At 38.8% G+C, this 144,179-nt stretch overlaps 1 protein-coding gene across 3 annotated transcripts; it reads left to right on the top strand.

Annotated features, from left to right (window-relative positions):
* Positions 1-81,556: 81,556 nt before the first annotated feature.
* On the top strand, positions 81,557-137,730 carry LOC120532403 (urea transporter 2-like). 3 transcript variants are annotated; one of them, XM_039758360.1, is made up of 11 exons: positions 81,557-81,705; positions 83,356-83,491; positions 84,342-84,431; positions 96,756-96,942; positions 118,425-118,614; positions 120,212-120,340; positions 126,024-126,216; positions 127,063-127,210; positions 129,294-129,428; positions 131,997-132,046; positions 137,033-137,730. In XM_039758360.1, the coding sequence occupies exons 1-11, from the start codon at positions 81,635-81,637 to the stop codon at positions 137,222-137,224; spliced, it is 1,521 nt and encodes a 506-aa protein (XP_039614294.1). In that variant the 5' UTR covers positions 81,557-81,634; the 3' UTR covers positions 137,225-137,730. The 3 variants fall into 3 exon arrangements, with proteins under 3 accessions (XP_039614294.1, XP_039614295.1, XP_039614296.1); XM_039758361.1 differs by lacking the exon at positions 137,033-137,730 and adding an exon at positions 133,058-133,180; XM_039758362.1 differs by lacking the exon at positions 83,356-83,491 and having other exon boundaries at positions 81,620-81,705.
* The last annotated feature ends 6,449 nt before the right edge of the window (positions 137,731-144,179 follow it).

Below are 144,179 nucleotides of genomic sequence, written 5' to 3'. Positions count from 1 at the left end.
TCAGAGGCCATGTTTAAGGCTAATTGGTTGAAGGGGAATAACTGTTCTGCAATAACAAACACACTTTGAGACCTACTGATCTAGATAATCAATTTCTGAAGCTTTTTACTATAGTTTCCTATATTGGAGTATTAGTATTTTAGTTATGTTTACTTCTGGATGCATGAAACCCCTTGATCTTCTAACATAGGGTGCATATCACGTTTGTATTTTTCCTTTTTTAACTTCCTTTTAGAAAAAAAAGTTATAACCATAAAAATATTCTACATACAAGTATAATACAGTATAGTTAATGCCAATTTTCTTTTCACTATTCAAGCCAAAAATATTTCCTTTGCAGGATGACACTAGAGTGCTGGAGTCTATGGAAATCACTCGGGTTTCCACGGTGATATGAGCATGGCAGTTAGAATGCACACGTTAATTAACAAAATGGCAATAAATGGATGTAAATTACAAGGATTTATTGGCAATAAAAAGAACAATGCTGATTCACTATCAAGTCAAATAATAACAGACTGTAAGCAGCTTGTTCAGAGCTTATACTTTATAGACTGCTGGATGTTTCTAATTCATTGAAAGTCTTGTATATTTAATCATGCATAAAATAACCTGTATTGCATATCGCTAAGAAAAAAAAATACCGCTATACAAATATCTATAAACTTGTCGTCTATTTAACACGAACATCCCTGAAGCTGTTTTTTAAAATGACATTTTGTCAGGTTTGTAGTGGTATCTTTCTGTGATTTTGCTATAAATATGAGAAGCACACTATAGGCTTCATTTACTCTGACAGGTTAAAAAGAGAACAGCATAGGAAATGCTTTTTTAAATTGATCTTTTTTTGTGACTCATTGTGGTTATAGGAGATTGAGTCAATAATTGGTACAAATAGACAGCGGAGCAGCCATGTTTACTCCTAAATAATAACAAGAGAAAGTGACTGATCAAGGTCGAAACTTTACCACTGTGACTGCAGACACATCACATTTCCACGTGTGCCAGGAAAGCTATAACTCCAATTTAGACAAAAATATCACAAACGTGCAAATAATTATTGACTTACCTTGAAATTTACTGCACATGTAACGCTATGAAACAGTTGGCATGCACACATTTCTTACAGCTCAGGTGTATAAACTCACATGTACACCAACAACAAAATGTAATGGTCAGTATAAAAATAAGTGTTAAATTGGAGGATTTTTGGAGTTTTTCATTAACACTGCAATTCTAAACATATAATGAGGTTTCTTCTGACAATCTGATAATTTTTTCAAATCTATTTTTATTTATGGAACATCCATGGGTGTGGCCAAGTGAATTATAAAATGAGCTACTGTACTAGTCAACTTTTAGTGCACCAGTGTATTTCTTTTACTACTTTTCATCATTAAACTTTGTTTGCTCATTTGGCACCCCAACATCCCGCCAACTATGCCACTCATCTCTAACATGTTGTAATAATGAGTACATTTTATTAATTTTGTACCTCTCTTTTTTTGCTCCATTTAGAGATCTATGCGGCTAAACTGAGATTTTTATACCCAGGGTATCTTTTGCTATCTGACTGTCATCTTCCTGCAGTGCCATTTTGGATTGTTCATTAGTGGTGCTGTTTTGTGGCAGAAGTGTCACTCATTGCCTAGGCAACTTCCTCTGAGTTCCAAAGGAGTGTGTGATGCATGTCGTCGTCATCAGTGCAATCTATAAGTTCTGGCGTTTGCAATTCAAATTGATCTGTGTTTGGATAAAAGTACTTTTCATGCATTTCTTTGTGCCTTTCTGACTTTCTTTTTTGTGTACTGATATCTGATTCTTGTGTTATTGTGTCTTATTTGAATATACAATGTGCGGTCCAGAGTACACCTTATGAGAAGGATTTAGGAGTCATATTGGACTCTAAGCTATCGACTTCCTGACAGTGTTCAGAAGCCATTAAGAAGGCAAACAGAATGTCAGGTTACATAGCACCCTGATGTCTGGAGTACTGGGTGCAGTTTTTTGTCTCCAGACTACAAAAAAGACATAGCAGCACTAGAAAGGGTCCAGAGAAGAGCAACTAGGCTGATTCCAGGGCTACAGGGGATGAATTATGAGGATAGATTAAAAGAGTTGAGCCTTTTCAGTTTAAGCAAAAGAAGATTAAGAGGTGACATGATTAAAGTGTTTAACACCAGAATTACCAAAGCCTACAAAAAAACATGTAATCCCGGCCCACCTTAAATCCGTTTTCACCTCTCAGTCAGCGTCTGTTGTGTTGTAAATGTGTCGATCAGTACAAACAGCAAGCAGCCTGGTATCCCATCCTCCCGCCCACTGGCTCAGTTTAATTCTCAATGAAGGTACTCAGTGTTCAGTGTTTATCTTGGTGTGAAGTACCTGGAGCTCTAGAGGGTAAATAATGCATCGTCATTTGAAATACATACATTTTATGTGTGTTCCGTGTCTACAACAATCTATGTAAACACATCGTTAAAACAGAAACGTTTTTCATGTGTTAGTAGTGATTGACAAAATGTAGACACAAAGTGTTGCCTGAAGACCAACTATAAAATAAACACTTTCACAAAAGGTACAAGCATAACAAAACAAGTGCACTATTATTCAAGAATATAACCGAAGAAAAAGAAAGCAGGTTACGGTAGATTGTAGATGCAACAGCTTACGTGGTGCAATGGTTAGAACTGCTGACTCCCAATCAAGAGGTCGCAGGCTCGATACCTGCTGCTTCCCAAATTTACCATTTTGAGTAGTGAGCTGCTCTTATTGTTAATATAATACAATAAAAACATACATTTGATTTGCTTCTGTAACAGTCAATGTAAATTTATAGTACTTGTCAAAGTTAGTGTTTTTGTTTGTTTTATTTTCTCACTCACGTTCATGCTCCCACAACCCAAAACCCCTGCTCTGACGTTGTTTTCAGATAAAGACGTCGTATAACAAACACACAAAACAGGCATCCCTGATATGTTTGTTCAAGCATTGTACATCTTTTGATCTCAAGTTGCTTTCCCTGGCAGCACACCGGCTACTACGGAGTGGTAGGACATTTCCAGCAGCTTGCCGCATGCATTAAAGACCAGAGTCTCCTTATGAAGTTCAGTCTGTTCTGGCCCTTCTTCTACAGCACCACTATGTTGTCAGACAAGTCCAATTTGTTGTTAATGTGAACTCCCCAGGTACTTGTAACTCAGCATCACATCCACATCCATCTTCCTAGATGGGGACTCGTCTCAGAGACTCCTTGACATGCTGGAAGTCTACCACCAGCCCTTTTGTCTTGTTGCTCTTGCTTGTCTTTTCACTTTCTTTTGTTGAGAGGGTTCACATATTCATTACCTCACAGCCAGTTCCATTTGTCCACTAAATCTGGGGCTAGCTTTGTGCAGAGGGAAATCAGTACAGATAAGGGTGAAGCATAGTCATTTATTATATCTGTATTGTTTCCCTTAGAGTGAGGAAGGATTATGTGGGCAAACTCTGTTGGCACTTCTGCCAAGCCAAGCTCTTTATAAAAAGTCCTAACAGCCAACTTTGTAGTGACAGTGTAGTGGTACTTTCAATTTTTCTTTTCTTTTACTACTTTTCATCATTAAATGGGGTTTTCTCACTTGGTACCCCAAAACCGTGATGCTCTCTCTGTATTGTATATTACAATTACATAGCATTCTCAGATCTTTTCAGTCCAATTGGGTAGAGGGGGAGCTACAGTCTATCAGCATCAAGGCAGGGACCAGAACTTGACAGGTCACCAATTCATCTTAAGACACCTTCATACACACATCCACACAGGGCCAGTTTTGCATGTACTTAATTAGCCTAACTTACCTTTCTTTGGATGAAAGACCCATAAAGACTCAGGAAGAATGTGCAAACTCTGAACACAGAAACCAGACATAGGATTCAAATCCAAGCTGCTGCTTCTGTGAGGCACTGTGCCACTCTTCTGCCTGTCTTTAAAGGTGCTATATAAAATAAACACTGATTGATTAAGAATCATGTCAGCTTTAGCTCACTACCATTCAGGTGAGATGGTAAGGTGCTGTTTTTCTTATTTTACAGTTACATTTTATGAAGTAATGACTGACATTACATTACAACAAAAATGTCGGTGGAATCATTTTTGCTCTTTGAACTAAGAAATTGCATTACTTTGCTCTGCACAGTCATGTGCTATGTTATACAGATCTAGCACATTTTGTAACTTTTGTAACTTCTTAATCATTTTAAAAGGTCATGACTTCAAGAGGCATAACAGGTATTTCAAAGTAATTATTTTCATTTTGAAAATGTTTATGAGTACCTTAATGTATTTGTATAATTATGACACATAGTGTGCCGACAGGCTAAACTTGTCAATAAACATTTCAGCTATTTTCTACATCAGGCGACAGTATGGTAGCAGAGTGCATATCTACATTTAAATCTTGCCAAGTGAACACAAGGGCTCTGTTCAGGAGCTTCCTGTACGTGACTTGTGAACAGATGCTTGTGAGGATGCAACTCCCTTCACAACAGTTTAGTTTTAGATGTTCCCTCATCAGCTTTCTGCGGGACTATATAGTTTCTCTCTGTGGTGTCCTGCTGAATATACAGTAATTAACTGTGCGCTATTAGTTCTCAGAATTGGAAATAAAGATCAAAGTAATGGCACATACCTGCATCCTTTCAGGTGCACATAAACATGTAGGATAATTTTAGCAGCAATGGGGTGATGCGTCTTTGGAAGTTTTTGGATGGTGTTGTGGGTGTCTCTTCTCAAAGGGCCCTTGGGGAGCTGTATCTATTTGTTCTGGAGTCACTTGCTGTTGCTAGTTTGATTGGCAGCAAGATAGAAAAGTACGGTAAACTTTTAGAATTTTTTTTTTTAAGGCTTTCTTGCCAGTTGGGGAGGTGCGTTTCATCGGGCAATGGAAGCAGGGTGCAGGAGTCAGGGGGTGTATGTGAGAGCGAACCTGCGGCATCTCATCATAAGCAGGTGAGTACGTGCACACAGTTTGCTCACTTATTGAAAAGGGCACGGTATGCATGACAGGGGAAAAAGTGGGCTTATAAAAAGCCTGGCAGGAATTTTAAAAGGGAGAAGGAAAAAAAGGCTGACAGAATCAGAGGTCGTTCAGGGCTGCTTATGGATTTGCGCTGGTTTTGCTGGATAAGATGGGCTGGAATTCTATTGTAACAGAAAGCTTAGTGACCCTCTGAGCTTTAATGAGAGGGATGGCGAAACTAAAGTCTGAATTAAGAGAAAGCTCATTGGGACTAAATGTGCTTGGAGGAGAAGTGTCCAGATAGGAAGAAAATTTGGGGTTCTGCAGTTTTCATGATTTTTTTTTTTTAAGATATTTATTTAATATTTTTATAGCACATTTTAACAACTATTTATTGTTTTCACATTTTTGGAAAGTGCACTTTTTAAATTGTTTTTATCTATTTATTGCACAATAAACTGCACTTTTTTTAATCACATCTCTGTGTCCACCCCTCTTACTGTTCAACTGGCCTCGGTCCTTCTATCAAGGTCCTGGCGTCTGCTAGATTTTTCAGTTAAGGACCTGGGGGACTAATAATGCTTAATATCTTCATTAATTTGCTCCATAAGTCTGTACCATACATTTTTAGTACAATGCAGAGCATATTTTTGTCTGTCCATATTATATTTCATTCCTAACTAAATTTTAAACTTGCAGCGTTCTCAAACCTGCTTAATCCAATTCAGGGCCGTGAGGACAAGATTAGACGGCATTGAAGGCAGGAACCAAAACTGGATGGGGTGCCAGTCCATCGTAGGGGCCACTGATGAACATACCCAGAGGGAGTCAATACAGAATCTGCATTTCACTCACCACTGGGATGTGGAAGGAAGGCAAGAAAGGCAAGAGCACTAAACACAAACTAAACATTTTGTTTTTAGTTGGTTAATTAAATGTAAAACAGCGTTTTCCTCACATTCAAAGTAAAAACAGACCCCCAATGTAAAATAGTGTCATAACAAGCAAAGGTTATGAATCTGTAGTTGTTATTGAATACATTGGATACAAACAGCTAACAAATCATTTTGGGATACACAAATATTGAAAATGTTCTGTAAACACAAAGAATGTATCTAGCGCATTCATATTCATAAATGTCAGAAGGAACCCTGAATGCCCATGACCCTGCCACCAGTTCACTGGCTGTCCTTCCTTGGAGCACTTTGGAGATGCTCTGATCCAGGGGTCTAGCCATCACCATTTAGCCCTTGTCAAAGTCGCTCAGATCCTTACGCTTGCCCATTTTTCCTGCTTCCAACACATCACCTTCAACAACTGACAGTTCACTTCCTGCCTAATATATCTCACCCCTTGACAGATGGCTTTGTATCGAGATAATCAGTGTTATTCACTTCACCTGTTAGTGGGTTTAATGCTGTGGCTGATCAAGTATTTATAGTTATGTATAATTTTTGTACTAAAATAATTTCTTAGAATGACAACAAGCAATGAAAAAAATAGAACCTAACACTCCTGTTGGCCATCCAGACCTACTACAAACACTTACTAATGTATCAGAGCACAGCTGACTAGGTTTCCATCAGAAAACTACCAAGGTCTGCCATCGGGTTCATCATTGGCAATGACACATCCTTCCATATTTCAACTCCTGTTCAAGGATAATCTGAATAAAGTGCCAGTAGAGGACAACAAAAAGAAAATGGAAAAAATAAGGTCAATAAAATTACTGCAACAAATCAAAAGCAATTGAAACAAGAGTATGCCTTTCTGTAATTTTAAATCTTTGCCCTAGATTCATGTGGTAAGATAAAGTGGGCCTTTCTAAAATTGATAGAAAGCATAATTAATGTAAATCAATATAAAATCAATCAATTAATGCAATCATAATATCCTAAATAATGTAAGCAATTGAGGAATTAGTTATGGGGCTTTAACATTTGTTGAAAATCCACCACCAGAGAAAACAGAAGTATCATTTGAAATGAGGATGAAGATCCTTTTTTTATTACAGCCTACTCAAGCTAAAGCTTCTGATCTGGGTGTATGCTTTTCAAACAAAAGTTGGCAGGTCAGGTCAGTGCAAGCTCTTTTTCCTTAGTAGACTGCATTCCTTTAAATTGGGAAATGACATCCTGCAGATCTTCTACGACTCTGTGATTGACACTGCGATTTTCTATGCTATGGTTTTCGGGGCTGGTAACATCACTTTAAGAGAAGACCACTGCCAAATCAACAAGTTTATTAAAAGGGGAGGCTCAATTATGGGTAATACCGTGGACCCCCTGGAGGTCACAGGAAAACAAAAATGTGTGCCAATATGAACAGTGCTGCACATCCTCTCCATTACACAATGACACTGAGTACTTTCAGCCAACGAATCATTCAGCAGAAGTGTGTCAAGAAACGCCATGTATACAAACTTGTTTATGTATTTAATGAATTAAAGAGCTTCTGTAAAAAGTTACATTTTTCCCTTGGGACAAATAAAGTTCTATCTATCTATTGGCATGTACATGTACTGTACATAGGGGACAAGTGAAGGGCTCAAGTAACTGTAATTCTACTGCCGCTCCTGGGATTGGTGCTGTGTCCTAATGTCTTTCTCTTTTCCTTCCTTTGCAGACTGGATGATTGAAGGCTATTTCACCTCTGATGTCACTTCAGGTGTCTGTCCACCTGGACCTGCCTCTTCCTGTCGGAAGGACCCAAAATCAGAAGCTCTGCCATCTTGGGACTGTTCTGTTCTGAAATCACATCTAAAAAGGCAACTCTGTAATCACTGATTGTTTTTTTTTGTTAAACCAATTATACAGGGTGACCAGGTTGGTACCTCAACTCTTTATCATTGTCATCTGTTTCTCATACACTATCTATCTATCTATCTATCTATCTATCTATCTATCTATCTATCTATCTATCTATCTATCTATCTATCTATCTATCTATCTATGTTGATTTTTAAAGTTTTATTTATGTTATTTTCTCTGTCTCTTTGCTAACAACTGAACCTCAAAAAGGATTAACTTGTAACATCAGCTATGAAGGAGAAACACTGTGCTGAATTGACTGATTGATTTTCAAAAAGTCCAAATTTGAATTGGATAAATGAACAACTTTTGTTGTAAATGAAGAGGTGAGAGAGGGCAGCAATGCAGATGCAGTTACAGGAGTATTGCCAGAATAACATAAAAAAAGATCTATATTCTTGCCAGCACAAAATGCTTAATGTGATTTTCTTTACTGCAAATACCCATTTAATCAATTAGGCATGTAAGGGGTTGCCCATCTGGCAATTGACTCAATTGGGACCTCCCAGAGAAGGAAGCCCTTAGCAGCAGATGGAGAGTTCCTGTGCATGTCAGTGTGCAAAGATAGGAGTGCCAGGAAGAGAGAAGAGTTGTTAGTATACCAGGAACAAATTATCTCAGTGTACCAGAGAGAGAGAGAGAGAGAGAGAGAGATTAAAACAATGGTGGAATGACAGGAGGCCAGTTCAAAGGCTTAAGACCAACAGGTGGTAACAGAGGTTAAGGTATGAGCAGGCAGCTTTAAAGACCTCATATCTGAGAGGTGCAGAGACACCTAATGAACAGCCTTGCACAGAAGAAGCAAGTTATGCTTTAAATGTCACCCCCTGCTAGTGAACTAGTGAATCAAGAATCGAGAAGAGAGGTGGAAAAACATTTGAGGGAGAAAGTTCGGCACCCATGCAAACAACAGTAATAACAAAACAAAAAAATAAAAATAAAAAAAATATTTACAAAGAAAAGATAGAAAATCTACAAAATGTGCTAAGAATGATGATAAAAAAAGGATATAAAGCCAACAATATGACTTAAGGGACTTAGTATACAGTACTATACATACGATCAGGTTTGAAGACATATACTGGTCCATCTTCCGTTCAGATCGACTTACGAATAGTCAGTCGAAACAAACATGGTCATAAGTCAACAACTACCTGTACAGTACTGCATTAGGTTTATACTGGGAAAATTTTTTTTTTGTTTTGATGAAATGAAGAGAAATTCTTTCCCTTACCATACTATGAGTTTTCCCAAATTTAATGTTAATTATTTATTTAATTTTTTTTTTGCATTGCAGGTGGTTTGCTACCACTAAATTGGCTTGGTGTGTTACAGTGATCCACAAGGCAGAGAAGCTCCTTGCAGAGATGGTTGCTTTCTGATTCTGTTGGCTTAGGCTTCATATCCCCATTACTCTGAAAACTGTATTAGGGAAGTTTTGCAAAATTGTTTAATGAATGAGTTCTAAAGCAGTGTAAGAACAGAGAGACACAGGAACAGAGTTAGGGTTCATAGGGAAGAACTCAATGCCAACAGCAAAATAGAAATCAGTTCTTCCAAGGTCTTCATTCAAAGCTGGTCTTTTACCTGAACCCGGAGTTCCTGTTTGGCACCCACTTACATTTCCCTGAGGGAAATTGTCTTTTTGCATGGAAGTAATGGAATTTAAACCAGCAACTTCCTCAGAGCCACTACTCCTTAGTTGTGCTGGAAGAAGTGGGACCTCCTTTATCAAGACCGATTCCAGGTCAAAAGCGGGAAATAACTGGGTTGCACCCCAACATTTCTGTCTTATACACCAGAACAGAGCCCATAAAGCACTCCCTGATCATGTGGGGCGATGGCAGATATACACAACGCAACCTATGTCCAAGCAGTAGTCAGTTTAAGTGCTACAAAAGAAAAATAGGAATATGAACATCCATTCACAATTTAACCAGTTCAGAGGCTTGTGCCAGTACCTCTTCTATCATCTCTTGGAACAAAGCAGTAACCAACACCGAATGGGGCACCACTCCATTGTCAGGCATACTCAGTAACATCAGTATATCTAACACGCATGTTTGTGAGATGTGAGAGACACAAAGAGGAGAGGAAAATGGCCAACCCCTTACTCAGACCGGCCACTACAGTACCAAGACTTATACCTTGGATTACCTGAGGTTTCTTGCTCTAATAACAAGCCATACTCTTTACAAGTTGTCTTATTTTCCCGATACGTTGAAATAACCAAAAACAGTAAACAGGTATGTAAAATTAAACAGTGATATATTGATAAATAAAAGACAGACAAACATTCAATAATAAATATATATGTGTGCGCAAACCACCACTATCCCAAAAACACCAATGACTAATTATTATAAGAGATAAAGTCCCAAAATAAAGTCTGGCAGTATTGAAAACTGGCTGTGGTGATATTGTGCTTCCTCCCGATAACAAAATTACCTCACCATAAACGTCCTGCCAATGGCTGGAATAAATTCAAACCCCTGGGTTCCTCGGCTCTGGCTGTCATGATGCAGGATCGGTAGTAGAAAAAGCAGGCAGTGTAATTAAGCAATAAATAGCAGTGATGAGTCTGTTGATGGGTGGTAAATTGTCTTCTAATAATAACTGCCATCTAATAATTTGATGGAACCCTTGCAGTCTGGTTTCATGGTGCAGCACAGCTGTGAAACTGCTCTTCTCCGGGTAATCAATGATTTCCTTATGGCAGCAGACTCTAGACAAACCAACATATTAATTCTGTTAGACCTCAGTGCAGCATTTGACACTCAGGTCAGACATGACATTCTACTGTCCAGAATGGAGAACATGCTGGGTATCTCCGGCACTATCCTCCAGTGGTTCAAGTCCTATCTGACTGATAGGCAAGAGTTTGTTAGTCTTGGCAACAGCAGATCCAGCTCAACGCCAGTCACACAAGGAGTCCCTCAGGGCTCTGTCCTTGGCCCTCTTCTCTTCTGTATTTATATGCTTCCCCTTGGCCATATTATTCGTAGCTATGGACTGGGTTATCATTTTTATGCAGATGACACTCAGCTCTATTTCAATGTCAAAAGTGTAACTTCATCAGAGTTTTCTCAGCTCACAACTTGAGTGAAATTAAATCTGGATGGAGCAGAACTCTTTAAAATTAAATTGCAACAAAACTGAACTCCTGCAAATTGGCACTAAAGCACTACTTAAGAAAATGAGCTCCTTTTCAGTCACTCTTGACGGTGATCTCATCAGACTTTCTTCTGAAGCAAGGAATCTTGGTGTCATTTTTGATTCCTCCCTTTCTTATTCCGCCCCCATAAACCACATTAAGAAACTTTCTTACTTTCACCTCCATAACATATCACGTGTTCACTCATTCCTCTCCTTTTCTAATGCTGAGAAACTTGTCCATGCTTTTATCACAAATATTACATTATTGTAACACGCTACTGGCAGGTGCCCCTTCTAATCTTACATCACAGCTCCAGTTAATTCAAAACTCTGCTGCAAGAGTCCTTACTCGAACCAGCAACAGTGAGCACATCACACCCATCCTGCTTCCCCTTCACTGGCTCCCTGCGCCTTCCAGGATTGAATATAAAAATCTCTTAATAACTTATAAAGCTTTAAATGGCCTTGCACCAGACTACATCAGTGAACTTCTAAATCACTAGACTCCTGTTCGCCTATTAAGGTCCTCTGATTCTGGTAATCTTGTTGTGCCCTACAGTAACCTGCACTCTATGGGTGACAGCAGGACCTTCATCTCCATAGCACCCAGACTTTGGAATGACATCCCGAAATTAATCAGATCAGTTGACTCCATTCATTCTTTTAAAAAACAACTTAAAACTCATCTATTTAGGAAGGCTTTTAACTTAACTTAACATTCTGCCCTTTCTTTCAGTTTATCTCTCTGTCCAGGTACTCAGGATAATTTGTGTGTCTGTTATATCACAAATTAGGTTACTTGTTATGTTTTTCTTTTAGTATTGAATTTAGTATTTTACTCTGGTTTATTGTCCTTTATCTATATATATAATTCACTAAGCAGCCGACCATGGCACGCAAGACAGAGACCATGGGATACGTGCAACAGAGCGACGCCCGCCAACTCACAGAGCCCCGCCCACCAACTCTAAGACCATGGGATATGCACGACAGAGCCCCGTCCACCAAGTCTAACCCTCCTCCCGCCTCCACCCTCGCAAACTGTTTTACACGCTGCATACAGCGATTCCCATCCGCGACAAACATGCTTCTTCTTAGATGGTCCTGCAGGAACAGGGAAAACCTTTGTCTACAAAAACCTGATTCATACCATACTAAGAGCATAGTGTTTTTGTTGGCTTGCCCGCCTGCCCGCCCGACTGTTACCAGCATTCACCGCAATGTACTGGAGTGTAAAACTATCGCAGATCCTACCTCACAAACTGTCCTTATTCCCCGGATTTCCCTGACCCCATCAGATTCAAATTTGCCTTTTACTTTTACACGCAGACAATTTCCTGTTAGATTGGCCTTTGCAATGATAATTAATAAGGCACAGGGCCAAACTTTCAAAAAGATATGCCTGTATCTGCCAAAACCTGTTTTCTGTCACAGACAATTGTATGTTGCTCTCTCCAGAGTTCCATCTTTTCATTCACTCACAGTTGTATCCTCAAATCCACTCCTTTGGACAACTGTATCTTTCAGGAAGTGTTCACCCATCAATAAATAATTATGCGACATATGCTACGCGGGGTGGCTAGTTCTATTTAATGCTTGTTATCTGTTTCATTGTTCTATTCAGGAAAACATATGTATACAATGTTACATATACCCTGCTGTTTGTTTGTTTTTTTTCTAAGACTCTGTAAAGCACCTTGAGCATGGGAAAGGCTCGATATAAATAAAATGTATTATGATTGTTATTATTTTCCTCTTTCTCTCTCTCCTCCTCGCCTCTCGACTGTCACCTCCTGTTTTGTCTTCGCTCCTCTTTTTTAAATGTAAAATGTCTCGGATGTATCTGGTGTGTAAACAGGTGCTTTCCATCTTGGGGCTGTGGTCTCTCTCCATTATCCTTCCCCTCTGTACTTACAGGGACAACATTCACTGACACACACACATAACGGACAGTAAACGGGATGATGAAAATAAAACTCACTCAGCACAAACATAGATATACTATTATGTAGCCCCGCTACAAATTGGCAGGGTCTGTGCTAGGAGCCAAACCTAGGATTGTGGAACCAAGAGACACATGCCAACCAGAAACAAGATCATGACTTACCTGAATCTATGTCAGATGGAGACTAACCCTCACCTATTCTGTTTCTTTTCTCGGTACCCAAATGTGGCAATTGGTGCCACAGCCCACCTGCCAAGTTGTTTGCCTGCCTATGGTAAAGTCATCCCTGATGGAGGATCACAGGAATCATGAGAAAGAGGGGTCCTTTCATCGGAGCAACGTTTCAGCCGTGGCATGGCCAAATGGGGAGGCAGCTAGATGGATGAGGTCTCCAGGACTCTAAAAATATCCAAACCTAATTATGTCATATCATCTACTGTTAAACCGTAATTCTAAAATTTTTATTATTATGCTGTCTTAAGGAATTGTTCTGTTCTGTATATTGTATTGTATTGACCCCCTACTTTTGACACCCACTGCACGCCCAACCTACCTGGAAAGGGGTCTCTCTTTGAACTGCCTTTCCCAAGGTTTCTTCCATTTTTCCCTACAAGGTTTTTATTGGGAGTTTTTCCTTGTCTTCTCAGAGAGTCAAGGCTGGGGGGCTGTCAAAAGGCAGGGCCTGTTAAAGCCCATTGCGGCACTTCCTGTGTGATTTTGGGCTATACAAAAATAAACTGCATTGTATTGTATTGTATTGTATTTGATGATTAATAAGTGTCACTAATATAAAAGAGAAACTATGGTTTACTCTTTTACCCAGCAATATTTTTTCACATTGGATTTCTGCACAATAAATATTTAGAATTTGCTTATTATATGAAAAAGATATTTTCTTACCAATCAGCTGTAACTGAAGTGGTTCAAATATTTTTTTCTATTAGAAAGTCATTTACATTTCATTTAGAACTAAAGACATTAACATGCCCCTTTTGTGCCTAAAAATAATTTCTGTTTATTGGTAATAAAATGAACAAACACGAATATAAAGAGTATCATGTCCCACTTTATTAAAACAGCAAAGCTGTCAGACTTGGAAAGTTGATTAGGGATATTATTGTTCCCAGCTCCTGCCAATAAGTAAACGTCATTAAATTGCAAAGCCGCTTAGTACTTGTAAGCAATGTAAAATGCATTGGTGTAAATTTGATCACAACTACTGCAAATAATGTGAAAAAAGCCAAATGATCTACAGGGAAAAACTTCAATTTATATATGAGCTTAAATATTAAGAAGTTAAAATAAGAGGATAACAAATACTTTAACATCAAAGTGTTTATCATTAGGGAACAGATGTCTGCAGTAAGGGCATCCACAACAGATTTATAATCTGATTTCTAACTTCCCAGTGCAGCATTAGAGAACACACACTTGCAAACAGAACGACTTAAAAGAAAACTTGGCTAAATCCTAAATAATCCTAAAAATCCTCTTCTCAGAACTCATACTGCTTTTTCCCCTCTGCTTAAAAAAAAAAATTGATGGCTAAAGCAGAGATGTTCCAAACGCACTCATTATATAAAGACTACAGTCATTTTAATGAAATGAGAGCTCAATTGGTCGTCTTAGTCTCCTCTTTAGATTGCAGTCTTTGCCAGAACCTCATTAGCAGCCTTTTGGAAATCAGAAAAAAAAAGAAGAGGAAATGGAATAAAATAAGGGAAGGGGGAGGGTGAAGAGCTGCTACATGAAAAGAAATTCTATCATTAGCTAAGGCTCAAAGGTTGTTTTCTTATTATGATACCATATGGTGCTTTCCCTGAACATGTCTATTTTCACAGAATTTATTTATAAGGATCATCACAGCTGGAATACAACACTGTCTGTAGTTTGTGGCCAGAGGGGATGGGTCTGCAACAAGAATCTCACAGCACAAACAAAAACCCAAACCTGACCAAACCTATCATTACAAAGCACCACATAAATCAGAACGGTGGTATGAGAGGAATGACAAACATTTTTAAATCCAGCTATAGAAAAGTTAGCATGCAATATATATAGGCTGGATTGGAAATGATTTAGAGCAAATGATATTTTACTTGTATTTTTGGAAAGTGAGGTAATAATGTATGATGTATACAGTCTTCTCTCTGTTGTGAATTTGCAATGTCAACACTCCTACCCTTTTTGGAATTTGTATACATTTTTTTGGCATTAATACAGTATCTTGTACTAGCTATGCTACATGAATTTACATTGAATAAATGTAAAAATATTTGATATCTCTCACGTGTACCCTCAGTGTTCCTCCTATGCCTTTCCTCGGTATCCTTGTGAGCCCCAGACTCGCTTGCCTTGTGCTGCCTCCCTTGATCGTGTTTTGGCAAATCCTGCTTGTCATTTTGAGGTGCATTTCTCATTTCTTGTCTGCTTTTTGACTACCACCAATGATAGATGGACCCCCATTAGTGGCTGCGAAAAAAAATATTCATGTTCTGGCAAATACTTCTCATGTTCGAAGATGACTCTCAGTGTTCCTCCTACAGCTTTCCTCGATATCCTTGTACTGGGGGACTCCCTGAATGACCAGTGGAACTCATTCCAATTGTGATGAAGTGCTCTGAGAAACTGGTGCTGGGACACATTAAACAGAATATTGCAGATGCTCATGATCATTTCCCAGTTTGCTTACCATCACAACTGACCCACAAAGGATGCCATATTACTTGTATTTCATACCATCTTGGCATATCTGGATAATAATAACTGCTATGCCAGAATTCTATTTGTAACTTATATTTCATCATGTTGTATGAGCAAAGCTGACTACCAAATTTTTCAATGTGACACTATTGCCCCCCCTCTGTAACTGGATTTTGGGCTTCCTATCTGACAGACCTCACCACATGTACATTATAAGCATTGCATCCTCCATGCTGACTCCCAACACAGCTACTACAAAGGGTAGTTTCCAGAGCCCCTTCTGTACTCCTTGTTCACCTATGACTGTGTAACCAAACATAGCTCCAACGCCATCATTATATTTGCAGATGATACCATCATAGGCCAGATCACCAAAAATGATGAGACAGCATACAGAGAATAGATTTACCTGCTGACACAGTAGTACCAGGACAATAATGTCAGCAAAACCAAGGAGCTGGTCACAGACTTCAGTAAGCAGATTGACATCTGTACTGATGGAGATGCTGTTGAGTGAGTCAGGAGCTTTAAATTTCTTGGAGTGGCCATCAATGATAAATTGAAATGAGCACAATGTATATCATCTCTTGTCAAGAATGTTTACCAACAACATTATTTCCTCAGACATGAAAGAAAGCTCAACTTTCACCTTTTGTGTCTCACCTTTATGGGTTCACAGTATTTTTGCCTCTCTGGCTACATAACATCTTGGTTTGGCACCTGCTCAGGTCAAGATCTTAAAGCAGTGGAGGGAGTGGTGAAGCCACAGAATGTTACCAGCAACCAGCTGCCCCTTGTTTAAAACATATAGAACACACTCTGCCTTAGACAAATGTATGAAACTTTCATTTTATTTGGCATTAGGCATTTTATTTGCTGTCTCCATTTTACTAATGTTAAGGTAATACATCAACATGCAGGATAACAAGAGCTACACTATTTCAAAATTAATAGCTGGTCATAATATTTGACTTTGCTCTCAGAATATTCACATTAGGTGATTATGAACCTACTATTAATTCAAATTACTGTAGCAAAGACCAGAGTTAGTAGTAGAACCTACCTAGTAAAGTCATACATTGACTTGAAATTTCTTCTTTTGTCATATAAAGTCATGAGTGGCTTAGACATTACAGAACTTATTAATGCCTAGAGTCCAGAGAACAAGCTACACACACACAAGTTGTAAGTCTTCATCTCATGCAAATTCACTCTGTAGAACATTTTCAAAATCAAACGGTGTCTGACAGAATATGCAGCATAACTTTTGGTCCAGGCATTGGTCTTGTCATGTCTGGACAATTTCAGTTCCTTACTGGCAGGAGTATGCTCATGCACTATGAAGCCACAGATCATTCAGAATGAAAGCAGCATGTCTTGTATTCAACCAACTAAGACTGGGACGTTACCAGTTTTCCTATATGTGCTCATCAATTTGACAATTGAGACTCATGGAAGAATAAAACTCAAATCCTTTATTTTATATCCTGTGCTATAAGCACAACAAAATCCACAAATTCACATTCATTTACTTGCCACACTTGCAAAGAATCTATCATTGAAAAATCTGTCAAGCTACATATAAAAGTTGTCACAATAACAGTCCACAAACATCAAAAAGGTTTGGAACAGCCATCCGTATATTGTGCCCTGGTTGCAAATGGATAATTTTGGTTGAGCTGTTCACAGAACAGAACAGAACTGAATTGAGTGTGAGAATATGGCGGCACTAAAGGCCAGGACAGGAAGTGATGTCATCGGGGTTGGAAGTGACATCATCCATAGTTCTGGTGCCGGAATTGACGTCATCAATGGTGCCAGGACCTAGTGGGATTTCCCATGGATGGTCTGCAGAGGATTCAGAGAGAAAGTCAGTGCAGTTCGCCACCCCCTGGTCTGGCGTGGTACTACTATTATTCAGGCCATTTAACTGCCTCCCAATCGCACATGTGTAACATAGTATGCAAAACAAATCAGAAATGTCAATAAAATGCTGAAGTCTATCTGTGTGTGTCCAGTTCCTCTGAGCAATCTTCTTGATCAGTCTGAGTTTGTGACAGGATCGAAAGTGGAAGTACAAGAGACACACCATGATCAGTAAAGGTGTACAAGGAACACTGAGAGTTGTCTTTAAAGATAGGATGCATAAAACTGGATGGGAGACAAGACAGTCTGAGAAGTAGGCTATGGGATTGAGCTCAACAGAGGCAGCACTGGTCAAGAGAGGAGATACAGAGGAACAACACTTAAGGTACATGTACGGCAAGTGATATTGAATATTTTAAAATGTATTCTGTTACCTGTCTTTGAAAGGCATTGCGGCTAGTAACTTTATAAACTCTGTAAAATCAATGTTGAGAGGTATGGGGCTGATAATTCTTGTAGGTATAAATTGAGAGTAGCAGATTTAGTGGTACCAAGTGATTAAGAGAACATGCATAGTCCAGCCATATTCACAAGACTCTTGCTGTTATGAGTACATGAACTTTAAAAAATAAGACACAGAATGAATCTAAGAGTTCCAAGCTGATACTGTATTAAGATATACATGCAGACATTTATACCTTCTGGATTTTTAAAAGACTAAAATGTTATAATGTAATGTAAATTTACCAAAAGAAAAAACACAATTTCATAAAGAAATTACCCAGTGTTCATAAGATGACTCATTTACTATGATTGCTAAGACAGGAATGAATGGACATCTTCAGTGCAAAGAATATACTGTGTGATACAGTACCTGCCAAATAAGACAAAGAGTATAAGACACATGTTTTTCCCTAAGTGGAGCTCATCAGGTGTATGCACCTTTACTTCCCCTTACGGGGATCAAATATCGGACATCAGTGAATGAGGTGAAACCTCTGACGTTGTGCCATGACAGCTGGTTTGCTTACTTAACAGGGTGAAGATTGGAGTATTACATTCATAGGTCTGAATCACAATCTGATTATTGGCTGTTTACCTACCAGCTAAAGCTTTTGGTTGGTTGGCCAATTGGCAAAAATCTGCCACGTCCTCTCAGTTGTGAGGCGCAGGTCATAGATATGTGATACAGTACCTGCCAAATAATTAAAAGAGTACACGACAAGTGTTCCGCCCTAATTGGAGCTCATCAGGTGTACGCACCTTTGCTTCCTCTTACAGGGATTGAACCTTGGATGTTAGTGCCTGAGGCGAAGCCTCTAACGTGTAACAGAAAACACAAAAGAAGCTCATAATGGGTCTGGGGCACCTGAAGGCAAACCCTGTATACCTGTATATTGCACGGTGTGCAAAAGGCGCAAAAAAAAGCGTGGTAAACTAAGCCTGTAAGTTGTATCCCAAGCACACACATGTTACAGATGTTGCGCAACGGCGACTGGTACTCTTACTTGACAGGATGAAGATTGGAGTATTACTTTCATAGGCCTGAATTGCAACGTGATTACTTGGATGGTTACCTACTAGGTAACGTTTGTGGTTGGTTGGGAAGTTGGTAGACATCCACCACATAACCATCCAAATAATTCTCATTGAATGGGGGAGTGGCACAACCAAGAGATGAGACAACTTAGGATGCTAGCCTGGTCATTCTGCTTAATTCCACAACAATCAAAACCAAAGAGGTGCACAATGTGTAAACAAAAAAGAAAATGGTCTGTGTACTCAAAGGATAGTTGTTACTCACCGTGTGTTTTAGTCAGGAGGGAGCTCCACCCTGCGGTCAGCTCAGTCCAACAACAGATACCTTTTTCTAGGGAGCTGATACTTTATAGCGCACTGACCAGAAGGGGTGGAGTCAATTGCCCTCATGGGACATTTTCTTGGAGCTGTGGAGGGAAATGACACAGTTAGGGTGCAGCACACCTTTGCTTCCCAGGGTGATATGACATACCTCTGATGATATATATATATATATATTCTTTGAGGTAATTGATTAAACACTGAAAGTACTACTGGATCTGGAGTTAAACTTAGCAAAGGCTTTTATTGACAATTATATTAAGTTTCTGCAAAGAGTTAATATTTGCAGTGTTGGCCGTTCTTTGTCAAGACCGCTTCTATTCACCCTGGCATGTTTTCAATCAACTTCTGGGCCAAATCCTGACTGATGGTAGCCCATTCTTGCATAATCAATGCTTTAGATTTGTCAGAATGTGTGGGTTCTTGTTTGCCCACCCACCACTTGAAGATTGACTACAAGTTCTCAATGGGATTAAGGTCTGGGAAATTTCCCGGCCCTGGACCCAAAATTTTGATGTTTTGTTCCCCGAGCCACTTAGTTATCACTTTTGCCTTATGGCATGCTGGAAAAGGCATTGCTCGTCACCAAACTGTTCTTGGATTGTTGGGAGAAGTTGCTCTCAGAGGATGTTTTGGTACTATTCTTTAAGTCTGGCAGTAATAATATGTGATGGGTATGATATGATAGAACATTTCTTTAACTTTGCACATCAATGAACAACATTGCAATCAAGGAATTCAAACAATGCGGAAATATAAATGTTTTAAATAAAACCAGCTCGGTGTGCCTCTGTGGCGACAATAATTCAGAAACTACTACTTAAGTTGAATACTAGTTAACTTACAAGTTTTGTTACTATATCCAGGAAGATAATGGGCAGTGCAGGACATAACATGAGCACCATGAGCACATGCAAATACAACTAAAAACCTCCTGAAAATTGCAAAAGCTGAATTGCTAAAGAAAGAGCTGTAAAAAGCTTCTCAAACTTGGTTGTCAGGATCTGCTTAGTTCAGATGGGATTTGCCAACAATATACATTCATATGACTAAAAGGAAGTTATGCTTTGGATCAAGTAACCTTAACCCATAAGCAAGACAGAAAAGGATTTTAGAAAATCTTTCAGTATACTGGTAAATCCCCATTCCAGTTAACATAATTGGAAAGAGATCTGAGCTCCGTGAAGACTATTAGAATAAACTAAAGTATCTGTCATGGTTGTGGAAACAGCTTGAGATGATGTATGCTTTATGACACAGTGATTATTTTGCTGAAAAGATCGATATCTATCTATCTATCTATCTGGCACACATGGTCAGTAACAACTCATGGTATGCTGTGTTATTCAAATGATGCTCAGTTGATACTAAGTGGTGTGCATAGAATACCCCCACCACTCCACTTCATTACTACCTCCAGCCTGTACTGTTGACAAAAGGCATGATGAATCCATATGTTACTGGCGTTTACCCTAATTCTAACTCTGCCATTTGGATACTGCAGCAGAAATTAAGATTAGTCTTTAATTGTCATATCATTTTCGTCAGGCTTCCACTATAGTCATATCTTTCTGTTCTTAGCTGACAGGAGTGGAACACAATTTTGCCTCTGCAGCCTGTCCACATTTAAGGCTTTATTGTGTTTTCAGAGATGCCCTTCTGCACAGCACCGCTGTAAAGAGCTTTTATTTGAATATTTGTGGCCTTTCTCTTAATCTGAATCAGCCCAGTCCTCTCTGACTTTTTTTGTTTTTTTACACCATCCTCTTTAAACTCTCAGGAGGACAGCTGTTTCTCAGATGCTAATATCACAATGTATGATACCAACAATCACAAGCACAGCAAAGCCAAAGTCACTTACATCAGCTGGTCTTCTACCTTCTTATGTATGTTGAGCAGAAGAGATGGGTCTATAGGTCTACAGAAAAAAATGGAGAAAGAGTCAAAAGCCATATTACCCTACTCTCTGACCCTGCTGTTCTTAACTTGATTGAGCCCTGAAGATGCTCTCCAGGCATGTGTGTTGGAAGACATATATATGTATATATTATAAATGAGTACAAAGACAGAAAAAGATTTGGGGTGACACCATAACTCCATATAAATATAAAATTACACTACTACATTACATTACACTAATAAACAATATGCGGTTAGTTTGAGTGTATTTATAAAGCCGCATCAGAAATGTGGTTCTAAGAAATAAAGGGTAACCACACAGGAACAGTAGCACTGCTTTGACGCTGGGTGCCGCTAGTCTACAAAACCGAGTGGAGAACTTGCGTACAACAGGGTATAAGGTACCGTGGAGAAGTGCGTGGCTTTACGCTAAGTGTAGGTTTTATACATCGTGATTTGAACGTGGAAACGTTCTTACGCAACATTTCTGTGCATACACACCATTTATGCATGAGGCCCCTGGTATGTAGAGGGAGGAAGAAAAGAAGAATAGCATACAGTGCCACCCTGTGGATTGGTGAGGAATTGCCACCACCAGAGCCTTTAAGCTGTCCCCAAAATGCACGTGTGTGACAATATACATATATAACTAGTCAAATGTAGAACTACTGGCTTTCTTCTCTTTACTGATTAGACCTTTTAACTTCCTCAGTGTTACATTTTTTCTCAAAAAACATGTAAAAAGCATTGCCTTTTTTGTCTTGAAAATTTACATATTTATTAAATCTTTCTACTGTAAAAAGTGCAAAACATTAAAAGTACAAAGCCAGAAGTGTAGAAAGTACAATAATGATACAAATAATTATAATAATAATAATAATAATAATAATAATAATAATAATATGAGCAGGACACTGCACATGTGCGAGTGACTTGAGTGTCACTTTCAGATTCACCAGAATCACTTTTGGGTTTCACTGACTGTTTCAATTTCACTGCCTGAAGTTAGATTCACTTTGTTATAACTGCTGAGGAGTGGTGTTTCTTATGAGATGCCATTATGAGGCTATGAGAAGACGTGTCTACAGTTGAAAACTTGTTAAGGGGACATTTCGCACAAACATTAGGAAGTTTTTCTTTACACAAAGAAAGATAGATACTTGGATTAAGGTACATAGTAGTGTGGTAGTCAGTAAGACTTTAGGGACTTTGACAATGTTATTTTAGTAGAATTAAGTGAATAGGACTGGCGAGCTTTGTTGGACTGAATGGCCTGTTCTCATCTAGATTGTTCTAATGTTCAAATGTTCATTACCCAGGTAGCGCTCGGGCCTGATGTTTACATAATACACACCTATACCTTTTGGTCAAGTAATGCTTGGCACTAATGCTGTTGGCACTTTTATAGCTTGAGTAGACCTCGGGTCTTACATGAGACACCTCTATATTGTTGCCTGAGTGACACTAGGGACTAATGCTTTCAGCACTGTCTTTACAGCTCCAGTAATGCTCAGGTCTAATGCTAAGGAGGTTAAACAGGGAGGCACAAGAAAAAATAAGCCCACACATAGTAAGGATCCCTATTTTGGTTTTGCATTAGCAAACATAGTCAGGTCAAGCTAGTACCTCAGTTTTATGCCAATTGTGTATGTTTAAAATGGCTGCACTAGACCAAAGCACAAACCTGGTCCATCTATGTTCAAAACGAACCCTATCCCTGGAGATTTGCACATTTCTGAGAGACTGGAACAAAAAAATACTTTTCTGGAATGCCACAATCTTGCTATTAAAAACAAAACCGCGAGGGCTCAGCTGTATGCAATGCCAAAACATGAATTGCCAGGAGTTGTTACCAAAACTGGAAGAATACCACCAGAACCAAAATGCTAAAACTAAAGCTAAACCAAGCTGAAATGTCAACAGTTATGAGCTATTAAACAAAATACCTAAAACTCAGGGTATAAATTAATAATGTTGGACACAGAGATGAAGCATTGTGGACCTATTCCTTAGTAAAGGTACAGTGCATCCTGATAGATAGATAGATAGATAGATACTTTATAAATCCTCAGGGGGAAATTCACATACTCCAGCAGCAACATACTGATAAAAACAATATTAATTAAAGAGTGATAAAAATACAGTGCAAGTTAAAATAAGCAAATTGGAGAGTGCAAGGCAGGTGTAACAGTCTATAATCTTGTATAGGGTTAACGTTTACCCCCCCGGGTGGAACTGAAGAGTCGCATAGTGTAGGGGAGGAATGATCTCCTCAGTCTGTCAGTGGAGCAGGACGGTGACAGCAGTCTGTCGCTGAAGCTGCTCCTCTGTCTGGAGACAGTCTGTCACACTTCCCTCGTACATATCCTTTACAACTCTTACATACTTCTCTGATGCACTTAAAATTAAGTAATAAAAATATTAATATCTTTCTCAAACTAAAGAATTAGCCCAAAACTCACATATTGTCATGCTCTTTTAAAATAAAGCTTTAAGAATATTCTTAACAAATAAATAGAAAAAGATGCACCTAAGATAAAAAATATTTTTATTACGAAGTCTTAATGCATTTTTAATTTCATTTTATCACATTGGTTAGATGTCATCTGGAGTACTGTGTACACTTTTGGTTTGCAGGCTACTTAAAGGACATACCAGCATCCAGAGAAGAGTGACTAGGCTGATTCCTGGGCTACAGAGCTGAGCCTTTACAGTTCAATCAAAGTAAGTTAAGAGAAAACATGATTGAAGTGTTTAAAATTATGAAGGGAATTAGTACAGTTGATTGAGACTGTTGCTTTAATATGAGTTCTTCAAGACAACAGGGACACAGTTGGAAACTTGTTATGGGTAAATTTCGCACAATCATTAGGAAGTTTTTCTTTACACAGAGCACCTCAGGAACATGGAATAAGTGACCAAGTAGTGTGGTAGACAGGGGGACCTTCAAAATCAGATGATGTTATTTTGGAGGAATTAAGTGGATAGGACTGGTGTGCTTTGTTGGTCTGAATGATCTGTTCTCATCAGGATTGTTCTAATGTTTTAAAATGTTGTAATTTGTTCTCTGGGCGTTATGGAATGAAAATATGCAGTAGTCATTTTAACAGCTGTCACATATGCGTGTTGGAGGATCTCCTTACAGGCCCTGTCAAGGCATATAATAACCTGCTGAGACAACGGGCAGCTCTATCACTAGTAGTGGCATCGCCTTCTCTCTCCACAGTGCTGAAAAACCACCATGTGAGGGCAACTGACTTCACTCCTTCCAGTTGGGTCTCTATAAAAGCCAGAGTTTCCCCGGAAGCATCATTTCTGGCAAGGGCTACCCACTGCCTGAGTGTCTTTGCTTGTGGCTAGTTATCTACATGGATAGAATAACATAATAATGTTCCAAGAAAGCAAATACAAAACTGTGTTCTGTCAATGACATCATATATAATAAAATTGAATGTGAGGATGATGATTTACTGGAATCCAGCTGGAAGGGTGAAGACAAAGAAGACCTTAGAAGTTGCTTTAATGATATTAGCAGATGGACTAGCCTGTAGAAATTTTGAATGATAAATGAATAAGTAGAAAATGGAGAGGTATGGAGACACACAGTATGACTGTCAACCCTCTGGTGCAGCACAGCACCTGTTTTTCCAAACATCCTGACTGCTGCCATGTTATCTCCCTCATTTTTCCTTCCTGGAGGATAAAACTTTCCATCAAAATTTAATTTCCCTTATTTCAAATTTATATCAATTTAAGACTGAATAAGTCATTGAATTCCAGCTTCTGCATCTGTTATCCATAAAAAGATTGGCATAAGTGATTTTTGTCTTGCCTCTTTATTTCATGGATACAAGATGTACTGTAGATTGATGGGTCAAGTTTCTGTGTTGTGGTCATAATTTTTTGTTTTGTTTCAATATTTATGCCAAAAACTTTTTTCATGTCATTTTTAATTCAGTAGATAAATCAATTACACTTACTATTAACTATTACATACAACTGGAGTATTTTAGCATAAAATATAGAATATAAGTGAGCACAGTTATAGGAATCAATATGTTTAATGAGGAATTCATCTTCTCAGAAATTGTGGCATATACATACTTCATTCTTTCTTATAGAACTGAGATGATTTTTCTGCAAAATAAATTCTGCTGTTTGATTATTATTTACAAATATTGGCCACAACATACAAATTATTTTGATGGCAGTAGGCAACATCATATTTTACATAGATAGATAGATAGAACTTTATTTGTCCCCATGGGAAATTTGGCATTTTATAGAAGCTCATTGAATAAATAAATACATAAATAAGTAGATAAATTATATATATTACTGTTGGTAAGATGGAGCCCCAGTCTCGTTTTTTGATACACTTCTGCTAAATGATTTGTTGTGTCATGGAAAGGATGGGCAGAATTGTTCATATTGACACTCAGTTTTATTTTAATTCTCTCCTCTCCTCTAACCTCCAGGGGGTTCAGAGTAGGCTCAATAATGGAGATTATTTAGCTAACTTATTTAGCTTCTTGTTGATTCAATAGGCCTCTCTTGAAGTAATGTTACCAACCCAGCCCACTACAGTATAAAAAATTGCACCGGTCATCATAGAGCGGAAGATGATTTGAAGGATGTCACTATCCACATTAAAAGGAAAACGGTCTCCTAAGGAAAAGAGCCTGCATGTTGAAGCTTGAAGCTGTGCAGAGGAGAGTGACCAAGTGCATTCTGTCATGTTTCAGCCAGGGTTCCTTCTCTTTCGTGGTTTCACTCTATCACAGATTTTATATGCAAGTATTTCTAAATATATAACGCTGATTTTTCGCTGCGGACAATGGGACTTTTTACTTCTGATACATGCTTCCTCAGTTGGTTTGCCCAATTGATTTCATACAAGGGACGCTATTGGCGGATGGCTGAGAAACTACCCAATCAGAGCACGCAGTTCCTGTGTGCTGATTGGCTCAGCGACGGAGCGCCAAATTCGATTCCACTGCATTAACCAGGAACTCTCGTCTCACTCATTCAGCATCAATGTGTTTCGCTGTGTAAAGAGTAAACTTTTGTTGGCGAGTAACCATAATTAATTTTCTATGTACAGTACTTATTACATGTACATACGTTTAGTGTCACTGTACACACATTTTACTGTATACAAGTTTTCTTGCATTATATGTATTTATTGCTGGTGGCCTGTCTGTTGTAATGGCTGGAACATATGTGATATCGGAGACACTCAATATCTTTAAAATAATATTATAGGTTTTACTATTGTGGTCCCCGGCCGGGACGCCCAGGAGGACGAGAGGAGGGCTTGTGCCTCCTCCGGACCGCGAGGGGGCGTCCGTCCTGGTTATGTTGGGGGCCTCGGGTAAAGGGCTTGGAAGCCCAGCCCTGTAGGGGCCCGTGGCCACCGCCAGGCGGCGCCCAGTGCCTTATTATCCCGGGAGCCCGGCACTTCCGCCACACCAGGAAGTGCCGGGGAAGACGACAGGGGACACCGGATGGCTTCGGTGCGCGCGGCACTTCCGCCACACGGGGGTGTGTCCACAGGAGATTGCCGGGAAGCAGCTGGAGCCCATCTGGGTTCCTATAAAAGGGGCCGCCTCCCTCCAGTCATTAGTGGAAGTCGGGTGGAGGAGGACGGAGCTGGAGAGAGGACTGGAGGCGGCCAGGAAAGAAAGGCATAGAGACTGTGAGCCCTGGACTTTGGGGAATTGGTGCAAGAGGCACTGGGGTTTTGAGAGCACGGCAATTGTAAGTAGTGTGAATAAAAGTGTGTTGGGTGAACTTACGATGTCCGTCTGTCTGTGTCCGGGCCAGCGTTTACACTGTATATAAACAGTATGTTTACATACATAATTTCAACTAATCTTACCTAATATCTAAGAGAATACAAAGGGTTTATGCTGTATAACTGTGCAGGAAATGTTTATAAAAGTGTGGGAGAGTTTATAAGGGCTTAAAATATATAAAAATAACCATACAAACATATGGTTTTTACTTCACGGATTTTCACCTTTCGTGGGGGGTTCTGGAATGCAACCCCCATGATCGAGGAGGGATTACTGTAGTTCAAATCTTTGTTTAATGTCCTTATTTTCATTTTTTGATTGTTTTGTTCACATTAATATTGCTTTTGTTTATTTGTATTCCTTGTTTTAAATTTTGTACCTTGGTTATGTCCCATGTGTTTTGTGGGTGGCCCCTCAAGAGGCCAGAAACAACCCTCTACCCTATAAATCCGGGGGGGTTTCCCATAGTTCTTGGTGGTTCACTTTGTATTAACTCTGGGACAGGTGAGTTGATTGTGTTTTGCTGTACCTTTTGTGGATTTCTGAACCTCTATTTTTTTTACTTTGTGTGGGACACTATATGGGAACTTGTTCACTTTGGATTGCCTTTGCTCTTCAGACAATTCCATTTCTCCTTTGTGCTCTGTGGACCTTACTTTTGTTCACAGAACAATTTTTTCAAGAATAATCCTTTTTGTAAAGATTCTTCAAAAATATTCTTTTAGTTTGTAGGCAGGGTTGTGGTGGCAATACCCTAACTGTCAATTTTGTGCTTATGTGACTTATGTGCTTTTGGGACACCCAGTTCTCGATACATCCAAGGACTGAAGGACATGTCATACTTTGACAAGACTCTGAGAATTAGTCAGGGTCTCGAAGTCCAGGGGCCTCATGCATAATGCCGTGTGTAGAATTCACACTAAAACATGGCGTACAGACAAAAGTGTAAATGTGCGTACGCACAAAAAAATCCAGATGAATAAATCTGTGCATTTTCCAACTTCCACATTCTTCCGCTCCATAAATCCTAGTCAGCTTGAAAAGTAACGAACGTGCGTGCGCCTGCTGTCACTCCCCCAGCTCCTCCCAGAATGACGCCTCTTTGAATATGTAAATCAATATAAATAGCCCTTAAGCTCAGCGTTCTGTGAAAAGGCAATGGCAGAAGCACTGGGGGAAATAGAAGAATTTCAGCGAATACCAAGTGGAGGCAAGGAAAAATGTATTATTTGTTGGTTTAAGCAGTGGTATAAACAACAAAAGGAAGTTGATCGAGTAACATAGAGTGTCGGCGAAAGTCGAAAGCTCAAGTTCACAAAGTTGCACTGTGCCCAAAATAAAAAAGAAATTGTCAGATATCAAAGTCGGTGTGAAAAGGCAAGTCGTAGCCCACTGTCTGAGTGTCATATGAAAGGTTATTAGGGTACAGAGAAAAGAAAAAAAAAATAGGGACACAGTGAGAAAAAAGCTTGAAATGTTAACTTGAATCTCAAAATTTCCACTTTAATCATGTAGTTTATTTTGTCATTAAAGTAGAACATCATAAACTTAATCTTAAAATTGTTAAATTTACTAGTTTCTTAAATCCCTTCATAACTAAAGTAGCACATTAAATGCTTTGTTTTGTATGTGTTCTTCTATGTGCTCCATGTGTGTGAATCACTGCCTGCTTCTTAAACTGGCTTTCTCTTCCTCCAAAAGGACACAGAATCCATTACATTCGTGATATTACAGCTCTGAATAATTTAAATACTGAGATGTATACTTGATATCATTTTCATGATGGTAGGAATTAATGCATGTATTAAACATGGGAAGATGGTGGCGCAGTGATAGTGACGAGCTGGCTCCTCGTCCAAAGATTGTTCATGCCTCCCGCAAGATGCTAGCTGTGCCGTGCTATACCTTTGGTGAAATACTTTATTGTAGCAGTACTGTCTCTTTCAAATGTACTAACCCCCAATTTCTATCCTTACTTTTCTTTCTCCAAATACCCAATCGCCACACAATCAGCTCTGTAATAGATGTAAAGCCATCTGTAAGCTGAGAAACCTTTTAATGAACATTGAAATATCTTCGTAGTACATGTTTAATTATACTATCCATCTCTCCTTACTGTGTTGCGCCAGCCCCAGCAAGAATACAGCGAGAGGCAGAAACAATTCGTGAACAGGGCGCCAGCTCCTTGCTAGCGCTGTGACACCATGTCCTCACATGTTTAATTATTAACAATAGATTATTTTAATGATGTTAACATTTTATCTGTATAATATAATAAACATTTTGCTGCATTTCATTTTAAAAATGATATCGTAATCATATGTAAATACACCCTAAAGCGGCTCAGGTTGTGCAATATTATAACTCTAGTGTAAGTTTACAATGAGGATATTGTACTATTAAGTACAAACAGTTCTACAAGGAGCACTTGATGGACTGATTGATTGCGTTTATACTGTAGTTCTTGAGATAAAACTTTTTTTGAACCTTGAGGTCAGTACAGGAAAGGATCTGAAGTGTTTGCCGTATGAGTGCAGTTCAAATCGGCAGCATGTGCTAGATGCTGTATACCGATAATTCTTTTTCCGATCAGCTGCTGTAGAGCTGTGATTCCACACGCAGATACAGTGATATAAATACCCCGAGTGGTGCAGTGAGAGTTATACAGAAAAAGATGATCCACTGTGCCCACCCCTAACAGGAGCAGCTGAAAGAAAAAGAAGAAGGTGCAGTGAGAGTAACAACGCTAAAGCAGCTATGGTATTTGGAATAGTTTGGCTATTCCATGGACCATTATTTTGTCACAGGTTAATTACAATCAGATGGATTAAACAAATAAACAATATGCATTCAATTTCAGTGTATATGATAAAGCTGTGTCGGGGACGTGGATATAAAAGAGAAATGGAAACCACACTGGAACAAAAGCACTGCTTTGACTCTGGGTGCTGCCAGTTTGCAAAACCGAGAAGAGAACTTGCATACGCCAGGGTTTCAGCTACCGTGAGAATGTGCGTGGCTTTATGCCAAGTTTGGGTTTGACACATTGTGATTTGAGCGTGGAAACAGGAGTATGCAACATTTTTGTGCGTATGCAACGTTTATACATGAGGCCCCAGGTCTTCAAAATCTTCAAAGATATTGATATAGTAATTGCAGCAGAATTTCTTCAACTTAATTGTGAATCATGTATGCTAGGACACAAGTAGTAATCAACAGGGAGAGTATTTAGGATCAAAGCCAGGAAGTACTTCTTTACTAAAAGAGTTGTGAGAATCTGGAACAAACTACAGATGTCTCTGGATGAGATACTAAAAGAGCTTAGTTATTTGCCAAATAAACGGGATTGATGGACTGAATCGTTTCCTATCGTTTGTGAAATTTATGTCGTTATGTAAAGACCTATTAACTTATTTATTGATAACATTTGTATACGCTTACTAGAATTCTACTACATGAATGTGTTACTTAATATTAATATATTTTTTATTGTTTTAAAGCATATTTAATCTAGTTATGCAGTTGGAGGTGGGATGAAATTTATTCTGGCAGCACTGGTCAAATTTAAAGACTTCAGATATACTGGCATAGTGCTACACAAATATTTGTACAAGACAATGTTAAAAAATCTTAAAACAGTAATATAATGCAAATAATACAGGTGTAAATGGAATAATCAAAGCAATTTTCCCCAGTGACTTCACACAGTTGAGTTATTAAAAACTCAAATTTAAACAAGTTTTAATGAAGACCATGCAAATGAGTTAACATGAATCATTAATATGTGAAACAAGTATAATATGCCTGTAGGCTCTTAAGGGCTCATTCATTCATTCTTTCTTTCATTTATAAATTCACATATTCAAACATTGGGCAGCCATTTTTGTAAAAACAGAAATATGAAAAAAAACAAACATATATTAAGAAAAATTTTGTACTTGAGTTAATTTTTATTGTCATGTGCATGTACTTCAACTCAGTTATAGAACAGTCATAGAGATACAATGCCAGCAAAACATGCTCACACAAAACAACATACGCAGATTATGACACCTATTGCATCAGAAGAGGAAAGGAGGAATGCAGTCAATTTCCAGCTGACTGAAGTGGATAAAATGGATCGGAAGACCATCATCTCTTCAGTTTTGTTTGGAGGTCTGGGATTTGCAGCATGGCAGGTAGAATTTATGTTTGCCTATCACAATCGGGCACCTCTTGAGGTGGTTTTTTACCAGCAATCTACTCAAAGAAAGGTACATAAAGGTTTTCAAAGAGAAAGTTAAAACAGGAAGAACCTTGGAAAGGATAACAATACAGCCCTTATTACAGAGAGAGGTAAAATATATTAATGGAGTGATGTTTTCATAAAGAATCAAATACAAACAAAGCATCCAATGGATGGAGAGATTTTGTAAGGTACATTGGAGAAACATAGGGAGAGATGGATTTGGGATAAAAATAGTATATTACAACTTTCTCATTAAACTACCAAGAAATGATAAAGAAGCACTTAAACGCCTCCCACCAGCTATACAGATTGGCAGAGAAACAGGCCTGATATTTTGTAATGTGCAACCAAAGGTACGCCATAAATGTAAGCTTGTAGTTTCACAATGTACCACAGAAAAATATAGGAATTGTGGAGACATGGGGCACTCAGTGAGGAAATGTCTCCAGAACATAAAATGTCACTTGTGTGGGTGAAGAAGATCATAGGTATAAAACATGCCTTAAGTCATATGCAAACAACAGCAAGGATAGCATAGTCAAGCCAGTGACAGTTCTGGAAATTTAACACAACTCTGTTAGGGAAAGAAGAAACAAGAAAAGAATATGCAGAAAAGTATAGAAAATGGAAGACACTAAAGGAGACGCACAAATCGGTAGCCGAATGATGGAGGAAATTTAGGTCATGCAAATTATTCCAGATGAAAAGCAAGCACACAGGAAAAGAAATGGAAGCATTGCAAAAACAGCTGGGAATCCTCTATGGGGAGGAGAATGAGGATAAGGGTATGGAAATGCAGATAATAAAAACAAAGGAAAAATATCAAGATATATAAAAAGAAAGAAGAAAAGATAAAATTTCAGACCAGGGTACAAGAATTAGAAGAAGATGAAAAATATACCTTCTTTTTCTTTAAAAGAATAAAGAAGAGGAAGAAGAATAGCCATATTATGCAACTGAAGGACGCAGAAGGGATCTTTAGGAAAGAAGAAGCAGAAAATCTGGCTATAGCAGAGGCTTTCTACAAAAAACTATGCCAAAAGCAGAAGATAGACTCAGCATACCGGCAACAGACCTTAAAGGTACAAGTAATGCGTTAAGCGTAGAGGAGCAGAGGAGATTGAAGGAGAAGATCATGGTCATGGAGATCAAAAAGGCAATAAAGCAAGGCAAGAGGGGGAAAACGCCGGGAACAGATGGACTGCCCCTCGATTTTTTATTAAACCTTTTGGGAAATAATAAAGGACAACATAATGGAGCTCTTTCAGGAAATTATGAAAGGATGTGAGGCTCCTGAAACATGGAAAATTGGATTATAGTTTTAATCCCAAAGAAAGGGGATTCATTTGAAATTACAAATTAGTGTCCAATAGCTCTCCTTTCTCAGGATTATAAAATATGGGGGAAAGTGTTAGCAAACAGAATGAAGAGAGTAATGGATCAACACATACAAGCAGAACAGGTATATGCAATCCCTGGGCGAAATATGACATATCTTCATATTTTGATTCAAGACACATGAGTATGGCAAAAGTAGAGGAATTGCAATTGAGCTGGTGAACATCGACCTAGAAAAGGCATATGACTGAGTTGATCATGAGTTCATGAGGGATGTGCTTGTAGAAGCACAAAGTTCCCATATCAGTAAGAAGAGTCATAGAAAAAGATAATCAGGGGCAACTGGTAGTGTACTTATAAATGGGCACCTATCAAGAGAGATAAGAAATGAAAGGGGTTTAGGCAGGGATGTCCTCTGTCAGACATGGTGTTTGTAATGTGCATTGACCATTTAGCTCGGAGAATAATGGAGAATCCACACATTCATGGATTAGATATACCAGGAAGTGAGGGGAAATTGGCAAAATGTAGCTTGTACATGGACGACATTACCTTGATATTTCCGTTAGGAATGCATTAAACGAGGTTGAGGTTTTCTCTAAGGCAGCAGGGATGAAGCTGAATAAGAGAAAGACTCAGTATCAGCTACAGGGTGGTGGAAGGAGGATTTGGGAAAATAGTATAAAAATGAACAGAGTCAATAAAAGTCCTGGGAATCAATTTCAGGGAAGAGAAGAAAGGAAGGAGCGATTGGAGGGAAATGGAAAAGAAGGATCATTACTTAACAAGTCTCTGGAAAATAAGGAAGTTGTCATATGAGGGGAAGATCTTGCTGATTAAATCAGTAATACTGTCAAGTTTTTTTCTCCTCGTTGCAGTGTATTCACCCACAAGGGAGATTTAAAAAAAATGGAAAAACAATGTTTTTATTTCTTTTTGAAATCTACTTATGAAAAAAGTTAGCGAGGTATAAGGTTAAAAAACAAAAAAAGAAATGGGGGATGGGGGGTTCCCAGGCTTAAAGGTCCTCTTAAGATTGAAATACATGGTGTAACAAAGGCGCTATATAGGCACCTAACCCAACACAGATGGACACGGAGGCACGTATAAAAACACAAAAGACTTTATTTTTTCTCTTCAGCTGTGGGACATGTCTTCCCCGTGCCACACAGCCCAAACACAGTCCCAAAGCACAAACACAATACCACAACACACTTTTCTTCATCTTTTTCTTCTTCTTCTTCTTCTTCTTCTTCTTCTTCTTCTTCTTCTTCTTCTACCACCACTCCTTCCCAAGCTTTGTCTCCTTCCTCCCAAGTCTGGCTCCTTGAGTGGTGGTGGCTGGCCCTTTTTATAACCCACCCAGAAGCATTCCAGGTGATTGACCATCTGGTCCTGATTGCACTTCCAGATGGGGCTGAAGACTTGTCCAGCTGGGCTGTTGGAAGCAGACAGCCCCCCAGTGGCCACCCCGGGCCCCAACCAAGCTGTGGAGGACTCCATCTCCCATGGAGCCCTGCGGGTGGTTGGGGAATCACCGTCGGCCAGGGAGGCTGCCACCAAGCATCCCGGGGGAGGTATTGGACTGTCCATGGTGGCTCCCCTGGAACATAAGCAACAGGGGCGTGGGACCCGGCTGTCCATCACAATGGCAACCTATGTAAAGTTACTACAAAGCAGGACAGGAATGGCAGCAGAATTAGCCAGGTATTACGATGGGCTGTTTACAACTAAAAATAAAAATCCTCATGAATTTAGAGTTCCCAAAATATATTAGAGGATGATCAACTGCATTAAGTATTGTGCATTCACAAATGAGGGGAAGAGTCTGTGGAGGAAATGAAAATAATTGGTTTTAGGAATGAAGGAAAGGCAGAAACCCATAGCGATTAATGGAAAATCAAGAAAAGAGTCAAAAAAGATATGGAAAATGTTTGGGGAGAAAATTCTTACAAATGAGTTGACAGATTTAGCCTGGTTTTCTGCCATGAGATTTTAAAGACCAATCTGATGATGAGCAAAAGGAAAGTCTTCCAAGACCGCAAATGTCCTAGGGAAGGATGCACACAAAGGGAATCAGTAAGGCATGTAATGTGGGACTGCCACATAACAAAAAATATGGAAAATGGTGAAACGGGACTCACTGGTAAAGTCCAATCTAGACGGAGATTAAAATTATTTGGAAGATCAGGGAAAAGAAAGGCTGAAAGAAAAGACTGGGAGAGCATGATTAGAATGATTAAGGGAAACATTTTCTTTTTTATGGAATAGATAAATCCCCCTTTTTAAGATATCCCAAAAAACAAATGAATGGTAAGATAAACCTTTATATGGTTGTGTTTTTAAGTTTACATTAAATTTTTTTATGTAATCGCTGTGCCTTGGCCCTTTCTCAAAGGACTTGCACTCAGAAGAAGGAAAGGAAGTCAATAGAGAAAAACTAATTACTTTTTCGTTTTTCATAATTGTTTTTACAAGATATGAAGTAAAATTAGATTAGAACAAAAAATGTGATTCTGCTGATGTGAATAAAGGTGGTTCTGCATCATTTTTCAGAAAAAAAAGTATGAAAAGCAGTAATAGAGGATGCTGAGATCTGTAATATTATTTTTTGTCTTTCTACGGCTACACAGCATTTGATATATACTGTATTTCTTGAACAGACAGCCTCTGGGTCCCAGTTGTATCCTTTGCCACCTTCACCACCATGTCCAATACATTACAATCTTGAATTGAGCAGGTGCTGCACCAGTTAGTTCTGCAGCCAGTTGGGATGGACTCTCCTGTGCACCTGTAGAAGTTAGAGAGAACAGATGGAAAATTTAAGCCCTCTTCAGAAGTCCGAGGAATTAGAGTTGCTATTGAGCCTTCTTTATCATAGATAAATTGGGTTTTGCCTATTTTAGTTCCTCGTTTATGTTAAAGCTGCTCACCCTCTCAACAGTATCCCCTTTAATATAGATAGTAATGTGGTCTGCTTCCTTAGGTCAATGACCATTTATTAGTTTTTGCTGACGTTAAAGGTGAGATTGTTGTGCTGGCACTACTAAGTCAGCAGTTAGATGTTAGATTTTAGAAGTTAGTGTTGATGATCAGGCTTTTGATGATGGTATCAGCAGAACATATATGGATGAAGCTGTAGCTGTGTCTGTCCACATTATCATATGTGAACAGGGAGTTGAAAAGGGGGCTCAGCACACTGCCTTTGGGGTGCCAGTGTTGAGATTTGGTGTGGAGGATTTGATTCTGCCAATCTGCACGTCCTGCCAGCAATGTCAGGAATCCAAAATCAAGAAGAAGAGGGCATAACTAAGAATGAGATTGAGAAGTTTGGTGATCAGCTTTGATCATACAAATTTTTCACATTTGACTTTGTATAATTCTTCAAATGCTTTTTTTACATTCATTTAAGTAATTAATTAATTTTAAAATAATTATATTTTTGAATCATTAGATTTCTGCATTTATATGATCATTATGTCTTTCAATGCTACTGAATTAACATAAATTAAGCATTCAGCAATTTCAGTAATCAAATATTGGTTTTATCCATATATAATTTTTAATGCCGTTAATAAAAAGGGGAACAAAAATAAATGTAGGGGGAGATTCTAACTCATTTTTAGGAAGTGTTAGGTTCAGTGGCTGAACAGTAAGCTGTAATCTTTCTGGCCTTTCCTATTTTAGACTATTTTATGTGTGATAAAATACATCATACAAATAATACAGTAGCTAGATGGAACTATTTTGTGTTTAAGAGTAAAATCAGACTTTTGTGAGCATGTATATGGTACTCACAAGTGCTTTGCAAATAGGGCATGCTAAAAAAAGTGATTCATAAACCTCTAATGGACAGATTTATTAGTATATTGTCTGCAGTTAGTTAGGAATTTGCATTCTCCCAAGTGCATTTTTTGGTGTTACACATTAAGTAAGTTGCTATAAAAATGCCAAGAGGTAGATAGGGAAAGATTTCATTATTGACATTGTTGTAACATTGTGACTCTCTAGTACTAAATCAATTGTTTATTATGTCCTTAAAGTTTTTAAGTGGCTTATTACAGGTTTCTGAGGCCACCTTCCTTCTGCGAATATCTACAAGCTTCTAGTATGCTAATTGCTATATAAGCTAATATTGAAATTCAGTTTTAATTGTGCCCCATGACCTGGGATCTTGCAAATGTCTATCCTCACACTTATCACATTTGTAATTATATTAAACTTGTTTTGGGAAAACATTCCTCCATTCTTCTTTATAAAATTTTTAGGTTTGCAGAGGCAGATGCTTACTGCTTTGGTACCGGTCACAGGCCAGAATCCAACTCTGGATAGGGTACCAGTCTCATCACGTAACAGATTCATATGCACACCAATGCTCACTTACAACAGACCTATGTAAAGTCAGCAATAAACTTAATCATCATCTATTCTGTTTATTTAGCTTATTCTTACATGTACTGTAGTTAGGTCCACAGCAAAGTTTCTGAGGGAAGCAGGTGTCAGAGGGCAGACCCACAGAAATTCAATCAAAGAACTGGCCAGTACCACTGAAAGGAGCAGTCAATGGCTGTGGCTGAAAAGGAAAGATGTCACTTGGACTGCCCAGATGACCATATGACCATAAGACACACACCCAGGTCTTATAAGCCTATGGTGTGCCTGCCTCAGCTGAGGCTATCTTATGATAAAAGACTGAAACACCCAATGATGCGGAGGTGCACAACTGATAATGTGTCCTTATGATGGCAACGTTGCCTAGTGGCAATCTCTAAACAACTCCCTTGGAAGACAATTGTGGTGCAGAAACACTAGCGACTTACATCCAGTCTTTCATTTGGAAATAGGAGACAAACTCGGCACACTTAATTGATTTCTACTGGACAGGTGAGGGGACGCTGGCGCACGCATGCTGTTGCCGCTCCTCCCTGTTAACAACACTTTTGAAGTGCCTTAAGCATGGGAAAGGCACTATATAAATAAAATGTATTATTATTATTATTATTTACTAATGCATACAAAAACAGAAACTAACTGAAAAAGGCATATAAGAGTACAGTACAGATATATCAATGAATAGCATTATACAGCTGTGGTAGGCCTGATCCTTAACAAGGCTTACTTACCCAGATGAAGTGGAGAATCTGACACACTTATGTTAGTACAACGGTCTACTCCTGCATATCAGCAAGACTAAGGAGCTGATCATGGATGTTGGGCGGAAACAACAGAGGCAGTACCATCCCCTCAGTATTGGCTGCAATCAGGTGAAGAAGGTGGACAGTTTCAGACAACTCAGTGTCCACGTTAGAGAGGACCTCACCTGGTCCAAACAAACCTGAATTTATTTTCTTTATTTTTGTTTGTTTTGCTTTTCTTACTTGTCATTTTTGTACATAGCACTTTTCTACTGTTTGAATTATTTTGGTAGAGAATAGATTGCAAATGAGTACTCCCAAGCGCTGGGATCAACTGCTATATGTTAGACACCTGCATCCTCTGCAATATGGCTGTGGCATTAGTTGTTCATACAACCAGCTCATTTTGCTTTTGTAAACTGGCAACAATTATGATTTAGTCTGTGTGTTTATTGTTTTGATTTATGGAAGTTAAGGGGGACTCAAAAGTTTTCACGGCCCACCAACGTATAACTTACTAAAATATGAAAACAGCAGTAATTAAATTAATTTAAAACCAAAAATGGTAGGCTAATGCTGACAGATAACAATTTCTGGAGGTCATGCTGAATGGGGGAGAGCTGCAAATGGGGGTCCGGTTTGACATTAAATGTATTCCTAGATTTTGGTCTTCATTGCCACTAATGTTGAAAATCCAGTTTTGCAAAGATTTTGAAGTTGAAGTTATTGAAAACGTCATCAGAAATGTACTGCTTTGTCCAAAAGGTCAGGGTACTCTACAACAACAACAACATTTATTTATATAGCACATTTTCATACAAAAAAATGTAGCTCAAAGTGCTTTACAAAATAAAGAATAGAAAATTAGAAGACATAATAAAAAATAAAAATAAGTCAACATTAATTAACATAGAATAAGTAAGGTCCGATGGCCAGGATGGACAGAAAAAACAAAAAAAAAACTCCAGAGGCTGGAGAAAAAAAAAAAATCTGCAGGGATTCCAGACCAAGAGACCGCCCAGTCCCCTCTGGGCAATCTACCTAACATAAATCAAACAGTCCTCTTTGTATTTAGGGTTTTCATGGAAGGACCTGATGATGATGGTCACGTAGACTTCTGGCTTTCAGTCCATCAATGTTGGAGCATCACGATGCTTTGAGTTGGTGCGCCACCCACCACAAAGAAACCGGAAAAAGAAACAGAAGAGAGAGTTGGGGTCAGTATGGATTTTGGAGCCACTCTGAATAGTTATTATGATGAATTGAACATACAGAGTATCAGTATTAAGTTAAAGTGAGGTTATGAGGAGGCCATGTTAAAGTAATGTGTTTTCAGCAGTGTTTTAAAGTGCTCTACTGTATTAGCCTGGCGAATTCCTATTGGCAGGCTATTCCAGATTTTAGGTGCATAACAGCAGAAGGCCGCCTCACCACTTCTTTTAAGTTTAGCTTTTGGAATTCTAAGGAGACACTCATTTGAGGATCTAAGGTTACGATTTGGAATATAAGGTGTCAGGCATTCTGATATATAAGATGGAGCGAGATTATTTAAGGCTTTATAAACCATAAGCAGTATTTTAAAGTCAATCCTGAATGACACAGGTAACCAGTGTAGTGACATCAAAACTGGAGAAATGTGTTTGGATTTTCTTTACCTAGTTAGGATTATAGCAGCTGCATTCTGCACTCGTTACAAGTGATTTATGTCTTTTTTGGGTAGTCCTGAGAGGAGTGCGTTACAGTAATCTAGTCTACTGAAAACAAAGCGTGAATTAATTTCTCAGCATCTTTCAATGATATAAGAGGTCTAACTTTTGCTATGTTTCTTAAGTGAAAAAATGCTGTCCTAGTGATTTGATGAATATGCGATTTAAAATTCAGATTACAGTCAACAGTTACCCCTAAGTTTTTTACTTCCATCTTAACTTTTAATCCTAATGCGTCAAGTTTATTTCTGATAACCTTATTGAATCCATTATTGCCAATTACTAAAATTTCAGTTTTCTCTTTATTTAGTTTGAGAAAATTACTATTCATCCATTCAGAAATACCAGTAAGACATTGTGTTAGTGAATCAAGAGAGTCGGTGTCATCAGGTGCTATTGAGAAGTACAGCTGTGTGTCATCAGCATAGCTGTGGTAACTCACGTTGTAACCTGAGATAATCTGACCTAACGGAAGCATGTAGATTGAGAATAACAGCGGACCCAGGATAGAGCCTTGTGGAACACCATATCGGATATCATGTGTCTTTGAGATGTGATTACCACAACTCACAAAGAATTTTCTACCTGCCCAGTAGGATTCAAACCAATTTAAGACACTGCCAGAGAGGCCCACCCATTGACTAATGCGATTTCTAAGAATATTGTGATCAATGGTGTCAAATGCAGCACTCTGATCTAAGAGGATGAGAACAGATAAATGGCCTCTGTCTGCATTTACCCGCAAGTCATTTACTACTTTAACAAGTGCAGTTTCTGTGCTGTGATTTGTTCTGAAACCTGACTGAAATTTATCAAGAATAGCATGTTTATTGAGGTGGTCATTTAACTGCATAATGACTGCCTTCTCTAGAATTTTACTTAAGATGGGCAGGTTAGAGATGGGTCTAAAATTTTCAAAGGCAGAGGGGTCAAGATTATTTTTCTTGTGCAAGGGTTTAACTACAGCAGTCTTAAGACAGTCTGGGAAGACCCCTGTATCTAATAACGAATTTACTATGTCAAGAATATTATCAATTAGCACGCCTAATACTTCTTTGAAAAACTCTAATGCAACATGAAACTAAACACCTGTGAAAACAATATTTTAGAAAAAGATAATTCCACTAAGGTATCTTGCTCCTTTATTCTCAAGTTAGTGAGTGTACCCTCATACAGGTTCCCAAGTGAAGTTTCAGTCTAGTTCACATGAGCATGAAAAACATGGAAATAGTCATGCAACTGAATTTTTAAACTTTGCAGGTGCACTTCAGTTTTCTTTCCAACAGAGACTGGTAGGGACATTTTTTATTTTGTTGGAAAATTCGGGAAGATTTTGAAAAGATTCAAAGTGTGTCTGGTTCACATTTCTAGTTTCTTTATTGTTTCTTCAGTAATACTTTGAATATGAAAACCATCCCTAATGTGACTTGAAACCCGTGATTGAGACCATTTAAATGAATAAAAATATCAGAAAGATATGCTAATTTTGCAAGGCACTTGTGAAAGCCATCACATTTCAACGTCCAAAAGAAGCTGAACATGACTGCTTTTCATTTCTTCAAATCAAATCAAAATCAAATGAAATCGCCTTTTATTGTCAATTCACTATATGTACAGAACATACAGAAGAATCAAAATGCTGTTTCTCATCTTCGTAGTACAATAAAATATAAAATATATAAAAAAAATAAGTATAACATATAAGATAAATAAAATTAGAACTTGTAAAGTAAACCTAAGTACAATGTGCAATAATCAGTAGTGCAAAAGCCACTTAGAGTAAAAAGTGAGACGGTGCATTATAGAGTAGCTTATGAGATGTACAAAAAGAGAGACAGTAGCAGATGTAATATTAAATCTTTATATAATACTAGCTAAGGTAGGGTACTTGGTAGATAATGACTCTTGTTACCGTCCAGGGGCAGGCTTCAAGGGGAGTAGTGGACAGAGTTCAGCATCCTGACAGCTTAGTGGATGAAGCTGTTTGACAATCTTGTGGATCGGGCCCAGAGGTTCCGGAACCCTTTCCCTGAGAGGAGGGGCTGAAGAGGGAATGTAAGGGTTGGGAGGAGTCCCCAGCAATGCTAATGGCTCTACGGGTGAGGTGGGTGTGGTAAATGTCCTTGAGGGAGGGCCACATCCACTATGCATTGCCGGGACTTCCTACAAGAGGCACTTGAAATAATTTTGTCTGGAGGGGGTGATTCTTTATAAAGTTAACTTTTGTTACTACATCATCCAAGACACGCTTAAGATCACCTGAAAATATTTTAGCTGCCAATGTTTGTCTGTGTAAACATCAGTGGGCAGAGGTCGCCAATGGAGCAACAGCTTTAACTTGTGTAATGACTTTATTGCGTCGCACCATTACAACTCTGGCTCCCACACATTTTGTCCATTCAATTCCAGTGGACACAATGGATGTATTCAGAATGTCAAAAATGGCTTTGACCGTTGATTGACTGAGTAAAGGCTTACAGAACAAAAAGTCTTCACAAATGTTGCTGTTATCCTAATATCTTATATATCTCATGACAATGGAAACATTTCTCAGTGGATTTGTCTACTTGTAGGTTACAAAGCGACTCTCTTGAAATCTTGTATTCTTCGCTCAACCATATTGTCTGATAGCAATATCAAATTTAACTGCGTGCAGGCTTTCTGTCCCAACATTATGCTAACAACTCCTTTTGCAGCAGGCAACAGTACATTTTCCCCAATTGCATGAGGCATTCAGGCCTTGGCTAAAAGATGCACTATGAGTTATGATGCTTCAACAGCTTTAGCGTGTATGCTTTCCAAACAAGCAGATTAAAAAGTGTTTTTCTTGCTGTGGTATTCCTTAAATTTATTCTCAAAACATTGACTGACTTGGAAAGATGTTTTGTCTCCAGGTCACAACATAATTTATTTGGCTTCAGAACTTCATTTGATAAAACGTCTGAGCACAAATCACATAGTGATACACTCTCATTTCCATTACCCACTCATGTGAAGCCAAGTGCTAGGTACTTACTGCTGTATTTTCTTTATTTTAGTTTATTCTTGGAATATTCTCCATAACACATGGGAGCTGTTTGGTTGGTAACCTATCTGTAACTTTCCTTTGAGTGACCATGCTTCTTGTAACTTGATGGCCTGCATACTTTAAGCATGTATGTTTAACTGAATTCTAATGATTGCACAAATGCACCCAGATATTAATCACATTAAACAATACATTAATAATAATTAAAAACAAAAATGCTGAAGCCCCCTCTACAGTACCACCACAGATTGAAAGCCACTGGTTTGATAAAAAGCATTTCACTTTAGCCACTGACTACTTTTTTTGGATCACAGATTTTGACTTGGCAATCACTATAGTTTCAGATTCTGGTTCTTATTTTTTGAATGTGCTTTGTCAGAATACTGAAGTCATATCACTTGTGTATTAATAATAGAGTCTGGTCAATAATTCATTTTAGATAGCAAGACTAACAACTCATTTTTGACTTTTTTTCTGAATTTGTTTTTTTTTTGCTGGAAACTATAATAAATCTTTATTTACTTATTTATTTTTGTTGGAAGGATTGTCTTGAGTGGTTGTCACCTCCCATTTTATGTCAAATTTATAACACAAACTATGGAGCGGGAGAAATTGTTAAGTTAAAATATCAAGCCAAACACTGAAACTTTGAAAAGGTAAAGTAAATAAATAGAACTCAGGACTTGAATCAAAGTTGAGATACAGCGTGGGATTTCGTAGGTAAACGAGGGCATGTAATCAGAGCCAAATTGTGCAGACGTTAAACTAAGTCAAAGAAGAATAGGAATATACTAAAAATTTTTTTTGTAGGAATCTGAAATCTAAGAATATCAGTAGAATGTACACACTGACCTTTATACAGTGGTAAATATGAGATGATGTCTTAAACACTCCCGTTTGTCTTGTCTGGTGACTGCATATCAGCTCTCCACAAAAATGACGGTGCCCATAAGAAAAAAAAAACAGTACCACAGAAGAACATAATTCATTTTCAACATTGTTAAAACCACTTTGAAATAAAATATAGATATAACCACTAGATATGATATTCAAAAAATTTTAAAGACCAATGAATGACCAGGAAAAATAAAATTTGCCAGGCAAATCATGGCAAATAGGGTTCATTTTTTAATGTAATTTCTTTTCTACAGGGAAGCATATGAGAAAACGAATTAGTGGTTATGGGTAAATGCCCGTAGTTTGAATCCCATGCCTAGTTGCTTTCTGTGTGGCACTGGCATGTTTGCATGAGTTTGTGTCTGGGTACTCAACGTTTCACTGAAGCTTGGCGTATAATATACAGTATATGTCTAGAGAGAACAATGAATGAATTGTGCTGAAAACTGAGTGGGAACATGTAAATGGCTCACTGAGTGCCTCATTTCTCACCCAGTCCAATGCCTCATGAAGGCAGCTTTCAAAGTAGGAACAGTGATTTTGAACTGCAGAGAGCAGAGGTGCTCTCATTAACCTATTCTGACAGAGAGCAAGCTTCTGTTTACGATGAATGTTTCCTGTTGAAAAGAGCCCTCAAAAAACCTGATTAGATAAATAAATGTGTCTTGTGTGTGTAGGAGTACATTAAAAGTTTTAAAAATAAACAAAACCTGTTTGAAAAATAAGCATAATAACCTTTCTGTAGCATCAGATAATACATTGGCATTCAATGACATTAATGAACGAGTGGTAAACGTGAACGATATGTGCTGGTGCTGTGTGTGCTCTCTGTTGTTCAGTGTTACGATGATAATGTTGGAGTCAATGTGAGCTGGACAGAACTGGCAGCTATGCTTGTGGAAATATAAACTGCAAAATATGCATTTGATGTTAATGGTGTGTCACACTCTATCAAAAACATTGCCATTAAGAGAGTTGATAACGAAGAGCCACAGGAGATGCAGATTTCAGTACTCAAAAACCCAAATCAGCTAATCTGCCTAAAAACACCAGTAAGATGCACAGATGAGGCTGCACAACATCCATGTTCTTACTGTGTGGCCAAATGAGTAACTAATGAAATTAAACATTACTGTCTATTTGGAAATGCAAACATGTCATGACAAAATAGTCATTGTGTTTTAACACATTGTATATCTATAAACCACAATGTGTATCTAGACTCTATTTGCTATGATGCGAAACATAGCAGTGGTGTGTGTGTCTGTGTGTCTCCACTGCTTCAGTTACCTGCTCCCAGCTTCAGTTACCTTGTGCTACTGAGCTCCTGAATGGATAACAGCAATTTTAGCTTTTTAGTTTCTTTCAGCATCGAGTCTTTTGTTCAGTATCTTTTGCTGTCTCATTGAAACCCCTGAGGTGGTTTAAAATGTAGGGAGTGGAGGAATTGGGGTACGAGGGTTTTAGGAAGAAGCCCTGTAGTTGTGGTCTTTGCAGAGCAGGATTTTGCCATCATTCACTCCACACTTTTTAATAAGTTGTCCGCAGATGTTTATTCTCGTTTGATAATCGCCTCTGGCTCCATGAGACTAGGGTATGCAAGGTTTTCTTTCCTGATCCCAAAGACATTGATTGGAAACTCTTAATTTGTAAGGGGATGTCTGCAGAACTCTGCCTGGGGTTGATTGCTGTCTTGCATCCACGATTGCTGGGGTAGTCTCCCATCACCGATGACGCTGGACTGGATTAAGTGAGATTGAAAGTGTTATACTTTGGTATGTAATTTTACAGAAGTTGACATAGTGCTGTAAACTTTGCAGCCCAACAGATTGTAGGACCCAAGTATGATTCCCCACTTGGTTACTATCTTCACAAATGTGAGCTGAAACCAAAGTACCTGCAGGAAAATCCACATGGAAATGGGAAGAACTTCCCTCAAAATAGTGCATAGCCCAGGATTGTGTTCTGAGGCAGCAGCACTAACCAGTGTGCCACTGCAATGAGGAAGTCTTTTACATTAAAATTGATTTGGTTGGGGAGAAGCCACATTGGAGTTCAAGGAGCATGATTAATAGATTCAGCTACTGCAGGTCCTACCTTAATAGAAGTCAGTAACAAATACCTGTCCTATTTCATAAACACCTAGCACATCATTTTATGTTTTTCCAACCTTTCACATCATCTTATTAACCCACCTTACCTTCCAGATAACCTTACTCTCATTCCTTCTTCTCCTCCTAGAGGGTTCAAAAAGCTTAGCCAAAACACCAACTAGACAATATAAGTACTGCACACATAAATGTCAGTTTGCTTTTATCAACCTCTGTATTCTTTTACAATTTTCAGTCTAGGTGTGGTATATTATTTTGTAGAGTAACACTGCCCTCTGGTGGACATTATAATTCATATTTTCAGATTTGGTTTTTATGAATTCTGCATAAGGAACAAAGCTTCTTGAAAATAATTAACAATATTCATTATCTTGGGAAAACAAAAAAATAATATATATATAAAATATATATTATAAGAATATCAAATATATACCAAATATAATTAAATAAATACCACCATGAAATGTTGAAAGCACATCAGGTGAGAACAAATTAAATAAATACAAAAACGTGTGCAAAAGGCAATGTGAAAGTGCTGCTGGATAAGGAAAATCAACAAGCAAGTTACAAACAACTCACAATATGCAATAACCATCTCAAAAATGTTTCTTGGTTATCCCGCATCCTGTAGCTGTAGATGTAGACTAATGAGATCTTTGTCTTGCAGTTTGGCTAACATATTCTAGTTGGCAACAATGATCTAAAGTAAAGGAAAAGAAAACAGCAGTGGTTAAAAAGATGTGAAGAAAGACTAATAAGGCGGGTATGGCAAGTTGAAGTCCCAGTCCGCATTGCCAAGTCCTGCCCCTCGTCAAAGGGTTATAGGCTGTTGTGTCTGCCTCCTTTATACTGCTTGTGCTGTTTTTGCACGTAGATATTTTGCAGTTACATAACACTCTTTGCCATACTAGTGACTCACCAATATAACAGTTGTGCTGAATTTATAAGCAGTTTTCCTACTAAGGACTGTGCTGACATGAGCAAAAATTTTTAGTTCCAATACTCTGCAAGAACTACATAATATTATACGATATATCTACCTATTCATTTGGAATCTGTTTTACATATTATTAAAGAGTGCACTAAAACATTAAGTAACATGTTTATTTAAACTCTTCAAATACCTACAATTTATTTATTCATTCATTAATTCATTCCTGAAAATGTACAGATATGTTGTATATTGGTCATGACCTGGGGCCTCATGTATAACGCTGTGCGTAGAATTCACACTATAACATGGCGTCTTTGCCATACTAGTGACTCACCAATATAACAGTTGTGCTGAATTTATAAGCAGTTTTCCTACTAAGGACTATGCTGACATGAGCAAAACTTTTTAGTTCCAATACTCTGCAAGAACTACATAATATTATATGATATATCTACCTATTCATTTGGAATCTGTTTTACATATTATTAAAGAGTGCACTAAAACATTAAGTGACATGTTTATTTAAACTCTTCAAATACCTACAATTTATTTATTCATTCATTAATTCATTCCTGAAAATGAACAGATATGTTGTATATTGGTCATGACCTGGGGCCTCATGTATAACGCTGTGCATAGAACTCGCACTATAACATGACGTAAGCACAAAAGCCGAAATGTGCTTACGCACAGAAAAATCCAGATGCAGGAATATGTGCGTACTCCAACTTCCACGTTCTTCCGCTATATAAATCCAGGTCAGCGTGAAAAGTAACACTCGTGCACGTACTTCATGTAACGCCCCAACTCCTCCCAGAATTACGCCTCTTTGAATATGCAACTCAATATAAATCACCCTTAAGCTTAGCCTTATGTGAAAAGACAATGGGAAAAGCACGGGGGAAAATATAAGAATTTCAGTGAATACCAAGTGGAGGCAAAGGAAAAACATACTATTCGTTTATTTAAACCATGGTATAATCAACAAAAGGAAGTTGATCAAGTGACATAGCGTGTTGGAGAAACTTGAAAGCTCACGTTCACAAAGTCGTAGAGTGCTGGAAATAAAAAAGAAATCACATATCAAAGTCGCCGTGAAAAGGCGAGTTGTAGCCCACTATCTGAGTGTCACATGAAAGCTTATTAGGGTACAGAGAAAGAACACAGTGGGGAAAAAGCACAAAATGTCAACTTCAATCTCAAAATTTCCACTTTAATCATGTAGTTTATTTTGTCATTAAAGTAGAACATCATAAACTTCATGCTAAAATCGTTTAATTAACCAGTTTTCCAAATCACATCGTAATTAAAGTATAGCACGTTAAATGCTTTGTTTTGTATGTTATCTTCTATGTGCTCTATGTGTGTGAATCACTACTTGCTTCTTAAACCAGCTCTCTTCCTCTGACAGGACACAGGATCCATTACATTCGTGATATTACAGCTCTCTGAATAACTAAAATACTGAGATGTATACGTGATATTATTTTCATGACGCAGTGATTGTGCGTGACCTTCGATGAAATTATTTATTGCAGCAGTACTCATGGGCGGCTCTAGGCGGCCCTGGGCAGAGGAAGAATCGGTGGCCCCTTCGCCTGCCAATGTCAATATGGTATCTTATGCACGGTGGATGGCCACGCCCGTTGCAGACACTGCATAGCCGCCTCGTGCTCATGACACAAGCATTTAACTTTTGTAGAAATTAGCCGCATCGTTTTTAGCTGTGTCGTTGTTTTCTATTTCTGTTTTATATTCAACTAGCAAAATACCCACGCTTCGCAGCAGCGAAGTAATGCCTTAAAATTTTTATTAAGAAGAAAATTAAACCTTTTTAAACTGAGGGAAAATATACCAATAATTATTTGTTAAGGATCTCTTTATATACCACATTGTGAGTTCAGCCCTACGGTTGTAATATGACCAAGCTGTGCGCTGAGCTTACTCTTGAGCATGCAACGTACAGTTGGCCATGTGAAAAGTAATCTTGTCTCAAATCTCACAACTTGGATTGCTGCTGTCATAATCGGTTTGAGTTTCATGGTTTGTTTCAATTACGACAGTATTTGCAGGACTAGTTGTGTTGAAGTGACATTCAGCATCTGTCAAGCGTTGTAAGCATACAACCGGTTTCATCAATAACTTCACATCCAGCTTTTGAGAATTTAAACATTTATAAACATCAAAGTGTTCGCTACTGAAATTGTCACCTGTGAATCTAAGATGTTTAAGAGGCATTGGTGGTTGTCAAAAGGTGTAAAATATTTGGCCATTTCGGTACATTTGAAAGCAACAACCGAACAATTCAGCGGCAGCCATCAACTCATATGCAGAACCATAGGTGAAGGGCTTAAGCATTTCACTCTTATAGTGCTCCTGTGTAGTATAATTATCTCCTGCACCGTCATCAGTCCACACCATGAACCTGTCCCAGTCTTTCAATACATAAGACACAATGTTCCTCCGGATATCAAGAGTGAGCCTGATATGGTCGTGCAATATGTAACAAAGAGAATGGAAAAGGCAGGTGCCATCTCCGGGCATGGAAACCACTCGGTAAGTGACAGTTCTTTGATCGATCACACGGTGACCGAGCTGCAGGCTATGGATGTATATATGTACGTAAGTAGGATTCAGTTAGCGTTGGGAACCCACGTACCAAATTTCTTGAAGATGGGCCCATAAGTAACAAAGACTGTTGAAAAGTTCAATATGATGGCTGACAGTGGCATCATACCACCGAAATAAGTACATACATTGGTTTCAGTTAGTGAAGGGAAGCCGCCTACCAAACTTCGTGAAGATGTAGCCATGAATAAGAAAGTTCAACATGGCGGACGTTGTTGACCGTTATGACTGTTACGTGTAGAATTTCGAAATGAAACCTGCTTAACTTTTGTAAGTAAGCTGTAAGGAATGAGCCTGCCAAATTTCAGCCTTCTACCTACACAGGAAGTTGGAGAATTAGTGACATTGGAAAGTTCAATATGGCGGCCGACAGTGGCGTCATACCACCGAAATAGGTACGTACATCGGTTTCGGTTAGCGCATGGAAGCCGCCTACCAAATTTCGTGAAGATCGGGCCATAAATAAGAAAGTTCAACGTGGTGGACGTTGTCGACCTTTATGACCGTTACGTGTAGAATTTCGAAATGAAACCTGCTTAACTTTTGTTAGTAAGCTGTAATGAATGAGCCTGCCAAATTTCAGCCTTCTACCTACATGGGAAGTTGGAGAATTAGTGATGAGTGAGTGAGTGAGTGAGGGCTTTGACTTTTATTAGTATAGATATATATTGGCGTAGCCGCCCCTGCAGTCCTTGCTTTTCTTTCTCCAAGTAACTGATCGCCACACAATCAGCTCTGTAACAGACATTAAGCCATCTGTAAGCTTAGAGCTCCGATTCTTCAAAATGTTTAAGGAACATTGAAATATTTTCGTAGTACATGTTTAATTATTCTATCCTTCACACCAGTCCCAGTGAAGAATATAGATTATCTAAATGAAGTTAGTTTTATCTGTATAATATAATAAACATATTTTGTTGCGTTTCATCTTAAAAATATCGTCATCATGTGTAAATACGTGATTTATAAAGTGGCGCAGGTTGTGTAATATTATAACTGTAGTGCAAGTTTATAGTGAGGTAATTGTACTTATAAGTACAAACAGTTCTACAAGGAGCGCTTGATTGAGTGCATGTAAAGTTCTTGGGATGAAACTGTTTCTGAACCGCGGGGTCCGTACAGGAAAGGCTTTGAAACGTTTTGCTGTGGCTGAGGTAGCGTGTGCTTGAAGCTGTATATCGATAATTCTCTTTCCGATCAGCTGCTGCTGTGAGTCACACTCAGATACAGTAATATAAATACTCCGAGTGGTGCAGTGAGAGTAATATGGAAAAAGATGATCCGCTGTGGCAACTCCTAACGGGAGCAGCTGAAAGAAGAAGAAGGTGCAGTTAGAGTAACAACGCTAAAGCAGTTATGTTATTTGGAATACTATGGCTATTCCCTGGACCATTATATTTTTACAAGTTAAATACAATCAGATGCATTACACTAATAAACAATATGCGTTTAGTTTCAGTTTATTTATAAAGCCACGTCAGGAAAATAAGGAGTAACCACACAGGAACAGTTGCATTGCTTTGACACTAGGTGCCGCCAGTCTGCAAAACCGAGTGGAGAACTTGCGTACGACAAGGTATGAGGTACCGTGGAAAAGTGCATGGCTTTACACCAAGTGTAAGTTTTATACATCTCGATTTGAACGTGGAAAAATTCTTACGCAACATTTCTGTGCGTGCGCACCGTTTATACATGAGGCCCCTAAAGTTTAAAAATGCTGTGTGGGCAATTTGACCGTGTACTTTTTATAAATACAGCATTAAATACAGATCTTATGTTTTTGCTCTAACTTTAACAGGGGGTGGTGGAAACTGTGTGGGGACCTAATTAAGGTCTTCAAATTATCAAAGGCTTTGATAAGTTATCTCTTATACTTGAGGACACCAGCGCAAACTAAGGGGAAGTGCCTTTAGGGATGAAACCAGGAAGCATTTCTTTACTCAAAGAGAATACAGACGAAACTTTTAAGACATGTAGCTGAAGCAGAAACCCTGGCAACCTTTAAGAAATATCTGGGTGAGATATTGGGACAGATTAGCTATAAACTAAACTGTGTAGCTTGATGAAGTAAATGGTTTCCTCTCTTTTGTCAAATTTTTATCTTCTTATGTCTGCTCCTACTCTCAGCCTTGACTGTAATCCTAGTACTGTGTCAGCACACGTAGCTCATAATGATTCAAGCTTGTTTCATGCCTGAATTTGTGGCTCGCTAGCCTCCTAATGATATGCTCAGCCAGCCATCAGTATTATATGTAAGATGAGGTGGCTGTAAAGCTGCTTCCCATTTATAGCATTACTATCATGGAATTTTGGTGGCTATTTATACAAGGGGAGACTCAAAATTCATGGAATTGGTCAATAGCATGGGAGTAGGGTGTAATTACTAAATATACCAGACTTAGTGTCTAGATTACATTTCTTAAAGTTTCTATCTGTTATCACTTACACTAGGACCTACGTTTGAACAACATGCATTCGTACATATGGTCAGAAAATATAATATATGCACTTAATGCCTTCTTTCTGTTTAACAGTTTGTGATTCTTTCTAGCAGTTCTATTTCAATGTTTGATCATTCTATTGTCTAAAGAATGAAATATAGCAGATCATTGAGAACATTCCATTAAATTGTTATCTTATAGGGGTAAACAGAAACTTTGATTATTTAAGTGAATTATACTTTGTATTCAAATTAAGCAAAACTAAGGCAAATTTACTATTAACATTAAATTGGCTCTTACAGGTATGTATCATATGAATTCATTCTGGTTTATCAGCCCACCAAGCTGCATCATACTGAGTTGACTGAGTACATATTACTGGCATTCATGCATGTGACTTGGGCAATTTCTTTTTTTCAGGACACCATGGCCAATTTTCAGAAGACAATGATGACGACATTTTTCAACATTGATTGAATTGTTCATAAAAGAATCTGTTCCCTGTGGACAGACTGTTAACCTGTGGTATCACATTTAATTACTGAGGCGTCTACAGAAAATCATCAGAAAAAAATACCTGACACTCCCAGAATAGGATTTTAAACAATGACAGTGCGCCTGAACACATGCATCTGCATTGCCAGTCAAAGATGTTATGACCAAAAAGAATATGGTTGTTGCTTCACATTTCTCTATTCAGCAGATCTCACTGTGATTTTTTGTTCATGGTATTAAAATTGAGACTGAACAGATTTGTTACTGAAATTGCGGAAAAAACATAGGAGACTTTAGACATGGTAAAAATGTTTCTAGCAATGGGAGAAGCGCATGAACAAATGTATTGCATCTCAAGGAGTGTATGTTGAAGGGGTCTGAAAGGGAGTGGTTGTGATTTTTATAATAAAGTTTTTTTTTCGGCCCCCCCATTTAATGTTTGCCCAAGTACCACTATCATTTTTAACATTTGGATGGGTTCTTGCTGTTTCCGTTGCTACCGCAATTACAGTGTTAGCTTGGCTTCTTTTAATCCATTGTTCACAAAAAAAAAGAATTGATTAATGACCGAATTTACAACGTTTGAGTTATCGCCAGCAATTTTATCTTGGATTTTATTGAGGCAGTCTGAACTGGAGCCCATATCACCTTCTCTTTTTTCACATCACATTGTGTAACAAGAGAATCCTGTAGCAGGCACCATGACATTTTATAGTTTTTCTCAAAACTGAAAATATTACAGAATCATTATCACAGGTTTAAGGTTATTTTCCCATGTAATATAAAGCTGCACAATCTAACTACGTGAAACCCTCTGAATCCTACTTCATCTTTCCAGCTTTCCCTGAATACACTGCATTCCTGTTCAGCTTCACCAAAGGCAGGCTAAAGCCTGTCACCTAACATTTATTAGCTGAAAACATTAAAGCATTTTTTGTACAGTAGGTTTTAACAAAAACCATAAAATGAAGAGAAAGATGAAAGTTACACATCAATTTTCTCAGTCTACCTGACAGCATGACATGCAAGACAGGAACTAATCCTGAGTGCTATCTCAGCTACACACTTGTCCAACAGTAAAAGTACAACATCACAGATTCCATATGGTTCTGATAGAATAAAACATTGGAATGTTTTGGGTTTTTTTTCTTACAAGGAAATTTGTTGAGACAGTTCCTTTTTGTTGAGATATCTTGAACAGAATATGCAGTTTTCGAGTTTTAAAATTTTAAAATCTCCTATCTAAAGCCATTAGAGAATGTGTCTGTCTTAAAATGGAGAAAGACTTTGTTTTACCTTAAATACAAATTAGTTCACTGGTTCAATTTACCTCGACAGTGGTTATAGAAACTTGTATATTTTGCACATTTTACACTTTTTTATATAGTGGCTGCTGATGGCAAACAGATCCCCAATACAAGTTAAGGAAACACTAGCAGACCTGTGTTTTCTGGTAAAAATGTGCTATAACTGGCTGCTAAGCATGGGGTCACAATCATCTATCAGTAAGTCCAACTCGGCTTGGCTTGTGCAGAAACCTCTGAATGCATCTCCCAATGCTTTAAGTCGTAGTAGGTTAAGTTAAATCATCTTACTAACCATGAAAACGCAAGCAAGGAAAACAAAATGTTACCTAGCAATGAATGATGCACCCTGTGGTGTGTGCAGAGAGCAAATCAACATTTACTCATTATTAACCTTTCATTAAACCAACCTCACAGCTTAGCTCCATTATCTGCAGATTATTATGATTTACTCTTTCACCGATATTAAGAGTTTACTAGGGTGATGGGACAGTCATTTTTTTAAGCTAAGCATCCCAATAATAAGAATATCAAAAAATATTTTAACAGGTTTCCAATCTAATAAAACACTAACACAAATATATTTAGAACAGTGAATACAAAACTCCAAATGGACACCCCCTTTAATGTTATATACATATAACTGCATGGTCAAAACTCCATACCCTGATCGCTTGCTGATGATAATGAGATAAAGCCGCCATTAAACAAATGAGGACAGGTTTTAAGGGTGGGCATACATGCTACACAAGTGTCCTGGGGCCTCATGTATAGGGTGACCATATTTTGATTTCCAAAAAAGAGGACGATCGGCACGGCCTCCAGATGAATTCAGACAAGCTTCTTGGTGGTTTATGAACATTATTTATTATACTACAATGGTGCAGAATTAACCTCTGTAATAAAATAAAATGAAATCTGTAAAAACTTATAACAAAATAATAGTCTTAGACTCTTCAAATAAATAATTAAATATTGTTCTAAATATGAACTATTCTGTTCCAGCTTCAACAATATATCTCTTAAATGTAATAAAATAAATAACAGAAGAGTCTCACAAAGACAAAAAAACTAAAATAAAAAGAATCTAGACTTTTCATCGTTAGTTTTCTTCTTCATCCTGCTTCTCTTCTTCATCCTCCTTGTCAGCCCATCCATATTTTATTGTAGAGCTGATCTTTCCTAGCAGTTTTCGATAGCTTAACAAATAAGCATGAAAGTCTTTGCAAGACATGTCTTTGAAGTTGTACTGAACTAGTAGAATCCCCTTTAGTGACTCTACAGAGAGCTGGTTCCTCTCCTTGGTCCACTGGCTTTGCATTAGTGAAAAAACCCTCTCAACATTTGCATTGTGAGAGGGAAGTGCAAAGACAAACTGTGCAATTGTCAGTAGCTCTGAGTAACATGCAATGCTTTTTGCCTTTTCAAAATATTTGGTCCACTTCTGGTGTACTGGCAGGCCACTGAACTCCTCATCATGGTTGCACGTTTCTGTGAATTTCCTCAGATTGGTGACCTGGTCAAAACACTTAACATCATCAACTGCCACCCCCTTCTCTCCAAGGTAATTGATGCATGCCTCCACATCATTCCAGTTTGGTGGCTCACTTTGATCCATCCACATGAATGTTGAGAACTCTTCCATGGGAGTCATCCACTTCTCCAGATACTCCAGACATGCACTGTACATGCCATGCACATCTGCACAGGACTGGTCACAGCCTTTGTCAAGTCCATCTTTGCGCTTCTGTGCCAGTAGTCCCTTAACTTTAAGGGACATGAAGTTGTTGCTCTTGCGTTGAAGAAGAATGGTATGTATATTGTTTAATATCTTCTTCACTTCCATAATGGACATGTTCTCCTGTTCCATTTCTTGAATGTGGGTGTGGAACACAGACATGAGTGTGTGCATGTGCCAAAGGTAGATTTCAGCAAAATCATTTTCAAAAAAACTCTTGAGTGCTATGGGTGGCTTTTGCTGAGACAGAAAATATGCCTTTAAAGCTGGAAACATCTGTAACATCCTCTCAATGCTTGGGAACAATGACAGCCACCTTGTCTTGCTGTGAGAGAGCATCCTTCTTTAATCAATCTCAACAAAATCACAATACTCCTTCAGGCTCTCAGTATGCACAGTGTAAATGTGAAAGTACTGGTAGATTTTGAATATGATATTCTCAATGTCAATTTCTATTGTGCCTGCCCCATGGTGTGCACAATTATTCAATATGTGTGCTGGGCAACCCACACCGATCAGAGTCTTGTTTTGCAGCAAACTCTTCAAATTTGCAAACACATTCTTTCCAGCTTCATCACGTCGGATTCCTCCAAAATTTGTGTTGCAATTGTCTCCAGTAAATACAATGCATTTTTCCGACAGATTGTTTTTTGCCAGGGTTTCTGTGTGATATTTTGCAATGGTTTCTGCTGTCTCATTGGGTGTGTCTTTAACGTCAATCAATTTTGTTTGCACGCCACCCTTCTTCCAGTCAAAATACTGGATTATGACTGGGAATATTTTCACTGCTCTGTGGTTACTCCCGTCTGTGGAAACACCACAGTACTGGATTTCTTTGAGTGCTTCATGAGTGATTTTAACAGAGTGGGGGGCTATAGCACCATTGACGATGTCTTTGGTCTTGGTGCGAGCACTACTAAACTTTTTTGCAATGTCAGAGTCAGGAAATGCCTTTTTAAGCAAAGTACTGGTGCAATCCATGGACCTGTAACTGTTGTGACGTTTCACTATATGAAAAGCCATTGCACCTTCTGCTGCATTTACATCATCCTCTGTTTTTCCTGGTCTGACAAAAAACTTTGCAGATGAACTCTCACCTCGCTCAGCATTTTTATGTTTCTCAGTGTCCATGTGGGCTTTCAGATCCCCAGCACCTTTATTGAATACCGAGACATATATACCAGCTTTGCACACGGTGCACTCCGCCTCCCACTTGTCCCGACCGGGACGGTCTCTGGGAAATTTTCTTTGCAGTTCATCGGTGAAGCTGCACTTACGCTTCGGCATTTTCACTGCTATACTGCTCCGCTCTCTGCTCCCTGTCTGTGTCTGTGTGTTTACGCGCGCGGCGCAGACCTGCCCACAAGGCAGCTTCCCGATAATTACGTCGCCCAAAAAAGTAGTACCCTAGTATTGTGTGCAAAACGCAAGCCAATTTACGTACACACGTAATGGTCCTATGAAAAACCAGACATTTTCGTGAATTTATAAAACCCGCCAGGACGCCCCGGACAGGACGTAAAAAGTGGACATGCCCGGGCAAAAGATGACACTTGGTCACCCTACTCATGTATAAAAGGTGTGTACGCCCGTTTCCACGCTCAAATCGCGATGTATAAAAACTAAACTTGGCGTAAAGCCACCCACATTTTCATGCCAGCTAAATCCTTGGCGTACACAAGTTTGCCGCTCGGTTTTGCAAACTGGCGGCACCCAGCGTAAAAACAGTGCTTTTGTTCCAGTGTGGTTTCCCTATCTTTTTTAGATTCACATCCCTGACACGGCTTTATCAAATAGACTGAAATTAAATGCATATCGTTTATTAGTTTAAGGCATCTGATTGTAATTAACCTGTAACAATATAATGGTCCACGGAATGGCCAAACTATTCCAAATAGCATAGGTGCTTTAGCGTTGTTACTCTCAAGTATTTATCCCACTGTATCTGAGTGTGGAATCACAGCTCTACAGCAGCTGATCGGAAAGAGAATTATCTTTTATACAGCATTATAGCAGTATACAGCATCAAGCACATGCTGCCTCAGCCATGTACACGGTTTATTGAACTGCTGTCATATGGCAAATACTTCAGAGACTTTAATGTAGTGACCTCATGGTTCAGAAAAAGTTTCATCCCAAGAACTATAAACGCAATCAATCAGTCTATCAAGTGCTCCTTGTAGAACTGTTTGTACTTATAAGTACAATCACCTCACTGTAAACTTGTGATACAGTTATAATATTGTACAACCTGAGGCACTTTATAAAGCGCGTATTTACATACAGTATGATGACAATATCATTTTTAAGATGAAATGCAGCAAAATGTTTATTACGTTATACAGATAAAATTTTAACATCATTTAAATTAATCTATATTGTTAACAGTTAAACATGTGAGGACATGGTGTTGCAGCTCTAGCAATGAGCTAGCGCCAAGTTCAGGGATTGTTCTTGCCTTGCGCTGCATGCTTGCTGTGGCTGGTGTGACACTGGATGGATAGATAGATAGAATAATTAAACATGTACTATAATGATATTTCAAATTTCCTTAAAAGTTTTGAAGAATCTGCGTTCTAAGCTTAGATGGCTTGACATCTATTACAGAGCTGATTGTGTGGTAATTGGGTACTTGGAGAAAGAAAAGGAAGGACAGGAATTTGGGGTTAGTATGTTTGAAAGAGACAGTACTGCTGCAGTAAATTATTTCATCGAAGGTCGCACACGGCACAGCAAGCATCTTGCGGGAGGCAGGAACAATTTCTGGACAGGGCGTCAGCTCGTCACTATCACTGCACCATCCTGTTCCCATGTTTAATAACATGCTTTAATTCCTATCATCATGAAAATTATACCAAGTATACATCTCAATATTTAAATTATTCAGAGAGCTGTAATATCACGAATGTAATGGATTCTGTGTCCTGTCGGAAGAAGAACATAGAAGAACACATACAACAGAAAGCATTTAACGTGCTACTTTAGTTATGATGGTATTTGAGAAACTAGCAAATTAAACGATTTTAAGATGAAGTTTATGACTTTCTACTTTAATGACAAAATAGTGGAAATTTTGAGATTAAAGTTGACATTTCAAGCTTTTTTTCCCACTGTGTGCCTATTTTTTTTTCTTTTCATGGTGACTTTGATATGTGACAACTTTTTTATTTCAGGCACTTTGCGACTTTGTGAACTAGAACTTTTGAGTTACTCTGACACTTTATGTCACTCGATCAACTTCCTTTTGTTGTTTATACCACTGTTTAAAACAACAAATAGTACGTTTTTCCTTGCCTCCAGTTGGTATTCGCTGAAATTTTTCTATTTTCCCCCATGCTTTTGCCATTGTCTTTTCACAGAATGCTGAGCTTAAGGGGTATTTATATTGCTTTGCATATTCAAAGAGGCGTAATTCTGGGAGGAGTTGGGGAGTGGCAGCACCCCGTGCACGCGCGTTACTTTTCACACTAACTGGGGTTTATGTAGCAGAAGAATGTGGAAGTTGGCATATGCACAGATTTATGCATCTGGATTTTTCTGTGTGTACGCACATTTCCGCTTTTGTCCATATACCATGTTTTAGTGTGAATTCTACGCACGGCATTATGCATGAGGCCCCTGGTTTGGGACTTTGAAAATCTGGTCACTTTATAATTTACCATCAGAGTGCCACATTCACCTGATATCTATGGTGGTTAGTCACTGTAATCAAGTTTTCCTTTTACTTCTGTTATTTCCTAACATTTGTCAAAACTGACCAGCTTTGCATGTCCCATTTTCTGAAGTTTACAATGTCCAGACATCTTTAAGCAAAGAAGAAATTAATTACAAAAGGGTTTTTTTAATCATAAATTGAAAATTGTCGCTGTGAGTGAGCGTGTTGATGTGTGAGTGGTCTTTATGATGGACTAAAATCCTGACCAGGCTTGTATCAATACTGGAGAGACAGTCTTTGGTTCCTTCAACCCTGAAATGGATTGAGAAAGTTCTAGAACTTACCAACTGAGGTCAGTCCATTGAAGGCTACAGTGCCTGCATAGTCCTTGAATGCTCCAGAATGCTACACCATGCATACATTTTCTAACTTGTTTACTTAGCAAGAGCAATCTCATTTTTCCGGTAATTCCTTGGATGACTTTCAACCTGTTTTGCCCTTTTCAATCAGCAGTAATTTTCTTGTTTTTGGTAAAAAAAAAAAATGCATTTTGCTCCTTGCCCTTAAAGAGATCTTTCAGTCTCACTAATATCCACTACCTTTTTGATCTTTCATGTACGAAAACATTAAATTGGTTGCGACATATGAATTGCTGAGATTTACCAGTGGAAGTGTTTAAAGTAGCTGATTAATTCTACAGCTCTGTAATTAAATATCTTCTTATAATACTCCACAATTAACTACTTAGGTAGCTTGAGACTTGCCACTGTAGACTGCATTGTGACAGTGTCATATTAAATGTAGTGCATAAGCTGCAATTCACCGTTACGGTCCAGTACAGCACGTGTAATAATGCCATCACAACCCCAATGTTTTTATTAAGTTGATGAAATTAATTCAAAATATAATGTGCTGTATTGGGAATCACACATCATAAGCAGTAAAGAATGGGTTTTATTGGAATATGACCTACTTTATACCGGAAAGATAAGTGAGAAATAAAAAACAGGATGGCACCGCTAAAAAAAATCTTATAACATCATTAAGCTGTAATGTGCAAAGGGGATTTTGTGTCTCTTAATGAGAGAAAAAGATACTTAAAGCTCAGGCTGCACTTCATGCCCCTAAAGTACAAAATGACAAAAGCTTCATTATTTGTGACTCTCAGAGATGCTATTTAAATAGCATCATAGAAAAGGATTTGGCCAGCCTAATGCAGGATTCTAATTTTAAATGCTGGATACAGTACACTGGCAAAATTCCATTAATGAACATAGGCTAAAATTATGTAAAAGAGCTTAATATTTCTCTAAAGGATACTTAAAAATGTACAGTGATCAATCAATCACTCAAATAGAGTACGGTTCAATGTGGCTGTGTAAGCTGGTATTTTGCACTGTTGAAATTTACTGCTTTGTGGCATGACAAGGTGCAGACTTACGTGCCACACTAAAGCAGAACAGAAGTGTCAGTCAGGTTCAATAAACACAGGATAAGATGTTATTATCCACTGTGAGAGCACCTGCAAGAGGTGATCTTGATGTAATGGTAGCGAAGACTGGTTGGCACAAAGGAGTTTTTAAGTGCGCATTCTCCTTTTGTCGATTAGCCCGCTATGTCTCTGGAAGGTTTGATAATGACCTCTGGCGCCCCAGAGCTGCCATCCTTTATGTCTACCTAATCTTTAATATCACTACTTTGGAGCCCAACTGAGGTCAACCAAAGCCACTGGCTGCTCCTTCCTAGCATTTGTGAAGCAGATTTACTAGCTTGTTTAAAGGCCTGGCCATGGGTCCCCAGATTTTTGAACAGCCTGTTGGTAGATGTTGACACAAAGCCTCTGCATCCCAATTCCACTTAGCAGATTTTAGTGTTCCAACCCCAGTGTTGCTCTTCAGTAGCAAGCTCTCAACAATGTAACTTCTTATACTCAAATACCTCACCCACCGATTCTTCCCAATGATGTAAACTTGCTGTAGCTGCGTTTACCCAAAATTACCAAAGTTCTGTAGCTTTAGTTTGCTTAATAACTTGACACGTTGATGATTCCACAGACAAAATATCTTCATTTTTAAAAGCTTTAGTATAAATTCAAAGTAAAACAGTTCACACAAAATAGAGAAAAATGGGTATTGCAAAGTAAAGAAAAGTTCTGTTTATGGCTTAAACTGTATATCTTGTTTATTTCATTAAGTTTTCTAATACAGTTGAACTACTGTATTTCTAAACAGTCAGAAAACTGTATGCCTATCCAACTTAAAAACTTGAAGTGGGTCTTTCAGTCTTCAGTGACTTATTAACTTACTATATCACACATATAGCTGAAAGGTTTCTATCTCATGTTAACTTACAGGGTGTAAAAGGCTATACCATAATTCGAGATTAAAGTTGACATTTTGAGCTTTTTTTCCCACTTTGTGCCTATTTTTATTTCTTTTCTCTGTACCTTAATAAGCTTCCATATAACACTCAGACAGTGGGTTACGACTCTACTTTTCACGGCAGCTTTGATATCTGACAAATTCTTTTTTATTTTTGCAAATGTGCAACTTTGTGAGCTTGAGCTTTCGAGTTTCTCAAACACTCTATGTCACTCGATCAACTTCGTTTTGTTGTTATTGATTGTGCCAAGTGTAAAGCCCTTGATTAAGCCTAATCTTACACCCTGTTAAGAAGCTTTTGAGGGATTCTGACATGGAGCATATGGCACACCTTAGATCATCACTCAACCACTGATGAAGATGCACCAGTACTGGGAGAACATTACTAGTTTCTCTAATGACAAAATTTAGCCGACTTTCTTCCATTAGCCCACAAATCCTCCCAACTGATTTTTCTCTCCACCACACTTTCCCATCAAGTCCATTAATCCTATTCAGCTATTAGCTCCTTATAATACTAAAAAAACAAAAAATGGAGTGATAAATGCTGAGAGAGCACGAAGTACCATCATGATAAGCAGAAAGGAAACCCTAAGTGCTCCATCGATGTGGTGTACCATATTAGTGAACTTGAAGGCTCAGAACACCACCTCCATTCAAAAATACACTACTGCAAACACAGAAACAGTTCCACTAATCTTCAAACTCTCTGTTCTTCTCCGTATTTAACTAATTAGCATTTAAAATGAATAAGTAAGGTAAAACTAAGGGAGTGGACCATTGGGATAGTGAAAGAATGGCCACTGAAAATGAGGCTTTGCAGTCACATGTAAATAATAAATTAAAAATCAGCCATATCAGACAGTATTAGCCTTTTATAAACACTAGTAATGACTTGGCTGTATCTTTAAATCAATTTAAGGGTATCTTGATAAAAAAATTATTGATTTCTATCAAAACCATAAACATCTGTGGCTGTGTCCAAACTTTTCAATGCCATGTATTGTCACACACGTGTGCATGAGTAACAGTTTAAGGGCTTGAAGGAGTGTAATTCTCCACAAAGACATGAGGTGGTGCTGCCTAATAACAATCTCTCTTCTCCTCCCTCTGCAGAAAGGAACATTGACACCATTCCATTTATGATGTCACTTCCGGGGTTCGACCACCTGGACCCACCTCTTCCTCCCAGAATTCCTTGTAAATAGGAAAATTTATTTTTTCATATTTTCGATTGTTTAATTATACAGGATTGGCTGCACAGTGCCCCAAAACACTTCAATTGTCCTGTCTTGGGGACCATCTCCCTGAGACATGTGTTCCTTCAGTGTGACAGGTGGCAGCAGCACTCTGGTGGGTCCTCCATATACTCACCCACAGGGTTGCATGGGAATTTTAGTTCTGATGGGCAGCCCTGCTGGGCTTCATGGGAGCCAACCAGAGAGAGATGTGGGGAGAAGTTTTCCTCATTTTACCATTTGGACCCTGCACTCCCTAGCATTTCGACACTATAACCCTAGACTTCCTAACAGTTTTTAACTATTTTGAAAACCAAATACTTTGATTTATATAATTAAAGTTGTATTATATAATGATAATATGATGATAAGCCACAATATTATAAAAACAGATTGATAAATTAAAACAAACTGCATCACTTTCAGTCCTTTAGTTTTCATCATTTTCTACGATTCATTATAAAGACATAATGCCAAAGCTGCACTTTTGAGTAATTTACTTCAGAACAGTTTTTAGTGCTAGAAGCAATGAACAAGAACATTACATATTATTTTCAACATCTTCCAATCAATCGCTCTCTTCCCCATGAGGCTCTTGCTTCTGGTGCCAAGTTGCGTAACTCCCTCGGTTGTGGTGCTACTCGATCTGGGAGACAGTGGCAGGTGGGGAGTTTGACTGTGGTGATACACCTGTCACACCATAACACAGATGTCCTAAGGTGAGCTCAAGGAGGGAAAAAACCTCCCATGGAGCAGAACGGCAAATGTTCTTTTTGCCTGCTTGTACTTCTCTGTGCACATTAACCATCTGTTGTTTTGAGTTGATCCCATGCTAAATATAACAAGTCTTTTCTATTTTCTTCTTGGAACCTATGAGAAAAAGCAAAACTGACCTACATCTAATAAAATAGCAACGTAACTTGTGTAAGTTGCGTACTAGATAACAGTATATTATGTGCACAGTCTAATATGAAAAAGGACGGTATTCCGGCTAGCCATATTATGACGACAGAGAGGTGTAGTGGAATTTTGAGGATGTTCCTCTACAGCAGTAGACTGCAACATTTTGTGAGTAGAGTAGTGTAACAGTAGTGTAGCATAACAGATATGTGTAGGCTGTTATTTAGGCCAGCGGGGTTATAATGATAGATAGGTGGGCCGTTATACCAGCATTTCGGGTATATACCGCTAAAAGATAAAGGGCATCTGCCTGACCCAGATGTACTTCATGAATGCAATGTAGTAGCGCATAAAGTACTACCAGGTCTGGTAAAAGTCAGAGTCAGGTGGAAGAGTACAAAGCTCACTGAGGAGGACTGGAGGGAAGGAAAGAAAAAGAGAGAGAAGAAAAGCATTTATTGTATGGTGTATCCAACAGAGAAACTTCTATTGAAAGGTACTTGTGTAGTAACTCGTTTGTTTCCACCCGGGGCTTGTGTCTATGTTGTTGTTGCATATGGAGTTTGTTGTGCTGGTATGTCCCCTACAGGTCACACATCATTTAATCTTCTTAACATTCTTGAGCATTAAGCAGTTTAGATTTATACAAGATGGTAGTATGGAAAATTTCACAAACTACTTTCTTTAAATTCAAAGATTTCTAGAAGAGAGAAACTGAAGGTTAATGTGAAGTGTACTGTTTAATTTGTAACAAGTGTTAAACTGAGTTCTGGGTAGAGTGAGAGAGGAGACAGGGTGGTTATGCAGCAATAAAATGATTTTATCAAAACATAAAACAGCCTTAATCAACAGACTCTGGCCTGTTATTAATATTACCAATTATTTAAAATAATGTATTTATCTTTGTATTGCCCTCTAGTGGTTAAACATATTTGTACATATAAGTTAAACATTTGCACATACTTGATAGCATGAATTGGATATTTTACATTACCCCATAATGAAAAAAGCAAATAAATGCACCTGGATTTAATTCTTAAGCAAACCATACTAATTAAAACTGCAATGAAGGAAACAATATCACTTAGGAGGTGCCACCATCCCAGAAGAACAAAATTTCACTAACTGAACATAAGATATTTTAATCTAAATTACAAAGCTGAACAGAGACCATGCAGTGTGATGAGACTCAAACATTTTAAAAAATGTATAAAAGAAAAATGACATTAAAAATTAAGATAATTTTTAAATCACATTTCTTAACTTTTTTATATAAAAACATATACTGTATTACCAAAAATGTAAGAATTTTAATTAAATAAAAATATAAATATGTTTTGTAGTCAAGCAGGCATTTTGCGTTTCTTAGAATTATTCTATAATGTTCATATTTTCCAAATTATTATTTTATACTTTTTGTGAATAAATTGTCATGCTTACATGTTGGAGGATCTCCTCACAGGCTCGATTGAGGTATGTGATAACATGCTGGGGTGAGAGGGGGCGCTGTTGCTAACATTCTTTTCTCCTTCACAACCCAAAGAACTGAAAACCACCCAATGAGGGCTCTCTGTCCTGCCCCTACTGGTTTGTGCATTATAAGAAGCCCGACTGCCTGGAAAGGAGGCATCATTTGCACTAAGAGTGTCCTGCCAGATGGAACTCCAGTGATCAACCCTTATTTGTCAGACAAGAACGGAATATTTTTTTGTTTTGCCTGAGAGGTTATTTATTTTGTTACCAAAGATGTATTATTTTCATTTGTACAGCGACCTGTCATTCCTGCACCCTGCCACAACATAATTCTAGTTATTTAATTTTTCAGTTAACATTTGTTGTAAACAAACAAACACATTTCTGCACACTGGGGAAATTCCTAAAGACTAAAAGCTGGTAAATGTTATCATGTTATATAAAAAAGGCAACTGGGGTGAACTAAGATTCTGCATCACATGTACATTAATGGAAGGAAGGCACATAATAAGAGAGAAGTATTTGATATTATATATCTTTATTTAAGGAGGGCTTTTGATACCACATGAAAGCATACCGATCTTAAGCAGTTTTTCTTTGGCCTTCTTTGGAGCTCATCTCTCCTTGTTCCTCTCTCTCCAGTCTACATTACTCTGCATGACCACATAACACTTTCCACACACCCTTCATTTCTCTCTCACCATCTCTTCAAACTTCCACGTACCATCTTCCAGTGTCCCTGTCCTCATTTATCAGATACCACGAATTGCATCCACCATTTCATCAACCTCCAAGTCACCCAGGAATGACCTTCACAACGGACCAGGTAAAGAAATAACCAAGAAAACTGCAGTAAGGCAAAGCTGGTGAACCTGATGGAGTTAACCCTAAGGCAATTGTGTTTAGGAATTCAGCATATCCTCAATATGAGTCTGATACTACAAAGGGATCCAGCAGTATGGAACAACATTTGTGTGGTCCCAAACCCCAAGATGATGCAGACGAACATCTTTAATGACTGCTGACCGGTAGTTGACTTCACATATTATGGGGTCCTTGCAACGGCTAATATTGACTCACTTATAGCTTCTGATCAGAACAGCACTGGACCCCCTGCAGGTTGCCTATGGGGACATCATAAGGGTAGACAATGCAGTCTCTTTTCTGCAGAATACAGTTTACTCCCATCTGGAGAAACAGCACCAGGGTGAGGATATTGTCTTTTTAACTTATCTAGTACATTTAATAACATAAAGCCCAAACTGCTGGGCGAGAAGCTCCGCTCTATGTGGGTTGATGCTACCCCCATGTCCTGGATAATGAAGAAGTGGGATTTAGTGCTTCTTTTTTGACACAGGGCCTAAACAGCTTGCCATTATTGGAGAGGATAATGAAATCCCGTTTATCAAGATATTCTACAGGATGTTGTTAGAGTGGCTGTCCGTCAGCTGAAGCTCAGTAAAAGCTGGTTGATGCAGCAGGACAATAACCCTAAATGTCAAAGTAAATCTAGTACAAAATGGCTTCATAAAAAGAAAGTCGACCCAGTAAGAGTCTAGACCTTAACCCAATGGAGATGTTGTGAAATGAACCAAGAGTGTTGTTCATTCCAGACATCTAAAGAATATGGCTGTGCTGAAGCAGTTCTTTTTCAAAGAATGGTCTAAAATTCCTCCTGAACATTGTGCAGATCTGATCCAGAGCTACTGGAGCTACCTCTTGTTGGAGGTTATTGCTGCCGAAGGAAATCAGTTATTAAGTGCATATGTTCACATAATAATTTAATTTAATATAATAATTGAGATTTAATAAATCAAGCAAAATGCAGTAACCTAAATAAAAGCAATACAACATAAGATACATCTAGATGTATGGGGAGAAAAGTAAAACCAGAATTGCAGTTGGGGACATTCATATAACATGGTCTATAGGAATTAACAGTCAAATTCTGGCTGACCAATGGTTATATTTCTCCACTCCACTTACTTCTGAACATGATACAGTATAGTATGGAATATGCTAATATTCAGATAATCAAGTGAACATCTGATTCTGAGTGTTTTGCTATGATGCTAAACATTCTCCACAATTAAAATGGTGTGTTCCAAAACTCTAATGTAACAGTTGAAGTGGGCAACCTTCCAGGGCTATGCACCTTGGGGGTCCTGTCGACCAAACCCTCACCTCCACCAGGGCAAACCACAATTTGAACACACAAAGTGCTTTTTTTTAGTCACAATGAAATGTACTCCTTACAAATAAGCACCCCCTCCCACAGAACCTGTACATATCCCTTCTGGGCCCCCCTCACACCCTGAGGCAGCCTTAGCTAAGCTGGAGGAATAATTATAAATTTAGTGTGTGCAAAGGGGCCTGGAGCAGTTTACAGCTTTTTAAGTTAGAAGTAAGCACTTGAAATAAACCTTAAGAATAACTGGAAACCAGTGTGCAAACTTAGGAGCACATATCTCAAAAACAAATTATGTGACTTTTCTACATAGTCACCTTGCTTTGCGATGCAATATTCTCAGTGTCGTACCAACTTTTTAATGCTATCAGCAAAAAATGTTTTTGGTTGAGCACATAACCACTTGTGCACAGCTGCTTTCACTTTTCATTTTTCCTCATTCCTCATGGTTGTGGCTGTAGCTGGACATCCGGAATGCACTGCATCCGTCACATTAGTATGGCCATTTTCAAACATTTCAATCCACTCATAGACGACTCTACGACAGAGAAGTTTATCCCCATACTGGGCACACATGCAAAACTGAATTTGTGTTCCCAGTGCACCTTCTGCCCACAAAAAGCGTATGACAGAATGCTGTTCCTCTTTGGTACAAGTTTTGCAGCCATCTTCACCACAGGGTGACAACTCTTATACTAAACTGCAAGGGCAGCTGGCTTGCCAGACAGAACTAGTCACATGACATTCTGAGACACGACCACTTACACTCCTCCCGACTTCAAAATTTCCAGGGAAACTGTAAAATTGCGGAAACCTTTTGAACATCCCTTGTAATAACACATATTTTGTTGCATATTCAATAACTTTATCATTGGTTGATTTTTGACAAAATGAATGTAACTAATATGACTGTGCTATTCCACACTAAAGATTATAAGGTCATATCCTAATGACTGAACACAAGTGGTAATGCATTTGATATTCTTTTACAATATTGCTAATTGTTTCTATTTTTGCTTATATCTACTTCTGTTATTCACCATAGTGCTTACAGCTCTGGAAGTATGTGTATTCTGATGTGTGAAGTCGTTTTGTTAGACAATAACGATTATGAACTAGTGTCGGCCATCTTCTGTACTGTTTTTCCTCTTGAAATCCTTCAGTACCACTTGGTGGCCCTGCTGTTTTGCCAGGCTACTTTTTCTGTCCATCAGAGAGCACAGAGTGATTTGAATTCTTGAGAATGTAATTATTAGTGGCACAATACTCTTTTAAGCGAATTGGCCTTTTATAAAAGAACAAAAGATTATTTTATGTTATATTTGAGTGAGGCAGCTGGTTAATGAGAGCTTAGAAGATGAGTAGTCAAGACTGAGCAGATTTTGCACATAGGAACAGACAAGATTGGTAGCCATATCAACAAAGCAAAATCAACTCAAATTGTCTTACCATTTTGTTCATGTTCAATATATTTCCCTGGTCTAAGGGTTTCTTGTGAGTTAATTTACTTAAACAGAGATACAAGATTGATCTTCTGAAACAGTGATTATTTATTATTCAGTAATGGCTTTGTTGCTCAACTCCTAAAACACTGTCAAATGAGTTTTAATTTCAAAGCAAAATGTAGCTAATGTTTTTTGTTTATGATGAGATGCATAAATAAAGAAACCTTATAAAATAACTTTAAAACAGAACACAATATTTGATAATACTAATACTAGTTATCATGAAATGCAGTGTTTTATTCAGTTTCAATATTGTACTTTTGATTTGACTTTTGAAGGCTTTATTTGAAATGTACTTTATTTTTAAAGGCTGTTTAAATTTATATTTTTTTCATAGTAGACCTTTTCCGGACATTATTTATTTCAGAAGGTCACTTTTAACCTGATTTTGTCATCTGTCGATCAGTCAATCTTTTACATACTGTACATTGTGGCAATTTTTCAAAATGTAATGAGTTATTTATAAGTCATTGTGCCTTTTCATGTGATTATTTTTTTGATAATTACATTTTTAGTTATCTCAAATTGGCACAAATGTCGTTCCATACGCTCCTGCCAATTGAGATTACCAGCCTAATTTGATACACTCGAGTCTAATATTTCAATGTTCTTTCTGAATTGCGAGGGACACGCAACCAAAGTTTATAAGATGACAAAGTTAAAACAGTGGTGTGCTTATGTTACCTAGCAAAATATTAGCAGATGTTACCTAGTGGATTCCTCAACACTTTGCAACCCAGTGAAGCTGGCTAAGTAGAAGACAATTTACTTACAGCAGTAATGGATGGCAGGACACAACATCGAGATGAAACACCAACCTTGTGTTCTCGAATTTTCAGAATAGCTGTTCTATTTGCTGGAAAATACTTTCCTTTTTTTCTGTCTCCTTTTGTCCATTTTTGAAAATCTACTGGTTGCAGCAAAGTAAATCATGAGTTAAAATGCTGATTCATGACGGCTATGTATTTTTATCATGTATGTGTCAGGAGTGATTTGTGACAGACGGGTACCAACAAGAGTGAAAAGGAAGGTCTACAAGACGCAAGTGAGACCAGCTATGTTATATGGGTTGTAGATGGTGGCCCTAACGAAAACACAGGTGGCAGAGTTAAAGATGTTAAGATTTGCATTGGGTTATGACGAGGATGGGCAGAATTAGAAATTAGTACATTAGAGAGTCAGCTGAGGTTGTACGGTTGGGAGACAAAGTCAGAGAGGTGAGACTGCGTTGGTTTGGATGTGTGCAGAGGAGAGATGCTGGGTATATTTCGAGAAGGATGTTAAAGATAGAGCTGCCAGGCAAGGAGAAAAGAGGAAGGCCTAAGAGAAGGTTTATGGATGTGTTGAGAGAGGACATGTGGATGGTGGGTGTAACAGAGTAAGATGTAAAAGACAGGAAGATACGGAAGAAGATGATCTGTGGCAAGTCCTAACGGGAGCAGCCAAAAGACAAAGAAGAAGCAGCAGCTTTAATGTACATTTTTAATTTGTATATTTTGTACTTTTTAATAAAAAGTAAAGGGTATTTTATGAACACTGTGTGCTTAATATGTTTAATATTTTAGGACCGCTATCACTTTAAACCACACCTGCACAATAAAAACACTGGTTCTTTAATGGCATTTTGTGGTTCCTTATTAGGTTGTGGGGTTGCTTGTAGAACTATTGTTTGACAAAGCACCATTTCCTTTTGGGAAGGGTTCTTTGTATACGAAGTTGGTTATTTGTGCTTTGAGAAACTTTATAAGTAGAAATAAAACTGAAATCTTTAATATTTGGTAGACTAAAGGACACTACCATATTTAGAAAACCTGGAATTAGCCTTCATGGATTACATAGATTTTCAACAAGAGTCTTTTTAAAATCACGACCAAATAGTATTTCACAAATCTGTTACCATCTATTCACGTTTATTTACTGTATGGAGCCTATTACAGATATAAATAAATAAAGGCTCTGTCTGGAACCTTCAGGTGAATGGGTCTTTTTTGGAACCAAAAATGGTTCCCCTATGGCATCGCTCTGAAGAGCCATTCTGGCCACTCCTTTATTATTAAGGTGTGGCTACACCCCTTCGCTGTCTGCCAGTAACCAGTCAATAGCAAACACACCAATCCCATGCTGTCTAACACACTTCAGAATTGGACCATATATAATCAACATGAGTACTCCAAGACTGCTTGACCATTAGGTCTGTAAAAAGTCCCCGATGGTTGGTCGCACATCACCTGGACATTTAACTCTGAGAACCATTTTTGTCAGTCTCGGCTGGGATTCAATAGGATGCCAGTGGGAACAGGGATGAGCATTCTGTCCACTGCACTTACAATGCCAGGTATTCCTGCAATGGTGTGAAAACCAATGCACAATGCAAAGCATTGTATTATTATTATGTACTTATTTGACTGACGCCTTTATCCAATGTGACCCACAACATTTGACACACGATTGGTTGCATTTCTTATGGACTTGCACATGGAAACACAGAGTTATTAAACCCAGTACAGCATCAGGTTTATAGCATGCATTGCGCAATAGCAATTCGGGGCTTCATTTGTAAAACCTTGCATTGATTTGGACATGAAAATATGTGCATGGCAAAAAAAATTGAAAAATGTGTATTCCAAAAAATAAATAATCAGCTCTTCTTATATAATACGCTACCGTGGCTGTCCGTTTTTCTGTCCAGGATTTTAAATCACTTGTAGCTCGCAAACCATTTGAACTATTGACCTGAAATTTGGTACATATATACTATGTGACGTCTACTATCGCTTTCGGAGTGAAGATTGACCTCCAAGATTATTCCTCTTTTTATTTTATTTTATTGTAGAATGAACTCTTGGCAGCAGCCAGCAGGACGGCTGTGCAGCACATGCGTACCGGCGCCGTTCTCATCCCTACTACCTTCGCTATCACTTTCCCTACCTCTTTATATCTTAAATCATTCTTGAGGCAGATTGAATATTTAAGTGTCAGCTTAAGTGAAAAATTTAGGAAAACGTACTAAGTAATTGCAACACAAACACTGACTTGATCAGTTTTATTGCGAAAAGATGCCGATGAAAGAAAAGAAGAAGCGGGCCACTAGGGTAGTGAAAAGAAGAGCTGCTCAGGAAGCAGCAAGCGCATCAACCTCTGAGCAAAAGAATGCTAAATGTACAGAGAAAGAGGATGAAAACTATGAATGCTCAAGTCAAGTGTATTCAGTGCGCTGTTACTCGTTATTTATAAAACCTGGTGTAAGCACATGTCTATGCAACTTAACCTTTATAAATCACAATCACCTTGTAAATGCGCATTCGTGAGTACTCCTCAAACTATGTCCGGTCCCACCCTGGGACAACTAACCATATGTGGACTATGCTATTAAATCTCATACTTAGACAATGCTGGAGACCTTCATTGGCTGGAAGTGCAGCCACATGACACATTCCAGTACAGTGAGACAGAAGTTCTTGTCTCTAAATTAGAGGTACACAAAGAACCTTCATTTTATGGCCTAAGAGTGAGTGCCAACAACAAATGCAACTATATGTGGAATTGCAACATGTTACTGCTCAGATTTCTGTCTGAAATTAAATTAAAAAAAAAGGTCCGCTCTCTGGTAACAAAGTGAATCATTACTCACAGGCAGTGTGGGCGTGTAACACAAGGAGGAAGAAGCATGTCTATGCTCTCTGATTTTGATCTGCAAATGGCATTTGTAGCTGGAGATGCCTTTTTATGCAGCATCATGCCAGAGCAGTCCTGAGGGTTGTCAGTCTCATCCTGGCATCACAGATGACTTGTATGTTAATAGAATGTAACTGCTTATGATTAACAAAGGCAGCTTCATTCTCGCTAGGTTTCCTTACTGTATTACAGATTCATTAAAGTACATTGTTTGGAAAAACAGACACTGGGGCAAATCGCCTTTTTGTATTGGTAACATGTTATGTTATGTTTATGTACCTATGTCATATGAAAACTGGATGTATGTAGCACTTGGTCAGACGGTTAAAGGCTTCCAGCACAAGCAGACATGACGAAGTGAAGCTTGGCTAAGATATTCCTGACCTGTCGGCCAGTTCTGAGTCTAAACCGATGCAAAAACAGTTCCTCAGTAAAAAATATGCAGCATTGGTCCTCTTAAAGGGAACTTAAATACAGTATGTGCATCATATTCATCACTTTTGAAGTTTAATATTTTTAACATGTCAATGCGTATTAAAATAATGGCTCGGTGACGCATGCGAGTGGTCATTTAGCTAGTTCGGCTGCATTTCCCTACTTGATCAAGGGTGTTGTCATTTCCTAGTTTCTCTGAAATGTTTCATATGGATCAAAGTTGCTCTAAATATACTCATGTTCCCCATCAAGTTTTTTTTTATAAATCCTAATGTTTATGTAGCAAGTTGCAAACGCACATTTGAGAATCTTTTTGTGCATACACAAGCTTTAAAGATGAGGTTCCAGGTCCCTACATGCACTATTTTTTTCTCTAGGATCATAGAAAAGACACAAACACAAGGCTTCAAACAGTAACAGTCACGTTCTGCAATAAACTTGTGTTAACAGCAAATATTGTGAGTCCTCAAATAGAATCACCGGGTCAAAGGTAAGCACAATGTTGCATATTTAATTTTGGTACTCTTAAGTGTAACCTTTGAAACATCCCCCCAACTTTTTTTTTTGAATAGCACAAAAGACTAACAAACATACATTTGAAGAGGTTGTTACAGTCACTTCAACTTTAAATTCTTAAAACCTATTTACTTATGGTGAATTATCTTTAATGTAAACTATGTATAATAAATATCCCTGCAAACCCTCTTGTACAATTTAGTATCCTGATTTTGGCTTTATAGACTCTTCTCAGGATCCCTACAAGTTCCACTGCACAGGGGTTTGTACAAGCCTCCCAGAGATAGAACAACTTTGTTCTGGAATCGTATTCTGCATGTTGATAGGAGAGGATGTAAAACTAAGGGGCTTTCTTCATGAACCCTTCTTTACTGTATTGATCAGCTCCTATAGTTCCATGTTCTAGTCTTGAAAACTGGTTCAGGATTATCTACTGACTCTGCAGGGCTCTCAGGCAGGTTAGATAACGACTCTCTATTCACCCATGTTGACTGCTAAGCTGTACGCAGAGGTACACAGATCTGTCAGTACAGGGTTCCATGTTTACCATAAATAAATGTGGGGCAAACTTTTATTGTGGAGAAATCTTCCGAATAAATGAGCAGAGTCTTCAGAAAGCCTGTCTCAGTTCTAGAAATGAGCCCAGTGGTTCGTGTTTGGTGTTTGGTTAGTTTTGATGTCAGTTGTAATCACAAAAACATCCCCATTTCATACATACTGTAATTCTCGCCATTCATTTTACATGTTAGCTTTCATAATAATGACCTCGTGCCGTACCTGTTTTCATAATCAGTGTCTGATGTATTTTCACCTTCTTTGCATAGATTGCAATTAAGGTGGAGTCATTTCTGACAGGATTTATCTTGGTTTCATTTTTTACAAAATATGCAAATTTTTGGCAGGTGTATGTAGACATTTTATACCCACTGTAAGTTGTCCAAATAAGGGCGTCTGTATATTTGTGATGTACTTAAGACGACCTGTACGTGCAATGGCTCATGCCAGCTTACCTCTGTCACTCTACACTCAACTCTAAATGACCGCTCAACTTAAAGCGGACGACTCTGCGTCGGAAAATCACCGCTTGTTGGACCGACCACTCACTCGCGCCTGTTAACTAATAGCGCAAAGTAGGCACATAAGTTCTAGTGTGAATGTAATGCCGCAGCAAAATACGCACAGGAACTTGTTGAATTGATAGCTCGTTCACAGACTTACTGGGAAAACCTCAATAAGACAGTAGATCAGTACCGTGCATTAAACTTTTCGTTTTATAACAAGTTGTCGAACTGCGGTACAAGCCAGAAAATAAAACCGCAATGAGTTTGAAAATACCCAATGCGTGTCTTTAAAAAGAAGTTGCTCCTGTTAACTGTCTTGATTGCTATTGCCAAAATCGACAGCAGGTGCAAAAAGGTGTCAGATACATTGCTTTAGTTATAAAACATTTATATGGAAGTTGATATTAACTTATTTTACCGGACACGCAAACACACGACGGGCTTATACATGCGGACAAAGAAAACATGGAAAAATAATCATTTAACTTCGAATGACTGTAAGCAAGGCTGCAGATATGGGTGTTCTGGTTATTAGTTTTTATATCAGAATGCATTTATTGTACATTTTAACTAGTCTGAATGGTAATGAATTACATTTGCCTTAACTGCATTATTTACAGGATTATAATCATTTTAACCTGTTTAGTCCAGTCGCAGGGGTATGGGGGAGCCAATCCCAGCCACCATATTGCGTAAGGCAGGAACAACCAGAATTACAAACAGTCGATTTATGATCAGGACACTGCCTCGTTTTGTCCAGAGGCTGCCCTTTCAATAGAGAAACACATACCGCCCCCTCTAGAGAAACGCCAAACATCTCATTTGTTACCACACAATGCTTGTAGCTCATGAAAGTCAAACTTCTTTTCAGACTGTTTTCGTTTAGAACTGAACTACGTCACATTTTTTGCATTTACGTCCCACGTTCGTGTATCTAGCAAGTGAGATGTGTGGGATTGTCTCTGGCTGCAGTTTTATAATTAGATTATATTTGAGAGAACTTTAACTGTGCCCAGGGGGTGGATCTAGCATTTCACAGAAGCTCTTTCAATAAATAAATACATACTGTAAATGCATAAATAAATATATATAGACACAGTGTAAAAAAGGCTCCTGTGCCTTTAAGGCACTGAAGCACGATCACGTGAAAACCGTGGCGTGTGCAGTGAGCATGTGCGTTTGTTAGATGTACCTCGTGAAAGCCGGAACTACTGGAGCCACTAGAGAAAGTTTAAGTTTGTGCGTTGTTGACCAAATGTAAGTGCTTATGTACATATTTAGAAGTTAAGTGTTAAAAGTTAGACAGAGAACTGTTCTGAATTAGTAGTTAGGTTAATATCTTACGTTACCACATTGAAATTGTAATTGCAAACACCTTAAGTTGAAAGCGTGAAGCTATAGTGCCACCTATTGGACATTTGTGTATAGCATAGTGAGATAACATGTATATATGTACTAAATGTCTTATTTTGTTGTTTGCCTGTTAGAACCACACATACACCTACTCACCTACCTGTACAGTTGTTCTACTTCATGTGAAATTTTGGCATCTCAACATTAAAGTGATGTTCCTGAAATGGTTGGATTAGTTCCTGTGTTCTAACCGACACACCACAGCGACTACAGCGTATTGCAAGTCTGCCTTCTGCCTTTCTACATAACAATTTTGGTCCTTCGAGCCGGATTCGCAGTGGTTACTGTGGAACATGTATCCTTACTCCAACCAGCAAGCCGGAGCGAACTATCCAAGAAGACAGTCGCGCCCTCCGCGTTACTTAGAGGATTATGATTTAAGCTATGCAGGCTACAGGGTTCTAGAAGCATCATCTTCACTGCGGCCAGGAGTACTGCACACAATTTACCAAGAAGAGGATTATGATGCCAGCAGAATGTTGTTACCTCAAACTCTGCAAGCTCAAGCAACACCAAATCGTAGAGAACTAGCGATAACTTCACCAGGAACACTGAATAATTCTCATAGAAAGCTACAGCTTGAGAGAGACTATGAACACTCACAATCAAAGACAGCTAGCCTTTCTAATATTAGTCCTGACTCATTAAGAAGGGCTGGACCAGTTCCTGCACCACGGACTGTCTATCGAACACCAGTGCCATCTCCTAGGACTTCAAATGCCCCTTGTAACTACAACTACAATGAGGACCTGCCAAGAATGCAGAAACAGTGGGAAGGAGATAATGTAAGTAATAACAGTTTTAGTGCACCTTTATCACCTGTCCACGAGCAGGAGGATCCTCAACCTAGCCAGGAGTCTGATGCGATGCTTGACATAATGGAAGAGATGGTGGCACGGATGCGTGAAATGAGAGCCCAAAGTAGACAAGCCAGAATTCCGTCCTACTCTTCTCCACCTAGACCAGATTCCCTTTCCCATTTGAATCATGATGCACTTCGCCAAAGGACACCAGCCAGGCAACATCCACCCTTACATCAGTACTGTGTAGATCCTAACACACCTGCTCCTACTCCTCTTCCTCACCTTCCTCGTCTGCCTCACCAGCCTCCTCCCAGCCATTTCACCAGTATATCCTGCAACCTCCTACATCCACAGAATGTGATCAGTACACTCTTGATCATCCCCAGCGGGAGTACTTTCCACAGGCACAAGAGACCTTCTATAGGGGACCTAAACCTTCAATCCCAGACTTCATCCATAAAGATCCCAGTGAGTTTGCACGGCTTAAGATAGCTCTAATTAACCTTCTCCCTGCAAGCAGTACAGAGCTATTCAAGTACCAGATTTTGGTTGAGCACCTGAAGTTAGAGGAAGCCCGTTTAATAGCTGATGCATACCTGAACTCTCTTTACCCGTATACTGATACCATGGCAGCTCTTACTGAGAAATATGGACAACCTCATCAATTGGCTTTGAAGAAAATTTCAGCAGTCATGAACTCTCCAGCAATTCGTAGTGGGGATACAGAAGCTTTTGAGAAGTTTGCTTTAAATGTGCAAGCATTAGTAGGTATGTTGGGAACCATAGGGCCTGAGGGTGACATTGAACTCCGATGTGGATCTCATGTAGCTCGTCTGTTGACAAAGCTTCCACCAGACCTTCGGGCGAACTTCCGCAGACACATGCTGCATAGACCAGGAGCAACCTATACTTTACTTGATCTCTCAACGTGGTTAAAATTTGAAGTGTGGTGTCACGATTCAGGAGGACAGCCCAGACAAGTGGAGAAATACAGAGAACCTAAACGTGGACCAAAACCAACTACGGTCTTACTTGGAGCAAACCAAAGCTCTGCGACTGAGACTTCCAACCCTTCTATAGATGAGCCATCAGAGAAGAAGAAAGAAAAGCCTAAACCTTACTGCCCATATTGTGAAAATACAGAGCACTTCCTTAGTCAATGTCCCACATTCCAGCAGTTCACGAAAGAGCAAATTATAGACTGGATCAAAACCAAGAAACGATGCTGGAGGTGTGGACGTTTGCATCAAGCAGCTCAGTGTAATCTCAAAAAACCCTGCAATATATGTAAAGGGAAACATCTTAAGGTCTTGCATGAAGTTAACACTCTCCCCCCAAAACAGGATACCTGTGTGCTGAGTTCATCTACTGAGACTCTTTATGGCGACAGACCCACTGATGGCAGTTATGTATTGCTTAAGGTAGTTAAGGTAATGCTTTATAATGGCAACAGAGCCTTAGAAACCTACGCAGTGTTAGACGACGGCTCCGAACGGACTCTTCTGCTTTCAGCAGCAGCTAAAGAGCTTGGCTTAGAGGGAGAATCTGAAAAGATGATGTTAAGGACAGTTAGACATGACATTGAGACATTGGAGGGAGCATCAGTTTCATTTATGCTGACTCCTGCAACAGAGCCACAAAGGAAATTTAAGATCCAGCATGCCTTTACTGCAACGCGGCTAGCATTGGGTGAACATTCCTACCCGATGACTACTCTTCAGGAGAAGTATCAACACCTTAAAGGCTTGAATATTCCTCATTTTGAAAATGCGCGTCCCCTTCTACTCATTGGAGCTGACCATCCCCACTTACTCAACCCACTCGAGCCTGTACGCCTTGGCCCACCAGGAGGGCCAGCAGCAATCAAGACTTCTTTGGGATGGACATTGCTAGGACCTGTAAGGGGACTTAAACATCAGATGTCTTCCACGCAGTGCTTGTTTTCCTCCTTCCAGTCCCCAGATACTGAACTGTTTAAAAATGTGGAAAGACTTTGGCAACTAGATTGTTTGCCCTATAGGAATGTTGAATCAGTCACTCGATCCAAACAGGATAAAGAAGCCATACTTCTTCTTCAAAGTCAAACTACTCGAATAAAAGTGGACGGAATTCAGCGATACGCAACCCCTTTGTTACGAAGAAGTGACATGCCCTGCCTGAGTTCTTCATTAGAAGCAGTGATGCCAAGTCTCAGAAGTACAGAGAAAAGACTAGCAAAAAATCCACAACTTGCAGCCATCTACACTGCGGAAGTAGAGAAACTGGAGAAAGCAGGCTATATCGCTAAAATACCAAGGAAGCAGTAGCTAGTCAGGAATCATGGTACATCCCTCACCATATGGTTCATCATAATGGTAAGAACAGGCTAGTTTTCAACTGCTCATTTCAGTTCAGAGGATTAACGCTAAATGAATACTTGTTACCTGGCCCTACTTTAGGCCCGTCACTATTAGGAGTGTTAATTCGGTTTAGAGAGCATACTGTGGCTGTTAGTGGAGACATTAAGGCTATGTTCCACCAGGTACGCCTGTTAGAAAGGGATAAGGTCCTCCTTCGATTCATTTGGCGAAATATTAGACAAAGGATGGATCCTGACATCTATGAGTGGCAAGTTTTGCCATTTGGCACAACTTGTAGCCCGTGCTGTGCTACATTTGCCCTGCAAACTCACGTTCATAATCATAGTGAACCTGGTGATGATATAAGATTAGCAGTTGAGAGGCATTTTTATGTTGACAATTTTCTACAGAGTTTCTCCACATTTAAAGAGGCGAAGGACATGGTGGATAAATTAATAAATCTTCTTAATTTAGGAGGTTTTCAGTTACGACAGTGGGCTAGTAACAATCCTACTGTGATAGATCACTTACCAAAAGAAGCACAGTCTGAAATGAGTGAACTGTGGCTAACTCAGGATCGAATACATTCTCCAGAGCCTACGCTGGGTTTATGCTGGTATTGCTCTTCTGACACTCTAGGCTACAGGCATCGGAAATTAAGTATGACAGGCCCACACTAAGGAATATTTATAAAGTTCTAGCAAGTCAGTATGACCCACTTGGGTTCCTTATTCCATTCACTACTCGGGCAAAGGTATTAGTTCAGCAGCTCTGGCAAAAGGAGCGGCATTGGGATGACCCTCTCTTCCCTGAAGATTTACTTCAGGCCTGGAACTCATGGGAGGCAGAGCTAATTCACTTGTCAAAGATTACATTACCCCGGTGCTACCAAACAACTGATATGGATGTCCCAGAAACCAGACGGGAGCTACATATATTCTGTGATGCCTCAGAACGGGCCTATGGTTCAGTGGCCTATCTTAGAATGGAAGACGGTAAAGGCAACCGGCAGGTTTCCTTTGTAATGGCTAGATCCAGAGTAGCCCCAAAGCGTCAGCTTTCAATCCCAAGGTTAGAACTTTGTGCCGCTTTGACAGGGGCTCAAGTTTCCAAGCTACTCAAAACAGAAATATCCATACCGATCAGCAGTGTCACTTTGTGGACAGACTCAACAACTGTTCTTAATTGGCTTCATTCTAATTCATGCCGGTTTAAGGTATTTGTGGGCACCAGAGTAGCTGAGATTCAAGAGCTAACAGAACATGATAACTGGCGCTATGTAGACTCCGTTAATAACCCTGCCGATCACATTACTAGAGGAAAGACCTTAATAGAGATAGCAAAACCAGGTCACTGGCGATTTGGACCACCCTTTCTCCTACAGCACCAAAGGGATTGGCCTGAAATGACTTGCACCAATGTTGCTGAAGATATAGCTGAATTAAAGCCTCCTAAACCCTGTACAGTCCTCCTACTTTTAGTACCTGCTATTCCAGATACTACTCAGTTTCGCACCTATGGTGAGTTGTTGGAAGCCACTGTGAGATTAGTTAAAGGAACTGAGCAAGATCATCAACCTTGTGCCTCTGATTACCAAAAGGCTGAATTGCTACTTGTACGAAGGGCTCAAATAGATAGTTTTCCTGATGAGTTCAATCAACTACAAGAAGGTAAACCTGTTTCTTCTAGTAGCAGACTGATAACCTTATCTCCAGAATTTGACCATTCCAGTGAAATTATCAGAGTTGGTGGTAGGCTGCGACGAGCTGAGCTGTTGGAATGTGATGCAATGCATCCTATTATATTGGATCCTACTCACCCTGTGACAAAATTGCTGATTCAAAGATATGATGAACAACTTAGTCACCCTGGACCAGAACGTTTATTTGCTGAAATTAGGCGCACATACTGGATCCTGAGAGGAAGAGAGGCAATTAGGAAACATCAGCATGTTTGCAGAGAGTGTCAAAGATGGCGAGCTAAACCTCAAATGCCTAAGATGGCCGATCTGCCACTAGCCCGGCTCCGTTTATTTAAGCCAGCATTCTATAGTACTGGAGTGGATTGCTTTGGGCCTTTTATTGTGAAGGTCGGCCGTCGTAATGAAAAGAGATGGGGAGTAGTATTTAAATGTCTTACAACCAGGTGTGTCTATTTGGACATATTTAATAGCATGGATGCAGACTCTTTCTTAATGACCCTTCGACGCTTTATTCCACGACGGGGAAAACCCTATGAACTGCTTTGTGATCAAGGTACAAATTTCCGTGGAAGTAATCGAGAGTTGTGTGAGGCCTTTGCAAGTTTAACAAATGATCTTAAGTTGCTTCTGGCCAAACAAAAAATTAGGTTCCAGTTCAATCCACCAGGTGCACCACATTTTGGTGGTGCTTGGGAGCGGGAGATTCGTTGGGGTCGCAAACAGTTACTGAAGAGGTGCTGAGGACAATTCTAGTGGAAGTAGAAGGGATCTTAAACGCAAAACCTTTGGGGTATCGTTTCTTCCAATTTAGCTGATCTTGACCCAGTGACCCCCAACTATCTGCTTATGGGGCGGCCTGACTCATCTCTTCCTCAGGTTGTCTATCCTGAATCAGATCTCTTGACTAGAAGGAGATGGAGACACAGCCAGGTGCTGGCAGATCGTTTTTGGTCATGCTTTCTTAAGTATTCACGAATCTTCAGACACGTCAGAAGTGGCAGAAAGAGGCAGCTAATCTAGCTGATGGAAAGGTAGTAATGCTTCTTGATCCACAGTTACCCAGAGCTTCATGGCCTGTAGGTAGAGTGCTGCACGTCATACCAGGAGCTGATGGACGAGTTCGAACAGCTGAAGTAAGGATTAATGGAAGAGTGTATACTCGACCTGTGACCCGACTTATAGAACTTCCAGAAATATCTGACGATGAGCCTTCCAGTGACAAACCTTCAGAATGACGTAAGAGGTCTGTAAAAAAGGCTCCTGTGCCTTTAAGGCACTGAAGCATGATCACGTGAAAACCGTGGCGTGTGCAGTGAGCATGTGCGTTTGTTAGATGTACCTCGTGAAAGCCGGAACTACTGGAGCCACTAGAGAAAGTTTAAGTTTGTGCGTTGTTGACCAAATGTAAGTGCTTATGTACATATTTAGAAGTTAAGTTAGAAGTTAAGTGTTAAAAGTTAGACAGAGAACTGTTCTGAATTAGTAGTTAGGTTAATATCTTACGTTACCACATTGAAATTGTAATTGCAAACACCTTAAGTTGAAAGCGTGAAGCTATAGTGCCACCTATTGGACATTTGTGTATAGCATAGTGAGATAACATGTATATATGTACTAAATGTCTTATTTTGTTGTTTGCCTGTTAGAACCACACATACACCTACTCACCTACCTGTACAGTTGTTCTACTTCATGTGAAATTTTGGCATCTCAACATTAAAGTGATGTTCCTGAAATGGTTGGATTAGTTCCTGTGTTCTAACCGACACACCACAGCGACTACAGCGTATTGCAAGTCTGCCTTCTGCCTTTCTACACAACACACAGTATTGTCTGGGAACACGCCGGACTGACTAAAAAGAGAGAAAACTTGATTTGTCAGTGAGGCATTATGCAGACGTATTGCTGATGGTGTAAAGGAGCTCTGCCCACACCATTTCTAGACACCCTTTACATGAATAATTTGTTGGCTGAACGTCTTCAGTGTTAGTGTGTAATGGAAAGGATGTGCAGTATTGTTCATATGGCACTCAATTTAGTTTCAATTCCCTCCATCGCTATGTCCAGAGTGCGTCCCATGGCGTTTTAATTATAGCTTGTTAATTCTGTGGGCCTCTCTTGAAGTGATGTTACCAGCCCAGCACACCACAGGGTAGAAAACTGATAAGACAAACTTTAAAGTCGTTCTCCACATGCAAATATGTTCTTTACTTTGTCTTCCCAGCAGTCAATGCAGTAATTTTCACGTTGGCTTACTTTCACCTGACGCTTGACTCAAACATTTGTTCGTTAAATGACTTTTTCCCTCCAGACTATGGCTTCAGTGCGACTGAGCAAAGCATAATGACGAGAGACTGACACTCATGCGATTGAACATTATGAACGTGACTGGCACAATTGTAAAGCGTTATGCTCATTCTTGGTGCAAGTGGTCTCAGCATGTGTTTAAAAAGTTAGTATTCTAGATTGCTGGATTCTCCTTTAAAAAGCCAAAGTGCAGGGCAGAGCGGCGCAGCGCAGCGCAGCAACTAGTCAGGTTTTGATTGTCTGTAGTAAAACGTTGCTTATCTTAACGTGGGTGCTGTCTGCAAAGTGTGTTCGGTGTTTAACGCTTCTTTAGTTTGTTTAATAACGGACTTTATTTTTTCCATTAGAGGTGTGGTGATTGTTTAAAATAAAAGAAAAAGGAGAATAAATGAGAAGAGTCCTTAGTATACCAAACATACGTGATATTTATGAATTACTTAATAATCACTTATTTTACGGACCCCCTTGCCATGTATCACGGACCCCACTTTGAGAAACAGCGCTTTGTTATTCTGTTAGGACTTTAAATCACATACTGTATAATGCTATGAGGAGATTAAAATACATGTTTTCTTAAAAATGTGCAAACCATCTAATATTGAGGATATGTCAAATGAGGAGGCTAAATGTTTATAGAGGAAAAAGAGGTGGCGTTTCAAAGCGCGGCATCCTCGCGCGTGTATTGGCGGAGGCGTATGTAAATTAGGAGGAGACGCGCCCTCTAAGCCTTTATCACTTTGTCCACAGGAAAAAATCAGCGCATCAAATAAGTGCGACTTCTGATAACACGGCTAGAAAAGGACAGTCTGAAGGAAGGGCACACGCATTTCTATTTATGCCTGGCCTAAGTTGTTCTGGGGTGATTCATTTAATTTTGTACGAGGTAATGATTTAAATAATTTATTGAAATAATGCATGATTACCTATTTCAACTATCACATTTGCATAGTAACTACTTACATTTACTGTCGTTTTATTTACAAATCACTATATTGGTTGTGGTCTTTGTTGTCAGTGGTGTTTTTGTAGATTTGTTTTTTCAATTCGTACAAAATCGCTATGGCACCACCTAAAAATGGAAAATTGTACTAAATGATATATGTATGCGAGATTGCAACAGGTTAGTTTCATTTTATAAACTGAAATGTGTGTATGTGATGTGGAACACGTTTTAGAAAACAGTTTTGTAGAACTGATTTTTTTTTATAATTTTATAAACAATAAAACATAATGGCATAAATAATAGAAAATTCTAAAATTTTAGAAAGTATACTTTTCACGAAATTAGTCTTTTTATAAACACAAAAGCACAATGACACAAACAATATTAATTTCTAAAATACTTTAGGAAGTACTTTGAAAACAACAAATATTTGATGGTCATGCCAGGCTGTTATTTTTGGTCATCTTTTGTTAACTCCAAGGAGTTTAGGTGTTTCTACTAAATTACCTTCTGCTTGCCAGGTAAAGATTCTGTTTACATTTAAAGGAAATTCACGTCATATTGTATAAGGATGTCTTTGTATAAATATTGGACTTTAAAGTGAAAATAAGTTGGAGAGTGAACTTGTTCATTTTTTAATGGAATATCTTCTAAAACGTTTTTATATGATGGTTCTGTGAAAAATGTGTAAACTAATACTTTTTTTTATTAAAATAATTGTATGTTGCCTTATTTAGTAACAAATGCACATACCTTCCTTACTTATGTATTTTCCCTTTGTATACCCTAGGATATACCAAAGAAATTCCAACGGTTTAACAAGCATCTTCCAAAAACAACCATTGAACCATCAAAAAGCATAGCTGACATCATTTTACAGGTACAATCTTGATAACAAATATATATATATATATATATATATATATATATATATATATATATATATATATATATATACTAGCAAAAAACCCGAGCTTCCCAGCGGAGAAGTAGTGTGTTAAAAAAAAGAAAAGGAAACATTTTAAAAATAACGCAACATGATTGTCAATGTAATTGTCGTAGGGTTATTTTAGTATTGAGAGTGAATTTGATGATTGTAAAGAGTTTAATTTATGATTGTAAATGTTGTGTATGAGAAATGCGCATTTTTAGGAAGTCTCGGGCTATAAAATGACCAAGCTGTCTGCTGAGCTTACTCTTGAGCATGCAACGTACAGTTGGCCATGTGAGAAGGAATCTTGTGTCAAGTCAATGCCGACCTTTTTTAGAGTCTGGCCCTGTGACTTATTTATTGTCATATGAAAAAAAAAGGGAAATGGCAGGTTGTTACATTTACAAGAATGTATTTACTTTATATTACATGTATTGTTTATGTTCCACTTTTGAACAAAACTCGATCATGTTTCATTTATTGAATCTTGTTGAATGTGCAATATACTAATTTCAGTCATTTTAGGGAGAAGTCAAAATAGTTATATTTAGTCCTCACCGGAAATTAATACGCACCAAGCGGATTTATCATCAGCAGAGGTTGAATAACTTGGGTAAAGTCATGTGACTTTCAAAGAAGGAACAGGTTGTTCGTTTGAGTTATTGTCGCTGGTTAAGAGCAAAATGTTAGTGAAATAAAAGTTAAAAAAATAAAAACACACAAACACAACGAGAAATATTCAGATATTCATTTAAAATACTTAATCACACAGACTAACGTTAGTCCGTTTTGCGTTTTTTTCTTGTACAACAACATTTATTTATATAGCACATTTTCATACACAAAATGTAGCTCCAAGTGCTTTACAAAATGAAGAATAGAAAAATAAAAGACACAGTTTAAAAATAAAATAAGTCAACATTAATTAACATAGAATAATAAGGTCCGATGGCCAGGGTGGACAGAAAAAAAAAAACAACTCCAGACGTATTCTCTTTCAATATTTTATTAAGGTCGGCACGGTGGCGCAGTGGTAGTGTTGTTGCCTCACTGTAAGAAAATTTGGGTTCGATTCCTGGGTACTACCAGCGTGGAGTTGCATTATTGACATGAGCTATATTTAACATACGGAAATTAATTTAACAGAGAATGAAAAAGTTTCATTCATTTTATATAAAAATATCATGTTGTTTCAGACTATAATAATTTTGTGCATTAAGCATAATTAAATTATTTTTGATAAAAAGAATTTTATTATGTGCAACAGATGTACATATTTTTTTAAATTTTAATCTGACATGCCATTTTTTTCAGTATAGCGAAGCAGACCCTAACTGGAAATTGGAGGCGTTTGAATTGGAATGGGAAGTCGCCTCAATGAGGTTCTTGTGCAGAGATTTGATCAGAAGCTTGGTGCCGTTGTTTTGGTGATTGTAATTTCGTAGTAACAATTCTACCGGAAAGTGCACCGCGTCCTCTAGTTCTACAAAAGAGTCGACAGACTTATATGTTTTGTTTCGGAAGTTAGTTGAAGTAAAATGGTGTTTATATGTTAAGTCATGTTATTTTTTGGTGTTAGAATAGCTCTCTCCCTCAACCATGAAACGTTCTTTTCACGCAGATTTCGTAGGTTGGAGTAAACATTTTCAATAAGGATTTGTAAGGTATTCATCAGGAGACAGAGATTGACATTGATTTTACAATTCTATCCAATTAAATTGTCATCACCTATTTTGATGAGGAGAGCAGCGAACTCTCCGGCTTTTTTGTCGCAGTTCAAGTAAACCCTCATGTTTATTCTTAAGGTAGGAACGTTGGTCTTAGATGGATGTAATTTTCAGCCCTTATTTTTTTCTGATTGTAATAATAATAATACATTTTATTTATAGGCGCCTTTCAAACACTCAAGGACACCGTACATTTTACACAACACCCAACAAACAATACAGTACAGTGTTTACATAGAGAAGGCAAGTTTAAAAAGATGAGTTTTAACTGAAGACTTAAACAGAGAGAATGAATTAATGTTTCTAATCTCAGGAGGCAGTGCATTCCAAAGTCGGGGGGCAGAACGACTGAAAGCTCTGTTCCCCATTGTGGAAAGACGAGCGGAAGGAACAGTCAATTTAATTGAGGAGGATGATCTAAGAGTACGGGAGGGGGTGACGATGTGGAGAAGGTTAGAGAGGTATGGGGGGGGGGCTAAATCATGAATAGCTTTAAAGGTTAGCAGAAGGATTTTAAACTCGATGCGGAACTTGACAGGGAGCCAGTGAAGTTGATGCAGAACAGGAGTGATGTGGTGAGTAGAAGAAGATCTCGTGATAATACGGGCGGCTGAGTTCTGGACTAATTGAAGTTTGTGAAGAGTTTTTTGAGGGAGACCAAAAAGAAGAGAGTTACAATAGTCAAGGCGAGAGGTGACAAGGCTATGAACAAGAACTGCAGCAGAGTGAGGGGTGAGAGAGGGGCGGAGACGGTTGATATTACGTAGGTGGAAGTAGGCAGATCGTGTAATAGTATTGATGTGTGAAAGAAAGGAGAGGTTATTATCCAAGATGACACCAAGACTTTTGGCCTGAGAGGAGGGGGATAGAGTACAGTTATCAATTATAATAGGAAAGTTATGGGATTTGGATAATGTGGATTTTGTACCAATAAGAAGGATCTCTGTTTTATCACTGTTGAGTTTAAGAAAATTAAATGTAAACCAGTTTTTGATTTCGGCCAGACAGTCAGTAAGGGTGGTAGGTGGGAGGGTGATTGTGGGTGAAGTTGAAAAATAAAGCTGGGTGTCATCTGCATAACAGTGGAAATGGATATTATATTTCCTGAAAATATTGCCCAGAGGAAGGAGATAGATGGTGAACAGAAGGGGCCCAGGACAGAGCCTTGAGGCAATCCTGAGGTAACGGATACAGAGTGAGATGAAAATGATTTGAGCTGTATGAATTGGGAGCGGCCAGAAAGGTAGGATGTGAACCAGTTATAGACATTGTGGGTGACACCAATGGAAGATAGTGCATGTAATTTAGTCGTTCACATTCAATTTTTGCGTACATGTCAACCGAATACTGATCTAATAGACCTCGGTAGAGAAGTGTATGATTATGATGAGGATCTCTGATCATGAGACGATATGAATAGAATCTTGCTGCAGACACGGTTTTGTTACTGTGCAATTTACTAGCAGGATGTACTTGAGGTACAGACACAGAGTATCAGTCTTCACCATAGCAGAAGGGGATATTGATGTGCATCATAGGATCTGTGCGTTTCGTGAACGTGATGTAGTTTATTGTCTCTGCTTTTCAATATAATATCTCTATTCTCAAACGTTTGGCCAACGATGACAATACCAACTTCATGTGCTGCAGGTTTATTAAACCTGCCTTTGTGTGCGTGTGATGTTTTTTGTCGGCATGAACTTGGAATTCGTTATCTTCATCAGAAATACTGTCGATTGCTGATTGAAACTCTTCGATGTAACTGTTACAATCACGCAGCACTGTCTGCAGTTGTTGCAGAAGATACGGTTTAAGTCCCGAAACATTGGCACACCGCATTTGGGCTTCCTTTTTGTCGTCGCCGACGAAATAAATTTGTAAAAATATGTGTTGTTCAGTGAGCATAGATAAGAGACTGCCAATCAAGTGATAAACTTGCCCCTGTACTTTAAATGAGGGGATGAAATGTCCCTCGATAATTTGGTTAGCACCAAATGACGTCATTTGAAATGTGGTGTTGTATTTGCGAATGTTGTTCAAGAAATGCTCACTTTTATGATGTTTAAAAGCGCATGAAAAAGGTGTGGATGTGGAAGGTTACGTAAAGTACTGAGGCAGACTTTGCCACCGTTGCAGTACAAACCGGGAGACACTCCTTTCCACTTGCGAGCTTTACACAGACAACATCCCTTGAACCGATCCGTACGGTTTTGTCATTTTCATAATCTATGTGTGGATCGTTGGCAAATCCACAGTCTGCTTTGTTGAGTGCAAGCTTTTTTACATGTTGTCATTATTCAGATAGTACCTACGAAGCTGCTTCAGTCAAGGTTCATCTGAAAATCTACCACGACGTCTTTTACGTTGTGTTTGTGTTGTTTTGTCACTGTTATGAGTGTTACTGTCATCAAGGATTTCATCATTATTTCATTCAATCGGGTTCGTATTTGGAGGACGTGTTGTGTTCAAGTTACATTCCGCGTTTGTCAACCGTTGTAAAGATACAACAGGTTTCATTGATAACTTTGTGTCCACGTTGTCAGAGTTGAAACATTCATAAACATCGAAGTGTCCACTACCCAAATCGCTACCCGTGAATCTAAGATGTTTAACAGGCATTCCCGATTGTCGAAAGGTGTAAAATATTTCCCATTTCTATACACGAAACAATTCCGCGGCAGCTATCAGTTCACATGCAGAACAATAGGTTGAGTGCTTAAGCATTTCAGTGTTATAGTGGCCCTGTGTAGTATAATTGTCTCCAGGACCGTCATCAATCCACGGATATCAAGGCTGAGACTGATATGGCCAGGCAATAAGTAGGGCCCACGATTTACCTCGGCAAGAAATCGTAAATTCCGCGGCATGTTTTTAAAAATTGAAAAAAATGCAGTACCAGAACTCCATAAGACTAATTCGTAACCCAAGCAAAATAAATGCAATTTTTCTTATTCTTAATCCTTAATAATAATTAATCATAATTCGTAATACTAATCAAATAGGTATATCAAAGCGTTCACATCCGCACATTTTAATCCACAGATTTGCTTTAGGCAAACGATCCTGAAACATATGTAGGGATAATATTATTCGCTACAAACTATCGAATAATGTTTGTAAAGTTATTGTTTATTTATTGTTGTAAAAACGGCACTGTAAGCTCGTAGGTTTTCTTGTGACAGAGAATAACGCAGTGGTGACAACACCGATCCATATTTTGAGAACCAAAGTTTTACATCAACAGAAGTGATCGGCAACGCAATGTAAACTTTAGCAAGAGCTGCTAAGCGAGGCTGTCTGTCTTTTAGGGCACGCCAAAAAGCTTTGATATCAGCGGGAATTACTTCACGGAGATGCTATGTCCAGGTAAGCTTGCCATTCGTCTGCTGCAGCCATCATTGTTGGCACTGATTGTGCATGATCAGCAAAATTCTTCGATAACAGTGGTAGCTGTCGTGGATCAAATATTCTCACAGATCCGAATAGGTCTATTGCCGGCTGCTTGGTTCGCACAAAATATTCTTTAAGTTTAGCAGCAGCATTGTGCGTTGCATCTGCACAGCTGCTGGTTGCATTTGGAAATCCGGAAGATTTCAGGCGAGACAGTAAGTCAGACACTTTGTTGTAGACATCAACAGCCATGAATAACTGTGCCTCAAAAGAAGTCAGAGTGTTCATAAGTGGCTGGCAGTGAACTGATACAAACTCAAGTTCAGCTCTCAGCCCATTAAGTTTATCAGTACTTTGCAGCAACGCCGACAGCTTCTTTAACTGGACTGTAGCTCCACTGTGTTCGATTTCAGTAGAAACGAATGATATATTAATGAGATGATTCAATAGGCTAAAGAAAGAACTTAAAGACGTAATCAAAATTAATCGTACTAATAGCAATATGCCTCAAAGGGTGAGATTTCATTCAGATTTGGTATTTTCGGCGGCACTTAGGTTATTTCCGCGGTGTGGCGTTTTACCTCTGCTAAACCCAAAATTCCGTGGCGTGGCGGTAAATTCCGCGGGTCGCGGTAAATCGTGGGACTTAGCAATAAGTAAGAGAGAATGGAAGAGCCAGTCGCAATCTCGGGGAATGGAAACCACTGGGTACGGGTTGGTGAAATTGTGATCGACGGTGATCACTGGAATAGACATGTTATTCGGGGTAAACTTGCACCAGTTGAGAAAGACAGTACGAAGGGAGGGAGAAGGGAATGAAAAGCAGAAGTCAGTACCAGGAAGACGTACGTGAGCAGGTAAGGAAGCCTATGAATGACAGCATTGAAAAGTGGTGGAGTAAAAGAAAAGGTAACAGTCACCAGGAGGAAGACGTGAAGCAAGGCAAACAATAACAGGCTTAAAGCAGCGGAGTAAAGAAGAAGGGAGCAGTGAGCACAACGAACAGCTGAGGAAAGTAAAGAAGTGAATGAAGAGGCACGTGAGTGCGCAATGTCGTTAATGTATATAGGCAGGGAGCCAACCACGTGGCAGGTGCGCGGACAGCGACCGTGCGGAAAAAGAAAGGGGAACCGGGGGCGGCCCTTGTGCATCTCTGCCATGAAATAAATAATCTGTTTACGGAAAAAAGGAATGAAACCGCCAAAAGGAGAGGTCAGTTTCGAAAGTTTCTTACGTGAGAACCGCCAAAAAGAAGACGCTATTTTGGAAAGTTCGTTACGGGGCACGTGCGAAATGAAACATACATAAAGTTTGTAAGTACAGTGTAAAGGATGAGCATGGGAAATTTGGGTTTTCTACGTATATTGGAAGTCGCAGAAACAGTGAGGAGGGGTTTCCCCTATAGAGAGTCCTCGAGTTACAACGTCTCGACATACAACGTTTCGAGTTTACATCGCTCAATCCCATAAAACCTTAAAAAATTTGAGATGTGAGAAGGCATAAAGATGAGGATTTTTTTACACTGATTTTTTCTGTTACTACAGTACAGTGAACAGTATAGTATATTTATGTCATTTTCCTTTTTCTGTGGCGTAGTTGTGTTTTTATGATCTAGATTATGATTTTGCAAATGTGTTAGGATAGGTAAGTGACTTAGGCTAGGGTGTGTTTCAACTTACACCAAAATTCGATTTATAACAATGTTGTAGGAACGGAACTGTGTCGTAATCTGAGGACACCCTGTATACAGTTTAGGGGGTACACCTGTTTCCCACCCTTGGGTGTTGCAATAGGACATGAAACATACCTAACGTTTGTAAGTACACTGCAAGGAATGAGCACGGGAAATTTCAGCTTCCCACTTATATGGAAATGAGAGAATTAGTGATAAGGCTTTGCATTCTATTGATAGATAGATAGATAGATAGATAAATAGATAGATAAATATGTAAAATTAATCATATCCACCACTCCCTCGCTCGCAAATGTCTTTATAAGCTTCAACTGGTCCTGAATTGAGCTGCCCGCATCATTACTAGAACACCCTCTATTCACCATATCACTCCCGTTTTGCAGCAGCTTCATTGGCTTCCAGTTCAGTTCTGAATTCAATTCAAAATCCCCCTATTAACTTTTAAGGCTATCCACAACCTTGCCACTCCATGTCTGTCCGACCTCCTCCATGCTGCCATTCCCTGCCGCATCCTCAGATCCTCTTCCTCCATCCACTTGACTGTCCCCTTCGAACGTGTTACCACTATGGGGAGCAGAGCATTCAGTTGCTCTGCTTCCCAGCTTTGGAACTCACTATCACCTGAGCTTAGAAATACTGTATTGAATCATTTTCACTTTTCAAATCTAAACTTAAAACTCATTTGTTTAAGACTGCTTTTTCTTTTTGATTACAATTGCTCTGTCTGATTTTAACTTCTGTATTTTACTTTTGTTTTTAATCTGTGTTTTGTCTGTTGTTCAGTGTCCTTGAGTGTTTAGAAAGGGGCGTACAAATAAATGTATTATTATTATTATTTATATATATATATATATATATATACATACAGTATTTATAATGTTTGTATAAATATATGTATGTGTGTGTTTAAGTATGTATATATGCATATATATGTATATACATGTATACATATGCATTTGTATATATATATGCTCTGATGGTTGGCCATTACATGTCCAGGTCGCCAAAGGAATGGAAGGATTGGGGGAGAGAGCATCGGTGAGGCAATACCTCCCCTGGGACACTAGAGGGCTGCCCTTGTGGGCGGCAGTGACACCATGGATTCCTGCAGGGTATGCCGGGAGTAGTTTGGTGCAGCCCTGTTGGGTTCCGTGGGGGCTGCCAGGGGGAGCAGCAGAGCCCTATAGTGGACTTCCACCACACCTGGGAGTGATTCCAAGTAATACTGATGAGCCACCTGGAACACTCCCAGGACCTGAATAAAATGACACAGCTCGTGAGGTGAGGTGAGGTGGAGTGGAATGGAGTGGAGTGGAGTGGAGTGGAGGTGGAAAGACTGGCTGAGGGAAGGGACTGTGTTGGTGCTTGCCTTGTGTGCTGTGGAAGGCAAACTCAGTAAATAAATTGTGTGTTGTGTGCTAAACCTGTGTTCTCTCAGTCTGTGTCAGGGTTAGGGCAGCTGTACATACCCTGGGCTTCACAATGCATTGGTCTGATCCTAATCTGATATTTGGGTGGTTACCTATCAGTTAACTGGCAGGTACTCTGTAATATGTCTATGATCTGCTTCTTGCAACTGAAAGAACGTGGCGGATGTCTACTGGCTGGCTGCCCAACCACAAGCGTTACCTAGGAGGTAACCATTCAAATATCAGATTGGGATCAAGCCTATGCATTCAATATTCCGATCTACAGGCTGTCGAGTAAGCAAACCAGCCACTATGGCACAATGTCTGAGGTTCGATCTCCACAAGGGGGAAGCAGAAAAGTGCGTACACCTGATGAGTCCCAGTTAGGGCAAAACACGTGTTGTGTACTCTTTGTATTATCTGGCAGGTACCATATAACAAATATATAGTATGAATGTCCTTGAGGCTGTATTCATTTCATTTGTTTCAGATTTTTTTTTAACACATCTTTATAAACTATATAATGGAAGCAGAGCATTTCAAATTCAGACATTGGTCTAATAGACTCTATGACCAAACCCATCTGGGACTCTCTTCTGCCAAAATTTATGATGGCTCTATCAAAACTGTAAATATGTAATAATTAAAATATACAATGCACCTAAAGGCCATGCCACGTCTGTTGACATTTTCAGTTGTAGCCTGTGTTAACATAATCTTTAGAGAGCTGAGGCAGTCAGTGGTGTGTTTCTGTGTAATGTGTAATGTGACATACCCAGTACCTCAATCCAACTAGTCTGTAACTTGCCCTGAAAAAATTAAACGTGTTAGAGTTGACAGCCAATGAACACAGGCATTTTGGACCTCACAAACAGAAGAGTAGCTGTTTGATGTCTCATGTTTTATATACCACAACAGAATGGAAAAAATGGCTGAGAATGCAAATGAACTTGACGCACCTCCTAATGTTGGAAGAGGACCATTTCCATCAGGCAGCATGTTGTTGTGTATCACAAAAAGAGGCAACCAAGACTATGCTGAAAGGGTGGCATGCAGTTGTTAAATTTGACATGCTCAGAGACTTTCAGTCACATAAATTAAATGGTCTGGCTTTGTCACCGATTCTGTTCATAACTTTTATGGACAGAATTTCTAGGCGCAGCCAGGGTGTTGAAGGGGTCCGGTTTGGTGGACTCAGGATTGGGTCACTGCTTTTTGCAGATGATGTTGTCCTGTTTGCTTCATCAGGCCGTGATCTTCAGGTCTCTCTGGATCGGTTCGCAGCTGAGTGTGAAGAGGCTGGGATGAGAATCAGCACCTCCAAATCCGAGAGCATGGTCCTCAGCCGGAAAAGGGTGGAGTGCCCTCTCAGGGTTGCGGGAAAGATCCTGCCCCAAGTGGAGGAGTTCAAATATCTCGGGGTCTTGTTCACGAGTGAGGGAAGAATGGAGCGTGAGATCGATAGGCGGATCGGTGCGGCGTCCGCAGTGTTGCGGGCTTTGTATCGGTCTGTCGTGGTGAAAAAGGAGCTGAGCCGTAAGGCAAAGCTCTCAATTTACCACTCGATCTACGCTCCTACCCTCACCTATGGTCATGAGCTATGGGTAGTGACCGAAAGAACGAGATCGCGAATACAAGCGGCTGAAATGAGTTTCCTCCGCAGGGTGTCTGGGCTTTCCCTTAAAGATAGGGTGAGAAGCTCAGTCATCCGGGAGGGGCTCAGAGTAGAGCCGCTGCTCCTCCGCATCGAGAGGAGTCAGATGAGGTGGCTCGGGCATCTGATCAGGATGCCTCCTGGACGCCTCCCTGGTGAGGTGTTCCAGGCACGTCCAACCGGGAGGAGGCCCCGGGGAAGACCCAGGATACGCTGGAGGGACTATGTCTCCCAGCTGGCCTGGGAACGCCTTGGGATTCTCCCGGAAGAGCTGGAAGAAGTGGCCGGGGAGAGGGAAGTCTGGGCCTCTCTGCTTAAGCTGCTGCCCCCGCGAACCGACCTCGGATAAGCGGAAGAGGATGGATGGATGGATGGATGGATGGCGACAATATCAGTGAGTGCAGTTGGCAAGTCTGATATACCTAATGACTTGAAGTTGTGTATTGTGGCTTAAGAGAATTTAATTCTAATTTAAGGACGACAGATATAAATGAACTGAAGTGTGTGGCAGTTATTTTAACATCTTTGTTCCTTTTGATGTACAGCCTCTTGATCAAAAAGCTCATAAGAAATTAAATTCACGGACGCAAAAAGTATTTGATACCTAATACAGTGAGAATGGTATTATCATCATATGTTGTATAATTTAGTGCCATATCCAAAGAAGTGTTTCGATTTTTCGCCACATCTCGTTAATATTCTCACAGAAATGCAACAGATTAGGACCAGTTTATTCAATATATCTGTACATGTACTTGCGCACAAGCAGGTTAAGTCAGTTTTTATGTTAATGGTTGGTAATTTAAAATAAATGCTTTCTTTTTTGATCAGTTGTGCGTACCATTAAACGACTGTATATTTGTACATGTAGTAGTAGTTAAAACCATTTTATTTAAAATTATTAATGTGTTTTTTATTAAGAATTCCTTTTGTGTCTTACTTACATGTCTAACATGACACATTGTGACTGTAAATCATGTATTTTAATTGTTTAACTGATGAATTCATGTTTGTTGTTTTTGGTTACTGCTTGTTCTGCCTCATTTTTCAGCAACTGAAATTAAGATAGGCACATGATTGAAATGTTTAAAATTATGAAGGGGATTATTCCAATGGATTGAGACTGTTACTTTAAAGTGAGTTCAGCAAGAGCACGGGGACCCAGTTGGAAACTTGTTAGGGGTAAATTCTGTACAAAAATTGCACAGTTTTTCTGCACACAGAGACCCACAGACACATGTAATAAGTGACCACGTAGTGTGGGAGACAGCAGAATGTTAGCGACCTTCAAAACTCAACTTGATGTTATTTTAGAATAATTGAGTGGAGCTTTGTTGGTCTGTTCTTGTCCCGATTGTTCTAATATTCTAATTATTCCTGTTATGTCGGTGGTAATTAGATACAGAAAAGGGAAATAAATTAGAAAGTGCCCAGTGATAAACCCACAACAGCGATACATGGTAAACTTTAAACAAGCTAACAAAATTCAGATTGAATCAACTCATGGTAAAGAAACATACAATAATTTTTAGGTGGGAATTTCAACAATAAACATGTTAGAGATTCTTTTGTTTATTCTCAAAGTTGGAAAGTATCACATTCAAATAAGCGATTGTTTGTGATGTCACGGACATGATGACAATGATTGCGACTTCCTGATCCAGGCCCTTGGCAACCTGGTGTTTTGTGTACTAACAAAGCTGGAACCTGATGACGTCCATCCAAAACAAAGATGGTGTCTCTATGAATTAAAATCACAATGAAATAATTTTATACTTTTGAATGTAACCTTCTAGGCATGATTACAGCGTGCCACTATATTATCAATGCTTGACAATGTCCCTTCAGGAATTCCACTTCTTTGCTAGAAAAATTTATATCTTTCAGCAAATATCACATTACTTTTGGATTCATGATGACTCCAGGCTGTAATGCTGTTAGCAATTGCACAGTATTTTGAACTCTTAGTTTAGTATTTATTGTTCTGTATTGCTGTATTACTGTGCTGTTAATTGTGCCATTAATTGTTAGTCAATGGTTGTAGTCTTTGATGTAGACAATTCAGTAAGAATTTCTTTCTACTTGTACACTTTGCTCTGTATGTATGACAATAAAGTTTGATTGATTGGTTATTTCCTTTTTATTAAAATAGTGAAAGTGTCATCTTTTGACTTTCCAATTGGTATATATTTTTATATGGGTTTATAAAGTAATGTAAAGGTAAAGTGATTAGTAATGTGACTACTTTTATCAGAAAACAAGGAGTTCAGGATTACAGTGAACCTGCTGCAATTTGAGAGAACTAATTAAGATTGTAAAGGACGACTTCCTTTAAATTGTAACCACAAGTCTGCTTAAGACAAAATACAACTAAAATGCATACTACATTTCTTTCTTTAGGAACTAAATCCACTTATGGATGAAATAAATTCCTCAAGCCATGAACAAAATCAAACAACGAAGCAGCATCATGAAAATCAAAAGGACACAGGAAAATTCCAAAAACTACAAAATTTTAAGTCACAGCTCTGGAAAGGCGTTTCTTTTATCTCAGGAGACATGCATGCCTTTGCCAAATGGCTGAAGGGTAAGATTAAATATCTTTTTATTTTTTTACTGCATATCTCATGCAAATTTAGAGATGCATAAGAATTTTTAATTTCTGAGTAATGTATTTTGCTGGGTATGGATTTCTTATGACCCACTTAAGTTATTTCTGACATGAATAGGGTTTTTACCATTCATTTTTGGTTTCAGTTTACAATCATACATTTTTTAATATTTTTTCATGATTTTTTTTTTAAGGTTAATATTTTTGTTAAGTTCACTTCTTGGTTAATGTATATACTTGCATATAAGTTCCCCCGTGGATAAGTCAGGACTTTATTTTACAGTATAATTTCTGGTATTTTATGATGTTGGTCGTATAAGTCGAATGCGGAAAACTCACGCTATTGGTCCAAGGGATTATGATATGCTAACGCCCACCTGAGAGAGTAACCACGGAGCACACTACCTTTTATTTCCTATGCGGGTGCAGCAATTCGCTGTATCAGCATGTGCTTCTAACCTCTCTCTCCCTCTCTGTCTCTATTATGTCTTTGTAATGTGACCACATGGTAATACCCAAACTATTCCAAAGCAACGTTTGCACTGATTTATGTTTTTTGTATCTTACACCTTCATACACCTTTATCGTAAGAGCATCCCTTATCTACAATGGAGTGTTCGATCAGAAGAAAATATGAAGTTGGTTTTAAATTAAACGTCGCTGAAGTAGCAGAAGAAATTGGTAACTGCGCTGCTGCAAAAAACTTCAATGTGTCTGAGAAACTGGTGCGAGATTGGAGGAGGCAAGAAGAAGTAAAAAAAAAAAAAAGATTAGGTGTCGCATTTTTGAATGGGCGAATGAGTTGTGGTCTGATTTTATGATAGATTTTTTGGGTTTCAAGACCCGACTTATACATGAGTATATACGGTATTTGTTGCTTATTTGGTAGTTATGTACCTTGATTCTGCAGCTTATAATGAACTTGGAGCCTTCAAAACAGGGCTAAGACATTTAGCTAGCTTACCAGTTCTTATTTTTTTAGCTCTCTTTTTTATTCTTTCCTTCACAAATCCTTTTTGGCATTTAACCTTCTAGTTATAATCATTATTGGTTTCTTACCTCTACTTTTGGTTTTTGGATTGAGGATTTTGGTTTGTTCACTCTGGATTACATTTCTTGCTTTGAGGTTTTTGAATATTGAATATTTTTGTTGAGACTTTTCCTTACAATCTCATGTTTGTTTTTATTTCTTTTGGGCCACAGGTGTTAAGAATTAGGACACCTCATTTGAAATTTTTGTTGCTTCAGATACATTTGTTTATTCATCTATTATGGATATTTTCTAAGCTTAAACCACAAGGAATATAACCATCTTTGTATTTGGTATAAATGGTTTAGTTTAAGAAAAATATGTATGTCTTTGTTGTCTAATTTTAAATTGTATCACACCACCATTTTGTGGCTTCAGTGGTTTCTTAATAATTTTTTAGGTGGTAAAGTGCTACCTCCTAGGAGGCTCTACACAACACATCATGAAGACTCTGCTATAAAACACGTTACAACATTCAAGCTCTTTGTCAGAGATTGTAGACTGAAACCTTCAAGAAGGCTAGTCTTGTGCTGTTAGTGTTTGGTTGTCTTTGTAATAGTTCATAGAATCCTACTTCTTTATTTGGTTGACAGTTTTAATTTCATGACTCTAGTGTTAACCTTGTCCTTTTGTTAATAACTCCTGGCAGATCTTGTTTATAGAGTTAGTTTACAGTTTAGAAGTCTGGTTTTTGATAATGGTGCTTCTGCACTTTTAGATGTTGACTCCCATCTTCTGCATCTTAAAACACACACATGTGGTTGCTCACAATCTTCATTGCCAGTAGGCAGTTCAGTGAGATCAGGTGGACCTAGCCTATGCTGCTGTTCAGCCTTGCCACTTTGGATACTTGTGAGTAGTATAACAAGGAATTTTGTAATTCCCCTCTCCCTTTTGAAATATATAGGTTTGCCCCCTTGTTTTTGAGTTTTAGTGAAGTCTGTTTTTTAGTTTTGTGGAACCTTGCTTTGCAACATGACTATTCCAATCTCTCTCTCTCTCTCTCTCTCTCTCTCTCTCTCTCTCTCTCTCTCTCTCTCTCTCTCTCTCTCTCTCTCTCTCTCTCTATATATATATATATATATATATATATATATATATATATATATATATACCGTATTACGCGTGTACCACACGCACATTTATTCCCGAAAATTTGCATTAGAAAATCAGGTGGAGGAAATGTAATTCTGTAATGTTTACTTCTTCTACTTGGGCTCTCTCACTCGCGCTCTCTCTCTCGCTCGCTTGCTTGCACACTCACATTCTCTCTCTCACTCGCTTGCTTGCACACTTGCGCTCTCTCTCTAGCTTGCTTGCTCGCACACTTACGCTCTCTCTCTCTCACTCACTTGCTCGTGCACTCGCGCTCTCTGTCTCTCGCTTTCTTGCTTGCACACTCGTGTTCTGTCTCTCTCGCTCGCTTTCTCGCGCACTCTCTCTCTCTCTCGCTCGCTTTGTCTCTCTCTCTAAATGCTTCCTATACAATCACAACGCGCGTCTTACACGAGGCAAAACGATTTTCACAATTTTCTTTGGAAAAATTAGGGTGCACGTCTTACACGAGGGCACGTGGTACACAAGTAAATACGGTATATGAAAAATCCAACGTCTGTCTATATATCTGTCCACTTTTCACGAGAGAACTACTCAACAGATTTAGATCATGTTTTTTTCTATAATTTGCTTGAACATTCTGATTAATTTTGGGACGTCTGTCATCATGTTAAGTATCATAGTTTGCGTGCAGGAGCGATTTATTTGTGCAAATCCGAGAGAAAGACTGTGAGCCGAGGAGAGGGGGAAGCATAACGTCAGGAGTGGGGAGCCAGGCGGTGCCCTCCTCACTCACATGCCAGCCTCCGTTTAAATCGGTGTATCCCTGGCCATGTTTTGGAGTGCACCTTGCCTCCACCTGGCTAGAGATACCTGTTTGTTTATTGATTTTTTAAAGTTTGTCCTGTTTCACTGCTATGCGGGCAGAGCTGCGGGGGACAGCTAGTTTTAATACAAATGCAACTGGTTTATTAAGCATTTGATGGTTATTTTAACTAGGGCTATGCCTATCCTAGACTTCCCTAGTCGGCTAACCTTGTGTAAAGTAATCAGAGTTATTAGTTAAAATGGCTATGGAAATAGTTGTGAAACACATTTGTTTGTAAGATACGTAGCCTTTTTCTTTTAATGCTAAAAAAAACAATAAACGTGACCTAAAAAATAAGTACATATTCATTTGCTTGATGCATAACAGCTTATAGAGCTTTATGCATTTTATGTAAATGCTTCTGAAACCATTGTTAATTGTTTTTTACTTTCATAGAGGTGTCATTGCAGTAACTCATTTAACCGACAACAAGTCTCGTAGAACCAGGCATATAATAGATACGTCTGGAGACAACCATGAGTGAACTGTGCTTAAACCTGGGTGTGTCACTGTCACATAAAGGTGGTGCTTAAAGAAGGGGTGGTGATTTTGACGCTGCAAAAAGCAAATGGTGCTCTTGTTAACGTTGTCCGACAGAGAGTAAGCTTAGGATTGCGATAAACTGTATACAACCAAAACATCTCTGAAAAAGACCCCTGATACACATAAAATGTGCCTTGCATGTGTGGAGAACACATTGCATGTGTTAAAAAAAAATAACCATTTGCAAAGGAAAACCTTTTCTATAAAATCATGTTATACTGTACATTTCCATTCAAAGACATCTGTGGAGTAGTGGTAAAAGTGAACGATAAGTTGTTGCAAGTGCTGTTCTCTGTTGATCACAGTATTACAATAATACTTCCTGATAATATGAATTGCAAATATGTATTCAAACTAAACAGTTTGTCAGTTCCTATTAAAAGGAAATGAAAAGGACTGTCATTAAAAGAGATGAGCCACAGGAGATGTAGACTTTGATTCTTAAAACACCCAAATCAGTAAACGTGCATAATGACATTGATACCACTCTAGCAGATCCATGGATGAGGTTTCACAGCATCCATCTTCTGATTGCATGTCTAAAGGAGTAACTAAAATAAGTTAACACTGTCTAACTGGAAATGCAAATTTGTCATACTGTAATATAGTTGTAGCATTTTAACACACAGTACAGTATAATATCTATACCACAATGCTTATCTGAACTCTGTTTGCTACTGTTATGCCATAGAGATGCAATAGTCAAAATTACAGAAAGATATCGTAGCAGATACAAAAGCACTTCTCAGTCGTGTGGGACCAAACACTTGCAGTGACCTATGTGTATGTGTCTGTCTCTTATGTTGCCTCACTCATTACAATATACAAATTTATTATTAAGCTTTTATTACCCAGTGCAGCTGAGCTCCTGATTTGATAGCACAAATTTTAGCTTTCTGTTTTCTCAAAGCGGCAGGGGCCTCATGTATAAACGGTGTGTACGCACAGAAATGTTGTGTAAGAACTTTTCCACGTTCAAATCGCGATGTATAAAACCTACACTTGGCGTAAAGCCACGCACTTTTCCACGGTACCTCATACCTTGTCGTACACAAGTTCTCCGCTCGGTTTTGCAGACTGGCAGCTCCCAGCGTCAAAGCAATGCTACTGTTCCTGTGTGGTTACACCTTATTTTCCTGACGCGGCTTTATAAATACACTGAAACTAACCGCATATTGTTTATTAGTGTAATGCATCTGATTGTAATTAACTTGTAACAATATAATGGTCCAGGGAATAGCCATAGTATTCCAAATACCATAACTGCTTTAGCGTTGTTACTCTCACTGCACCTTCTTCTTCTTCTTTTAGCTGCTCCAATTTAAAAGTTGCCACAGCGGATCATCTTTTTCCATATTACTCTCACTGCACCACTCGGAGTATTTATATCACTGTATCTGAGTGGGGAATCACAGCAGCAGCTGATTGGAAAGAGAATTATTGGTATACAGCTTCAAGCACACGCTGCCTCAGCCACGGCAAAACATTTCAAAGCCTTTCCTGTACAGACCTCGTGGTTCAGAAACAGTTTCATCCCAAAGAACTTTAAACGCACTTAATCAATTGCTCCTTGTAGAACTGTTTGTACTTATAAGTACAATCACCCCACTGTAAACTTGCACTACCTTGTAACATCTATTACAGAGCTGATTGTATGTTACTTGGAGAAAGAAAAGCAAGGACTGCAGGGGCGGCTACGCCAATATATATTGAATATAAAACGGAAAGAGAAAATAACAACACAGCTAAAAATGCAGAGACAAATTTTGGCAAAAGTTAAATGCTTGTGTCATGAGCATGAGGCGGCTATGCAGTGTCCGCAACGGCCATCCACCGTACATAAGATACCATATTGACATTGGCGGGCGAAGGAGCCACCGATTCTTCCTTTGCCCAGGGCCACCACAGGCCTAGAGCCGACCCTGAGTACTGCTGCAATAAACTATTTCATCGAAGGTCGCACATAATCACTTCGCGTGAAACCCATGTTTAATAACGTGCTTTAACTCCTATCACCATGAAAATGATATAACGTATACATCTCAGTATTTTAGTTATTCAGAGAGCTGTAATATCACGAATGTAATGGATTCTGTGTCCAGTTGGAGGAAGAGAGCCGGTTTAAGAAGCAAGTAGTGATTCACACACATAGAGCACATAGAAGATCACATACAAAACAAAACATTTAACGTGCTACTTTAATTACGATGTGATTTGAGAAACTGGTTAATTAAACGATTTTAAGATGAAGTTTATGATGTTCTACTTTAATGACAAAATAAACTGCGTGATTAAAGTGGAAATTTCGAGATTGAAGTTGACATTTCGTGCTTTTTCCCCACTGTGTGCCTTTTTTTCTCTGTACCCTAATAAGTTTTCATATGACACTCAGACAGTGCGCTACAGCTCGCCTTTTCACGGCGACTTTGATATGTGACTTCTTTTTTATTTCCGGCACTGTGCGATTTTGTGAACGTGAGCTTTCAAGTTTATCCAACCCGCTATGCCACTCGATCAAGTTCCTTTTGTTGATTATACCATGGTTTAATTAAACAAATAGTATGTTTTTCCTTTGCCTCCACTTGGTATTCACTGAAATTCTTATATTTTCCCCCGTGCTTTTCACATTGTCTTTTCACAGAAGGCTGCGCTTAAGGACTATTTATATTGATTTGCATGTTCAAAGAGGCGTAATTCTGGGAGAAGTTGATATTAGTGTCTTGGAGTACAGTAAATTGCTCCTTAAAGGTTAACAGTAAATAAATTTAATAACATATTCATTCATGAACAGCAAATGTGGCCATAATAGTACATATGTAGGTCTGAAAACTAAACATTAATATAAATTGAAGTATTCGCTGCGATATTAAACAACCTTAAGCACCGCAGTAACGCACAACACATACTTAGAAAAGGTAGCAGCAAACTTTAAATTGAAAACACAAACAAGCAGGCAGTATCTTAAAACAAATGAACAAAAATGTCATATATTTTAGGTATTTTTAGAGATGTTTTATATGTCAACACAGTAATTTGGTCTACATAATGACCGTTGTAAACAGCCCATTTAAGAGTAATAGAAAATAACCTGCCTACCTGGTTGCTGGCTGTCAGCATATCATCCCTATCTTGGATGAGCTGTACTGGGTTCCACTTTAATTAAGAAAATGACCAGGTGGGGATCTTGCACTTAAAGGGCTCAGAGGTACAGCCACACTGGGGTTGCTAGAGAAAAACAGAGGGAAAGACAGAGAGACCAAATGATGTGCTGTTCTTGTAGATGAAGGAGAGTGTCTTGTGACCCTCTAAGTATTTCCAATGCACCTTTAAAACAGAAGGTGCATCTGGTTTGAACAAACTTAAATGATCTGATTTAAACCATGTCAAATTATCTTCTGGTTCTGAAAGGCCAGCTAGTAAACCGAACCTACACTGGAGATTAGAGTTTGGGTGAATGCACCTTTTTAGGAGAAAGTGATGCCGTCTGTCATTCCCAATTTGAAGTTGATGAGCACATACATCTATGCCTGTGCCATGCTGCTTCCTTGGGTTATAACCAGCCAATTTAATTGAGACATATTGCAGCCGGGCATGTGCAGCAAACCACCATAAGCTCGATTGACTCTGGACAGTTATTGGCAATGTTTGCATAGTTTTAAAGAGAGCTACTGTGGGAGAGTCCCAGAGTATTCTTGGTGTTTTTCTCACCTACTATCTGAAGAATGAAGACATTTGAACAACAGCCAATAACATGTTGTTGTTGATTACATTATATTAGATTAGATTCGATTAGATTAGATCTTTATTGTTATATACACTCTGAGAGCACAGTGAAATTCTTGTGCCACAGTCTTGAGGGTGGGTACAGTACAGGGCAGATAATATGAGGTTACTGAGAGTTTAGTGACCTTATGGCCTGGGTGGGTGTAGAGTGTAGTGAGGCTCCGGAAGGGTACTGTATATCAGTAGACGTGAAAACAGTGGATGAGCTGGATGTCTGGCATCAGAGATAATGGATTCAGCACCCCTCGGACATCAGGTGGAGGACATGGTTTTAAGCTGTGTAAGTTTAGACTCGATAATTTTAAAAGCAGTATGTAAGTCCTGTGGAGAAGCTTGCAATCCTAGCAAGTCAGGTAAACAAACCACACTGTGATGATTCTGGTCTGGATGCTCTCAATAATACAGTGGTAGAAGTTCACCAGGACTTTGGTTCCCACCTCAATGCTGTTTATCCTCCTCAAGAAAAAGAACCTTCGCTGGGGCTCTTTGGGGATGCAGGTGGTGTTGAGAGACCACAAAAGGCTATCAGTGATCTGGACACCCAGGAAACTGAAGCTGCTAACTTGTACAATACAATACAATTTATTTTTGTATAGCTCAAAATTACAAAAGGAGTGCAGCAATGCCCTTCAATAGGTCCTGCTATTTGACAGCCTTAACTCTCTAAGAAGACAAGGAAAAACTCCAAAAAAAACAACACTTTAGAGAAAAAAATGAAAGAAACCTTGGGAAAGGCAGTTCAAAGAGAGACCCCTTTCCAGGTAGGTTGGGTCGGTGTCAAAAAAGGGGATAAATACAATACAATACACAGAACTGAACACAAGTAATTCTCAATACAATATAACAGTGCAATAGAAATATTACAAGTACAGAGCAGAATTCAACAGTAGATGATATCATATAATTGGATTTGGATTTGTTCAGAGTCCTGGAGACCTTGGCCATTAAGCTGCCTCCCCCTGTTGGCCATTCCACCACTGAGTCAGCACTGGGCCAGTCAATCCAATGAAAGGACCCCTTTACCCAATGATTCCTGAGATCCTCCATCAGAGATGACTTTACCTTAGGTAGGCAAAACAACCTGGCAGGTGAGCAGTGGCACCAAGTGCTACATTTGAGTCCTGAGAAGAGAAACAGAATAGGTGAGGGTTAGTAACAAATTATAAATATGTTACTTATGTTTAAGTGCTAATGACTAACAACAGAGATGCAGTCTGTACAGTTAATCAGCAGCTCTACTCAGGATATTCTAAACTGAAGTATTGAGTCTTCAGCCAGTATTTGAAAACTGAGACCAAAGGGGCATCTCTTATAGTAGCAGGCAGACCATTCCACAGTTTAGGGATCCTTTAACTAAAAGTTCAACCTCCCACTGTTAGTTTATTAATCCTTGGAACCATAAGCAGATCAGCATCTTGAGATCTTAATGTGCACTCTGGTTTGTAAGTCATGATAAGTTCAGAAAAGTAAGCCGGTCCTTGGCCATTTAAGGCTTTATATGTTAAAAGGAGGATTTTGAAAACTGCCCTAAACTTAACCCGGGAGCCAGTGTAAGGATTTGAAAACTGGAGTTACAGGTATGTGTTCGTATTTTCTTATTCTTGTAATAATTCTTGCAGCAGCATTTTGGATTAACTGGAAGCTGTATAAAGAACAGTTTGAACATCAAGTGAACATCGAATTACAGTAGTCAATCCTACTAGAAATAAATGCCTGAATTAATTTCTCAGAATTCCTGCTTATTTAGATAATGCTTTAATTTCCCAACATTTTTAAAATGGAAGGAACATAATTTAGACAACTTTGTAATGTGCACTTTAAATGACATGCTTGAGTCAAAGATAACTCCTAGATTGCAGGATGATTCAGTAAAATTAATGGTGATTCCACCTGAGTTAAATAATGACAAAATAGTGTTGCGATCAGCATCATTCCCTACAATAATTAACATCTCTGTTTTATCAGTGTTTAAAGACAAGTAGTTCTCATCAATTCACTCCTTTATTTTACTAACACAACTAACTAGCATTATGTTTTCTAATGATAGATCCCAGTGGAAACATGTAAAGTGAAAACAGTAAAGGTGCCAGTACTGAGCCTTGCGGGGCACCATATCTCAGTTCTGTGTATAATGATGGAGTACTGTCAGCACATTTCTGTATGTGCTGGAATTGATTTGATAACTGTCTGGATGGGGAACTGTTTACCTGAAGTGGAGTGTGATTGTTGCCGGGAACCTTACCTGGCCGGGCTGCCCTCAACCTCAAAGGACATGGGGAGACTGCATGTGCAGGGCATTGTCTCCCCCAGGTCGCTAGATGGCAGCCCCCTTGGGTTGCAGCAGTGCCTTTGGATTCCCACAGAACTGGAGTTCTTTGGCTCAGCCATCAAGGGGTGCTGCAGGGACTGGGGAACTCTACTTTGTCGGGGTCTCACCTCACCTGGAAGTGCTTCCGAACCACAGCTTCGGAACACCAGAAAAACAGTAGAAGAGGCAAAGAATTGCTGTGTGTTTTGAATTGTGCTTAGTGCTGAGAGTTTCACACTGAATAAAAGCCTTTGTTTGTGGTAACTTGTGTCCAAGTCTGTTTGTGTTGGGTGTTTGAGGAGATGGAGCGCCCCTTCTGACCCCTGGCGTCCTTGTTCTTCTTGAAGTCAACAATGATCTCCTTTGCTTTGTTGATATCCAGGGGAGATTGTTGTCATGTCCACAAATTACATGATGCTGTTGCCCTCATACTTCTTCAACCTCATAAATCTTCTTTCTGTAGATTAATTTTTGCTTTTCATCCTCCCCCATCATAACCTATTGTCTTTGGTGGGGGCAAAATCTTTAGATTTACGATTTAGATCACCACATTTTAGGGTCCCCTGATACCAAAAACATCCAACCATCCATCCATCTATTATCCAACCCGCTATATCCTAACTACAGGGTCACGGGGTCTGCTGGAGCCAATCCCAGCCAACACAGGGCGCAAGGCAGGAAACAAATCCAACCCACTGCAGACCAAAAACATCAATATCTCAATGATGGGTGTGTGTCTGTCTGTCTATGTGTGTGTCTGTGTGTCACAGTTTCTTGAGGAAGAGCTAAAATGGCTGGATGGAAAAACACCAAACGCAAAACTTAAGCCTGTTATGAAATGACGATGTGCTGATTAGTTTTTGAGTCAAATCGTGCAAGAGAAAGACGCACACTAGAGGATCCCTCAAATGCCGTAATTCTGTAATTAATTATGAATTCTTCTCATCAGTTGCTATTGTAATAGCCTATTTTATGATCAGAAAGATCAGCATCAGAGTGGTATATAATTACTGAAATTATATAGAAGAAACGCTCATGTTAAAATTTTTTTCGTATAATTAGGTTTTTTGAGTGAGATTTTTTTATCCATCTCTCCATTTTTAAACCTGCATATCGTGAGTAGGGTCATGTGAAGAACATTTTCATTTTTGCTTATTTTGTTTATCAAAGACAGAACTTTTTGTTTATTAAATATTCAAATTTTCTAAAATAACAGTGATAACAGAAATTACATGTGCTAGCAGGATATGTAAAATAATAGCATTTTACAATATTGTGGGTTTGAAAGACCAGGGGTCTTTTCCTCATCCGGTGGTGAGGTGGAGAAAACAAAAGCACTGTGCAGAAGAGTTGTAGTTGTTGGCTACTTCTCCTCACTGCATAGGACTGACCTGTTATTAGTCATGCACACTGTGGCAATACAAGTATAATCTCTAGATTATTATTTAATAAATTTATTAAAAGTATAATTTATGATCAGATTTAAAGTTTTTTGATTTCTGTTGCAAGTTAAGTTGTTACACTTTGATTTACTCTGCCTCTCCATCCTCCCCCACAACCCACGCTTATATATGTATGAAGGAGCAGGTAATCCTGTGTGTTATTAGGTTTCCTAGGTTATGTCTTAACAAACAGTCCTCTGCTGTAAGCAGATGAAATTCAATTTCCAGGTGCTTCTCAAGTTCTGTGTCCAGAAGGTCAGTTTTTCCTGTGCTGGGCATGCACCACAAGCTGCACACGATGGTGACATTTTGCTTCTCTAAAACACTTCCTCATCTTTCACCTGGATGCCATAAATTAACTTCTGGGTACTTCTAAGTCATGCAATACCCACACTAGGTGTGTCACCCCTGACAATAGTGACAGATGTGCCTCTGACACCTTTTAGTATTTTGTTACTTTATATGTAAGAATGAAAACTTCTGGAACACCATACCCTATGAGCTTCTTCAATAGACTGAATGGTATTAATAATAAAGTTAAGAACTAACTGCTCCACTTAGACAGATTACCGGAATAATCATAATACTACCAGTATACTAATTAGGTAAGAGATTAGAAGAAAGAGATTATGTCATGAGCAGGGTTTTGACGTATTGTGGTGTACTGTCAAAATATAAGATCAAAATACAGATAATTGATGTATGTCTGAAAAACTGTATGAGCAAGAATGAGCAAATAAATGACAAGAGAGAAAAATGGAGTGCAAAACTGAATAGGCTGGGATGGAAGGAATGCTGAAGCAGTGCTTTTCTGTGGCTGAGTGCCAAAAACAGTAAGCACATATAGTACCTTCAGGAAGTGTTCAGAGCCCTTCACATTTTTAACCTTTTGTTATGGACTTATGTTAAAATCGTTTAGATTCATTTTTCCCACATCAGGCAACACTCAGTTCTCCAAAATGACCAAGCAAAAACAGGATTTTAGAATTTTTTGCAGATTAATTATAAATACAAAATTGAAATATCACATTGACCAAGGTAGTCAGACCTTTTCATATGACATTTGAAATTTAGCTGAGGTTATTCCCAATCTATTTATCGTTGTTGAGATGTTTCCACACAATGTTTGGAATCCCACTGTGGTCAATTCAGTTGATTGCATATGACTAGGAAATTCACATACTGTACCAGTCTAGAGAAGGTCTCACAACTGACAATGTGTGTCATATTAATAAGCAATTCATGAGACTGAATGAATCTTCTGCAGAGCTTAGGGATATCATTGTGCCAAGGCACAGATCTGAAGAGAGGTAAAAAAAAGTCCTGCAGCCTTGACAGTTCCTAAGAACACAGTGACCACTGTAATTTGTACATGAAAGAAATTTGGAAAACTCAGGATTCATCCTGGAGCTGAGCAATCGGGGGAGAAGAGCTTTAGTAAGAGAGAGATGACAAAGAATCCAATGGTAACTATGGATAGGCTCTATAGAACCATTGTGGAGAGTGGAGAAGCTTGCAGAAGGACGAGCACTACTGCAGCACTTCACTAATCTGCAGCATTTAAGGTTCCCACGAGGACAGTGGCCTCCGTTATTCTTACATGAAAGAAATTAGGAAAAAAATGCAACTTTAGTAAGAGACATGACCAAGCACCAGATAGCCACTCTGGCTAAGTTCTAGAGAACCTGTGTGGAGAGTGGAGAAACTTCCAGAAGGGCAACCACCTTTGCAACACTCCATTAATTTGGACTTGATTGAGTGGCCAAACAACCCATTTAGTGTTTGCAAAAGGCCACCTAAAGAACTCTCAGAGTGTGAGAAACACAGTTCTCTGGTTTCATGAAATCAAGATTAGCATCATGTATGCAGAAAACCAGACACCACTTATCATCTGTACAGTACCATTCTAACAGTGAAGCATGGAGGTGTCAGCATCATTATGTGGGGTTGTTTTTCAGCAGCAGCAGGGACTGGGAGACTATTCAGGGTTCAGTTAAACCTGAATGGAACAAAGTAAAGAGATATCCTTAATTAAAACCTACTCCAGAGTGCACTGGACCTCAAAGAGGGCCGATCGTTCACTTTCCACCAGGACTAGGACCCTAAGCACAAAGCAATCACAACAAAAGAGTGGCTAAGCCAGAACTCAGAATTGAGCTAATCAAATATCCCTGGGGAGTCTGGGAAAACAGCTACCCACCAAAGGTATCCATCCAACCGGACAGAGCCTGCAGAGAAGAATGGCAGAAAATCCCCAAATCCAAGTGTGTGAAGCTTGTCATGTCAACCCAAGAAGACTCCAGGCAGGAATCGAAGCCAAAGGTGTTATAACTAAGTGATGAGTAAATGATCAGAATATTAGTGTCAATGGGGTATTTCAGTTTTTATTTGAAAAAAAAAATGCAAACATTTCTAAAATCCTGTTTTCGATTTGTCATTCTGGAGTATTAAGTGTTGCTTGATGAAGGAAAAAATAATTTTAATGATTTTAGCATAAGGCTACCACATAAGATTTGTAAAACATGAAGCGGTCTGAATACTTTCTGTAGGCTTTTTACCTTTCATTAAATGAGAATTAAATTGAAATGTAGATAGTACAAAATGAGTAGTAAAAACTCTACAATAATTCTACAGCAGTTTCTCTCTTGGTAATTTTATTGGGCCTCATTGATGAAAATATTAATGTTAGAATAAATCTTATTGTGTATTAAAATGACAGTCAAATTGAAATGAAATTTATTAAACAATCTTAAGTTGATAAAATTGAAAAAAATGAGTCTGGTAATTGCAACCTTTGTGTACACACTTCCTAATTCATGTCAGTGCAAAAACAAGAACTGCAAAAGATGCAGGGAAGATAATTTGATAATTTAGGTTGCCTTTTTTTACAGTATAATGGTAGTACTGAAATATCAAGTGAATTTGAAATATTAGTTTGGTAACACAGTAAAGGTACTCTCTCAATGTTCCTTTTAAAAATGCTCCTATTAATTCCTATTAATGCAAATCTGTTCATCTCGCTTGTAAGGAAAACCATTTAATCCAATTGTTTGAGGGCACGAGAAACCACCGCTCATCCAAGGAATGCCCCTCACAAGGGAGAAACCAAACCCAGTAAGGGTGCCAATTCAATTCAGGGTATACTTTCTCAAAAATCCACACTTATGCCATTGTCTCTTTTCGTATATTGGGTAAAATAAACTATTAATACAGTTCTGGTCACCTTACCTGGTAATCTATGGACTAATCATTTTTAGCCCACAGCTACCCAATCTGCCAGAAGTAATTAAAATGGAGTCCTAAACCTACATGAACCTTACAGTGGTTTTTCAATAAAATGCTCCAAACATTCTTAAAATTTGCACTTTATTATAAAATCAATAACACTATAACAAATAAACTATTTATTGACAAATGTAATAGGAAACACATTACAGTGTTTCAGCCCTGAAATGCATTTCACTTGATATGCCGGTTCCACTGTTTAAAGTACACAGTAAATCTAAAAGGGGGTGGGTTGCCTAGGATCACAAAATTTGGGGAGTGGTAACATTTTTATAAAACAAGAGAGAACACTCTGACTCATTTAACTGTATGACTCCATTTAATCCTATTATATTGTTCTAGATCATTTTCGCACACTAGCAATGTTTGGTGTTAACATCTGACGAGCTACACATGTCACTTTACCGGTGGGCTTAAGGATTAAAAACACTCCAGGGCTGGATTTCTGCCTGATTGCTAAACTGGTTGGAAAAAATTAAATGCATAAGCCAGACCATAACAATTACTATTCTATGTTACTACTTGAATATTTTGTGAAAATTATAGGAAATCAAACAATGTAGCAGTCATTTGTGGGTTTTATACATGAATATACATATATATGTATATACTAGCTGTGTAAGCTCATGCTGTAAAAAGCGCAAGGTCCTAATAACTATTGAAATCGACAGAAAAAAAATTGATATGTAGAGATGTCAGGTAATTGAAAGGAAGTACTCTGGGTGTCTCTGTCCTAGGAGGTTTTATTGTGCTGATGTCCTCGCCTCGCTTGTGTAGTAGCGGCGGGAGAAAGAGTAAAAGGGATACCGTTTTGCCAAAAATATTCGCATCACTTCTGTATTAACGGCTAAGTGAATGACTCTTTCTTTGGGGGTTTCATTTTGCCGCCGTGCTGGCCTCTCTTGTGCATCCTCGTAGAATCAGCCCTTACCCCGTCTCCACCTCTCACTTCCTGGCCAGACAGTCAGACACACACACACTTCCACGCGTAGACGTTTATGTATAAGATAGTACAAGTTACCACAGGACAAGATTGGAGTTTTGGGGCATCTTGCAGCCAACCCTGTATAATTCTCAATAATAAATATAAAGAAAATTGTATAACGTTTAATCGAGTTATACCGACTTCTGCCTAAGGCTAACTATTTTAGATAGTGGCTCTTCTATAATTAAGGCATTCTGGGAGTAAGAGGCGGGTCCAGGCAATTAACTAATTAATGACAATTAATTGCTGTCATCCAAGCCTTCAAGCTGTTTCCCATGAGCACACACGTGACAATATATATTTTCATCCATGGGTGTCAGATGTTCATATTCCAGGTTCCTCCCAGGTATGTAATACAACATCAGGCTGAGAGGAGGTGGTGCAGCTAACTGTGTTGTCTTCCTTTGCCTCCACAGTGCTGAGAAACTGCCCAGTGAGGGTAATTGACTCCACCCCTTCCGGTCCCAGGACCATAAAAGCCCAGCAACCCGGAAGGATGCACCACCCGTTGACTAGAGAGTAGTAGAGACAGAGTTCCTTCAAGTCCAGACCACCACTTATAAAGAAGCCTTGATAGCCAGAAATGTATTTATTAGAACATCAGAGAGCAACATTTTTGTTTGTATTCATGCCATCGAGTTTTATTTTCAGAGTAAAAAGGGAAAGTTGTGTTGGCTCAGTTGTCGAAAAAACTTTGAAGGCAGTCACAAAGCTCAGATGAGAATGCAGACTGTTTCTTTATTTACACTGATCATGTCTCAGTCTAATGAAGTGAGCAATCAATAAATTATACAGTTCCTTTGCTTTTATACTTTTCTTTACAATTAATTCATCTAATACATGACATCATCTGACTCTTAATATGCAGAACTTTATTATTCCATCCAATCAACTAGTGCCACCAGTATTTCCGGACTCCTGTCGACTTATCTGAATGCCGCCTTGTTGATTGGGGTGTTTGGGCTTTCCCATTAGTTTATCCTCACTTTCTAGAGGGGTGCTGGTTTCTCAAAGGTGAAACGGACCTCACCTGCTCAAGCTTTAGGCTTTATTTAGTTAACCCTTTAGTTACCTTCAGTTCTTTTCTTATCTATACTAATAAAAGGCAAAGCCCTCACTCACTCACTCACTCATCACTAATTCTCCAACTTCCCGTGTAGGTAGAAGGCTAAAATTTGGCAGGCTTATTCCTTACAGCTTACTTACAAAAGTTAAGCAGGTTTCATTTCGAAATTCTACACGTAACAGTCATAACGGTTGATAACGGTTGACAACGTCCGCTATGTTGAACTTTCTTATTTATGGCCCCATCCTTACGAAATTTAGTAGGCGGCTTCCCTGCACTAACCGAAACCAATGTACGTACTTATTTCAGTGGTATGACGCCACTGTCAGCCGGCATATTGAACTTTCCAACGTCACTAATTCTCCAACTTCCCGTGTAGGTAGAAGGCTGGAATTTGGCAGGCTCATTTCTTACAGCTTACTTACAAAAGTTAAGCAGGTTTCATTTCGAAATTCTACACGTAATGGTCATAACGGCCAACAACGTCCGCCATGTTGAACTTTCTTATTCATGGCCCCATCTTCACGAAATTTGGTAGGCGGCTTCCCTGCGCTAACCGAAACCAATTTACGTACTTATTTCAGTGGTATGATGCCACTGTCAGCCACCATATTGAACTTTCCAACGTCAGTAATTCTCCAACTTCCCGTGTAGGTAGAAGGCTGAAATTTGGTACTTATTTCGGTGGTATGATGCCACTGTCGGCCGCCATATTGAACTTTTCAACGGTCTTTGTTACTTATGGGCCCATCTTCATGAAATTTGGTCCTCCCACGTTGTTGGCTGCCTGCCTATATAAGGCAGTCCGACGCTCCAGTCTCTAAATTCCCTTCCTTGCTTCGCCACGGGATTCACGTCTCCCTGCTGATAGCTACAGCCTTTTTATTTAATCCACGGCTTCTCCGCTGTTTTATTGTTCATTTATTACGATTATAGTTATTGTTTAGGTATTTTAGACTTACTTTACATTGTTCAAATACCCATTTCCTTTATCGTTCCAACTGTACCCCCATTAACATGTCTATCGAAGTGATCACCATCGATCAAAGAACTGTCACTTACCGAGTGGTTTCCATGCCCGGAGATGGCACCTGCCTTTTCCATTCTTTGTGTTACATACTGCACAGCCATATCAGGCTCACTCTTGATATCCGGAGGAACATTGTGTCTTATGTATTGAATGAGTGGGACAGGTTCAAGGTGTGGACTGATGACAGTACAGGAGATACTTATACTACACAGGAGCACTATAAGAGTGAAATGCTTAAGCCCTTCACCTACGGTTCTGCATGTTGATGGCCGCCGCTGAATTGTTCGGTTGTCGCTTTCCAGTGTACAGAAATGGCCAAATATTTTACACCTTTCGACAACTACCAATGCCTCTTAAACATCTTAGATTCACAGGTGATCATTTCAGTAGTGGACACTTTGATGTTTATGAATGTTTAAACTCTCAAAAGCTGGATGCGAAGTTATCGATGAAACCGGTTGTATGCTTACAACGCTTGACAGATGTCGAATGTCTCTTCAACTCAAGTCCTACAAATACTGTCGTAATTGAAACAAACCATGAAACTCAAACCGATTATGACAGCAGCAATCCAAGCTGTAAGATTTGAGATAAGATTACTTTTCACGTGGCCAAATGTACGTTGCATGCTCAAGAGTAAGCTCAGCCCACAGCTTGGTCATATTACAACCGGAGGGCCGAACTCACAATGTGGTATACAAAGAGATCCTTAATAATTATTGGTATATTTTCCTTCAGTTTAAAAAGGTTTAATTAATTTTCTTCTTAATAAAAATTTTAAGGCAGTACTTCGCCGCTGCGAAGCGCGAGTATTTTGCTAGTGTTTTAATAATTCATTGTTACATATTCATTTAAATATATATTTATAATCTTTTACAAATTATTAAATGTATTAACATTAAGAATCCATAGTGCCCCAACATTTATAGTGGTTTTTGACCCTTCACTACCTTTGATAACCACAAGGTTGTAGAATCATTTCTCCACAAAAGCTTCTTTTTGTCCATTTGGTATAACTTGCTTACCTGTGAAATTTTGGCCTGATTGTGAAACATTTAGAGGTCTCTCCATTCTGAACATTTTATATGTATTGTTAATAATACTGTGAGGGATGGCTGGCATCTTTACCTGGCTGGAACGCCCTCAAGATGGAAGAAGGAGGGGAGAGAGCATGCACAGGGCATTATCTCCCCCAGATAGCTAGGTGGCAGCCCCCCTGGTTGCAGAGATGCCAGAAGTGCTGCATGCACTGGCAAGGCCTACTTCATGGGGCTTCCGCCTCACTTGGAACTGCTTTTGGGCCACGTGTGCGGAACACTGGAATTACTTTCAGGCAGTAGATGAAAGAAGCTGGTGCCTCAGTTCTAGAAGCCAGAGTCTAAAGAAGGTGGACAAAATTTATGAGGTGGAGTAGAGGACGCAGTGACATAGAGAAGAAAAACAGTGCTTTATTGTAACTGTGTGCTGTATTGTGTGGTGGTTGCAGTGTGGGAAACGCTTACTTGAGGAAGATCATCCCACAATAAAGACTCTTGCCTTTTAATTTGTGAGCAAGCTTACTTGTGTTAAGTGTTTGGGGATCTGGAGTGCCCCCTGGTGTCCACAATACATATGTACTCTTGCATGGGGCTCATACTGTAGCTGGCTAAGTGATTAGTAAACAATAAAAAAAGTGAGAGAATTAGTATTAAAGTAGAATTCCAAGAGCATTCTACAATTAAGTAGCAGTTTCGAGAGCATTCTAGTAGTAAGTAGAAATTTCTATTTTAGCCTTTTTTGATGACTGAGTCTCAACAGAAACAAAAGAAAATTACATGACATGACATTTTAAGCTGACAAGAGAATTTGAACAGTTGAAGTTGGAGGATCTGTTAACAGAAAGAATAACATCCTTCTTTGATGTCCCTATGGTAAAAGACAAAGAAAGGTCTCACTCCTTTCTCAAGAAACCACCAGAACAGTGAGCAAATGGCCCAGTCTTCAACTAATATTGTGAACTGTCATCATACATGATGGTAATGAGTGACAGAGATGAAAGTGGAATAAAAAAGTGCAATGACATACAACCAATGGACAAATAACAGAAATTATTTATTGTTAGATTAGTTATAATAAACCACAAAAAATATCTAGCTTCACTAAAAACTAATGTTGAAGATATACAACTGTGGAACAGTTTACATGACATAAAAACCTGCCAAATGGAGTGAACTCTAAGTGTTGTTTATTTTCATTTAACTTGTGTGTGTTTTGTTTTAAATTTTGAAAAGAATGCAACTAGCCTTGTGGAGAACTTAAATCTTTTTTGGATCACCTTTATATGTATATATGCAATGTATGTGTGCATGTGTGCCCTTTATTAATTCATATAATTCTCAGAAATCTCATCAGTGGAGAATAAAACAGCCCAAATAATGGATTTAAAAGAAACTGTTTGTAAGTTGTCAAAGACAAAGTCAAGAATGAAGTAGTTTTGAATTTCAGCAATTTTTATTTTTAATTAGTTGAATTATTTTTTATAATTAGATTATTATGATTATCATTATTACTATTATTATTCACTGTTTAAATTTGTATTCTGTTTACAGCATTGCCTAGGGCTGCAAAAAGGGTCGAGTCTGCACTATGCAGTGTTAAGGTGTCAAGATGTTCCAATGTAGGTGATTATAACATAAAAACCTTTATTTGTACCACATTTTAGATGTAACTGATTTCTCAGTAGACTTGATATTATTTATGATTTTCCCTGAGTTTCTTGCTAAGTTCATCAGTGCACTTTGTCTAATCAAACATCATTGTCAAGGTATGACCAATGGATTCATGAACTGGGAAGAGCACTCTTGTGCTGTGTTAATATGGTCACTAGCTAGAAAGCTCACTTCATCCATGAATGAATCCTACAAAAGACTGCTTCAAGTTAAGAATACAGCTGTCATACAGGCCAGGGTGAGAGTAGCCTCTCTGTTTAAAAAAGAACATTTTGCAATTCTGTTTTCATAAATTATTGTATGCATCAGTGACTGTGTCTGTAATGTTGTTAACTAATTTTGGTGAAATTTTTGGAGGATATGTTTAGTGGTTTGTATTCTATGGGGTGTTCTGCTTCATTTTTTCATCATTGTCAGTTTGACATTCTGCCTTTGACAGTGTTAGCATGGTTGAAAGATCAGATGTGCTTTTAATACTAGTGATATGACACAAACTATGGAAAAAAAAATAATTTTTGGTACATTATAAGTCATTATTAACTTCCCTACCAGGCATCCCACTTTTGTTTTATTGGCACAGAAGAATCCCGTTTCTTTAGGCAGATTGATTCTAAGTGTAATCCCAACCTAAGTCATATTGTAGTACATCACAAGTGTTAGTAATGACTGTTGTGGAAGACAGGGGTGTTATCGAGCCCCAAACCCCAGACACAACTGACACACACAAACAGTCACTGGCTCAAGTAATGGATTTTATTCCTCCAAATACCTTCTGAACAATACAGAACATAGATGGATGGCAAATCCATCCTTTTTTCTCATCTTCTCCCAACTCCTATTTCTCTTTAAGTGTTGTCCTCTGCTTCTCAACTTTGAATCTCATGGATGGCAAATCCATCCTTTTTTCTCATCTTCTCCCAACTCCTATTTCTCTTTAAGTGTTGTCCTCTGCTTCTCAACTTTGAATCTCTTGAAGTGAGGCAGGGTGGTCCTCTTTAAACCGGATAACGGGAGTACTTCTGGTACCACCTGGTTTGTAGGCATGGTACACCTCAGGGCTGTTGCATGGGACTGCACGTCCTAGGAGGCCTGTGAGTTGTACACGTTGGGGCACCGATGCAAGAATGCTGCCCTCCAGTGTATTGCAGAAGTACAGATTCTGGGAAAGCCTGCTCATCTGATATGTTCATCTTTCTGGCTTCCCATCCTGCAAGGGATCACTTCTTGACCTGGTCGGGATGCCAGACAATCCCTGACGACATTTACACTATCTATATACTTAATTCTGTTACACTTTTATTTCATAATATATTACAACCATTTTAATTTTAACCATTTGTGTTTTTTTTTTCAGGAAAGTATGTGGTATTTCAGTTTTTTGATTGGATTCTGAGGGGTGTTGCCCAAGCGATACTTGTTAACAATCCTTTGAGTGGTCTTATTATATTTGCCGGAATAATTTTACAAAACCCTTGGTGGGCACTAAATGGATTTGTGGGTATCATATTTGCAACAATATCTGCCCTTATTCTTCAGCAAAACAGGTATGTTCTTCATAGTTATCTGCTAAACCAAAAAGTTACCAAGAGGACTGGAAATTTTAAGGATTTTACAAGGCATATAGTTTAAGTTTTTATTTATTTTAGATTAAAGTACAATATATTTTCAAACCATCCAATGTGTGGTCAAGCCCAATCTTGGTGGTCTATTCATTTGATTAGAAAAAAAGGTACCTACCTTACATCTCCAGGGAAGTTAAATCCCGACCCAAATAACTGTCCAAGAGATTTTTCAGATTCTCCCTATGTCTGCTTTATTTTCCTCAGATACATTTTACTTCTAATTCCTGAAGATATTCAACTTTACTTTGACTGGCTAGACATAAGCTTTTGGACTTTTAGGTCATTGTCACAATATATAATTGCTGAACAGCTTAATATATATTTAATTTATTCAAAAATGAGCCAAAATATTATGAACACTCCCATATGAAACAAATGTCACTGACTATCATATAACTTTGTCAAGGCTAGGGATATCGTAAATGAGAGGCTGACATTCGGTACTTGTAATCAACACATTGAATGCAACAGATATGAGCAGGTGTAAAGACCTAGGTGACATGGATAAGGGCAAAATTGTTTTGACCAGACGACTTATTCAGAGAGTTTCCAAAATGGCAAGGCTTGTGGCATGCTCTCAGTTAGCCATGGTGAGTACAAACCTACACTTGTCTAAGGAGGGAAAACCACAAACCGCTTTCAGGGTGTTGGACTGCCAAGATTCATCAATGCAAGGCTATTCTGTCTAGTACAGACCAACAGAGGAGCTACTGTTGCACAAATCGCAGAAAATTTTAATGATGGGTATGGCAGTATTCTGTCATGACATGCAGAGCATCAAACTCTGCTATGTATAGAACTGCATAGCTGCAAGCCAGTCAGAGTGCCCATGCTAAACCTAGTACACTATTTAAAGTGCCTACAATGGGTGAGTTGGCATTGAGACCATGCCTTGGATCAATGGAAGAAATTGGCCTGGTCCAATGAATCATGTATTCTTCTGGATCATTTGTTTTTTACTTGTAGAAGAGAATGCACCAGGATGCAACGTTGGAAGAAGACAAGCCAGTGAAGGGAGTTTGATGCTTAGGCCAGTGTTCTTCCAGGGAACCCTGGATCCAGAGATTCATGTGGACACTAATTTGATGCATACCACCTACTTAAACATCTTTAGCCCATGTGCACTCTTGCATGGCCAGGGTGGCATGGGCCGTGAAGCACTGCAGAAATTTGAACATGATGAAAAGTTTAAAGGTGTCTCTGTAGCCTCCAAACTCCCCAGATCTCAATCCACTTGAGCATCTGTGAGATGTGTTGGAACAAGTGTGATACACAACAGATCTATCTTGCAACTTACAGGAGCAAGAGTATCTGCTGCCAATGTCATGGTGTCAGACACCACAGAACATCTCCAGATGTCTTGTAGAGTCCACACATTGGAGGGTAGGAACTGTTTGGCTTCACACAGAGGAGGTAGAGCATATTAGACAAGTGGTCATAATGTTTTGGTTCCTCAGTGTATTTTGCATAAAGAAATACATTTTCATGGGCCTCCTTACTGCATGAATTTTTTTTGTAGGGGAGCCATTGCTGCAGGATTGTATGGCTACAATGGGATCCTAGTGGGCCTTCTTATGGCAGTGTTCTCTGAAAAGGGAGACTGGTACTGGTGGATCCTGTTTCCAAATATTTTCATGTCCATGATGTGGTAAGTGTAAAAAGTTTGATTCATTGTATTTATATTTTACTCTGCTTTTGTTTTCATTCTTAAAAAGTGGTAGAAGTATGGAGTGTGGTGGTGATGAACTGTTTGTGATTATTGATTCTAAATTATATGTTCTAAATCTAAATTTGATTTTCTTTCGAAATGTATATCTAAACGTGATTTACCAGAACAGGGCAGTATATTATTTAAAAGAACTACAACAGCTCCATTGACGTCAATATCTAATGTTTGCTGGACTTCTTCAATTGAATGTCTTGCAACAGCTCTCTGTCTGTAAATGACTAACAGTGCAGGTTTTATTTCTCTATAGAGTCTACAGTCTACTAAAACCTTTTATTCAATGTTGTCATTTCTGACAGAGTTAATTTAACAGGAGAGTTAAAGGATTGACCTCAGAATAACAAAGGTTTAGATTGAGACCTTGCAGCCACTGCATACACTTAGCCTTTTGATACACAAATCATTTTTATTAAATTCTAATGGTATACCCCACACAAATAGACATTTAGTGCTATCTGTAGTCCTCCAGGAATGTTATGTTTTGCAAAGGTTCATTATTTTGTCTTCTTTTAACACATTTTCTTTAAAGTGACAACATGTCAGCCTGACACGTCTTTAATGTTATTACATGCTCACATCAGTCTTCCACACTTTGACTTGAATGACTGCAACTCCAAGTAATGCTTTCCATTTGTCATATTTTGAGGCTTGCTATGTAAATCTAATAATGGGTGGCTGTTGCTGTAAGATCAATGCCATAACCATCAATGTATAGAAGGCTAGTAGCTGAAGGCTTTTAGTTGTGAAACAGTATGCGAGAAATCTGAAAAGTGACAAAGCTTTAGGCATTTTTGTCAAGGTATAAACAGATGATGCACCCTGGGAGATAACAATTTGTACTTTAAGCTGCAGACTCTCAAATAGATAGATAGATAGATAGATAGATAGATAGATAGATAGATAGATACTTTATTAATCCCAAGGGGAAATTAAATACAGCATGTGCATATCCCTGAGGTGGTGATCGACAACCAGCTGTCCTTCATTGACCATGTTGCAACAGTCTCTCAATACTGCAGATTCACTCTGTTTATCGTCTGTAAGGTCAGACTTTATATGAGTGAGTATGCAGCACAACTCCCGGTCCATTTGTTGGTCTTTCCACATCTGATTATTATTAGGTTATTATTATTGTTAATTTAGCAGACACCTTTATTCAAGGCAACTTACAAAACAAGTAAAATATATACAAGAATGAAGGAGCAAGCATCAAAAGTATCAGAGAACAAGATAAAAAGCAAGCACAAGTAAACAAAACAACTACATAATTATAGCTGAAGCTAGAATACTACAAACACCAGTATCCTAAACTCTTTGTTAGTGCAATGACAGCTACCGCAAAGAAGAGAAAGTAATCAGTTCCAAAATATTTAATAAAAATAATGTGTTTTTTAAGAAATTACACTTAACCATAACCTCATTTATTTGGAATTCAAAACATCCACGTATCCAAAGGGCAACCCTACAAAGACCTAAGGTGGAAGGCGGCATGGCTCTACCTAACTTTCAGTTTTATTACTGGGCAGCAAACATCCAAACTGTAAAAATCTGGACATGGACAGAAATACAGTAGATGAACATACACAGGCTTGGTCTGCAATAGAAATAAAATCCTGCAATACTTCTTTATATTCTTTGCTTTGTACCCCAATAAAGGCAAGTTATCACCAATATAATAACAACTCAATTGTGCTTCACTCAATCAGAATATAGAACCAATGTAGGAAGCATTTTAAGATTGAGAAGCTTTTATCTTTTTCCACCCTCTCAAACGTGCGCAGTTTTTAATGTCTGGAAAATATCCGGGATTAATCATCTACATTCTATGAACAGTTACACTCCAAATTTCACTTACCAGCTACACTTTTTCTTTTACTAGCTTCAAATTTTAAACTTTGTTAAACAGAACCTGCCCAATTTTCCTCACCTCCCACCTACCTCTATGCCGGAAAAAAATATTGCTCAGTCTTGAGGACTCAGACAGCATTTCTGTAATATATAAAACTATTTTGCAGTCCCTCCCTTTCAAAGATCCAAGAGAACTGTGAAAAAAGGATCTCTTACTTAATATTTCAGAAATGGAGTGGAAAATAGCAATGCACAGAATTCACTCGAGCTCCATATGCACAAAGCATAGAATTATTCAACTTAAAATTATAGATCGAGCGCATGTCTCTCGTGCAATCGAGCTCCGGCCTCACTGGGTTACATGTTTTGGGCATGCACCAAATTAACATCATTTTTGACCAAAATCTTTAAATGCCTTGCAGACAGCTTGGATGTCACAATCCCTTCTAATCCACTAACAGCTGTGTTTGGGGTACTTCCAAATGGGCTTAAAGTGGAGAAGGACAAACAAACTATAATTGCCTTTATTACACTATTGGCAGGTAAACTTATCTAGCTCAACTGGAAGAATCCTAACTCATCTATTCTGTCAGTGGGTAACTGATGTTATATACTATTTGAAACTGGAAAAAATCAAATAGAGGATCTGTACAAAACTTTTTCAAAACCTGGTAGGATCTAATCAATAACATTTTAGAATAAGCATTTAAATTGAGGAAGCAGCTTCAGTCCCCTCTTTTACTCAATGTATCTTTATTCATTTATTATTTTATCAATTCATTTGTCTTTACTAGCATAAAGTCTTAAATTGCTGGCCTAGCTCTCTTTCTCAGGGGTGGGGATTGATTTGTTTCAAACCTTTTTTCCTTTTTGTAAAACTTGAGTTGTGTATGGAATGTTATTTAATTTCTAAAAATTAAAAAAAAAGTGTTTTCAAAAGACACTTAAACACAAGTAAATTGGGTGTCATTTGAATATATAAAGAGAGATCATTCGTCAGCTTTGAAGTAAGAACAGAGAAGTATTGACCAGTCCTGCCAAGAAGAGGGACGTTCAACACACTTGTTGACGCTGATCAGAGATTTCTTGAGAGGACATTAGGAAAGACCAAGGATTGGAGATATTGATGAGTAAAGCCTTTCAGAGAACTGTAGGTTCAGACAAGTTTTGAACTGGATCTTTGCAGCAACAGGAAGCCAATGGAGAGACCGAAAGAGTGCAGCAAGGAACAGAGAGTACCAGTTGAGCAGCAGCATTCTGGAGAAGCTGGAGATGTCTGATTGCAGCTGAAGGAAGTTCCTCCAGAAGAACATTATAATAGGATAGTTGAGAGAGAACGAATGCCTGAATAAGGTGTTGCATGACATAATTAATGAGGAAGAGTCAAATCATGTGAATATTATGAAGAAATTGGCTGGACTGGGTTGTTGAAGATATGTGTTTGATAAATGAAAGTTAGGAGTCCAGAGTCATGCCATGATTCCTGACAATGGTGAAAAAAAGTGATGTGTTCCAGAGAGATGCTTAGAGACAAATCTGGAGAAGGAGAATCAAAAGGCAAGTACAATATATCTGATTTTAAAAGGCTAAGTTTTAGATGATGATCATTCATCCATGATGACATGGCAAAGAGACAACTGGAGATCTGGGCTGAAATATGTGGATTGTAAGAGAGAAATGAGGGGAAGAGCTATGCATCAGTAGCAGAAAGGTGGTAGAAGAAGCCATGAAATGAAATGACATTATTTAAGGAACAAATGTATCCTTGAGGCACACTTGAAGAATGTTTATGTGAAGAAGATAAGGAGTTAGACCAGGAGTCAAAAAAGGATTGGCCCGGGAGTTAGGAATCAAACCAGTCCAGAGCAGAACCGCTAATTCTAAGGACTACTGCAACTCTATGCAGGCAAGGGCATATGTAACCAAACCACTGCAGATTATTCACAATGGAAAGCCATATCAGGTTTTCAACCAGCCAAGACTGGTGCATTTTACTCCTCTTTTCATGTCACTACATTGGCTTCCTGTAGCAGCACATATTAAGTTTATATCCTTGATATTTGCCTACAGAGTAGTTAGTGTGTCAACACCTATATATATGGAGATACTTGTGAGGCCCTATGCTCCTTCTCACAGTAAAATATGTGGATATCCTGGTGGAAAACCTGAAGTTTTCTGCAAGAAACCTGTGACATGAGAGAAGATTTGTTTTCCAGCAAGACAACAACCCCATACATAAAGCCAAACCTACACAAAAATGACTTCAAAACAACAATGTTAAAATCCTGGAGTGGCCGAGTCAGAGTTGAGATCTCAATCTAAATGAGAATTTGTATCTGGGCTTAATAAAAGCTGTTGACTCACAATCCTTATGCAATTTGACAGAGCTTGTGCAGTATTGTAAGAAATGGAGACAATGGCAGCATCCAGATGTGAAATGTAATGTAAATAAATGTAATGAAATGAAAATGTTAGACTTTAATACACTGGATGATTTGAAACTTGAAAGTACCCTTTATGAGAAGGACCTAGTAGTCAGCGTGGCCAACAAGAAGGCTAATAGGGTGTGTGTTTAGGAGGAGGTTATGCTTAAGATTTATAATGCACACGTGAGGCGACACCTGGAGTACTGTTTACAGTTTTGGTTTTTCAGTTTAGATTACAGAAAGAGAGAAAATCCAGAGAAGAGCGACTAGGCTGATTGTAGGACTGTTCTGTATGAGTAAAAAGTGAAGGAGTTGAATTGATTCACTTTAGGCAAATTCAGATTAAGAGGTGACATGATTGAAGTGTTTAAAATTATAAAGGTTATTAGTTCAGTGGATCACAGATTTTGTAATGAATGCTTCAGGAAAAGCACAAAAAGATGTAGAAAATTTCACATAAATGTTAGAATGTTTTTTGTGTACTTGGAGAACTAATTACCAGGCAGTGTGATAGAGATTAGGACTGCAAAAATATAAGGTCGATGTCATTGCAGTGAAATTTTGCCAATGAAATTGTCAAGCTTGTTAGACCAAATAGCCTGTTTTAATGTTCTAGCAACTGAGAAGCACCATATAGCCCTTCCTTATAATGACCTAGGATGAAACAAAAGCAATAATTATACATGCAAAACCCTTTAGAATGATGAATGCAAGGCTTTTTGTTCCAGTATATCTCAAAGTATCATATATAAACATCTACACGTGGAAGTGTGTGTGTCTGTTTGTCCGGTGGCACATCGACAAAATGAAACTTCTGAAGAAAGAGACACTCGCTTAGCCGCTAATACACAAGCGAGGCAAGCACATTGGCAAAACAGTATCCCTTTTACTTTTCCGCCCGCCACTAATACACAAGCAAGGTGAGCATGTCGGCAAAACGAAAGCTCCTAGGAGAGAGATGCCCAGAGTAGTTCCTTTCAATTACCTGACATCTCTATATTTCAGTTTTTTTTCTGATGATTTCCATAGTTTCTAGGATCAGGGCTTTCACAGCTAGTTATTATATATAAAAAAGAATTCCCTGCTGACCAGAAGAACAAAACACAAGTTTCAGCAGATCTAGGGATGACCAGACAAAGGAAGCTTCAGCTTCCATTAGCCTTTAGAGTGCCACATCATTTTATTGAGTCAGGAACTACTCATCGAAGACGTTTCCGGCTGCATTGATTGAGCTCAGTACATTTTGTGAGATTAGCGTCATACTTTTTTTCTCATCAAGTGCCAAAGAGGACAAATGAAATGATCAGTGTAAATTCTTCTTTGTTTTGCAGCCCAATTGTTTCAAGTGCTTTGGCTTCTATCAACAGCAAATGGGGCCTTCCAGTCCTTAATCTGCCTGTTAACATTTTAGTCTCCTTGCATATGGTGGCCACAGGACATTACAATCATTATTTCCCGCAGCTTCTCATCAAACCCATTGCTTCAACTCCTAATCTCACCTGGTCAGATGTCAATGTTGGCATGGTAAGAACTAGTATTAACGGTATGGCTATGCTACTAAAAAAAAAAGAGTATAGTGTATCAGATGTATTCCAAAGTTCTGTCAATATATTTGATAATATGACAAAGTTAACAACAGGAGATAGAAATGAACTGTGTCTAGGGCATATCTTATTAAATAGAGGTGCCAGGCCTCAGGCAAGAGAGAGGTGAGTCTAAAGAAAATGTTGAGAAGCTCTGGACCTTGTATTCAGGCATCTCAGTACACCCACAAATAGCTTATAAATAAAATAAGTCTAGAAACTTTCTGAAGAAGCCTCCTAATTAATGTTCATTCTACACATACAGTTTGCACTTTGCTCTTGTCAACAGTTACTAGTGTTAGCACTGGGTTCTGCATATTGTTCAGAACCTTCTTAATTTGAAGAGTGCATGTTCTTCTTAGTCTATGTCGCTAAATCAAACACACCCTTGCTGACTGTAGAGGAATTTAGTGTCAACAGTTAGTCTTACGAGTACATATCTGGAATAAAGAAAGTAGACATGAACATAACACAATGAGAGTGTCTGTGTGTGGATTCTCACCCAAGAATCTGGAATCGTGTGGCAGCATCAGTCAACACTGAAGCGACCATATTTGTTTGTTTATATTTGATGTAATTGTCTTGGTTCATAACCTAACAGTTTAATTAGTCTTGTCAGTTACTTGACATTTTCACAAAAATTAAACTACTTTTCATATATGAGCAGAGAATCAAAAAGTCACAGAAGATATTTTTTCATTACTTATGATCTTTAGATCAGATAGAATCTTATTTGTCTTTATAATAATTCAAAAGTAAAAGTGTTTTCCCCTTTGCTTATTTCTAGCTGTTTAGGGCTGTGCCAGTGGGTATTGGACAAGTGTACTGCTGTGATAATCCATGGACTGGAGGCATTTTTATTGTTGCTTTGTTCATTTCATCTCCCGTCACCTGTTTGCATGCAGTAATCGGCTCTGCTGCTGGTGTCCTGTCAGGTAAAATTCATTGATTTGGTGTTCATATGTTTGCAAATTCATTATAAAGTCTATAATATTTTTAAGATGGTTGAATGAGTGCAAAGATTTAAAACTTATAACCAAGTTCATCCATCCATCCATCCATTAACCAACCCGCTATATCCAAACCACAGGGTCACGGGGGTCTGCTGGAGCCAATCCCAGTCAATACAGGGCATAAGGCAGGAAACAAACCCCGGACAGGGCGCCAGCCCACCGCAGATAACCAAGTTCAGTATTCATAAATTCCTTCCCTGACAACAATGTACTGCACATTACTGATCATGTACCTTCCATATCCACTAAACTCCTTTACTGGGCGGTGGGGCTTATCCCTGCATGGCTCTCCAGTCATGTTAGGATTTGCAGAGCCCTTTTCTTTTCTGGTTTATTATTGCAGTAACAAATGTGTCTAACAACATTCAAGAGAGTGAAAGCAGGCATTTGTGTTTGAAAATCCAAGTGAAATCAGAAGGGAAATCTTATACTCCTGTAAAGTATACATATTTTCAAAACATAATCAAGTACAGTAACAAAGCATTACTACAATGCAAACAAACACTCAATGCTGCACAAATGATTGATTAGCAGAAAACAGAAAATGCAGATAAGAGAAGAATTTGTCACAGTGTACACCATCAGCTGAGGATCTCTTAATTTTTTTAGTGATATAGATCTGTATATAGTTAATAAATCATTATCAGCTGCATATAACAAAAAGAGAGGAATAAATAAAAAGAACTTAAAAATAGTCATAACTGGGCAAACACTTGTAAAATTAACTTCAAAGTAAATGGTATATACCTTCTAAAGTGTCTTTAATTTCTATCAAGTCCTTTCACATTGGCCCATCTATCTATTCCCCTCATCCCCACAGCTCTCAATTCAAGCTTGAATGTTAAATACACAATGGGAGGTCAGAAATTTGAAAGTGCTGCTTATGACAAGGACCTGTGAGTCATTGTGGACTCATCACTATATCCAGACAGTGTACAGAAGTGATCAAGAAAGCTAACAGGATGTATTATATTATAATATAATGTGTAAAGGACAAGTCCAAGCAGATTATGCTCAAGCTTTATAATCCACTGGTGAGGCCTCATCTGGAGTACTGTGTGCAGTTGTGTTCTTCAGGCTACAAAAAAGACACAGCAGGGCTACACACAATCCAGAGAAGAGTAGCCAGCCTGATTCCCAGGCTACAGGGGATGAGTTATGAGGAAAGACTAAAGGAGTTGAGCTGAATATCTTATTCTCGTCTAGATTTTTCTAATGTTCTGATGTTATAATTTCCCTGTTCAGAAGTCACTTTTGGGTCAGCTCAATCAATGTTACTGGTGTCAAGATTTTACCCCAGTGTTATCTTACTCACCAGGCAACACTTCCAACAGGGGATCTTGGGGATTTTCCATCCTACATCACCAAAATCAAAACCTTAAACAGCTTACATCTGGGCTACTCCAACCTAAATCTCAGCTGGGCTCCCTCAAAATGATTTGGCTGCTATCAACAGCTCACCATTCACATTAGAATCCATATGTCTGTCTGTCTGTCTCTCAAATAGTGCCCTCTATCTATCTATCTATCTATCTATCTCCTCATATCTACTGGTTTTTGTCTCAGTGCATGTTGAACTCAATTTCCTCCCATATTCCAAAGACCTGTTCATTAAAAACACAAAACTAACTGGCACAGTGTGAGTGAATGTGGGTGTGTTGGAATAAGAGACTCAAAAAATTATAAAGCTTTTTGATTTAAATGACAGACAATTCCAATAGCTGCGTATATATATATATATATATATATATATATATATATATATATATATATATATATATATATATATATATATATATATATATATAAACAAAAAAGAAAGATAAATTCTGTTTGCTTCAGGTATGCTTCTTCTGTTTTATTAACCCCAAATGACAGGATATAACTTTTACAAAGAGTTCTATATTTAAAACGTTTCCCAGAATTTTTTTTATTTGTGTGTGTGTATTAACAGCATGTTTAGATAGATCTTAAACATAATCTTCCTTTATCTCCTTTCTCTTAGGCCTGGCTCTTGCATCACCCTTCCAAAACATCTACGATGGCATCTGGAGTTATAACAGTGTGTTGGCTTGTATAGCCATAGGAGGAATGTTCTACGCTTTGACATGGCAGACTCATCTTCTTGCTGTTGCTTGCGGTAAGAAAGAATTGCATTGCAGTTTTTAAAATATTTATGCTTGTAGAAAACTTTTCACATTTTATTACATTACAAAACTGAAATAAAATGCAGTTGAATAGGAAATCTCAATGGTGAAGTCTGGGCTGACCTTCATGTCCTGTTGCTCCAATGACCCTCACCAGACAAAGCAGGTTTAGAAGGTGAGGTTTTTGTGATAGGGTGCCGCAACCATGGTGGAAACGGAAGTGAGGCCTCCAAAATGTTGCCACATGGGAGGCCATGGGCCTCATGCATAATGCCGTGTGTAGAATTCACACTAAAACATGGTGTACGGACAAAGGTGGAAATGTGCGTACACACAAAAAAATGTAGATGCATAAATCTGTTTGGCCATTCTGTGGACCATTATATTGTTACAGGTTAATTACAACCAGATGCCTTAAGCTAATAAACAATATGCGGTTAATTTCAGTGTATTTGATAAAGCTGCATCAGGGATGTGGATCTAAAAAAGAAAGGGAAACCACACTGGAACAAAAGCACTGCTTCGACGCTGGGTGCCACCAGTTTGCAAAACCAAGCAAAGAACTTGCATAAGCCAGGGGTTGAGATACCGCGAAAATATGCGTGGCTTTACTCCAAGTTTATTTTTTATGCATCACGATGTGAGCGTGGAAATGGGCGTACACAACATTTTTGCGTGTATGCACCATTTATACATGAGGCCCCAGGGCTTTCACCGGCTAGCCCAGAAGAGGAACACACCAAGCCAGCTGCTCCTCACTGCTAACTGCTGGGTTTTCAACTAGCAGGCCTCAAACAAGGAGAGCTGGCAAAACTCAAAAAGTATCGAAACAACTAAAAAACCCCACAAAGAGGATGATGACCGCAATGCGTGTGCACAAAAGGACAAGCAAAGAATCATTATAAATGAAAAATTTATTTATCAAAATTAAAAAAAATATGGAAAAGAACAAAAAAGGAATTGCTTTAAAGGTAGTCCAAAGCAAACAAGTCCAATAATGCAACCCAAGACCAGAATCCAAGAACAGAGCAGAAAAAATTGTAAATGCACAGGGAAACAATATAGCTGGATCTCCATATCTGCAGGAGATTAGTTCAGGGATGCTAAAGTCCCTTATATAAAATGATATCATAATTGCATATAACCTAAGCACATCCCCCCATATACTTTATATCATCTCTAGATTACTTATAATATCTGATACAATATAAATATTACGTGAATAGTTCTTATACTATATTGTTTAGGGAATAATTCCCTCGACAAGCGACATGCCACTTTTGAAAAGATCTGATATTTATTTTCTCATCAAGAGATAGCAGTTGACACTCCCTCTTAGCCTTTGAGGGATTGCTTTGACCGCTTGATTCCTTTTTTTCACAGAAACAAAGAGTGAACACCATGTAACGACAAAGGCCTCACAGCGCCTTACAGTCAGGATTAGAACGGCTTTTGTTTAAGGAAATGTGGGGCAGCTCTTGCTTCTGTGTGCTTGTGTGTCTCTCTCTTTCAATAAGAAAAGTTCTGTCGCTTGAAACCTTAGTAATTAATTTAAAGTGTACTGATTACCTACAGGCAGGCTGTGTGTGTTCAGGCCATTTCCAGCCTGCACAACTTTTTGGATGTGCGCCCGCATAGCTAACCTAAGTTTACCTAAATTTAAAGCCAGTGCCCAGGCCAAGTGTCTACATGCCGAGGGACAGACTCACTTTGATTGGCTTAGGGAGGAACATCGGTTTAGGGAAGTTTGATCACAATTTCACTTTTTGGATAGTGATTGTTTTGTTTTCTTTCTTTGAGAGTCTTCCTTGTCCAACATATGTGCATGTCTTTTGTGTTTTGTTGAAAGGCTACAGTACTGCAGGTAGTGTAAAGTTGGAAACCGGTATCCACTTTAGCTGTTAGTAGGGCTCAGCAGCTGAAGTAGGACAAGTGAGTGAAAAATAACTTTCCTTTTATATACTGTAGACAGCGATTGCTAGAAAGCAAGGTCGATCGTTCTGCAGAGCAAATTAAGGGTGAGCTCAACAATTGAATGGTATATAGTAGCTGTAATATTACTCCTATGAGCAATTTTATTAAACTATTATGCCAGGAGTTTATAGCAGGGTATACATACAGAGAGATCACTTCACTCACGTGGATTCAGCGTAGTGCTTGATATGCAGCAAATTCAAGGTTCACATCTGACTGTTTTCCTACTCTGAGACACTTAATACAGACACTGCTCAGTAAACAGAACTCAACTAAGCTGAGAATCTGTGGGATGAGATGAAGGGGGCCATATGCAGGTGGGATTTACAGTGCACACAGGATTCTTCTGACACACGCTGCAAAAATCAGACAACACTAGAGAATAAAAGTCAAACTCCTCATTCATAGCTGTAGATGTTCTTAGCCACCCTGTGTATTTCTTTTCTTTATGAATCATTTTGTGGTCTCACAAGCAGAACTTTGCTGTTGGTGTTTAGGATTAAGTGGGTACAGTGATCTTTGTATTTAAAATTGGTCCACACATCTTCCAACTGTCTTGCTAATATCTGTTTATTTATTCTTATTAGCCTTCTTCTGTGCTTACCTGGGAGCAGCAATACGAAATGTCATGTCAGTGGTAAGTATTATTTAACCAAACTGAAACCAATTACCAGCCAGCATTTTTATTATTGTGAAACATTGACATTAGAGTTGGTGGCACTTCTTGTCAGGGAGGATATCAAATTTTGTTGCTAATCTTGTTGCCCGAGGATGTCAAATTGCATGATTAGAAAGTGCAGGGGACGACAACTTAGATGACTGTGTAGCAACTACCAGCATCTATTGACATTGCAAAGTGTCATCTGCAATTTCTGCTTTTTATTTTACTTTTTTATTTCATCTGTCTTGTTACTTAAAACACAAATATCAGACAGACAAGCTTCTCTTCTGTTTGTGAGGTCCAAAACATCTGTGTTTCTTATTGCTGCTTTGTAGTTAAGGAGGAGCATTCATTGGTTGTCAGGTTTCATACACACAGAGCCCACCTGTATGACCAGAGACAAACTCAAACGTCTGATTTTGTCAAAGCTAAATTATGACTAAGTCACTGGGCATATCAGACTATATGTGAATGAGGGCTTCATGCAATCTTCGATTGGCTCGAGTCTTGTGCCTTATGCTGCAGAGTTAGACTTGGACCCTCAAAACACTGCACTGGACAAAAAAGATTCAGAGAATGAATACATGACTTATAAGAAGTTTTTAAAAAATTTAATAAAGGTATAGGATTTTACACTTCTTTCCAATTCTAAATATAAGAATTACAATTATGAAACAAATTGTACATTAAGAGGAGTTTTGTAATACACATGCTTTTATTGTGTTTAGGGAATAGAAGTCACGTAATTCAAGTCTGTCCTCTATTAACCTAATTGAAGTTAACCCTGAGCATCACTCAGACTTGGAATTCTATGTAATTACGGTTCATCCCAAGTCAGATTTGGGGTAACATGTAAGGTGGGATAATAAACTACATAAACATTAAAAAATAATGCTTGGGATAGTATTCTGCTGCCATCTAGTGGATGAAATAACATCATCCTGCAAAATAATCATGAATATTTTTGTGCTTTTTGCCTTTTTAAAGGGTGGAACCTTCAACCAAAACAAGAATCTGGCAAAGCTTGTTTTTCAACAAACTGAAACAAAGTACAGTAATCCCTCCTCGATCGCGGAAGTTGCGTTCCAGAACCCCCCGCGATAGATGAAAATCCGCGAAGTAGAAACCATATGTTTGTATGGTTATTTTTATATATTTTAAGCTCTTATAAACTCTCCCACACTGTTAACATTATTAGAGCCCTCTAGACATGAAATAACACCCTTTAGTCAAAAGTTTAAACTGTGCTCCATGACAAGACAGAGATGACAGTTCTTTCTCACAATTAAAAGAATGCAAACATATCTTCTCTTCAAAGGAGCGCCGTCAGGAGCAGAGAATGTCAGAGAGAGAGAGTGAGATAAAAGCAAACAATCAAAAAATCAATACGTGCTTTTAAGTATGCCGAAGCACCGCGATAAAGCGGCACTTTGTAGAGGAGCATCCGTATCTTCTAGGCAAACAGCCTCTGTGCAAACAGCCCCTCTGCTCACACCCGCTCCGTCACACACAGAGAATAGCAGAGAGGGTGAGAGAGAGAGAGAAAAGCAAACAATCAAGCACCGCGCGGGAAGCATATCTTATATCATTGAGGAGTTTTAGTGAATATGTAATACATGCTTTGATTGGGTAGCTTCTAAGCCATCTGCCAATAGCGTCCCTTGTATGAAATCAATTGGACAAACAAACTGAGGAAGCATGTGCCATAAATTAAAAGACCCATTGTCCGCAGAAATCCGTGAACCAGCGAAAAATCCGTGATATATATTTAGATATGCTTACATTTAAAATCCGCGATAGAGTGAAGCCGTGGAAGTCGAAGGGCGATATAGCGAGGGATTACTGTATTAGTTGAATCAAGTTGATAGCATCATCAATGTGAATTGGTCATCAGACGTTGACATGGATAGTGAAATTAAAGCATGTGGCACTGTACGACATATAAGACTACATGAGTGGCTGTCACAGGAGTGCAGTGTGAATGCCCCTGATAATTGATATAAAAGTTGTGTAATGTGGCAGGGCCTTTAACTCATCGTCACCAGCTAATGAACCAGGGATTTCGGTCAGCTTCTCTTTGTGAGAACATGAAACGGAAATGGACGGGACCCTAACTGATTATTCGCCTGTGACATTATTGAGGCTTGCCTGAGGCTACTTAGAGGAAGGACAAGTGTAGGGAGTGGACCTCGAGACTGATCGAGCAAGACCATACGGTGTTATAATGTTACCTCCACATTGCAACAGAAGTGAAGGGGGCTGCCTTCTCAGCTGAGGGAAGGAAATTCCTAGTAGCAGACCTGGATATGTATTTGTTTCCAACTCAGATGCCGTGAGTTTACAGCCATGCTCTCCATATGAGGATGTGAAATGGAGAGGTGCAAGAGCCCCGGTGACAGCTTGCTGGTGACACACATTATTAGTTTTAAATTGAAAACTTACAATGAATAACACCTCATGCTCAGCATCTGCCGAGGATGGTAAAGATCATCTCCTGAATTTTTATTCAGAACCATGTAGAGGCCTAATGAGATGTTTAGAAAGCCAAAGCCGTCACTGAAAAAGCTGAGTAACCATCATGCCAACTTTTTAAATTGTCTCATAAGTAAAAGGTTGCAGAATTTATTACTAACCTCATCGTTCTTCGTCTCTAGGAATAAATAAGCAATTCTAGATCTTTTCCATCTTTTGTTTATCTGTATTACAGTTGTGCCTGTCACAACAGTACGTGGTGCCAAAGTAGAATCAACACTGGATTGGAAGACAGAGTATCAAAGAATACCAAAAAAATACAAAATGACATTTCACAACACTAAAATAAAATTCACAAGAAAAAATGAAAATGCAAATTTCATATCAGTGGCACAAATCTCAGCAGCCTTTGTAACTCCTTGCCCTCCAAACACGTTTATCATCAAGAATGCTACCTCAGTGGACAAGTGTTAAGTGCTGACTGCAAGCCAGAACTGGGAGTGACAGTCACTTTTTTAAGAAGCTGAATTTACAGGGTGTGGTACAGTTGTTAGTGCTGCCGATCCTCACTTCCAATGAACAAGGTTCAAATCAGTGGGCTTGACATTTTCCTGTTCTTACTAGGTAGTCTCTGGTTTGCTCTCAGACTTGTACAGATAACACTGAGTGATGAATCTGACTTGAAGTAAGAAATTGTGGCTGTGTGAATGAGGGCTTCCTGCAATCCTCAGTTGTCTTGAGTCTTGTGTGTCATGCTGCAGAGGTAGACTTTGGACCCTCAAAACACTGCACTGGACTAAAAAGATTCAGAGAATGAATACATAACATATAGGAAAGTTTTAAAAATTTAATAAAGTTGTAGTATTTTACACTTCTTTCCAATTTTACAAGTAATTCTGTAAATGGCACTAAAATATAAGAGTTACAATTATGAAACAAATTGTACATTTAGGAGGTGTTTTGTAATACACATGCTATTATTGCGTTTAGGGCCTAGAAAACATGTAATGCAAGTCTTTTTTATCTCTCTAAGTGTCAACTTTATTAATTTCCTTGACACTAAGTCTGAGCATCACATCAGACGGTTATTCCCGAATCAGACTTGGGGTAACATGTAATGGTGCACTTTATAGTTTTAAACTGAAATAATGCTTGGGACAGTATTCTGCTGCCATCTAGTGGATGAAATAACATCATCCTGTGAAAAATCATGAATATTTCGATGCTCTTTGCCTCTCTAAGGTAACTCATTAATATTCATGACTGAGGTGGAACCTTCAACCAAAACAAGAAACTGCAAAGCTTGTTTTTGAACAAACTGAAACTAAAGCAAAGTTGAATCAAGTCGATAGCATTGACAATGTGAATTGGTCATCAATCAGATACATATGGCACTGTACAACCGTACTGCTGTGATATGCCTGGTGACTCTAGTCGTGTAAAGCTACAACAGGGTGTGTGATAAGAAGGCAAAATGATCAAGTTAAACGACTAGCCTACTAATTGCTGTTCACAATGCAACATCTGTCAGTGTTCGTGTCAATGGAAATGTGGAAGTCATTAAGCCTTGTGCTGTGGTAGCCTGCAATAACACAAGACGGAAACCAACAATCGTCTTGCAGCCTGAACCGCCTGCTGTAGCCCAGTCTTCAAAAGGGAAGAGATTGAAGGGAACAAGACAGTGATAGAAAATTCAAAACCAGGGGTGGGCAACGCCAGTCCTGGAGGGCCTCAGTGGCTGCAGGTTTTTGTTACAACCCAATAACTTAATTAGAAACCAATCCTTGCCCAATCTCAGACCTTATTTAATTTTATGTTAGTTTCTTATATTGTAGATTTTTTCCTTTCCAAGGATATCATCCAAATGATCTGAAGCCTAAATTGGATAATATTCAGTCTGTCACATTTTTCTCTTAAGTGTTTTTCAAATTGTGTATGATGAATCCACAGAGGTGTAAATAGAAACAAGTTAGATGGAAAACTGCTGGCTCATTTGTCATTTGCATCTTATTGCTAATAAGGAGCCATTAAAACAGTCAGTGCAGCTGTTTAAGACTGAAATAAGCAATTAAGGGTGTGGAATCTTAACAAGGCAGACCACTAAAATGAAGCATCAAAATGTCACTTGGGCAATAAGGTCTTCATCAGCAATAATTGACCCCTCATTAAGAAACTGGGTTGGAACAAAAACCTGCAGCCACTACAGACCGTCAGGATTAACGTTGCCCACCCCTGGTCAAAAGCCTGTCAATTTATGGTTGGATTAAAATTCCATTAGAATAAATTGAAATGTCGCCGTCTGGATAAATTCAGGTTGCTCTAAGGGGGACAATTTTGGTGCACTTAAGAAAGATGTCCCTCAGTGTAATTGGCATCATTAATTGCTACAAGATCTTGTGTAGCTGTCACGTTTTCAGATTAAAATTACAGCAACTAAAGTTCGTCTGTTACAAAAATGCATATCAAGTTGGATTTGTTTTTTATTTTCAGTTTGGTTTGCCTGCGTGCACGTGGCCCTTCTGCCTCTCAGCCCTGACCTTCTTGCTCATCACCACTGATGCAAAGGCCATTTTTAGGCTGGAACTTGCTAACGTCACGTACCCCGAAGAAAACTTAAAAATCTACAAAAAGATGAGAAAACTCGAGAGGATAGACTTAAAAGACGTTCAAATTAGTGGTTAAAGCTGAAGCAACCAGACTGTTTCCAAAGCTCACAAAAACAACTTTATTAAAACCTTTTTTGTTTTAATAGTAGCACCTCTGAAATTACAGTATTATATAAGTTATTGAAGTTATTCTCCAAAACTAATGGAGTTGCTATTTTGAAATCACTGTAAAAATTCAATTCACAAACAGAAGCAAGTATACTTAATTGATGGACTCTTCTAAACTAGTAGACTAATTATGAACTTGTTAAGCAGATTGAAGAAATCAAAATTTTACAAACGTGTACTAAGAATGTTGTATGGTTAAAGAAAATATTAACACCCATACAGAGTTTATGAAAGTGTTGATTCAGGTATATCATATTAGTTTGTGTTTTATATTTGTAATAAATTTAGAGCACTTTGCAGATATCTGTTTTCACTTTGACATTGAAAAGTCTTTTTCTGTTGGTCAGTGTTAAAAAATCAAATTAAATCCACTGTGATTAAATGTTGTCTGATAATAAAGTAAGCAAACTTCCACTGAGGTGAATACTTCTTATTGGTGTTGCATGTGTGTTTCTAAATTAACATGAGAATGTTTTGCAAACTGAGTAAAAAGCCCATAGCACAATAAACTAATAATTATTAAAGGGATCTGTAATACATCATTTTACTTATGAGTTGGAATGTTTATTTTATTTTTTTTTACCATATCTAGTACTTACTGCATATTTGTATACATTTTAAAAATGATAAAAAGGAGTCAGAAATATAAACATGTTAGTGAATAAAAATGGATATTTTTGTAAAAGAGTTATTCACACACACACACACACATCTATTCCGTATGCATGATCATTACATTGACTGTAATCTCCATTGTGAATGAATTTATTATTTATCTGTTTATGCTTACATGTTTGCCTTTATTTTTACTCTGTGTATATTTGGAACTGTTAATAGTAACTGTGCTTCTCATAGTTTTAATGTTTATGTAGTATATTATCTACTCTTATATATTTTTATCTAAGGTATCTATAGGCTTGTGACAGTGCAGATCCTGCTCCATGCTCCCTCTTCTCATTTGGGAGCCTCTTGAACCCGACACCATTGATAGTCATGACTAGCTGGACAAATGAGGACCCCACACAAAGCAAGGGGATGGTGCAAAAGGGATCAGTACTTTTATTAACAAAAAAACAGTGTCCACAGTGCAGTGCTCAAACGTAATAAATAAATAATCCCAAAAAAACATGCAAAAGGTAGAAAGTGGAGGTTAACAATCCAATAAGTACAACCAATTTAAACGAGGTTAAAATCAACAGGCTGGAATCAGTCCTTTTTAAAAACCTGGTGCCTTTTCCCTTTAACTGGCAGCTCCTCTGCTTCTCCCGTACGGGCCTTGCAACAGGGGAGTTGCCTTTTCTGCAGGTACAGCCGACCTTTCTCTGGTCCAGCTGCCTTCCATCCCCTGGCTACGTACAGTTCTTTTGCCGGACCAAGACTCGGGTCCCCAGTGACCAGGGGGCTCACACAGGAACTCTCCCTCCCAGGCCTCCTCAATTTCCACTGCCTTCCCAGCCTTACACTGCAAGTCTTTCACCTTCTTGGTCGCTCCTGCTCCTCGGAACTGTTCAGCTTGAGCGACTCATTTCAACTGACCCCGAGCGTCGGCCATACACTCTTTCCTCTTTCACTCTCTCCTGCACCAGCTCTTTTTTCCTCCAGCCTCCTTCTTTTAAACCTCCTTTCTCTCTTTTCTCTTTCATTTTCCTTTTCCCATCTCGCATTTGCGCTTCTCCTTTTAAAATGGGGGCGTAGCACAGTTGGGGTGATTAGCAGCTCCCGGCATCAATTACGACCATGGGCAATTCTGCATCGTGCATGGGAAACATGAGTGTGACAATTATTTATTTAAAATGGCAATCAGTCGCTGACCTAATTTACCACAAGGCTTCCTCCAAATAATATTTAATTGTATTGTATGGTGACAATAAAGGTATCTTGTAATAGGTATCATCTTAGACATATATTTGAACCAGTTTTAAAGCCATTAATTTAATGAAACCATTGCTCTATAATCAACATCAAGTCGCATGAGATCAGACCCTATTCTGCATATGCAGACTCCACGCTGTTTGAGGCACTGGTCTATGACAGGACACACACACATACAGGGGCTTGAGTCTGATAGTAAAACATGCCTGTGAGCAACAAAAAGTCATCATGATAACTTTATACACACTACTAGCTGTCCTACCTGTCTAGGAAGGACTGAAATCAATATAGACCATAGTGTTAATGTTTGCAGTACATAATCTATTGGAATGAATTTGGTAATGCATGAAGCCATAAAATACATTGCATTTGTCATTCCAACAGATGGCACACTACAAATGTTTGTAATAACACACCAGAAGGACTACAAAGAAAGAATATTAAAAAGAAGAAAAATTCTGACTTGAGGCGTTATGCAGGTGTATTGCTATTGGTATAAAGGTGCCCCCGTAACATTTCTTGACACACGTCTTGTGAATAATTTATTGGCTGAAAGTCCTCAGTGTTGGTGTGTCAGAGAGAGGATATGCAGAATTGTTCATAATGGCATTCAGTTTTGTTTTAATTCTCTCTTTTGCTATGACCTCCAAGGGGTCCAGAATGCATCCATAAGCTTTTAATTAGCTTTTTGATTCAGTGGACTTCTCCTGAAGTGATGTTATTAGCCCAGCACACCACAGCGAAGAAGATCACATTGGCCGTCAGAGTCGTAGGGTCACAGAGTTGTAAAAGATGTGAAAAATGTCACTTCCAATCTTAAAGGAATGCAGTTCCCTAAATAAGAAAGCAAGAACCAGTTTAGCCTGTCATTGATATGGACCCCCAGGTACTTGTAGGAGTGTGCCACCTCTACATTTACTACTCTAAATATTAACCAGACAGAAGCACTCTTTGGTGCGGTGAAACTTAATAACCAATTCCTTGGTTTTGTTGATGTTAAGATGCAAACAATTCGTTCCGCACCAACAAATAAAGTTCTCCACCTGACATCTCTACTCTGTCTTGTACACCCTAATACATAACCTGGTTTTACATTTATAGTGTGGGGTGATTTGATGTTGTATAACAAAACAATGTGATAACTTCAACTTTTTAAAAACACTCTATACTTGAATTTCTGTTTGAACCTATTATTTTAAAAATAAGTTCTGTAAATTTGCACTTCATTTGTTATTTAAGATGCTGAACATGTCATCTCCATTTTCTGAATAATTCAACACAATAAATTGTTAGCAATTTCAGAATAAAACTTCCAGTCACCTCAGTAATACTGCAGGCAGCTAGCAGGCCATGCCAGACATTCAGAGCTTTCAGACAAGGCTTACCAAAGGACAGAGGGTAATCTGGCATGTTCACCAGGAAATTTCTATTTCTGCATGAGTGAAAAGAACAAGCTGGCGGACGACTAAATGAGGCACAGAATGCTAATGGCAAATAGAGATCAAAGGAGATAGAGAATGATTGTCTGAAATGTTTCACATTTTGACTGACTAGTTTTGAGGACCATCTTATATTCAGTGCAATCAACATCCTTAAGGAGGTTAGAGAGTTCATATATTTCTGATGGTGTTTTTAAAAAAATCACTGCACACAGAGGACATTCCTACCTGTGGTGTTTTGTGAGGTCAAAAGATGATCAAGCTGATCTTAACAGGTGAGTGTAGAGGACTGTTTGATAACAAATGCCACAGGACAAGTTTACATAATTGATCACCATAAGTGAAGAGCTCAGAATCAAATACAAGCTAATTCCAATTCTTAGGTTACAAGAATGGCACTGATAAAAGAAACCATGGGACCAAATGAGAGGGCCTAGTGAGAAGGTGTATAAAGAGAAGATCCTTGAGGCAGCCCTATGCTTGCCAGGTGCTCCCTTGACATCTCGCCTAGCCAGGTCACACACGGTATGATCAGTTCAAGAGGTAGAAATCAAACCACCGGTGATGCCAAGGTCAGAGAAGGTGGCAAGGAGGATCTAGTGGTTGAAAGTGTTATAGGCAGATCTAGCAGAATGAGGACAGATAATGATTGGTAGCTCTAGCCAGTGGTTAGTTGAGTGAAATGGCCCCTGTTAAAGCCTTACTGTTTAGGATCAAGCAGACTGTTCTGTAGAAGAAAGGAAGAGATTTGGTTAAAGGCACCATATTCCATTGTTTTGGATAGAAAGGGGAGGAGTGAGACTGGCGTGTAGTTACCTACTTGAGATGGGTTGAGTGTGGGTTTCTTAAGGCAAGGAATTATTAGGGCCTGAGCTGAGTCAGGTGCCGTGTTGATGACGTGTGTAACTGCAGAAATGAGTAAGGGAGAAATGGCCTGGAGGAGAAGTGAGGGGATGGGGTCAAGTGGACAGGTAGTGGATTAGAGAGGAGATTACAAATGTCAGTGGTGGAGAGAAAGAGGATAATATGCCCTGGAGGGAGTAGGCTTGCTGAATAGGATTATGAGTGTAGCCGCAGAAGTATAAGGCAAGTTCAAGCACAGGTAAAACATGTGCCGAAGGAAATCTCTCAGTCCAAAAGTTTGTGTAAAAAATATTTAGGAAAAATTAAAAGCAAATAATCCACACAAGAATAAAGAAAAAAGTAGTTACACACGTAGAATAAAAGGCAAAAAAAAGGAAAAATGTATATTCTCTAAACTTAGCTTTTCTTGAGAAACTTCAGTTATTTCTGTTCTTAAAAGTTCTTAATTTCTTCTGTACGCCTTAAGTGTATGGCTCTGCACTTAAATAAGCTTGTTATCTTACGAGTTACTTCACATACTCAAAAAGGCCCCTAGGCACTGTGATAGACAGCCCAACCACAGACAGACAGACACTGGATGTCAAATGCCACACACCTTTTATTAAACTACTTACACTGACCAAATAGTCCTCCACCACACACAGTGCTCCAGCACCAAACACCCTCCAATACGGGCCTTTAAATGTCCGTGGGCTGCCTTTCTTCTCTCCGTCGCTGGACCTTCTTCCTACTGCAGCACCCGACTCTCACTTCTCGACTGTAGGAAGGTGGCCCCTTTTATAGTCACCTGGACGTGCTCTAGGTGCTCGCTGACATTCTTCCGGCGGCACTTCCTGGTGTGGCGGAAGTACTGCATGAGCACCCGGAAGCACTCCACGTGTCCCTGGAAGGTCCTTCCCCCACACCTTCCCAGGTGTGGCAGAAGTGCAGATCTCCCGGGCTTTATGAGGCTTTGGGCGACCCTGGCGGTAGCCACTGGCCCCAACAGGTTTTACCCTATGTGCTCCTTTGCCGTGCTTCCCTCACTATCCAGGGCAGTTGCCCCCTCGTCGCCCGGAGGACGTATAGATTGCCTTCCGGTCCTTCCAGGCGTCCTGCTGGGTCTGGCCCCCAGCCTCCTGCCACAGCACGTAGGCACGGTTTAAAACCATGTGCCCTCTACACCTTACACATGGCAAGGGTGGTCACTAACTGAAAATAATGTTTAGTCAAAGCAGATAGAAATAGCTAGAATATACCAATTCTACTCAACTTACGGGGGTTATAGGAACCTCCCATAGATTATGCATTGTCATTTAGTAAAACATTTATGAATCTTATGTAACTAGGAAATGGCTCTTACAATGAGAATTAACTGCTGACGACAGTCATGTTTTCATGAAAAAAAGGTTGCAAAGTCATCAGCAGTCAAGGAGGTTGAGGGTGGAGGAGGTGGAAGGCTGAGGAGAGAGGTGAAACAGGGAGCTAGCTACAAGTATCAGAAGCGTTGTTAAGCCTGTTTTAAAACAGGTTCCTAAGCAGAAATACACAAAAAGTAAAAATATTAAATATAAATACACAAATGGAGGTTTGAAACATGAAAGTATACCTGATGAGAAGGACCCAAGAGTCATAGTAGACTCTACACATTCTAAATCTACACAGTTTCCAGAGTCAAATAAGAATGACAGTAGGATGTTTATCCTTATGCCATGTAACTTACTTGTGAGGCCTCCTATGGAGCACTGGAACCAGATTTCATTTTTGCATTAGCAAAAAAAACAGCAGCATAAGAGAAAGTCAAGGGAAGGACCACTTTATGTAATATCATGAAAATCAATTTGCTTTTCACACTTATTCTAAACCCTACTCTTTTTGCCATGTGGGAGCATATACTATACAATACTCCAAACTACAGGGTGAGCCTAAATGAAGTACCATATTTCTCAAGGTCGTTGCGCGAGGTAGAGGCAGCCAAGTAGGTTGGACTGGGGGTCCTTCAATAGTCGATTCCTTGTAGTTTTGGTCCGGTGCACACTGTGCTTTTGCGTTCTTCAAAAACAGCAAATCCATCATCACTATGTAATGCACCTTCCGAATGCACTTCAGCATTCCTCCTAATGGTGATGTCCCAAATAGGAAAACAAGTGGGTGGCTAAATTTAAACAGATGGGTATAACATTGAGCAGATACTCTCCAGACCGTCCTCGGACTGTACGAACGCCTGAAAATATCCAAGCTGTAAGGGCATCAATTTTGCAGTCTCCAAGACGTTCAGTGCGCAAACCTGCTTCTGCCTTAGGCATTTCCAACTCGTCTTTGAGGAGGATTTTGCATGAGGACCTTAACTCTTTCTCCCAGGGCTGAATATTTTTCCAAAATGTAACTTTTTTTAAAAAAAGAACACAGAGCAATTGTTTAACATATCAAATCAACAAAAAATATTTACCTTTGACAAATGTTATTGTCTTGCATGTTGTATGAGCCTGTATACTATATGATTTCACATACATATCACATACATGTTACACAGCAAAGACCTGCAAAGTATGATATCGCTCAAAGCAGCCCATTGCATGCATTGCCATATTGCACTGCTTACAATATGTGTTGCACTGGTGCTTCCTTTTCAATTGTCTGCTGCTGCACTTTCTCACATATATTGTTAGGGTTCATTTATACTTCACGCTCAGAATGCGTGCGCGCCCG

Source organism: Polypterus senegalus, chromosome 7 (genome assembly GCF_016835505.1).
Source record: "Polypterus senegalus isolate Bchr_013 chromosome 7, ASM1683550v1, whole genome shotgun sequence".
Lineage (NCBI taxonomy): Eukaryota > Metazoa > Chordata > Cladistia > Polypteriformes > Polypteridae > Polypterus > Polypterus senegalus.
Note: the sequence above shows the minus strand (reverse complement) of the source record. Positions and strands in the feature narration are given on the sequence as shown.

What these genes read in the sequence shown, in the direction of transcription:
- LOC120532403 (XM_039758360.1), top strand. Translation starts at nt 81,635, where the DNA reads ATGTACCTCGTGAAAGCCGGAACTACTGGAGCCACTAGAGAAAGTTTA. An exon ending in TTGTGCGTTGTTGACCAAAT is followed by an intron (nt 81,706 to 83,355) that starts GTAAGTGCTTAT and finishes CTTTGTCCACAG; the next exon opens with GAAAAAATCAGCGCATCAAA. An exon ending in CTTATTCTTCAGCAAAACAG is followed by an intron (nt 118,615 to 120,211) that starts GTATGTTCTTCA and finishes TTTTTTTTGTAG; the next exon opens with GGGAGCCATTGCTGCAGGAT.